The sequence below is a fragment of the Notechis scutatus genome, chromosome 2 (genome assembly GCF_049901735.1).
Source record: "Notechis scutatus isolate UNSWTSFEM ecotype Mainland chromosome 2, rNotScu1.2, whole genome shotgun sequence".
NCBI classification, from domain to species: domain Eukaryota; kingdom Metazoa; phylum Chordata; class Lepidosauria; order Squamata; family Elapidae; genus Notechis; species Notechis scutatus.
Genome location: NC_142010.1, coordinates 143,986,763 through 144,121,080, shown reverse-complemented (window position 1 = coordinate 144,121,080; position 134,318 = coordinate 143,986,763). Strand labels below are relative to the sequence as shown.

General features: G+C 41.7%; 1 protein-coding gene and 1 non-coding gene across 2 annotated transcripts; one reads left to right on the top strand and one right to left on the bottom strand.

Annotated features, from left to right (window-relative positions):
- The first annotated feature begins 17,502 nt into the window (after nucleotides 1–17,502).
- SHMT2 (serine hydroxymethyltransferase 2) lies at nucleotides 17,503–42,416 on the top strand. Its single transcript, XM_026673903.2, has 12 exons — nucleotides 17,503–17,874; nucleotides 21,593–21,784; nucleotides 23,961–24,040; nucleotides 25,264–25,464; nucleotides 26,500–26,581; nucleotides 28,470–28,592; nucleotides 28,686–28,825; nucleotides 33,079–33,244; nucleotides 36,091–36,190; nucleotides 39,641–39,796; nucleotides 40,778–40,885; nucleotides 42,010–42,416. The coding sequence occupies exons 1-12, from the start codon at nucleotides 17,842–17,844 to the stop codon at nucleotides 42,135–42,137; spliced, it is 1,509 nt and encodes a 502-aa protein (XP_026529688.1). The 5' UTR covers nucleotides 17,503–17,841; the 3' UTR covers nucleotides 42,138–42,416.
- A 13,229-nt stretch (nucleotides 42,417–55,645) lies between these two features.
- Nucleotides 55,646–94,253, bottom strand: COXFA4L2 (cytochrome c oxidase hypoxia associated subunit FA4L2). Its single transcript, XR_015747815.1, has 3 exons — nucleotides 94,168–94,253; nucleotides 57,054–57,108; nucleotides 55,646–56,762 (listed from the first exon to the last, which is right to left on the bottom strand). It is a non-coding gene; the product is annotated as a cytochrome c oxidase hypoxia associated subunit FA4L2 (transcript).
- Nucleotides 94,254–134,318: the final 40,065 nt, after the last annotated feature.

Genomic DNA, 134,318 nt, shown 5'->3' with positions numbered 1-134,318 from the left:
ATAAAGCCCACTTTCATGGATTGGATACCGCATCAGGGTTCCTTGTGAAATGAACACGGTAGAGAAACGTATGAGTGAGACCTCATGCCAGCAGTCAAGTGACCCATGTAGATTAAACTGTAGTTCCACTCGTGTTAAGACATGTTCGATTCAACAGCATCCTCAGACCACACTGCTAACCACACCCTAAAAGAGGACCTGACCTGGGGTGCCCACATTGCAGCCCTGGTCAAAAGGACCCAGCAGAGATTATACTACAGCAAGACTGTGCCTGTGCTAAGCAATTCTGCTTTTACATTGTTAGAGTAGGGCTACCCATAGCTGGTTTGCAAAAATCCAGAGAATCACCAGATGGCAGCCCAGAGATACCGCGGACTTTGGTTACTTCCCTGTAAGGGTCATTTTCATTTTTACAATCTGATATGATAGCTCTGTTTAAATGGTGCGGTGGCCTAGAGTTGGAACTCTCGCCTGACTATCAGGAGGCTGTGAGTTCGATCCTAGGTAGAGGCAGATATTTCTCTCTCTGGGCACACTGAGAATACATCTTCCGAACAAAACTCCGCATTGGTGACAGGAAGGGCATCTGGCCATTAAAACACTCTGCTAGCTCCATTCAGTTGCCCAGACTCCACCCCGCAAAGGATTATGGGGTCATTAGAAAAGGAGGAGGGGGAGGATATGATCGCTCTATTTAATCGTTTTGCCACATCCAGAATTGCTGTCACCCTCTGTTCCTAACAATATGGATTGGCTTCTGCATATCTACGTAATTGAATCAATTAAAGTTCTCCTGCATCCAAAACAAATGCCAGCGAGAACAATTTCTGCAGCATGAATGCTTAGAACTGCCTGGTGAGCAATTACACTCTGGCAAGAACTTTCACTTTTGTCCCAGCTCTTGCCTGATTGGCTGTTCTCCCTCCCCTACTGAAATCAAGGGGAGCACCCATCCATCATCTCACCCTCGGGTGGACCGCTTGCTTCCTTACTGCAACAATAGCGCGAATGGAGGAGAATAGCGCTGTCTGGAAGGGACAGTCGTGTCCCCCCCGTTGATCAGTTATAGGGAAGATGCCAGTGAGAGAATGAGGTGAAAATGCTTCTGGGAGCAAAAGGGATGAAGTTAATAGCTATAGGAAGGTGCCATCATCTTTCATGATCAGCCAGGAGGGAATGATCTGGGGGGGGGGGGGGCTTCCCAGCTCCTCAGTATGAAGGGACAGCAAGCTCAGATCGGAGGGGTGACCTTGAAAAGGCAGGTTCCTGGTACTGGAGGGAAGTGCTTCCCTTCTCCCACCATTTGACAAGATTTTTTTTTTCCTCCCCTGCAATTAAGGTGGGAGGATGAATAACAGACTCGGCTCATTTAGCAATAACACGGCAATGAACAACAGCAGTGCTGAAAAGCAGACGCACACACAAGATCCTGCTCCTGGAAACACCTGTTTGGTTCCATGAATGCAAAGCAGTCCTTGATTTCTACTGCTATCCTCAGAAAGTTGGAGGCCCATAAAATATATCTGGCCATGTCCTTTGAAGAGAGAGGGAAGAGAACATGTGAAACTTCACATGTTCCTGAACAACTGTTGACAGTTATAGATCAGCAACATCTGGAAGGATCCATATATTCCAAGCCCCCCCCCCCCAAAAAAGTACTTTCTGATTCAAACACAAGAATTATATTATTATAGCACTGCTCTAGATAAGCACCATTTATCTGGAAAATTATTTGGGATGGGTTCCTTGGATGAAATTTGCACACAACTCACAGAGTTGCCGTCTCCTAAACTTCTCTTATTCCTGAAATAGGAGAATTAAGTTTCTAAGTGGTTCATAACCACACAAGATGTTGGGAATGTCAGGTTGTATAAAGGTCCACAAAGGAGGAGATGGCTGGGAAATACCATCATATGCACTGTGATGACACTTGGACAATGACATTGGAATGCATAGGACATCTCAAATGCCTGTGGCATTATTTGGGGTTTATTACAGACATCTGTGGCTCATGGTGTACAATCTGAAATTAACTTGCATGTGCCAATATTTTGAGCTGGGAGATAGAACCCTAGCAACACAAAAGTGGATTGTTATTTATTTTCCTGAAAATGTGTTGACAAAGCTCCTGAGTGCTGGGCAGATTCTGACTTTAATTGAGGACAGCTTGCCCATTATAGCATGAAACTGTATGCTGACTCTCATTCTGTGAGTAAGCCCTAAGCATCTTTCCCAGATTTCCCTTAAAAAAAAAAAAATTGGCTATTGCTGCTGTTGTTACTTCAGCCTCCACAGTTTTCCACCCAAACTTACCCGAATCCTCTTGTTTTCCTCTGTTAAATCAGTGAATCAGCATTAAATCAAATTATGAGTTTCCAAAACCTATTACTGATAGGAAGCATAACTGTGCAACAAATTAACTATACATGGAATGCATTGGGGGGGACACTGCTGAAAACCTCTCCTGGTATGCCCGTCAGCCTGGAACAAATAAACCACTCACAATCAAATTCTCACTAGTGACAAATAGAATTTACTATTCCCCACCCCTGTGGACTCCCTTTCCACTTCTCTCTGTCTCTGTCTCTGTCTCTCTCTCTCTCCCTCCCTCCCTCCCTCCCTCTCTCTCCCTCCCTCCCTCCCTCTTTCTTTCTCTGTCTCTCTCTCTCTCTCTCATCTGCTCCTATATAGTGTGATTCTTGCCAGATGACATGTCACGTGCAATTTATTTCCCAGCTTCCCACTGCGAAATCTTTATTTCCCGAGCCCAGATGTTTGGTTTTTCTTCTGTTATTTTAATTAGATTCTGTTCAGCTCCTGCTTTCACAAAGTATCATTACTGCTTCAAGAACACAGTAAAAAAGAGTGCCAGACATTAACAGGAGAAAGGGAAGAGGGTCCTAGCGAATAGAAAAAAAAAGATATTGGAGAAAAAGAAGGCAATTAGAGTTTTTAGTGATTGATAATGGCCAAATGGGGAAAAGATAAAATGAACCTTGTGGCCAGAGCCATGTGTTGCCAAACAGGAGAGGCAAGATCTTACTGTTTCGTGAATGGCTCCCAATGGCATTGACATCAACCTGCCTCAACATGGTGCCCCCAGATGTGTTGGGATGGTGGCTTCCCGCATATTCCTCCTGGCAATTTCCTAGATAGGTGACTGATCTATGGGGAAAAGGGCAGGGGAAAAAGAATTGTGGTTTACTGGATGAGGCAACTCTTACCATTAGACAGAATGAAGCAATTTCACTGTTACGTAGAAACAGCCCCTTTCCTCTTTCTTGAAAGATTGAGTTGTATATAACAACCCTAATGCCAGTCATGGATGCAATCCATGTTTCCTATCCAGCACTCTGAGTTGTGCTAAGTAGCTACATCTAGCCAACGTTTAAGTGTCCATGATGTTTCTAGACAAGCATCATTCTGGGAGATGTCAAGCTTGGCTCAACCCAACTGTTGAGTTAGATAATTGCATCAGAATCACCTCTCCTTCTAGCACCCAGTGCTAGAATTATATTCAATGCACTATACTCAAGACAAAAGTGAATTCTGCTTTTGCTAGAATTTTCTAACTGATCTAGAGCAGGGGTGCCCAGCCCTGGTCGATGGACCAGTACTGATCCATGGCATGCCAGCAACTAGTCTACACAAACAAGTGAAGCCCCATCCATAGGATGCAGCCAGCATGCAAAACCATGCCCGCTCCATTCTGCAGAAAAACCTTTCTCCATGGAACTGGTCCCTGGTGCCCAAAAGGTTGGGGACCACTGGTCTAGAGTACTTTTGCACAGAAAAAGAGTATCAAGAATGGGCAATGCTACCAGATCTAATTGCTCCAAGGAAGTCCAAAACGTGGATGAGTACCAATAGCTGCAATCTATCAGCCTCAAAGGACAGACTGCAGTTGTGCTTTTTTTTTTTTAAAGAATTTTATTAATTTTCAATAAACAAACATACACAAACAAAACACAAAACATAAAAACATAAAACTTCTTTTTGGAAAGCAGCTTAGTCCCGGGTTACATCTTTTGGTACAGACATAAATCAAGTTCATGCTCACTTTATATACCATTTCTTATCTTATTTACCATTCTATATTTTCTATACGGTTTCTCCCCTCTTTTCACTCTCTTAATTCTATTTTATTTATTTCATCTCAATTTAGATCATTATACTTATATCTTTTGTCCGTTCTGTTTCAATTATCTATTTTTCTTTTCTCATTAACACAATATTTCTCCTGTAATCACTTTGGACTTCCGGTTTGTAAGGCTTCGGAGGCAGTAGGAATCTGCGATCGTGCGCGGTTTCTGCCGTGCTCGCTGCTGGAGTGCCCCCGATCCAGTCGGATTTGGAGGCTATAGTTACCCCGTAGGGGTAGCTGAAGATAGGGGAGAACCAGACTGCAGTTGTGCTTTTGATGGTTCAAGGAAATAAATAGAAACTTTCCTTTTCACCCTGACCCAGGTTTCAACTTCCTGAACTGTTGTTGGCCTTGTCTTGCTCTGGATCTTGGATTGAAATGCAGCCATTTCAGGATAGGGCAAGCATAATTAGTTATTGATAATCTCCATTAAGTGTAGGCATGTCCATTGGAAAGCAGAGAAGACAAGTACAAAGGAGAAAGCAATAACCCTAGTTTGGGCTCAAGCCAGAGGGCTGTTGGAATTAAAGCCATAATTCTTGCAAGGAGTGATCTTCAGTGGCTGGGATATGTTTGTGCAGCAACTACATCATAAAGCACCTTTCATCCTGAACAAGAGGCCCAGGGCACCTTAGTGTGGATCAACCAGTGTAGGAACGTAAGAGCTGCCAGACAGCAAGGCCAATGATCCATCTAGCCAAGCATTTGGTTTCTGCAAAGTGAAACAAGGAGGCTGGGAAGAAAAGGTCTGAGCTGCAGCAAGATGACCAACCACACTGGTTTCACCCCAAATCCAGAATGCATTTGAAAATGTAACAGGTACACCTGCAAAGGACTTCAGGCCAGGGGGAAAGTACCAAGCTTGGAGGCCAGAGAGGTCAGCCTCAGACTGCAGAAATTCCTGTCTATGGCTCTCACAGACCCCTAATTATTTGTTTACTAAACTGTAACTTTACAAACAACAGAGACAATGATTAGATACATGGGTGGAAGTAATCAGGTTATGTATACTTCATTTTCATTCAATTTTAACGGAAATGAAATAAAATCAGTTTTAGCCATCATCCTGGCTCCAGCTACTACTTTGAAGAGTTTAGTCTCCAGCTTCTTCCAAAGGCAACTCTAACCATATGAATAATCTATGGTGCTTCATTGACCGTGTCGGTAATAACACAGTCAGAGGCTACAATCAATTCCTATTGGCTGCTGTGGATATCCCACCCACCCCCAATTCACAAACTGGCTACCCACTGGCTTGGGCTTGGGGAATAATTTCCTTGCTAGCCTTTCAGCAATTGGAAAGGTAGCTAAAGCTTCTATTCCAGGAATCTGCCCACATCCACTGAAACCAGCACCATCACATGTTAGGGGCTGATGCTTCCTTCCTTGCCAGTGCATAATACAGGGTGGGAAGAAAAAACGCAGCCAGGTGGAATCCATTAACTTTATAGACAGTCCATTGACCAATCCCATCAATGAGGCAAAATAGAATTTGATTATCAGGTAACACAAATACTTTACTACCTTCTTAAGGACTGCAGGAATATAGGCCAGGAAGAAGAGGGCAGTAGAAGACTTTCAGCTAGTCTAAGAATAGAGTGGCAAATATCTATTGATCACAGGTGACCGTAATATCCTAGGATTGTGAAGCGAACAACACCCACCCTTTCTCTAAGAAAGCAGCTTGATCTAGCAAAATCAACAGGTGAAGCTTTCCTCGGCAGCAAAAGACAATATTATCGCTGCCTAAGATCTGCAGGACAAGCTGTGCTCTTAAAGGCACAGCCATGAGAGGTTTCAATATGTCTTCATTTTTAGTGCCTGACTGTGCCCATTCCCTTCTTTTATGACAAAGTTCCTATTGGGCCTTCCCAGTAGCAAGCAGTGCCACATGTGGCATTTAATTACCTCTCTGCTGAGTGTTGCTGTGCACTTGGCCACAGGATTAAGCACGCAACATAGTCGTCACTTAACAGCAATAATTAATGCATAATGCAGATGTATTACAGGGCAGTAGGAAACCTCATGCTCCGGTACGCTGCTCGCCTATGGGCCTTGGCCCTGCAGAAACAGATAAATAATGGCTTGGGAGGCATGCTATATCAGGAGAATAAATGTACATCTAAGATGCCCTGCGATTCCATGGTTTTAGTTGATTAAAATCATTTGATTTTAGGTAGCCTGCCAGCCATTCGTCAGTTAATGACCAAAATGCAGCTGAATCTTGCTGCTAACCCTGGAATAATGTTCTTAATTTTAATTGCGAGCAAATAAATTTGCTTTATTCAGTCTGTTTTTATCTGCAAGTGGTGCTTTGTTCGCTGAATGTTTGCAGCTGTAATGATAAGTCTACCCTATCCATCATCATGATGGTTCTATAGCAGAGATGCAAGCACAAAGGGAAGAGCTTATAAGGTATCCAGTCCCACTTACCACCCACCCACCCCCTTACCCCTGCCAGCATTTGCTTTAAAAAAGAGATGTGGAAAACTCTCGGCTGGCTAGAAATTATATTCTTAACCCCTTTTTTTGTTCTCAGGGAAGTATTTGTGGAAGTTCCTTGTAGTCACTGCAAATCGCCTGGGTCTATGCTGCCCTCGTGGCAGAGGTCACCCATTCAGTAAGCTATAGCAGCTTTACCCCTGTTTCTTGAGCACTGGAGTCACACAATACAAAAGGAAGGAGGAAAAAAAAATATCATGGCTTATTGTGCTGGGTGAACTAGGGCACTGAAGGAAAGCCATAACTATTATTAGGATTATGAATACTTCGAAAATGATTCAGAAGAAGTGCTTCAGACCTCTGTAATTTGTCAAGGCAACCATCTTTGTTCAAGTCTCCAACCCAAGCCTTTAAAAAAAAGAAAACAGCTGCTACAAAAAGCCAGTTCTTTAAAACCAACAAACTCTTCAAGCAGCCATACCTTTCTTCACAATAGCCAGAAATTTGTTTTTGTTTTTTTTATAAAAGGGAGGGCGGGGGAGAAAGACAGGCTACAGTAATGTAGAGATGCTGTCTGAAGCATTTCCTCCTAATCATTTTCAAAATATATATCACCTAGGTTTTGCTGAATTTTCTCTCTTGATGTTTTGATTGCTGTGATCCTTCCCACCTACCCCCAGTTTAGCACATCGTGGAAAGAAGCAAAAGCGTTTCTTTTTTTAACATGTAGTTAAATGGATGCCCTGAGCTGTTGTGCCCATCTTTTCCGTTTACCCACAATGCCTCTGGGCTGCTTGGAGGCCTTATAGAAGTATTGAAGGGAAATGAAGATGATATCTGAGGCAAAAAAAATCCCTTCTATAGTAGAAGGCACCCGGTGTACAGTCCGATGGTCTAATTTTTTTAATATCAAGTCCTGCAACACCATCAATTTCTAAAGTTCTTCCAATACATAAAATATTAGACACTCTATCTCGCACCAGGCTTAAATCTAGGAAACCATTTTGGAATAACATACCACAGTCTTACAATCTAAATGAAGGATGCCGATTTAAGATGGGCGACTTTTGATACCACAACTCAACAGAAACCACACAGATTCAACAAACCAGTTCCAGGAATGCAGTCGTCCCCCCCTCAATATGGAGCCACCTGAATAGAATCAAGACAGGACATGCCAGAATTGAGGCAAAGCTCCTTATGTGGGGAATGGCCGAGAGCCTTCAGTGTGACTATGGTGCACTGGAACAAACTCTAACACATATAGTTCAAAAATATTCTCTCTGGAAATTTCAAGGCACCAGGGATGATCTCACCACAGACACACCAGAAGCAGTTGGATAGTTAGATATCAAAATATAATATCTCGTCATCATTTTAGCCATTGTCAATTCCCTTAGGATGAAGGCCTCTTCCCCATATTTCCAACCCATATGGTCCTGAACTTTCTTTTGCCAGTGGGGCCCGCAATACTTGCTGATGTTGTTGATTTGTCTTGTTTTAGGTCTCTTTCGTGGATGCTTTTTACCAAGTGAACTTCATTCTATGACTGCCTTGATCCACTTGCCATCAGTCCTTCTTGCTCTGGGACCAGCCCATTTCCATTGCGATTCTTTTACCCCCTTGATGATATCGTATGCTTTCTTTTGTTCTATATATATATATTCTTATGTTTTCGCAGGTATTTATATGTATGGTATTTAGGTTTCTTCGGGTATTTTCCCATGTCTTAATAGTTGTGCTTTTAAAGTTATAGCGACGTTTCGGCAGAATCTCATCTGCCATCCTCAGGCTTGTGTATTGAGTTATTTCTGACACACATGATTAAGAAAAAACCCAATACACAAGCCTGAGGATGGCAGATGAGATTCTGCCGAAACGTCGCTATAACTATATATATATACTTTATTTAAACTAAATTTGTATATCAATGATTGCATTATCTCTGTAGATACCATACCCTAAATAAATAAATAAAATAAATATCAGCCAGGTATACAAATGTTAATTAAATTCCACAATCCCTTTTATTCTATCAGATACATGTTATATTCATCACTTGTTTCTCTCTCTTTAATCCTTGTTTACCTATCAATCTAGTCATCTATAATTAATTTTTGAAACCACATTGAGAGTTGCTGAGAGTTCCAGGATAAATTCAAGGGAAGAAGAAATCATGTCAAAATACGGAATAACGTATGCGACCTACCTGCAGACAGCAATAGATTTATAAGGAACATGCTACCTGAATCTATCTTATCATAACATTTCCCCTCCTTGGATTGTCTGCAAAATCAAAACAAACCTCTGAACAATTCAAGGAAACAGCTCTGATTCAATGAAATCCCACCTCTCTAAGGGAAGCAGGCAATCATTATGGCTCACGAAATCAGAGCCACAGCATTATTGACATTGGTACCCTCTATCTCAAACAGGAGTCACCCGGTGTGATTTGGGGGAGCCATATATATTTGTTTCATAAATGAAAAAAATAAAATAAAATCGCCACATGATAAGAAAACCAGGGTGAGAGAAGGGAAAAATACAACACTTGTTTCCAGGGTTGTTGCTTGGGTTTGGCTTGGCTCAGTAGAGCACTGTATTAAAACTGAGGAATGAGCCAGTTCAGCAACTAATCGGCATGCTTTATTGGGCAGCGGAGTGATTTCAAATATGCTGCAAACTAGCATGTGACATAAATGTTGCAGTGCTCCAGAATTATTTTGACTTTGCAAAATTTCTTAGATATTGCTCAGTGGGGGGACTTAAAACTTGCTCTGGTCCATAGACAATAGCAATAACACTTAGACTTACATACGACTTTATAGTGCTTTACAGCCCCCTCTAAGCAGTTTACAGAGTCAGCCTATTGCCTCCAACAATTTGGGTCCTCATTTTACCCACCTCCGAAGGATGGAAGGCTGAGTCAACCTTGAACATGGTGGGATTCGATCTGCCAAATTGCAGACAGCTGGCTGTCAGCAGAAGTAGCCTGCAGTACTGCACTCTAACCACTGCGCCACTGAGGCTCAGACAAAACACAAAAAGACTAAACAAAGGACACAAGTCGGGGAGGGAGTGGCTGCTTTCCTTTAGGAGGAGAGTCACAGCAAAGGTCAAAGGTCTGTTTATGAATTTGTATTCTAGTGAGGAACTTCTCAGCTTGGTAGTAAGTCCTGCAAAAGTAGAATAGGACAGAGCACTGAGATGATCAAGATATTTAGGATAGGGAAAGCCAGTGTGAAGTTGTGAAAGGCTCTGACAAAAGTCTTTCAGACAAAAAGAACATATGAGGCTACAGAATCAAGTAAAAGTGTTGTACACAAAAAGTGCGATCTTACTGTCACTTATCTAGATTGTGCTAAGAATCAAGATAAAATCCAAAACGCATACAATGACCCAGCAATAAAAAAGAGGAGTTTGAATGAGGGTGAATTTAACACTTAGCAGCAGATTTACAAAACAATAATACCTTTTCTTTTTTTAATCCATGCTAGGAGCTATTAAAGCTGGAATATGGTATAAAACTGCCAGCATCAGAATACAACCATGCAAATCTGTAGCCATTACCCCTTGACTATGTTGGTTACATTATTTGCACCTCCTTCGACCTGTCATGGATTCTTCTAAAGACTTCCATGTATGCCCATTTGCTCTCCCTTTAAAAGAATTCATTAGAGGTTGAAGGAGGTGCAAAAAAGGTAATCAACATGATCAAAGGATCAAAGAAGTTCTCAAGAAGGAAGAGAGAAATGACTTGAGTCTTTTTATCTGAAAAGAAAAGAAAAGTGTCTTGAATGCATTAGGTGGTGGAGCGAAAGGGTTTTTCCTGGGAATCCTTGAACGATCTAGATAGCTATCTGGCCATACAGAAGTGTACATTTTGCAGTACACATAATCTTTCAAGCAAAGCCAAACTAGAGTATCATGGAAGCTAATGAGATTATTGGAATTATAGCCATAATGAGCTTGCTCTTCCTGAGACCATCATCTGTGAACTATCCTTAAATATCACAATTCGATTCTTACTATGTTACAGAGCACCTGATTATGACATCGAACATGTAAACAAGCTAAATACATTACTAACATGGGCTGCATCCTGCCCATACCCTTTTATCTTTCTTGGTGATTTCAATCTACCTCATATTGACTGGACCCTAAATGAATGTACAACTGAAATCATACACACAACCTTCTACAATGCTATTACAAATCTGGGACTGGAACAACTAGTAACCAACAACACTAGACTAAACAACTGCCTCGATCTCATCTTCTGCAATAGTTTGAATTTAATTTACGGAATACAAACTAAAGAACCCTTTTCAGCAGTGACCACAATATGATTGACTTTTGTCTCAACATACGCCCACACAAAAATCACCACAATGATGTAATCCCCAATTGTAACTTCAAAAAGGCAACTATGATCTTATAGACAACGATCTCTCATCCCTTGATTGGCAATCTCTATTCACTGGATGCAATATTGTTGAAGACCATTACAACATATTTTTACTTGAAGTCAAAAGAGTCATCAAACTAGATGTACCAACAACAACTCCCAAAACAAAACAAAAAAGCAGATTACCCATAACAATAAGGAAACTTCAATCCAAAAAGAGATCACTCTGGCGGAAAAACAAATCTGGTCACGTTGCCAATTTCAAAAGCCGATACAAAAATTTATGCCACCAGATAAAGACCGAATGCACCAATTATCACATTAAACAAGAGGAAAACCTTCTAAGCACCAATTCCACCCGTGCTTTTTACAATTTTGTAAACAACAAACTAAAAGACTCAAGGTCCATCCCACCCTTGATAGGACCTGATGGTAAAGACTGCAACTGCACGACGACACTATTAAAGCCAACCTCTTTAACACATTCTTCGGCTCAGTATTTGTAAACAGCAATGGATCATGCCCAGTATTTCCTAGCCGTACCACAGATAACAACAATGATCTAATACATATCGATTTTACAGAAGACAATGTTGAAAAAGCACTACGCAATCTAAAACCATCTCTATCTATTGGACCGGATGGAATATGTGCCTACTTCTTAAAAAAGCTATCCACTGCCATAGCCAAACCTCTAAGCATAATCTTTGAAAAATCTTTCAGGACCAGCTCCTTGCCTAACCTATGGTCACAAGCCACAGTCATCCCCATCTTCAAAAAGGGAGACCCAAGCCTAGTTGAAAATTACAGACCAATCTCCTTATGCTGCGTCACCTGTAAAGTCATGGAATCAATTATTAACCAATCCATCATCCTCCACTTAGAGACAAACAACCTACTCTCCAATAAACAATTTGGTTTCAGAAAAAAACTATCCTGTAATCTGCAACTCTTACACTGCAAAAACATATGGACGACACAACTCAACCAGGGCAAAGCAATAGACGCAATCTACATAGACTTCTGTAAAGCCTTTGATTCAGTGGTACACGACAAACTACTCCTAAAAATAAAATCCTATGGTATCTCTGGACAACTGAATAACTGGATAGAAGCATTCTTGGCAAACAGACAACAAATGGTCAAAATTGGGAGCGTCCTATCAAATTCTGTACCTGTCAATAGTGGTGTCCCCCAAGGCAGTGTTCTAGGACCAACTCTCTTCATACTCTACATAAATGACCTCTGTGATCATATTAAGAGCAATTGCATTCTTTTAGCTGATGATGTAAAGCTGTTCAATACCACAGACAATACTGCTACCCTACAAAAAGTTCTTGACTATGTATCAGAATGGTCAAACAAATGGCAACTTCAAATCTCAACAAATAAATGCTCTGTCTTACATATTGGCAAAAAAATCAGAAAATAAAATACAAGCTGAATAGTCAAGATCTCGTTGATGACCCAAGCTCTGTAAAGGACCTTGGAATACTCACCTCTAATGATCTAAGTGCTAGAGCCCACTGCAACTACATAGCCAAAAAGGCATTAAGAGTTGTTAACCTAATCCTACGTAGCTTTTTCTCTGGTAATATCACACTACTAACCAGAGCATACAAAACATTGCTAGACCAATACTCGAATACAGTTCATCAGTCTGGAACCCACATTACATATCTGATATTAGCACAATTGAGAAAGTCCAGAAATATTTCACAAGAAGAGTTCTCCACTCCTCTACTCGTTGTAGAATACCTTATGCCACCAGACTTGAAATTCTAGAACTAGAAAACCTTGAATTACGCCGCCTCTTCGGTCTGATTTAAGCATGGTATATAAAATCATACATTGCAATGTCCTACCTGTCAATGAATACTTCAGCTTCAACCATAACAACACAAGAGCACACAATAGATACAAACTCAAAGTTAACCGCACCAAACTTGATTGCAGGAAATACGACTTCAGCAATAGAGTGGTCAATGTCTGGAATGCTCTGCCCGACTCTGTGGTTTCTTCCCCAAGCCCCAAAAACTTTAACCTTAGACTGTCTACTATTGACCTCACCCCTTTCCTAAGAGGTCTGTAGGGGGCGTGCATAAGCGCACCAACGTGCCTACTGTCCCTGTCCTATTGTTTCTCTTATTCTTCTTTTATTTTTCTTATATGTACCCATTTCATGTATTCACAACTATGTATACACTTATACTTATTATCTTGTAAACAATTGGCAAATAAAATAAATAAATAAAATAAATAAAAAATAAATAAATAAAATGATGAAATCTGTTGTATATTCAGAGCAGCAAAGGAAGGACTTCTTCCAGCAACGTTTATGGGAAAAGTGTGATGATGGGAATTTTTAATGTAGATGGTTTTAAAATGGGATTGCAGAAATTCAGACTGCAGACAGTTTCCTAGTATGATTTGATTGGTTATTGTACCCTATGACTATTATTAAGTGTTGTACCTTATGATTCTTGACTCTTGACAAATGTATCTTTTCTTTTATGTATACTGAGAGCATTTGCACTAAGACAAATTTTATTTATTTATTTATTTGATTTGTCAATCGCTTACAAGATAATAAGTATAAGTATAAACATAGTTATGAATACATGAAAGGGATACATATAAGAAAAATAAAAAGAAACAATAGGACAGGGACGGTAGGCATGTTGGTGCGCTTATGCACGCCCCCTACAGACCTCTTGGGAAAGGGGTGAGGTCAATAGTAGACAGCCTAAGGTTAAAGTTTTGGGGGTTTGGGGAAGAAGAGTCAAGTAGACTCTACACACCAGAGTATTCCAGATGTTGACCACTCTGTTGCTGAAGACGTATTTCCTGCAATCAAGTTTGGTGTGGTTAACCTTGAGTTTGTATCTATTGTGTGCTCTTGTATTGTTATGGTTGAAGCTGAAGTATTCATTGACAGGTAGGACATTTCAATGTACGATTTTATATACTGTACTTAGATCGGACCGAAGGTGGCGTAGTTCTAGGTTTTCTAGGTCTAGAATTTCAAGTCTGGTGGCATAAGGTATTCTGCAATGAGTACAGGAGTGGATAACTCTTTTTGTGAAATATTTCTGGACTTTCTCAACTGTGTTAATATCAGATACATAATGTGGGTTCCAGACTGATGAGCTATATTCAAGTATTGGTCTAGCAAATGTTGTGTATGCTCTAGTTCAGGGGTGGCAACTATGTTTTGAATTATGGACTTCAACTCCCAGAATTCCTGAGCAAGCCATGCTTGCTCAGGAATTCTGGGAGTTGAAGTCCATAATTCATAAAAGGGCCATAGTTGCCCACCCCTGCTCTAGTTAGTAGTGTGATATTACCAGAGAAAAAGCTACATAGGATTAGGGTAACAACACAACGCCTTTTTGGCTATGTAGTGACAGTGGGCTCTAGCACTTAGATCATTAGAGATGAGTATTCCAAGGTATACCTTGTGTGTCCAATCACACTTGGCCAATAAAAGAATTCTAATTAATTCTAATTCACATAGACTCAGAGTGCACTAAATTTACATGACAGAACTTTGTCGTGATCCATTTTGCTTGATTTTGCTTACCTTGCTATATAAAGCCAATCATTGTAGCATGTTTTATGGTTTGGTGTATTGTATGAATCCAGATGCTTATGGCTTATTCCATGACCCAAAATGTAGCACAAAACCATGAATCAGAAATTAGTGGATAATGCTCCTGTAGGCTGTTTGCTTACTGCCTCCAGAAACAATAATTCAAAATGGCAGTTGTCCTAGTGTCCTCTTGTAGAGGCATAGCAAGTGGCAACTGAATTTGATAGATTTCAGAATCTAAGTGGGATTGGAACTAATGAATATCTGCATGAAGCTGCCAGGTGGTTGGTTAGATTGGGAAGTCAGCAAATCATTCTAAAAGAAGATAATGGCTAGCTACTTCTGGAACATGGAGAAAAGCATGGATACAGTCACCAGGAGCTGGGAGCAAACACGAGGGCACTCTTCCTTTTACCTTTCTTTTTATGGGCTACTCTAGAAACTTCTGGTTGTTCACTATAAGATGTAGGATGTCTGGGTGGATCCTTGAATGATCTAGATAGTTATCTGGTCATACAGAAATGTACATTTTGCAATACGCATAATCTTTAAGCAAAGCCAAACTGACTTAGAATATCATGGAAGCTAATGAGATTGCCCATTCTTGATGTACAGTTAGCAAAACTCTCTCCATTTTGGTTTGTTGCTATCCTTATTTTTATTTATTTTTCATCTTTTTGAGCTGCCCATCTCCATCTCGAGCAAGGGTGTCAAATTCACATCATCACAGTAGCATCACGTAACATATCGGGACTTTCCCCCCCTTTGCTAAACCAGGCATGTGGGCGTGGCCAGTGTTTGAGGCATCTGGCCTGCAGGACGGGAATTTGACAGCCCTGATCTAGAGTTTCAACTTCATCACGAAATAGACAATGTTGAATCCTGTGTTGTATGGCTCTCACTTCACTCTTTTCTCTTGGTTCCATGGTACTCCTGGCTCTTTTCTTATCCAGATATCAAGCGAGAATATTCTGGATTCATTTTTCCTATAGCAGAATAATTTTTTCCTAATCAGGTAGAATGACACCAGCTGGTTAATAAGGGAGTTTTTCTCCCCACTGAACAGAACAGATTCCCTTTATACATTCCTCTCTTTTATGGGGCTACGATGAGCAGTATCCTAACTTACAACCCTTTTGTTCACATGTGCATTGTGGCTGGACATTCTTAGGTAGGAAAAACTTATTAATTCATTCTGTTTTGAAAATTGGAATGAATAATATGGGAGGGAGGCAGTAGCTTATTCATCTAATGAATCCCCCCCCCATTTAATTGCTTTGTATATGCACACACACAGAGAGAAACAGAAATAATGACATCTAAGGAAATCCTTATGATGCAGAAAAAACAATTACTACCCACCTGCCTTCAATTGAGGACCTGTATACTGCACGAGTCAAAAAGAGGGCTGTGAAAATATTTACAGACCTCTCACATCCCGGACATAAACTGTTTCAACTCCTTCCCTCAAAACAACGCTATAGAGCACTGCACACCAGAACAACTAGACACAAGAACAGTTTTTCCCCCGAAAGCCATCACTCTGCTAAACAAATAATTCCCTCAACACTGTTCAACTAGTACACAGTCTGCACTACTATTACTGTTAATCTTCTCATCACTCCTTATCACTCATCCCCTCCCACTTGTGATTGTAGGACTGTAACTTTGTCACTTGTATCCTTACGATTTATATTGACTGTTTCCTAGTATGATTTGATTTTTGATTGTACCCTATGACTATCATTAAGTGTTGTACGTTATGATTCTTGATTCTTAATGAATGTATCTTTTCTTTATGTATACTGAGAGTATTTACATCAAGACAAATTTCTTGTGTGTCCAATCACACTTGGCCAATAAAGTATTCTATTCTATTCTATTCTATTCTATTCTATTCTATTCTATTCTATTCTATTCTATTCTATTCTATTCTATGTGCTTCTGTAATGTATTAGGGGGGTCAGCTATTGCCCACCTTACAGGTAGGGCTACCAGATCTAGGTGGCAAAAACCCAGAGGACCACTAGATGGTAGCAAGGGGATACACCTGTAGTCCAAGATTATCAGCATTTATCAGGAAAGCCCTTTCCACATTCTATGGAATCTCAGTATCATGGCTCACAATTGATTTTCAATATTCCACATAGAAACCCCAAAACATGAGTTTAGCAAGAGAGAGGTCCAACAGTTTGGTCTTTCCCTTTATTAGACGATCTTCATTGGTTAGACAGTTTTAGTTATTTAAAGAAAACAATGGTTTTTCAAGCCTGTCTTATATCTCCACTCTGGGAATGAATGGTTGTTGTCTCCTCTTTTCCATCTATCTTTAACAGCAAGCTACTGTATTCATTTTCAAAAATGAAGGCTACACCATTTTTTGCTGGTAATGGGCAATATTTGATTATATCTTCTAGGTTTCCCAGTATGCCATCTACAAATGTACATAAGTGATTTAAACACCACTATTGTACCACTTCCCACTTTTTTTAACCAGGCTTTTAAATCCTCTCACTCACAGAGAAATTCTTGGAAATTCAAGAGCACATGTTTTTTTTGTATTACAGATGTTGTTATAATACAGATTCTAATTCTTTGGTTGCCCGATCGCTCATGACGTTGGTAGAGATGCAACAATGGAATTTTGCCTCTTGAATTTGGACTTATTTTGCAGGTGGGCAAAGTATAAGAGGCTACTATAGAGCTTGTGCGGAGGAGTGGGAATAAATTAATGAATTAAACAGGCAATCACACAATGTTGTGGAAAAGCAGCCACTTTTCTAATTTTCTTGTCTGGATAAACGCGAGGTGTTTTGACCCAAATTCAGTCATGAGAGTCAAATTCAACCCACCCCCATTATGGGTCTTAAATGTTACATTAAGAACATATCCTTCGACGTTACGTCACTGACACTTGCTTTCGCTTTCACCGAGACAGACTGAAAGAAAGTTCATTCCTTCTTCCATAACAGCGATCGCCGCAGATGCCCGTCCTGAAGCCGCCGCTTGCCAGACGTCAGATAAGAAGGGCAAGCAAGAAGGAGCATCGAGAGTAAAAACTACATCTCCCATAGTGCCTTTTGCACCCGGTAGTAGCTGGCAGTGGCGAAGGAAGAGCCACGCGTTTCCCTTCTTTTTTTTTTTTTTTCCTCTCCCCCTTTTCACCAGCTCAGCGATTTTTCTTTGGTCTTTGGACTCACTTAACGCGAGCAACAGCTTGTACAACAGTTTGCACTTTCCTCGTCTTAGGCTGTTATGCTGCCTTTCCCTTTTAGACACTTTGCCAAGGTAAGATGCGGTGCGAATGACAGATGGGGCTCTCGTGGAGGGGAAGAGAGCAAGTTGCTTTGCCCCCTTGAAGTGGGAGCAGAGGGGCAGCTGCTTCATTGGTAACTTCTGAGAAGCGCTTTTGATGTTTGGGGCCTCTTGGGATGGAGAGCGGATGACTTGAGTTGCAAAGCATCAGGGATCTGACCTCAATGGTCGTTCCCCCCCACCCCCCATGGAGGGTGATGGGTTATTCAAAAAGGCCTAAGCTGTTCTCCACGCTCGGTTCAGTTCTTCTACTTCTCTGAACAGCAATAAGTTTCGCTGCTCCAGGAAAGAGCCATCTCCTCTCCTCCTCTCTCCCGCCCCCCCCCCTTCATTTTATCTCTTTTGTTTTGAATGGGACTGTTAAGTGTGCAAGTTTAGAAATCGGAGTTTCTTGGGTAGAGGAGTTTATATGCCCGCCTGGGGCTTATAGCAGGGATCTGATAGCGGCACAGATCGTTGCCATTCTGCTACTCAATTATTATTTAATTCTGGCTAATAGCTCTTGGAAGCGGCACAGAGCAAGGCGAAGAGTTATCTTGACGTTCAGGACTGAGACACTATTATCAGCGGAAACCTCTCCAAGCAGTCACGCTTTGCTGATTTTTATGAGCTAATTTTTTGTAACATCTCTTTTCTTTCACATACTGTCCTATCTGACATTGCAAGCTTTGAAGAGAGGAATTGCAGAATTGGTTAGGGCCTCCAGCGGGCAGGAAGGAAAGAACAGATCAGAGACAAAACTAACTTTGTGCAGCTACTCTGTGACCTGGCTAAAGGTCCCTTGGCAGTAACTCTGTTGGACCCTGGAACCAACAATAAAACGACCTGGCCTCTCTGATTTGCAGGGCTGTTGATTAGATAATGTCATTAAAATCCTCCTTTTAAAAAAAAACACCACCACAACAAAAAAGACGAAAGGTTGTGTGGGCAAATCTATCCTTGCAACCTGTCAAATATCCCTTTCCTTTAAAAAAGGAATTTAAAAATTTCCCCCCTGGCAAACAGCATTGGAGCATTTCATCCTTAAAGCCAAACTTGACGCATTCTTAAGTTTTGCTACTTTGCTGATGCAACTTATATGAGGTCGTTGCATCATTTGTAGAGGAGATGATGGTTGGCTGATAATCCCTTTAATAAAGAAAATGAAAGCCAGTTGTTTTGTTTTTCCCTCAAGGTGCCCATAGTTTGTGGTAACGGCCTTACTTTGAAATGATTTTTAGTGGCGGGGGTGAGGGAACCAGTACAGCTTTGTAGACACATGCACCCAGAAGTTCTTCCCTGACTGGATTTACCAGCTCAGCAGCACAAACAGAAGCCTCGGCTGTTCTTCTCAACAGAGGCCTACTTGCCCATCTGCAGCACAGAGCCATCTCTGTCTCACCAGACCTTGAAATTGACTGTCCCGCTCGCCCCTCTAGCTTTGTCTTTTGAGTTCTCACTCCATTGCTCATTCATTGAATCAAGTGGCTAGAAATGTAATTCCTTTTCTGAGTTCCATTTGGGTAAGATGCTGTAAGGAATGTAAATGCCATTCTGAAAATTCATTGAGACAACTTAGAGGGAAGTTGACTAGCTTCAGCAATTTTGGTTTGCATGCTTGCCAGTATATAGGACTGTGTTCTTTAATGTTAGCAAAAGTAATATTTCGCCTGCATGACTCCCTTTCCCCCCAATCTTCAAAAACTACCACTGTGCTCAATAACTGTCTGATGACAAAAATTTGTAATTTAAATTTCTTGCTATCTATGTAATTTATGTGATGATAGTCTAGTTCTGACATGAACATGATTTCTACTGGTCACTGCTGCAAGAGCCAGCATGGCAGAGTGAGCGAGTTGATCTGGAGATCTATACTGGATCAATGTAACTTACTGGGTAATCTAATCTTTACACCATTTTCCTGCAACCTCACAGCCTCCAAAAACAATGGACTCTCAATAAAGGAGAAATGAAGGATCCTTGATGCTCTCTGAACTTGCTTGTTTTCTTGCAGATGTTTCATTACCCAAACTAGGGTAATAGGGTAATAGTTTGGATAATGAAAATCTGCAAGAAAACAAGCAAGCTCAGAGAGCATCAAGGATCCCACAATGGACTCTGTTGACAATGCTCTTTGCACTATTGGGAGTTGCGATATTAATATGCTGTATCTGGAGAATTCCAAGCTGTTGAAATCTGTATAGGCAGTAATTCCCAAACTTGAATGGCTCTAGATCAGGGGTAGATGCTTTTGGAATATGATTCCCATCATTCTTTGCCATTGCTTATGCTGATAAGAGCAGTAACATCTGAGGACCCAAGGGTGGAGATTACTGCCAAGTCTGGTTTGGCAGTATCTTTCCTGTGATCTTAATTACATGAAGGAAGAATTGAACTGTATCCTAAACCTCGCAAAGACATCTTTGAAGGATCTGGCCCTTCCCTCACTGGTCTCGAAAAAGGAAAGCTGCTTTAAACATATAGGGCTTCCTCAGGGATTGTGGAGTTTTTATATATGAACAGTCTTTCCCGCAATAGAAGGACTTCAAGCATTGGCTCTTAAGATTGTTATTGATCATCTGGGGATACCTCACTGAACTTAAAACCAGCCCTGCTGATCAGACCTAGGCCCATTTTAGTCCAGCACCTTGTTTCTCATAGTGGCTAGTCAGATATCTTTGGGAGGGCCTCCCAGGCAGGATATTCCCCTCTTCTGTCATAATTCCCTTGCAACATTGTTTGAAGGCATAGCATTTTGTAAGTTATTATGAGTGACGATTTGGGAACCAGAACTCTCTGTTCCCAGAATGCTCTTCTCCTTGCTACAAAGCTTTTTTTTATAAGTATTTTACTGCTTTGGAAGACTTATCTTTCTGCTCAGTTGTCCCCTGTCCACCATGATTCTCTTTCTTCTGTCAGATAATAGGCTCGAGGTCACATTCTGAGACGAACTAAGAAGAATGGGACCAGGAGGAAGGATTTTTCTATGGTAGCCCTTCCACTGTGGAATCTGTTGTCCTTGGAGATATACTTGGTCCTCTCAGTCCTGCTTTATAGGAAATCTCCAAAACCTTCCTTTTTAAAGAAGTCTTGGTGTCTGGTGAGGGGAGAGGAAAATCTTCTTATTTCAACCAGTCATTTTTTTTTCCTCAGACATTTCCTAACCTCATGCTTTCTTTTCTTATTCAGATCATTGACCTCAGTAGCTTCCAAGTTTGGACACTCAAATGAAATTTAACTACCCTTTAAATTATAGTTGGTGGGGCAGTGTTAGAATGCAGTACTGCAGCTACTTCTGCTGACTGCTGGCTGTTCGATTCTCACTGGCTCGAGGTTGATTCAGCCTTCCATCCTTCTGAGGTCGGTAAAACGAGGACCCAGATTGTTAGGGGCCATAGGCTGACTCTATAAACTGCTTAGAGGGGGCTGTAAAAGCACTGTGAGGCGATATGTAAGCCTAAGTGCTATTGCTACAATCATTGGTCCTATGGGATGGAACTATTTGGCATTCTTATCCCACAACATCTGGAGCTATAAAGGTTTCCCTCCTAGGTGGCCATTTCAAATATGTATTAATGGGGTTTCCAATAAAGGATTTAGATAACAGATAATATACAGTATGTTTATATGTTTTTGAAGAATCAGTTGTTTTCTGATCGGGATGGCTTATGCTGGCTCTCTTGTGATCGTGTCTGCTCTTTTACCTTCTCAGCCCCTACAAAGATGCTGCCAAGCAAGGGGCAGCCTTCGGGCCCAGCACAGCAAGGCAGCTGCAGCTTCTTCCAAGGAGGCATCAGGCTGGACCGGGCAGGAAAGCTTGGCAGAGAGCGACCCTGAGATGTGGGATTTGGTGCAGCAAGAAAAAGATCGCCAGTGCCGGGGACTTGAACTCATTGCCTCCGAGGTGAGTGACAGAAGCATCTTCTTCCTCAGCCCTGGGTTAAAGATGAAATGGAGGCCTTTTACTTGGGATCCTTTCAATGAGGGAATGTTGTCATCTTCCTTGATTCCTAAAAACATATACTGGGAATCCTTGACTTACAACAATTCATTTAGTGACCATTTACAAGTTACAATGACACTGAAAAAGTGAGTTATGGCCATTTTTCACATTTATGACTATTGTAGCATCCCCATGGTCATGTGATTTACGTTCGGTTGCTTGACCACTGACTCAACATTTATGACGGTTGCAAAATCCCGGGGTCACGCAATCCCCTTTTTTGCAACCTTCTGACAAGCAAAGTCAATGGGGAAACCAGATTCACTTCACAACCGTGTTCCTAATTTAAGAACTGCAGCGATCCACTTAACGGCTGTTGCGAGAAAAGTTGCAAAATGGGGCAAAGCTCAGTTAACAAATTTCTCACCTAGCAACCTAACTTTTGGACTCAGTTTTGGTTGTAAGATGAGGATTACCTGTATTCAGCAGAGGCTTAGTTACTTTATTTCATAATGACAAATGCACCCAGATCTTTAAGAGTACAAATTATGGCATTTCAGTCGTATTCTTCTGTGTCCATCATACTTCCTGGTACAGTAGCAAATCAGATGTTTCTTGAAAACCCACAAACCGTCTGCAAAGGCGATAGATTTCCATCCTTCCATGGAACTGTTCTTCTTCCCTCTGCAATGGATATGTGATCGCAGAGCATGGCCCATTAGTAGATTGTCCTGATGTCTGTTCATTTGTCACACTTCAGTACATTTTGTAGAATGTGGATTGAAAATCTCTAGTTCAACTCTTTGCAGCTGCCTAGAGAAACTTATTGGGACTGCTGTTCTGTCGAATTAGGTTGTCTATGTTAGGGATAACATTGGTTACCTAACTTAGTTTGGTTAAAATAATAATATATAAACTATGTTAGTGAGTTTAAGTGTATGTATCACTTTAAACTGTAAACCAAGTTTTTGGGTGCGGTTGTAAAATCACCATAAGAGGGAGCAAGAGAGCTCACTGTTTTCCTCAGCTTTTACTGGAATGCTGACATTGAAGGATTGATGGTGATAAACTGCGTGTTTGCTGAGAGAAGAAAAGGGGTTTGATTTTCTTCATATCTCTGACTGCAAAAGAGATATATCACAGGACTGATTGATTGTAAGTTTAATGAACTCTTTTTCGACACTGGACTTTGCAAACTGATTAACCCCGGATGGACTGAACTTAGTGTATGATATATGGACTGTTTTGACTATGCTATAACTCTTGCTGGAATAAAAACTATTTAACTTGCACAGTGTATCTGTCTTACTGAGTGTAAGCTACAACAACGTTTTTATCTCACACATATCTGCCTGTCTGCTAGACTGCCGTTGCACGTTCTGCTAGGGTGTATATCCCTAACAGTCTATTTGCAAAGTAGTCTATCTTTAAAAAAAAGTTGCAAGAATTATACAGTCTGTAATGTCTTTCCTGTCGTCTTGCAATATTAATGGATGGAGAAAGGATTATAATTGCCTTTAACAAGAAATCAACAACATATTTTTCATACTGCCTAGCCAAAGTTTAAGAAACACCAAAATATTATTTCTCTCCGGATTTGGAGTTCTCCTCTTCTACTATAGGGTTTCCTGCCTAAGCAGGAGGTTGGACTTCAAGTTCCCTTCCAACTCTGGTGATTCCAACTCTGTTATTCTATTCCATTCTAGTAGATATTCACCCTCACCTGTTATTTTGTGTTTATTGTACCCTATGACTATTATTAAGTGTTGTACCTTATGATTCGTGACTCTTGATGAATGTATTTTTCTTTTATGTACACTGAGAGCATTTGCACCAAAACAAATTCCTTGTGTGTCCAATCACACTTGGCCAATAAAGAATTCTATTCTATTCTATTGCTTGCTTCCAAAGTGGCCATTACAGCATTAGCTCCACTTGGAAGGTCCTAAGAAGGAACAGCTTAATCTTCCCATTGTGTTCATCTGAATTAAGCTGTCACTCCACAAAATATGGCGTTTTTCTTCTTTAGCATAAGAGAACCAAAAATGTCATTGAGTTTCACTTTCTTTTCTTTTCTTCCTTCCTTCCTTTATTTTTTTCATTTTGCACTTCCTTTTTTCTCTTTCTTCAATTTCAGAATTTCTGTAGTCGGGCTGCCTTGGAGGCCCTGGGATCATGTCTCAACAACAAGTATTCAGAGGGCTATCCAGGCAAGAGGTAGTGTACTTTATATGGGACCAAAAAAGACCTTAATAGATTGGGATGGGCAGATGTGAGAAGGGATTAAAAAGAGATTGCCTGAATTTATCCTCAGCAGTTTGCCTTAGGATAAGAAAATACGGTAGTCTTTGACTTACAACAGTTCATTTAGTGACTGCTTGAAGTTCCAACTGCACTGAAAAAAGTGACTTAACGATAATTCTTCACACGACAGTTGCAGCATCCCCCATGATCAAAATTCGGAAACTTGGCAACTGACTCATATTTATGACATTTCCAGTATCCTGGGGTCACGCGATCTGTTTTTGTGACTTCTGATAAGAGCAGTCAATGGGGAAGCCAGATTTATTTAACAGTTGTGTTACTAACTTAACTGCACTGATTCACTTAACAATGATGGCAAGTAATGTTGTTAAAATAGGGCAAAACTCACTTAATGAATGCCTTGCTTAGCAACATAAATTTTGGCCTCAATTACAGTCATGTCAAGGACTACTATATGGCCCTATAAATGTGGTTATATTCCAATATGTCCACCAGTCCTATTCACATGTCCACCAGTCCTATTCACTAAACATTTGAAGGATCATGATCCCTCCATTCAAGTCCTACAGCATCTCAAGCACTACACACCACACCACTTGTCACAAAGTGATATGTATTTACGGTACACACTGATACAGATATATGTACTCAGATATCCATTACTCCGTCAGAAGGAGGAAGCCCTATTTTTTTGTTCTCTTGGATTATCTGGGAGTGAAGGCTAAGGAAGCCTGTAGATCCTCTTGAACCCTTCTCACAGGCCTGGCGTTTGCCAGCTGCATGAAATGATTTGCCTTCAGAAGAGACCTCAGATTTTGGTAAGGTCCATTGTGGGGCAGATACAGTGATAGGTTGGCTCTGAAACTGACCTCCGATCCTGATGGTGGAGATAAGAAACGTGTTATAGCTATATTTTGGAAACCAGGGGGGAGGGAAAGTGTTGTATGGGCAGTTATTATGGACCAGGTGCCAAGACTTACATGGAGAGAAGGGGTGGCCAGAATACTTCGTTAGGAAATGGTTGCCAAGCTAATGTTCTTTGTACACTGCAATGGCATGGAGGAGAAAGATAATTTTTTTTTCTAGTTTTTTTTTTCTGTTTCAGAAATTATGGTGGCGTTGTGTGTTTTTCTGTTACTAACATTTCCTTTGTGGCTATTGATATCCCGATGCAGGTATTACGGTGGTTCTGAGGTGGTGGACCGCATTGAATTGCTCTGTGAACGCCGTGCTCTTGAAGCTTTTGACCTGGATCCTGAACGCTGGGGGGTGAATGTCCAGCCTTATTCTGGGTCCCCGGCCAATTTTGCTGCCTACACAGCCTTGCTGCAGCCTCATGAACGTCTCATGGGCCTGGATTTACCCGACGGGGGCCAGTACGTGTGTGGATTGGGGAATGAAACTTGGGGAGGAACGCCTCATGAGATGTTCCAGTCTAGGAGCATATCAGAAGAGGTGGAAAGAGAGGATTGGGCTGCCACAGCTGGGATAGCTGAGGGGAAAGAGAGGAGGATGGTGCACAAGAATAACTGGGAGAATGAGGATCTGATCCACAAGAAGAAGGAGCTGAAGAAGCTGGGAGAGACAGGGAGGAGGCCCAGAATGACTCATAAGTGGCCTTTTTGGAGTACCCTTTTTTGACCAGCAGTTTCGACCAGCAGTCTCGTAGTATTACCTCGTCGTTGTCTGTCTCTTATTTAGACATGGCGATGTTTTCTTTAGTTTTGACCTGTAGATGTTTTTGTCATCCCTGGATACCAAAATGGATGGTGGTGATGATGGGTGATGTTGAAGAGCATCTGCCTCTTCTCTTTCTGGGAGCTGCTGTCCTTTGTGTCTCCCCATAATCTACATCAGGGGTCCCCAACCACTGGTCCGCGGACCGGTACCGGTCCGCGGAACAAGTCCTACCGGGCCGCTGGTTGCTGGGCGCCGCCATCTTTTTGATGAAAAAGTGCTTCCGGTGAGCTTTTCCGGGTGAAAGCTCACCGGAAGCACTTTTCATCAAAGATGGCGGCCAATGCTCGGTGAGCTTTTCCGGTAGAAAGCCATTTCTACCGGAAAAGCTCACCGAAGCGCTGGCGCCGCCATCTTTTTGATGAAAAAGTGCTTCCGGTGAGGTCACCGGAAGCACTTTTTCATCAAAAAGATGGCGGTGCCCAATTGATGCCGGTACCAGGCCGCGGCGCCCTGCTGATGCCGGTACCGGGCGCGCATAAAAAGGTTGGGGATCACTGATCTACATAATCTCCATGCTGCCAGTCTCATGGTAGCCTTGTGGAGGAAGTGCCTGGCTAATTTGTAATCCCTTTAGACATAAATATTTGTTCCCTTAGCTTCTTGGCTTCAGTTGGGCTATGATTGAGGCTTAAGCTTTTGTCTTGACAAAATGTCTTCCTTCTTCTTGACAGCCTGACTCATGGATACATGTCGGATGTCAAGCGTATCTCGGCCACGTCCATCTTCTTTGAGTCCATGCCTTACAAACTCAATGTGAGTAAATGGGAGTTCAAAATATTTGCATGGCCCTGATTTCCTTTTCTGCTTCTGACAGTAGGTGGAGAATGCAGATCTAGAATGGTGTGCTAAAGAGTTCCTGATCAAAACTTAGTGCATGCTGTGATTCTGGATGCAGGCAGAAGTTGGGAATGAAGATCCAACTGAATTTTGTAAAAATCTAGATTTCTTTTTAATGATAATCTTAGTGACAATCAATTGCAGCAGTTTAGCTTCTGTGTTGCCGGTAAGTGTGTGAGCGGTGTTTTCTGAAATCAGAGTTGTGACTGAATAGGTTTTTCAGTAGTTGAGAGGATGGCGGGGAAAGTTTCATTTACACATGGACTGGACCTCCCTGCAACTGACAGAAATCAGAATGAATTACACCCATTAGTAAACTGTGCAGATTAAGTTGTGAAGAAAGGAAACATTGGACACATATGCTTAAGTTATAGAAATAGGATTTCACGATCACCAATTTTATTCATTCATTTATGTTCACAATTCAGTATTGTATCACCCCTTCGCCCCTTTGTAGCTTCGATGTCTCTCTTCTGGAGATGCTGTGCCCAAAGATCACTCTTGAATAACAGTAGATTTTTTTTTACACTAGATTTTTTACTTCTGGGTGAAGTAATCGTTGTTATGCTTGGGTGGTTGAATCTAACCCTGATGCTTGCTGTCAGCTTTTATTTTCTTTTTAATTGAAACAGAGAATCACTTTCTCAACTAGTTCCCTTTATTACATCTTCATGTGTTTGTTAAATATTAAAGGTATGACCTTGCAACTTTCAAGGTGGTTTGTAGAATTTTGACCATGTTGACTGGAATGTTCCAGACATTGGTACTTGCAGTCCTATGTGTCTGGATGATGTCTGGTTGAGGAAGGCTAATTCAAAGGCTCTTATCTGTCATTCCCACATCCCCGTTGCTGGTTTCCTACCTTCAAGGTATGCAAACAGGTTTGACGTTGAGGATCCTTGTTGCCAGCACTGAAGGAGAAAGGAAAACATCAGGATGTATTTATGTATCCACTACAGGCATCCAATAAAATTATTTGTTTAAAAGGGATTTCTTTCACTTTTAGTTCCAGCCTGATTCTCTGTGGATGCCCTTGTTTGGGTTCTCTTGCATTTAATTTTTTTTTTTTTTAGAAAATCAGGACACTGATTGTTGGCGGTGTCAACCAGCTATAAATATAGTGGCTGGGAAGTGATGGCTAGTAATATCTCTACTTCAATATCTTGGCTGGATTTAATGCAAGCTTCTAGAGATGATGTATTTCCTGTAGGTTGATCTACACAAGTATTTGTACTAATTTTGCCAGCATTTGGAGGAAGAGAGTACTGGTAGTCCTTGACTTATAACAATTCATTTTGTGACCGTTCAAAGTTACAACAGCAGTGGAAAAAAATGCCCCAAAAGTGCTTTATCAAGAGGCAACTGGATAGTCTAGTTGCCTCTTGAAAAAGCACATTTGGGACAACTATGACCTGGATGACTGAGAATCTCCATAGACATTTAGCAGTGAAAAAAATGACTTTTGACCATTTTTCACACTTATGACCATTGCACCATGGTCACGTGATCCAAATTCAGATGCTTTGTACCTGGTCATATTTATGATGGTTGCTGTGTCCTGGGGTCACGTGATCAACATTTTACTTCTGACAAGCAAACTCAATGGGAAGCCAGATTCATTTAACAACCGTGTTACTACCTTGACAACTGCAATGATTCATTTAACAACTGTGGCAAGAAAGGTCATAAAATGGGGGGAAACTCACTTAACAAATGTTTTACTTAGCAACATAAAGTTTGGGCTCAATTGTGATCGTAAGCTGAGGACTACCTGCATTGATTTGTTTCTCTGTCCACTGTCCAGCCCAAAACAGGACTCATTGATTATGACCAGCTTGAGTTAACGGCTCGGCTGTTCCGCCCACGCCTCATCATTGCTGGCACCAGCGCTTATGCCCGTCTAATTGACTATTCCCGCATCAAGAAGGTATGTCTTAGTGGATTGGAAGGACAAAGGTTGAACTGAACGAACGGCAAAGTGGTGTGAGCTGACCTGTTCTCATGTATCCTTTTTTGTCAGGTATGTGAAGAGGTGAAGGCCTACCTGCTTGCTGACATGGCCCATATCAGTGGTCTGGTGGCAGCCAAAGTCATCCCATCACCCTTTGACTATGCTGACGTGGTGACTAGCACCACTCACAAGACTCTGCGAGGTGCAAGGTAAAAGCGTGATATAGATGGGCATGTGCCATTCTATGTGGGCAGCAAATATATGTCCCTCAGCCAGGGATCAAGGATTTGGGGAACTATACAGTAATCAAACAATATCTAAGGAGCCACAGTAACCCCCTTTTTTTCAGTTGTACCAAGGACTATGGCTATATATTTTATATTCAAAAATCCTGGGTCAAAAACATTTCTAGATAATATCAGGGTATTGCCGTCTGAATCTGTAGAAAGCAGCTGACACACACACACACACACACACACACACATTCTTATGTATGGTATTTAGGTTTCTTCAGGTATTTTCCCACGTCTTAATATTTGTGCCAAGCCTGACACACAAGATTAAAAAGAACCCAATACACAAGCCTAAGGATGGCAGATGAGATTCTGCTGAAACGTCGCTATAATAAAAGCACAAATATTAAGACGTGGGAAAATACCCAAAAAACATGTATGTATGTATGTATGTATGTATTTTCTGAGGTTTTCGCGGGTATTTGTATGTGGATCTTTGGTTATTCGGGTTTTCTCCTGCGTAAAATTGGAAGTATGCTGGCGACGTTTTGACGAAATCTCATTCGTCATCTTCAGGCTTGTGTCTTCGGCTTTGTGCTTCTTGGAGCATAATAATCCTACCAGAAGACAAGCGACAGTGGTTATGAACACATCTGACTACCAAACCAAGTTAACCAACCTACTCCAAGACCCCACATACAAACCCCTAAACACAGACCTCACCACCTACCTAGAAAAAACCACCAGATCCAAAATAAAAGCCTCCCCCATCAGCAAAGAAATCCAGCAAAGAATCATACCCAGAGAGAAATCATCCAGATGCCCTAAGCTTTATGGTCTCCTCAAGATACACAAAGAAGGAACCCCACTTAGACCAATAGTCAGCTCCATAGGCTCACCTCTACAAAACCTAGCCAAATTTCTTGCCAAACAACTACAGCCCTATACAGAATCCATCAACTCACACGTAAGAAACTCATTCCAGTTCATTGAGATCATAAAGAAACAAAACTTACAGCCCAGGGACCTACTAGTGAGCTTTGATGTCATGTCCCTCTTCACCCAAGTGCCTATAAAAGAAGCCTTGACAGCCATCCAAAACAAATACAACCCCCCACCACATCCTAGATCTGACCAACCACTGCCTATCCAATACATACTTCACCTACAACAGACAAAAATACAAACAAATAGAAGGAGCACCCATGGGATCACCCCTCTCACCTGTCATCGCAAACCTCTACATGGAACACTTTGAAACACAAGCTCTAGAAAAATATGATCACAAACCCAAACTCTGGCTCAGATACGTAGATGACACCTTCATAATCTGGCCACAAGGGAAAGAAAAACTGAACAACTTCCTCACACACCTCAACAGCCTACACCCCAAAATACAATTCACCATGGAAACAGAAGCTAGCAATCAACTTCCCTTCCTAGATGTCTTGGTATACAAAAAATCCAATGGCTCCCTAGGACACACCATCTACCAGAAGAAAACACATACAAACTGCTATCTACACGCACTCTCACACCACCACCCAGCACAGATCAATTCCGTAGCCGAGACATTCATCTCCAGAACAAAATGCTTAGCTGACGAACAACACCTAAAAACCGAACTACACACTCTCACTAACGTACTAACAGCCAATGGATTCCAAAGAAAGAAGATTACCCACTTAATCCAAAAAGAAACCCCAGCCAAAATCTAAGACAGAGGACAAGAGAACGGCAAAGCCCTCCTCCCATATATAAAAGGCACTACAGACAAAATCAGCAAGATCCTCCAAAAACACAACATTAAGACAGCATTCTGCACAAACAGAAAAATATCCACCATCCTAAGACAGAATCGAGTTAGAAAACCAAGGAGTATACGAAATCCCATGCACCGCCTACCCCACCACATACATCGGACAAACCAACAGAAGAATAAGTGTACGCATTGAAGAACACAAGAACTCAATCAAAAAAGAAGAACCGACCTCTTCCCTGGTCCAACACCTCAAAGCCACAGGACATGAGATTGACTTTAAAAATACCAGAACTATCGCCAAAACTGAACACTTCAACAACAGAATAATCAGAGAAGCCATAGAGATAGAAAAATGCCCACACAGCATGAATAAATGAGATGATACCTCCCACCTACCAGCCATTTGGAAACCCACTCTCATTAACAAATGAGTACCTAACATGAAGAATGACACCAGACCCACACCCATGAGGGCCACACAAGATGCTACCTCCACACTTCCACGTAGAAAGCAGACTCACACCCACACAGATGATGAGACACGACCATGGACCAGAAGCCATACCACAGCTACATCACTATCCGCTTCAAACCCCTCCGACCCATACATGAAGTGAACGGACGCCTACCATGAAGATGTGGCACGACCACGAACGCAAAGCCAAACAATAGGATCACAGCTCACCAGCTCAAATCCCCCAGCAACTAAGCCCAACCTGAGCACAACCAAGCCCCCACCTGAACAGAACACACCCCCAGCCAATCAGAACACAGCCAACCCTCCAACCAATCAGAACACAGCCAAACCCCCAACCAATGAGAACACACCCCCAGCCAATCAGAACACAGCCAAGCCCCCACCCAATCAAATCACACCCCCACTAGCAGTTAAAAGGAAGAAGCAGCTGCAAGCTCACATTACTCCGAGAAGCACAAAGCCGAAGACACAAGCCTGAAGATGATGAATGAGATTTCGTCGAAACGTCTCCAGGATACTTCCAATTTTACGCGGGAGAAAACCCGAATAACCAAAGATCCACATACAAATACCCGTGAAAACCTCAGAAAACATGTATGTATGTGTGTGTGTGTGTGTGTGTGTGTGTGTGTATAAACATTGACCAATAAAAGAGAATATTTGTAGCTTAGGGTCAAATTGTGCGGTCCTTGGTGCTCTCTGTGCTTTCCTTGCAGACATTGTATTAATCAACTAGCTATCATCAGTGCTAGTGGAGAGAGCATCGAGGACCCCATACAGTGTTGGGGCAGATATATCAAAGTCTTGATGCAATACCAATACGTTTTTCTTCATTTGACCTACTTGTATCTTCTAGGTCAGGGGTGTCAAACTCGATTGTAATTGAGGGCCGCATCAGGGTTGTGCTTGACCCTAGGGGGGTAGGGGTTGTAGCCAGGATGGGTGTGACCAGCTCGATGTCACTCATGTCAGGGGCACTTGTGGCTCCCGAGGTCCGTTTTCAGTTGCGACATCTTCCTGCAACCCTCTGCCAGCAAAAACGGAGCTTGGGAGGGCTGCTCGCAGTCCTCTTGAGCTCCGTTTTCGGTTGCAATGGCCCCCTGCAGCCCTCTGCCAATGAAGCTCCATTTTCGCTGACAGAGGCACCACAGGCCGATCCTTTGCTATTGTCCAGGGGGGCCCTGTGGGCCAGATCTAAGCACCCCGCAGGCCGGATCTGGGCCCCGAACCTTGCGTTTGACACCCCTGTTCTAGGTTTATAGGTTCTATGGTTTCTCTGCCATTCCCAATATGGAAAGTGTGAGTTACTGGGGAATAATAGGAATCATGGTGTCACCTGTGCATATTGAGCAAGCAGACTATGTTTTATCAGATTCAAGTCGTTAGCATTGCAGAAGTAGCCAGCTGGGGATTCTGGTAAACTTAGTCCAAAGTAAATTAGGAGAGATTGTCTTTGGAGTTCAATACAAAGTCAGGAAAGGATGGTGCATTGCTGATTAGCCAATAAGTGAAATTGCAAGTCAAAGAAAGTACAACTTTTTAAAAATATTGCCTGTCTCTTGTCACTTTTTGCATGCGTATATTGAATTTTGGAATGGTAACAATACAGAATTTTTACTTGATTTATTTGTTTGCTGCCCATCTTGCCGTGAGGTGATTCTGAACCCACAGAGATTTCTGTTTAGCTTCTTTGATGACATCTGAGATTTCAGTACTTACAAAAACAAGAAATTTACATTTTTGTTTACCAACGGAGTCAAAAGGAGGTGAATTTGCTTCCTGTTGCTACAGTCACCGCTGTTGTTTTTACCTCAGTAGAATTACTGCAAACATGGTCTTGACGAAGGACATTATATGGATGGAGGATTTTTTTTTTTTTTTTTATAATTGCAAAAGGGAATATGTTCAGCCTTGTACCTTTTGGAGCAATATTTGCAGTAGACATCTAGACTTTCATTTTTGATGCATCCATCTTCGTATTGCACACAGATCGGGGCTGATTTTCTATCGTAAGGGTGTCCGTTCTGTGGACAAGAAGAGCGGCCAGGAGACCCTTTACAATCTGGAGGACAAAATCAACTTTGCAGTCTTCCCCTCTTTGCAAGGCGGCCCCCACAACCATGCCATTGCTGCAGTGGCAGTGGCACTGAAACAGGTAGGAAAGGAGAGGTCTGGCTTTCTTTGGGGCTTGGGTGGTCATGAATGGATTTTAGCACAGTTACCGGTCGTGACATGAAATATTGATTTTTCAAATCAGTTTAAGATTGGTAGTCAAGCCTTTGGTTTATGGGTTCTTCTCAAGCGGGTAGCAGAGTCCTCTTATCTCTCTTCAGTTCTAATTCTGAAATTTAATTGGCCTTTCACCTTGGCCAAGTTGGATGTTCTACCCTCTGCCTGTCCCTTTCCAACAGTGCTTTATCTCCCTTTGCAGATAGGAAACCAAGGAAGATACATATTATCTCATTTAAAAAAAATCACCCCGGTAAACAGCACAATGTGTATCTGTTTCTGCTTTTATCTGAGCAAGACTGTGACGTATCTTTCCATGTTGCCCAATTTTGTGCTATCATTTGTGGCATCCATCGTACCTGTAGTTGAAACTCAGCACAGATGTCATGATTGCCACTGCTCTTTATGCTACAATTATTATTACAGCAGTGCATTTTATGTACTTTTATTGCAATATTGCAGTCAAAGAATTACAAGTCAAGTTATTTATGTTGTGCTTTCTGGCCCATAGGCCGTAATAGCAATCGCACTTAGATTTATATACCACTTTCCAGTGCTTTCCAGCCCTCTCTAAGTGGTTTACAGAGTCAGCCTATTGCCCCTAAAAATCTGGGTCCTCATTTTACCCACCTCGGAAGGATGGAAGGCTGAGTCAACCTTGAGCCTGGTGAGATTTGAACTGCCAAATTGCAGGCAGCCGGCAGGCAGCAGAAGTAGGAATAAAGATTTTGATTTGATTTGAAACGGAATGAGCAACATGTAGTCTTCTAAAGTCTTGGATGGTTAGCAGCCTTTAGAAAAGGGAAGCGCCTAACAGGCAACTAAGAAGGATTTTGCTGAGACCAACTAAGCTGCCTTGGCCCTTTGTGTTCACAGTCTACTTTGCTGAGATGCCAGAACAACATCTGTTGTTCAACCATTGCAAAATATGGCCAACTAGGTTGTTTCCACGTTCTCTATCCTTGTATCACCCAATCTAGTTGTAAATCCAGAGTTAATCTGAAGGACAATACCAGAGGATTTATGTTGGCAAATGAAGGCTAATATGCATGACCCAAGATAACGTGACAGGATTCAATCTGAGTTGGTCACTGAGAACAAAGATTTATTCTTCCAAGCTTTCAGGCTTGTGCTGGAACCCATGCTCAGGAAACTTCTCTCTCTCTCCAGAATGTGTCATTCTGAAGATGGGCTCCAGCATGAGTCCCAAAGCTTAGAAGAATAAACCTTTAGTCCCAAGGACTGACTTAGATTGGATTTATGTTGGGACAAACAAATATGAAGTCATCACGGTGGAATAAATCCCAGAGAATCAATTAGAGCTGAGTTTATTGCATTTTTGCTGTAAAGAGGATTGTCTTCCTTATTTGATTCAGCATGGTGGCTCTAATCCTTCTGGGAGAAACTAAGACTTGCATTTCCCAAATTGGTGCCCTCGATACTCATTGGATTTGAGTTCCATTCTGGGAGCTCAGGAAGTCTGGACCGAACTCTGAGTAATCCAGAGATTAGGAGTCTACAGAGATTCTCAGTCATCCAGGTCATGGTTGTCCCAAAAGTGCTTTTTTTCAAGAGGCAAAGGGACTTTCTGGTTTTTCTCTGAAACCGTTTCGTTTCTCATCCGAGAAGCTTCTTCGGCTCTGAAGAAGGATGGGAGTTTTTTGAAATGAACATAGCAACGCACTAGAGCTCTGCAACGTTTTGGATCTAAAAGAAAAACGTTGCTTAAGAACGCAGAACGCAGAGACATTCAGGTAGGATCTGTTGGCCACTCCTTAAAGCATCTTCACCTTTTCCTAGGATTGTGCAGCTGTTCTCTGCAGCTGCAAAACAGTTCTGGGAAAAGATGCATTTGATTCAAGGAGTTGCTGACAGATGCTACATGTGTGCCTGCGTGCACTGTGAAATTGCGAAATTGTCTACATGCACTGTGATCTTGTATTACGCCTACAATATCCTAGTAATTTAATATTTACCAGTAATACCTTTGTTGGCTTTTTAAAAACCACAACAGTGAAATGCAGTTTAAGAGATTCTGTGCAATGCAGCCTTTGGATATATTAGTTTGGCTGGGTAGATAAATAGGTTCTATTAATACATCACACTAAGCCATGCTTGTTTTAAGCATGCTCAATTGAACAAGCTGTAAACAGGGTAGAATTAGTCTTGCAGACAGACAAAATAATCCCGGCTTCTTGATCTAACTTTTTAAGCTGATCTTGTCTTATAACTTTGAATTGGTTAGGGAGATGGGTGAGTGCCAGTGTTCATCATATACACTTAAAAACCATGTGTGTCCCTATTTTCACATAATAGTATAGTTTTAATAGCAATAGCAATAGACTTACAATTTATACTGCTTCATGGGGCTATACAGCCTTCTCTGAATGGTTTATATGCAGCATATTGCCTCCAAAATCTGGGTTCTCATTTTACCAACTCGGAAGGATGGAAGGCTGAATCAGACTGGAACCAGTCAGGTTCAAACGCCAGACTGTGGGCACAGTTAGCCTGCCGTACTCTAACCACTGTGCCACCACAGGCTTTTTTTTAAATCAGTAAGCCATGAACAAATCATGGTTTCTAACAAAGGTTTAATGCCCTAAAATGTGATTGATCCTGAATGGGCTTAACATAATGTGGGAGCCCAACTATACAGTTGTCCTTTAAGTCTTCATGATGGGACATCTTGAGTCCTATGATGTCTTATAATGTCGTAAGTAGGATAAGTAATGCTGATTCTTCCCAACCTTGCATCCTTTGCTGCTTCAGGCCAGCTCACCCATGTTCCAAGAGTATTGTCAGCAAGTACTGAAGAACTCCAAGGCCATGGCAGAGGCATTGCTACAACGAGGATACACTCTTGTTTCAGGTATGGTGAAGATCTGTTCCCATGTGTGGTAGAGCACACATAGGAGCAGCTTTTTCTGAGCTGAGCTGTTGCCCACACTAGACGACTTACCACACTTAACTCAGTGACCATTTGAAGTTACAACAGCACTGAAAAAAGTGACTTATGACCATTATTCAGACTTATGACTGCTACAGCATCCCCAGGGTCACGTGATTTACATTCAGATTCTTGACAACTGAATCACACTTATGACGATAGCAGTATCCCCCGGGGTCATGTGATTATCTTTTGCCACCTTCCGACAAGCCAAGTCAATGTTCACTTAACAACCAGGTTACTAATTTAACAGCTGCAGGTGATTCACTTAACAAATGTGGCAAGAAAAGTCTGTAAAATGGGGCAAAACTCACTTAACAAATTTCTTACTTAGCAACATAAAATGTAGGCTCCATTGGGGTCGTAACTTGAGGACTACCTGTATTTTAATGTTCTCCCCCATTTGTAGCCACCCTATAGAATGATTCTTAGGTAAGAGAGAATAATTCTAGGCCAGCTTTCCATATGATGTGTGGGTGGATGGACATTTTCATGTGGGATAGAAATCTCCACCAGCAATCTGAACTGGTACAAGTTGCACTATTCCTCCTTTACATTATAGTGTTGTGGTTAGCCAGCGGCAGGTGCAGACGGCTGGGGAGAGCGAGGACTCAGATGAGGGGCCAGGACCATTAGGGAGTGGACTGCTGCCTTCAGAGATTGTGGAGGCTGGCAGCAGTGATGAGGAGGTTCCCGAGGAGCCTGTGCCAAGTGCGCGTGCGCGCAGAGCTGCTCGCAGGAAAGAGCAGTTACAACAGCCTGGGCGACTTGGGAGTAAGGCTGCAAGGTAATGGCCCCTCCTTCAAGAAGATAAAAGCCAGCTGTGAATGAATGTACTTTGCAGAAGGCAAAGACGTTTTGAAACTCCAGCCTCAGGGACATTCCAATATTCTGCATTTGTATTTGAACATTTTTGTCTTGCAAATTATTTCTTGTCTGTTATCTTTTGGCAAGCCTCGCACAGTTTGGCAAGGCTTGTGCTTATCACAGCTAATTATTTTGTAAAAGCATTACAAGTTTTTTGTTCCTTTTGGATTGTGTTTGATTTGTCGGAAAAGGGCGTGGGTCGGAACATATAGCCTTCTTTTGATGCTTGAAGAAACTGGTTGTTCAGGCAATATCCATGAAGAAGAAAGAGGCTGTACAGGTAGTTCTTGACTTTTCAAAGACACAACACGGCACTGAAAAAAGTGACTTATGACCATTTTTCACACTTATGACTGTTGCAGCATCCCCTTGGTCACGTGAACAAAATTAAGACACGAATGAAGGCAATTATATGTGTCCCAGGATAATGATACAGGATCTAATTTGGGTGGGTCAACGGGACCAGAGAATGAGGTTTTCGGACATGGCAGCCGATTCGTATTTATGGACGGTTGCAGTGTCCCAGGGTCACATTATCAGCTTTTGTGACCTTCTGACAGGCAAAGCCAATGGGAAGCCAAGTTCACTTAACAACCAGGTTCCTCCCTTAACAATTGCAATGATTCCCTTAACAACTGTGGCAAGAAAGGTCGTAAAAATGGGGCAAAATTTACTTCACAAATGTCTTCTTAGCAACATAAATGTTCGGTTCAGCTGTGGTTGTAAGTGGAGAACTACCTATATACAGTGCAGATGTGAAGGGCTGACATGTTTGGTAACGTAGTAAGTCTATGAAAGAATGTGAACAATATTGTGATAGGACCACATTCAGATGGTCGACTCAGCGAAGAACTATATAATATTTTCAAATAAGATAAAATCCCTATGATGTTGAGGTGAACAACATAACATGAAATTTATTGTGCCAGTGGAGGTATTTGCTTAATACTGCTGTATATGTAGTTTTCAGGGCTATGTGCCTTGTAATGGGGTAATTCTTAGTGGGTACAATGGAGGTCACTATTGTCCCCAGGTGAATCGGAGATTTAGCAAAAATATTGCCTATTAAAGTTAAAAAAAAATGCTTTTCTAAGAGTTTTCTGTCTCACCTTTTCCTGGTAAAAAAATTTGCTTTCTCTTATGCCATTATAATCTCAGGAGAATCAGGTTAGAATTTTTGTTTTTTTAGCTGCTTGGACTATTGCTTATAAAAAGAAATAAAAGCAGGTTCAATAGAGGTGAAAATGAACTTTTCAAAGAAATCATGTAAACCCGCACACGGGGGGGCATGACATCTTCTATTATCCCTGCTCTGAGAGCTGAAGGGAAGGTGGATTCTATACCCTGTTCTGAGACCTTCAAGGAGAACATAGTTACCCTGTGGAAATCATTGACACAAGATTTGTTGGCTTGGGGTTTGGCGTCAGTAACATGAAAGAGTTCATTTACTTCATGAAGGAGATAGCTGCCATATCTTAGCTGTGATTAAGAGATTCTGATTTGGACAGAAAAAGCTGGACAAGAGGCACTTTTGCCTTGAATCCGCGTGGCAATTCTATTTGGATGTTAATCAAAATAACATTTTTGGGGTTATTTTTATTTTTGAACATACATCAATATCACTGCATGGACAGTGTGGCATCTGAGGGTCATTCATTTTGATACAAAAGTAATATTGATGCAAATGAAAATTAGTACATTAATCAAACTTACGTGATCTAATGTTATTATACATATCTGTATTAGCACATAGTCCTTCATTTTTCAATTATTCAATATTGGCTACATCTAACAGTAATAAACATTGTTTTTGAGCGTAGCTGATAATAATCCTTTTTCAAAATCTGATCTTAACCTCTAACATTCAATTTAAATGTGTTATGTAAAAATATGTATAACAATATTCCCCCTATTTCTGATTTTTTAATCTATTCTAATTTTTAGTACAGCCAATCTTTTTTTTAAACACCTTTCTATGCATCATCTCTCATCCTCTTGGAAATTTCTCTTCTTCTCTTTTTAACTTGCCTTCCATATCCCTCAAAATAACTTCTAAATGGACCTCTAATTATAGAGGTATAGAGCAGTCTGCACTTGCAGATAGGCATTATGGGAGTTGTCCATTACATCTGGAGCAGTGTTCCCCAGCCTTTCCGGGTTGGCGCCCTGGCCTGGGGGGTGGGGGGAAGAGGGGATGATTTGAGGGGATGGTTTTCTGTGAGGGGCAGGTGTGCGTGCCCAGCTTCATTTGTGTGAGTGGCGAGTGGAACTGTGAGCGCCGGCGCCTGCCACACGTGCAAATCAATCTGCATTCACGCAAGCCCGCTGCTCATGTGGTCTGTTTGCAAATAGGCCACGGCCTGGTATTGGGCTGCAGCCCACAGGTTGGGGACCTCTGATCTAGAGGCTATCCTACCAGGTTGGGCAAAGCTATTATGGAGAATTGCTGGGGATTAGTTAGATTGCCTGGAGAAAACTTAAACTCTTCTCACTCTTTTGGATTAGGTGGCACAGATAACCACCTAGTACTACTGGATCTGCGCCCAAAAGGCATTGATGGAGCCCGGGCTGAAAGAGTACTGGAGCTAGTGTCCATCACTGCTAACAAGAACACCTGTCCTGGGGACAAGAGTGCTTTGACACCTGGAGGCTTGCGACTTGGTAAGAGCAAGGAGTTTTTCTTTAAAAAAAAGATTATATGGTTGTTTCACAGCTGTGGATAATCTGTCTTAAAAAGGTTCTGCACCATGGCAACCTTGATTTCAGATGCATTTTAAAAATACTGTTTTTACTCGTGGCAAACTAATTTAGAAATTTAGGAATGGGTGCACATTTCATTAATGCAGAATGGACTACATCCAAGGGTACATAAGCATTGTTCAGCAAATACAGTTAAATATTTTTTTTGGGCGGGGTGGGGGGGCTTGCTTATTTTGGGTATCCTCAATCTACTCTTCAGCACTTTAAGCTATTTTAGGAAGATCCATGGAGTTGGAAGAAGAATCCATTCAACACTTAAACTATTCCTTCAGCGGCTGAATGTATTTAAATACAATCCTTGCAAACGCCGATGTTGGAGGATTCAGAATCACACGCTGCTGAGCATTTCTTATACACACATTTTACGTTAATCTCCATCCCTTACCTTGCTGTAGAAGAGTTTATATATATATACAGATGGGAAAGGGAATTTGTAAACTGAATTTACACCCCTGAATATGTGGGGACTTTTCTCGCCTTCCTTATACACTACAGCAAGGGTCTTCAAACTTGGCAAGTTTAAGACTTGTGGACTTCAACTCCCAGAATTCCTGAGCTAACAGAGACTGGAGGAGGAATTCTGGGAGTCGAAGTCCACAAGTCTTAAAGCTGTCAAGTTTGACGACCCCTGCACTACAGCATAGGTGTCAAACTCATGGCTTCACATTGCCGTCACATGACGTTTAGCAAAGTTTTCCCCATTTGCAGAGCTGGGGTGAGTGTGGCCTACACATGATGCATCCAGCCTGCGGGCCACCAGTTTGACACCCCCGCACTACAGCCGTATCCACTCAGGGTTTCACAGCATAGTATTTGTTTGTAAATTTGGTCTTTGGATGTTAAAAGCCGCACTTCTTGAGATTATTTTGACTTTTTCCATAGGAGCACCTGCGCTTACTTCCCGACGGTTCCAGGAAGCTGATTTTCAAAAGGTTGTTGAGTTAATTGATGAAGGAATCCAGATTGGACTGGATGTCAAGCAGAAGACCTGTAAGTTAATGGGTTATGAAAAGCCAGCATCTGCTGGTCCTTATTGGCCAAGTTCCCCCCCGCCCCTGTCAGTGAATTGAAATAGAAATTGCATTGGCTGAAAATGTGGAGATATTTGGTGAACTCCTTGGTTTTGTTGGATGGATTCGTTACATTCTTTGCTTTGTTTTAACTGTGGTTCAGCTGTGACTCGCGTGGTAACAAGCATCCTCTGAACGCTGCCTAACGTCTTTTTATTGATCTTGCTATGTAAATTTCAACATACATCCAAATTTTCCCACCTAAAAATGAAAGTGGATTAATGTGCTAACACCCACTAGTCTAGATTTTTTTTAGTTTGCTCTCTTGCCTGGAAGAGAGGGAAAGCAAATGCATAATACCAGAGGGGATATGGAAACCCATTAGCTATAACAAGGGTCCCCAACCACCGGTCCCCGGACCGGTACCGGTCTGTGGATCATTTTTTACCGGGACGCAAAGCTTGGGCGCCACCATCTTGTTTCGACGGCGCTTCCGGGTTTTCGGTTGGAAAGTGCTTCCGGGTTATCAGTTGGAAAGTGGCGTTTGGGTGCTCGCGCCTTAGTTTTGTCGAAGGGGGGGGTGCGGCTTTGAACGAAGAGCTGTCCCGATGGTGGTGGAGTCTCGCGTTACTCAGGTACTGGTCCGTGGAAGAATAAATAATCGTGAAACCGGTCCCTGGTTCAAAAAAGGTTGGGGGCCACTGAGCTATAAGGCAGAGGTCTCCAAACTTGGCAACTTTGAGATTTGTGGACTTCAACTCCCAGAATTCCCCATCCAGCCATGCTGGCTGGGGAATTCTGGGAGTTGAATTCTGGGAGTTGAAGTCCACAAGCCTCAAAGTTGACAAGTTTGGAGACCTCTGCTATAAGGCAACCTTCCTCAACATGATGTCCTCCAGATGCGCCGGACAAATTCCCATGTTCACCAGTCAAGGCAGGGGAAGCCTGCCTTAGGGATTAATTATAATTATAAAAGAGAAGTAGGAAGTATTTGGGAGCATTTGCAGTTGGATCAGAGGGTTTTCTCCTGTGACTCGTATTTTTCCATGTGTTGGCAACCTCCAGCTTATTTACCCTCTCTCTTTCTTTTTTCCCCCACCACAGCCAAACTGCAAGACTTCAAATCCTTTTTGCTTTCTGATCCAGAGACGAAGCAGAGATTGTCAGGTCTTCGGCAGCGTGTTGAAACCTTTGCCCGTGCCTTCCCTATGCCTGGCTTTGACAAACGTTGAGATCGGATTCAACCGAAGACTTGGCTAACCCATTACCCCTAGATAGCCAACAGGCTAGACATGAAGAATCCCTGAAGCCTTGTCTCTCAGGGCTTCGTCTAGTGGAGTCCCTCTTCAGAGGTGATCTCCTTGGCCATTCCCACCCCCCTCTATTACTTATCTCCATTTTATAATGACTCAAACAACTTACTTGGTGTAAAAGAACTTCACAATACATGTATCACATTAGGCAGAACGACTTGTAAGAATTAAAGTGATCCACCTCTTTCTATGAATGAAGACATTTGAACTCTTTCTGAATATTTGCTCTTACTTTTGTCATCTCTTGCCTGCAAGTGCCTTCTGTACGTACGTGTATCATGCAAATATTTTCTCTGGATGTACATGCACAGCCAAAGATATGAATGTGGATATTACCCTTGTTCATCATAGTAACCTTTCTACATAGCAACAGAAGTAGGCAGCATTATGCCTTTGTAACAATAGATCACCTCATACACACTGGATCACATCAAAGACATATGGATTTAGATCCATCATATGTAACCAACAACCAATCAACAAGGGAACCAGTGAACTACTCAGAATTTAAATATAGCTCCAAACAAACAACCCATCATGCGATCAACTGATCACACTGGCTCACAAAACATATACAAGTTAAATTGGAATAGGACCAAAAAAATCCCACTGATGATATTTCCTAGCATGGTAACAAACGTTTGGGAACTAAATGGAAACAAGTTTGGAGAGCAAACCACTGCCAAAATCTAAAACCCGAGCTGCAAGTATTTTCTATTATTTCCTATCAAGGGCCTTTCTAATTAAATATCCTGATTTCCCATAGTTTCCAATTAGATCCTGCTGACTTTCCACAAGAAACACCCTCTCCATCGTTGTCTTCGAGCCACTGGCATAAAAAAAAATGTGTGACTTCTGATTTTGGTGACAGCGTGGAGCCATTGTGACTAGTAACCACGAAGAGGAAACACTATGCAAACACCTTTGCACTTCTCTGGCTTATTGAATGCAGGTGGCCGCCTATACTAACCTATTTCTATTGTTGTTTTTTAAATAGATGTATCATTTTAATAGTAAAAGTTTATCAGAGGACAAGCTGGTAGTCTGCACTATCTATTTAAATGGGGACAATCATCTTGCTACTATTCCCAACATTCTGGCAAGTTTGGCCTGTATTAGTCACAGGGGCTCTTTTCCAGTGTAAAACTTTGGCTATCGAAACCACAAAGAAGGGGCTCTTGAATTTTGGGAACCATGGAATTAAGTTTGGAGCTAATGATCATCACCTTCCTCCCCTAGATGTCATCAGGTCAGTGCATCTATACCTGCTCCTCCTCCTCCTCCTCATTGGCTCATGGTAAATTACGAGGCAGCATCAGAGACCAGCAGTACAACAGAGAGGTCCCTCCACCAAGAGCCATGTGGATGGAGAAGCCAACTTGAGCCACATGTTGAGAAACAGCGTGACCCAGTGAAGGAGTTCCTCGGAAAAAAACAGCTAGCTACCATGAGGAAGTCTTGTGGAGCTTTGCAAATGGACTAATCTGTCCAGCATCCTCACAACCAGGCAAATAGAATGACTAAGGGATCCATAACCTAAACCATAACAAATGTGCAGCTGTGGTGTAGACTTTTGCTCACTCCGACAGTGCTGAACATCAGCTTTCAAATGGCTGTGTGCAGGGATGAGCTTCCAAAATTTTAGCAATGGGTTCTCTGCCTGGTTGCTGGGTGGGCATGGCCTAGTGGGCCTCCTGCACCACAGCGGGGTGTGTGTGTTTTTGCCTCCCTGGACTCTGGAGGCTTTCCTTGAGCCTCTGGGAGGGCAAAAACGGCCTCCCTGGGCTCCAGAGGTTCTCTGGAAGCCAGAAATGGGCAGTGGTGGGATTCGAATTTTTTTACTACCGGTTCTGTGGGCGTGGCTTGGTGGGTGTGGCAGGGGAAGGATACTGTAAAATCTCCAGTCAGAGGTGGTATTTGTCGGTTCTCCGAACTACTCAAATTTTCCACTACCGGTTCTTCAGAACTGGTCAGAACCTGCTGAATCCTACCTCTGATTTCCGGCCTTCCCGAATTTCCAGGAGGCCCATTTTTTGGCCTCCCCAAACCTCCGTGCATGCCCTGCACTTACCTGCATTCAAAAGGGGCTGTGTGGGGAGTGGGATTTGGGGTTTCTCCGAACTGCACAGAATCTTAGGCAGGGGCTCTCGCAAACCCCTGCGAACCCCCAGCAGCCCACCTATGGCTGTGTGGACGCTCTGTCAAGTTGCTATCTAATCAATCAGCCGTCATAAATCTGGTGTTTCCCCCCCTAAGCGTTTATTGCATTTCTCAGAATTGCTACTTAACAGGGAGGTGGATAGCATCAGCCTGGCGAGACTGTGGTACAGTAAAGATCCATTGGTGTAGACATCTTGTAGGCAGAACGCCACTAAATAATAACGCCCCAAAAGGAAAACTGTAGGAGTTCCTCAAATACTAGTGCATTTGTTTTTAAATGAGACATACGTGACTCTAATCCGGAATACTTTAGTTGGTCAGCATGACCTCCTCCTCACCACAAAAGAAGATATATACATGGAATAATCCATCTACTACTCTAAGTTGAGGTTGAGGTTGATGTGACCAACTTGGGAAGAAAACAGTGGCTGCAGCAGAATTCCGTGAGAAAGTCTTATTTTGTCCTTGAGGATCCATCACAGAATGAAAGGGTCGGGATGATGCTATGTTACTACCCCAAAGGGACCATTTCAGATACTGTGTGCTTCAAGGCACAGCTTCCAGGGGAATATTTCTGTGTCTTCCTTCCTACTCCCACCCAAGGACACAAACATTTTTATATTCTATGTTTAATATTTGGAACAACACACAATGTGGGTCCTTTTGCGCCACATGGCTGGGAGAATGTGGTGTCTATCCATCTATTCTTCAACTTCTCAGTTAATAGTTTTGAAAGGTAAATGATCTCTTTAATATTATCCATTTCCCCCCTTGTTTTGGGAGCATGCTGTTTCCCTCTTATTAATAAATCAGACAACTTCATTCAAATCTAGCTTCATGGGGGAAGTTCTTAAATCACTGGAAAGCTGCAGGTTACAGTAAGTAATATTCTCTCCTCCTCCTCCCTGCGTATCCTGGAAGCTTATCCTGAAGATTAATTACTATTGCTGATGACAACTGGTGTCTTAGTTAAATTGCCCTGGTTTCAACTTCCAGATGTTCTGTTTCTTCTACTACAGCTGGCTTTGATTATGTATTTTGATACTAAGCTTGTGTGTGTGTGTGTGTGTGTGTGTGTGTGTGTGTGCAATGCTTGTAATCACATGATGTTGCCTGCATCTGAAGATTTGTCTTGCCTGAATGGCCATGCTGGCAATTATAATCCAACACTTATGGAGGGCGCTATAGGTTGAGGAAGACTGTCATAAGTCAAGGACCTACATGCTAGCAGAATATCCCTATCATGCTAATGCAATGATTATGATCGTTGCCTTGCAAAGAGTTCTTATTTGCTCATTCTATAAGGTCATCACATGCATCAAAAGTGGTTTTTTTAAAAAAAAAATTTGAAAAAGCAACTGGACTGATTTTGGAGGCAAAACAAGACGTTTTGCTTCCTATCCTGGAAGCTTCATCAGCAGTATTGGATGCTGTGGGAGATGGAAAGACAGATACTGTACATAACCATTAGGTCATCACATGGAATATTTTCAAACAATACATTTGACCATGATTAACTGAACCATGACTTAATCAATCCAATTGTGTGGATTTGTAAAACCCATTGAACTAGCAAGCTGACAAACCAATCATGTTTTTGCATGGTAACACGAGGTAGAAAATGGTTAGCTAGTTTGCAGTTCGGTGTCCTGCAAATCATTTGTTACTTTACATTCCTTTCACTTTTTCTTTTCCCCCTAAGGAAAAAAAGAGGCCAAATAATAGCAATAGCAGTTAGACTTATATACCGCTTTACAATGTGTTACAGCCCTCTCTAAGCAGTTTACAAAGTAGCATATTGCCCCCAGCAATCTGGGTCCTCATTTTATCGACCTTGGAAGGATGGATGGCTGAGTCAACCTTGAGCTGGTCAGGATCGAACTGCTGGCAGTAAGCAGAATTCGTCTGCCATACTGCATTCTAATTACTGAGCCACCACAGCTCATTTTATAATATTGCTGATCATTCCTCATCTGTAACCTTAGAGTGGAGCTTCTGCTTCCAGAGGTGAAATGTATTCTGCCTTATATACAAATAAAAGCCAGTGGATTTATGATCTGTTTTAATGATTACCATCTGATGTATGTTACAGTACATCTTGATATTTGCAGCTGGATTCTGAGCCTGGCTTCACCTGTGATCACACATACCTTGAATGTAATGCAGCTGTCTGCCTTCTCTTGCAGAAAAGTGGGCAACCCATTTTATAATGCAGACGCCGGTCACTTCAAATTCACAATTTCAGAATCTTCTTCAGATCCATGTGATACGATAGCTATCACTGGTTGAGTGTCCATTAGTGATCGTGGTTGAGAATGAAGAAATGGGAAATGTTTATTTCCCTGCATTCTGACTCAGATTAAACTACAACAGCCTTTTCTTTCCAAGTTTGCCATAGCAGCTTGGGATACTCAGCTAGTAAAGATGTGAGTTTCAAAGCCATTAGGGCTGAAGGTACATATGAAGATCTTGCTTTCTCAGCTGTTCAGTATCAAAATTGCTAAAGAAATGGGAGAGTGTAGGCTGATATATATGTAACACCAACCTGACCTCCATCGTATCATCCCTGCCCCAATCCTCGATGACATTAGGGCAGAGTTCTCCCCACCTCAGCTCAGAAATTCATTATCTGTGTAATGGTCAATTTAGCACTGCAAGAGCTCATCATGACAGCCTCCATCCATATTCAAGCCCCCAGGAAATTGAAAACGCATGTACACTTCGAAGCACAAAAACAAAGAAGGAATATTGATCCCTTATTCAACACAGCTACCCAAAACAAACAACCGCTGATTCCATCTCTTTGAACTCCACGCTGCGCTTACTTTTGATTTCCTAGGTTTAACCTGTAAATCCCACTGAGCTTTAACAAAAGAGCCTCAGCCAGCTGAAATGCAACCTTTAGTTTTTAATTAGAAATGCAAACAATCTTGTGAAGAAGTGTTAACATTTAAATGGCTAGCACAGTGTAAGAAACCTCCATTTAAAGAAAAACCAGTTCCAGATTTATTATTTTTCTCATCCTTTGACTTCTCCTGTGTTAACCTGTCAGATACGGAAGTAAAATTTGAAAGCCTTGTTATCACCTTTTTGACCTGTCAGAAGAAGGCTGTCAAGCAGCTTGGCATGTTGACAGATAACATAATCACTCCCTCTCTGAAAAATATCCCAGAGCTGTAGAACATAAGATTCCCATTCTGCTCCATCACTGCTTACCATTAGTACCAATATGATCCATTTCCGTTAAAGGAATAAAGTAAACAAGAATATGTTTAATATTGCTTATATCACAATGGAGAAGATCCATTTTTTTGCCAATTCAGTAAAAGTTAAATTATTATTATTATTATTATTATTATTGTTGTTATTGTTATTATTGTTGTTGTTGTTGTTGTTGTTATTTATTGAAGGAGGGGCAGGTTGCATAGCTAAGCAAACACAACGCATTGCAAAGAACTAAATGAGTTATGCAATGTGGGTACTTTCTAAAAATATCAGCAAGCCAGGATTGATGGTCAAGATATCAAGGGAATGGATGTATTACATAAAACATAGCAACAGCCACGGAACTAATAGTATACCCAATTAAAAGTACGGCAAGTTCTCTGCTCTATCCTAACAGCTGATAGGGGTTGCAAAGCTTGCTGCTCACCATGGTGGCATTTTTTTTTTTTTTTTTTGCGGCTATTGATCTAGGAAATGTAGCTCTTAACTATGCTTATCTTAATTGGCAATATAGAATGGATTAGGAAGTCTAGCAAATACCTCGATTCTTGGGCAAAACTGACTTCATGAACCACCAATGGGGAAGCAGAGTTTCAGATTTAGAAGATGGAGATCACTGTCCACATGATGATGATGAATTGCATTTCCTAAGACTGCAATCTGGAAAACTTTGCACTAGTATTGCATTAATGGTTTGATAACTATAAAAGAGAATTCAGGTCTCCTTTTGTCTTTCCTCTTGACTCAGTACTTTTCATTTTACAAAGCCATTCAGAAGTCTCTAGAGCAATAGATAGGTTTAGAAATGCAGCGACCTAAGACATCAACTATCAAATATATCCTTTTCTTAATGGAAACCAAAACAACCAAACCAAAATGGACTTCAGCAAAAAGTTGCAAGGCAGTGTTGTGTTGTTCAGGATTCTAGCAATCCAGCCAGACATAAACTCTAAACTTCATTCTACCTCCTCTTATACACTTTTTCATATTAATCTCCCAGCAATATTCTGCAGCCATTGTATATGCTTCATTCCCACTGAGTAACTTTCAGGGATCTTCTTACAATAAGATTAGGTTGACATTCTTTTGCATTCCAAACCTGCCCAAATCTTTATGCTGTACCGGGATAGGATGAGCAGCAGTGCCTAAAGATTATCACCAGGAGCAGTTTCCGGTTTGTCGGCTTCGCGGCGGTAGGGATTCGCGGCTGCGCGATCCCTGCCGCGCTAGCCGTTTTGGGGCTTCGACCCGGACGGGTGCGGAGCAAGGCTGCCCTGCAGGGGTAGCTGAAGGTAAGGGGATCCGGAGGAAGGGTTTGGGGGTGTTGCAGACCCCCTCCCTGGCCGGCAGAACCCCTGTTACCAGGACGGTGCAGCGGCGGTCCGTAATGGCCGCCACAAAGAAGTTGACAGCCGGGCAAGTATGTGCAGGAGGAAGAAGAGAAAGTTATTGAAAGTAAAAGTTCTTCTTAGTCGACCCAGGGCTTTGAGATTTATTTAATTTAATTCCTGGAAAAGATGGTTTTCTGATGATTTCTTCCACAAGAGAAAAAAAAAGCGGCTGTTTTGAGGTGCTGAAGGGAAAGTTTACTCTCCCTCCCGACGGAATTAAGCCGGAAGGGAGAGGATAAAGAAAATATATAAATTTGGATCTTGTTGGAGGAGATGCCTTGAAGACTTGAGGACAGAAATACAATCTTAATAAGGCTTTAAAATATAGACTTGGATTCTTTTTTTTTTATTTGTTTGATACCACCCCTGGAAGAGGAAGGGGAATTTTGGCTTGCTTGGATTTATTGAGGATTGTGGATTTTGGGATTGTTTTGCCTTTCTCTCGGAATATTTGGTTGGTGTAAGAAGAAAGAGGAATAAAGAAAAGAAAAGACTTATTTATAATGGCTTTCCTTTTTGAAGACCTGAGGATGAATATGAGCAAACAAAAGCAATCTGCAAAGATGGCATGGAAAAAGCTTTTCTATTTCTAGAAATGGCGCTGGTCAATTACCAACAGACAATGGAACAGATGGAAATGGAAGAAGAACAACAAGGAAGAGACGAAGACGCCATCTTCATTGAATTCCAAAACTTATCTAAGGAAGAAGGAAGGAAGAGAGCAAGGAAAATGAAGGACTTAAGATCTAAAAAAACATTTGAGAAAGAGAAAAATATGATGCAAAGTAAATATAATGATAACAAACAAGAGAAAAAGGGAATGCAACAGAGAAGGGATCCCAGCAAGGCAGAGGTTAGAAGAAGAAGGGGGTAGGAAGATTTGGTGGGGGAAGAAAGAAAGGGGAAAGGCGGAGAAAAGCCTCAAAGCTTTAAAATTGGATGGGAGAAGAGGATTTTTTTAGAGATAAAGGATGAAATATAATTTTCTGTAAGAAAGATTCTGCTAAGGTACAGAAGATGGTATTGTAACATTTATATTTGAAATAGTAAATTAGAATGCTTTAAGATTTAATAAGAAATTAAAATGTTGAAGTTTTTATTAATGATTGATTCTTAAAATGTAATAAAATATCGAAGGAAAGGAGGATACAATGTATTTAAACATTTTTGGTGGATAGAATGTACCAAGCAGAACCAAATTGGGTATTTGTTATGTTGAATGTTAATTTTACTAATTTAGGGGGAGGATAGAAAGGCATCATACTCTGATTAGTGATTTCAGGAGAAATTTTTTTCTTTTATTATAAGAAGAGATAGAGGGATAAATGAATGGGCAAAAGATACAATTTAATGATTTAATTAAGATGGATTAAATAAGATAGAAATGTGAAGAGTGATATGTGTTATTATTTTAGCCCATGCAAAGAGAGGTAACTGGGGCCAAGGTACTTTACTAAAAGATTTTTTTATGTTTGTTTGTGTTTGTTTGTGTTTTATGAGAATATTGGGGAAATTATTGTAGAAAAACAGGGAAAGATTCAATATGTAATGATTTGTTTGTTGTTGAAACTTTTAATAAAACTTGTTTAAAAAAAAAAAAAAAAAAAGATTATCACCAGGAGAACATGTATAAAGTACTGCTATTCGTATTTAACAGCCTTACAGAAGATAAGAGAACCTCCAAAATTCTCTTGGACTTTATCTTTTTTTTACATGCCTGGTCATTGTGGCTGGGTATGATGAGAACTGCTGTAGGGGAGGATGGTGTACTAAATGGTTTATTTTCTTAATGTGTATTTCCCTTTGCTCTGGAAACAGCCAATTTACTTCTGGACCTGCATTTTTCTCTGATGAGGACCAATATTTGTGATGCTGGAATGCAAGTCCATTCCAATTTCCTCCATTCTGTAAGTAGCACAAAAGATGACTGGCTAAATTTGTTCTGTTCTTACAACTGACCTTTACTCTGCCTCATTAACGAAGGAACAAGTGGTACTTTTCCTGCAATTTAATGCAGAACAAGATTTTAAAAAGAGAAGAAACAGTGATTGGTGGCTGCAAACATTTTCCCTCCCAAGTTGGGATTCAATTTTTTTTTACTATCGGTTCTGTGGGTGTGGCTTGGTTTGGTGGGTGTGGCTTGGTGGGGATGGCGGGGGAAGGATACTATAAAATCCCCTTTCCCACCCCACTCCTGGGGGAAGGTTACTGCAAAATCCCATTCCCTCCCCACCCCACTAACCTGCTTCCAGGGCAGCCAAAGAAGACCCAGCCGATCAGCTGGGACTCGGGAGGCAGAGAATAGATGGGGGCGGGGCCAGTCAGAGGTGGTATTTGCCGATTCTCTGAACTACTCAAAATTTCCGCTACCGGTTCTCCAGAACTGGTCAGAACCTGCTGAATACCACCTCTGCTCCCAACCCTGTTCCCAGTCTTACTTGCTAGGCTCGGGAAAAAAAGTTAGTTGCTCTCCCTAATGGCATTGAGCTGGAAGGAGACAAGTTTTGACAGATGGCCAGAACCATGGGTTTAGCTATTTGTCAGAAGAGGGGTGTGTGTGTTTCTGCTTCACTTGCCTAATCATTACTGCTGCCTGAACCAATATAGTAATGGAGGGAAGTTCTCCCTCTCTCATCGCTCCCTCTCTCTTGCTCTGCCTCTCATACTATTATTTGCCTATGGAAATCCCCATGTTGCTTTGCTGGCTGCCTAATCATTCCTGCTGCCTGAACCAATATAGTAATGGAGGGAAGTTGATAGTAACACAAGGGGAAGGAAGGGCTTGAAGTGGCTAAAAGCAGCCAATGTGATTTGGGCGCCTCCCAGTGGGTCTAGAACAACTCGCCATGGCTGACTCGCCCTGATCAACTTGCCCGGGGCAACTCGCTGTGCCCAGGGTTAATTCGGTAACATGGTTCAGTTAACCATGAATCCGCATTTGGTATGAAGATAGCTGTTTGCTGGAGCAGATGGAGAAGAAATAGTTCTGTTCTGCACCTTTATTTATACTGAAGTGCAGGAAATTCCTTTATAGACTATTATGTTTCCCTTCTAGATACAAATACATACCTTCAAACACATGTACCTAAAGACCAGTTCTTTTGCCATTATAGACTGATCTACTTACCAGAAAATCAGGATCTTACGGTTCTAGACATACAGAAACTTACTCAATGTCTGGGCTAGAACACATCACCTTTTCCAGTGGTGGGATTCAATTTTTTTAAATATCGGTTCTGTGGGCGTGGCTTGGTGAGCTTGGCTTGGTGGGTGTGGCTTGGTGGGCGTGGCAAGGGATAAAATCTCCATTCCCACCCCACTCCAGGGGAAAGAAAGTTACTGCAAAATCCCATTCCCTCCCTCCCCACCCCACTAACCTGCTTTCCAGCTCCGTTCTCCTGTTCAGGGCAACAAAAGAAGACCCAGCCGATCAGCTGGGACTCGGGAGGCAGAGAATAGATGGGGACGGGGCCAGTCAGAGGTGGTATTAGGCAGTTCTCGGAATTACTCAAAATTCCCGGTTCTCCAGAACTGGTCAGAACCTGCTGAATACCACCTCTGACCTTTCCCCTCTCAGAAATGCAGAGGTGTGTCCCATCATATGGAAGAAGAGCGGGCCAGCAAGGAAGGCCTCTAGGAAAGAGGTTGGGCTGCATTTATGACCCACAGGTGAGTTGTTGTCGTTAAGGAGGAAGAGGGAAATTAATGAGAAAAATGGAGATGAGGGCTGCCCTCCAGGAGGCTGCCCTCCTTTGCCTAATGTTAATCGAAACAGGAGACTGCATAGAAATGTAATTGTATCATTCTCCTGGTAATTTTCCTTTTTTCTGGAGCCTACTCAAAGGTTGAGAGAGGGGGGTGGGTGGGAAATCAAGGAAAGCTTGCCCAGCCCCATATGTGTGGAGGGTTCAGTATCCAACTTCATTCTTTCTCTACTTGGCCTGAGGCCTAGATGCTTTTCAGAGCCTTTCTGATGCTGCTGCCATCGCTTAAACCAGCAACAAACTCTATTAGCTGCTGCTGCAAATTGGATTTGTTCAACGCGATTGGATTTTGCTTTCGGCGTGTGTGGCTTAGGTAGCGGAGAGGGGGCGGGTGGGAGGGAGGGAGGGAGTGGGAGGGCAATCATTAATAATAGTGAATGATGCATTTCTCTCCCTGAGTCCAAGAAGAACCGTCATCTGTTTCTATAGGGTGGCAGGAAACTAAAGATTGAAGGGAGTAGCAGAAGACAACACTTGCCACTTTTTCACTGTAGATTTGTTAGATGGGGGGAGGTGTCATCCACCCCCCCTCTCCTTCTTGCTTTTAGAACTAAAAGACAACAGCTATAGGAGATGTGACCTATCTTGGGAAGGAGGGGCATCAGTTGTAATAATTGTAAAACAGGAGTACAAAACAAGCGTGCGCTCTAACGTTACAGTTGTGTAGCTGATTATTGGCACTATATTTACATATATAGTTAAATCCCAACCCTGCCAGGCTGCCAGATGGAAGTCATGTCTTTTTCTATGCAGTTTTAAAAAAAATTGCTTATACAGCCATGGCAATTTCTTTATTCACTGGTCCGTGTGTGTGTGTGCGTGTGCGTGTGCATTTGTGCACCTCCTGGCAACTGATGAATTAGTCCCTGCAACTTTCTTGGCAAGATTTTGGAAGTGGTTTGCCGTTGCATACTTCCCAGGATGGTGAGAAGTGGCTGGCTTAAGATCCCCCAGCTGGTTTTGTACCAAAGGTGGAACTAGAGCTCACTGTCTCCCAGTCTCAACTGCTAGGCCAAACCGGCTCTCTCCTTCCTCTCTGCTATGGGGCAAAGTTTGTTCCCAAAGGCAGGAATTAGAATGAACAATGGATTGGAGAATTGTAGGGCTGTTAAAAAGAAAGGCCAGATTTACATTACCTGGCAGACTTCAGCATGAAAATAGCACTTCTAGGTAATTGGCATATTACAGAATTGCAGAATAATAATGAAAAGATTATGAGCAGTTGTAATAAACTATGTATATGGCTTAGACACCAACCATGGCTTGTTGTACTAACTGTGGTTAGACAAAATGAAACGGAGCCTCAGGTCTGGATTCAGATCACCGCTTAGGTCAGAGGTCTCCAAACTTGGCCAATTTAAGACTTGTGGACTTCAACTCCCAGGCTCAAGATTTGACTCAGCCTTCCACCCTTCCAAGGTGGGTAAAATGAGGACCCAAATTGTTGGGGGCAAATATGCTGACTCTCTAAGCCACTGTAAAGCACTATAAAGCGGTATATAAGTCTAAGTGCTATTGCTATCACATGACTCTGGGATGCTGCAACCGTTGTACCTACATGCCATCTGCCAAGCTCCTGGATTTCAATCACGTGACTGTGGGGATGATGCGGTGGTTGTAAGGATCGGGTTGTAAGTCACTTTTTTCAGTGCTGTTATAATTCTGAATGGTTGTAAGACCTACTTGTGGCCTGTTTGTTGGTCTATCTCTAGCCTGTGTTTATGTTTTGTGGTTGGAGTCAAAGAACCCCACACAGGGAAGACACAAATTTCCCAGAGGTGAAGATAGTTTGAAAGAAAATCATGCGATTATTATTATGACTCTTATCCCAGTGACTCTGGGTGGTTACGGTCTGCATATCTGCACCTCATGTTGCTTCTGAGAAAATGGTCTTACAGGTTTTTCTATTGTTAAATTCTTCCCAGAGAGCCTGTGAGACAAGAGCATGAGACAAAAGTGAGCTAGCTGGCGTATATGTCTGTTAACAGATGCAATACTCTCTCAAACCACTTTCAACTCTTATTGAAGCAATTTAGCAGTGTGCAAAATGTGTATATATATATATAAAGAAATGCATGAGTAATTTGGATACCTTTACAATACGACCATACTCATGGCAGAGGATACAATTTATGCTGAACTGCAGGCAGTCCTCGACTTACGACCACAATTGAGACCAGAATTTGTGTTGCCAAATGAGAAATTTGTAAAGTGAGTTTTGCCCCGTTTCACTGCAGTTCTTCAATTAGGAACATGGTTGCTAAGTGATTGGGCTTTCCCCCATTGACTTTGCTTGTCAGAAGGTCGCAAAATAGGATCAGGTGACCTCGGGACCCTACAACCGTCATAAATATGAACTAGTTTTCAAGCATCTGAATGTAAATCACATGACCATGGGGAAGGTGCCACAGTTGTAAGTGTGAAAAATGGACGTAAGTCACTTTTTTCAGTGCTGTTGTAACGTTGAATGGTCACTAAGTGAACTGTTGTAAGTCGACAACTGCCTGTATTCCAAGTTGTGGACAAGAAAGCAAATGGGGTGATACAAGAACATTGGATAAAAACATACTCCTAATGAGGCCCAGGTAGACTCTGTGAAAATGTGATACTTTTGCAGACTAATCTGGATCAGGGGTCTCCAACCTTGGCAACTTTTAAGACTTGTGGACTTCAACTCCCAGAATTCTTAAGTCTTAAAGTTGCCAAGGTTGGAGACCCCTGATCTGGATTATTTGGAACTCTTTTCAGATTTGGTGATGGGTAGTGTCCTCTCAAAGAATTCAACTGGCATCATTAGTTCCTCTCTCTAGGTCAGGGGTCTTCAAACTTGGTAAGTTTAAGACTTGTGGACTTCAACTCCCAGAATTCCTCCTCCAGTCATGTTAGCTCAGGAATTCTGGGAGTTGAAGTCCACAAGTTTTAAACTTGCCAGGTTTGAAGACCCCATGTTTTGGGTGACATACCTTACAATATTCTTGAAAGCACACCCAATTCTTGGACAAATTTTGGAGGCAGTGTGAGAATAGGGTGTGTTCTCATGTGGCCTTTGGACCCTCCAGAAGTTACGTGACAGGGCTGTGGACTTCTGCAGTCTCTGGAGCCTCTGAAAATCATACAAGGATGGACACACTTTTGTGGTTTTTGGAGGCTGCAGAAGCTGTGGAAGAGCCTTCTCCCAAGGCGCTTCAAGAATGAAGGCCTTGGACGATCCAGACCTGCCACAAGGGCCTGTCACAGAAAAAGAACACCACCTGAGGGTAAGTGTGCAGCAGATTCTGGGAATCACACACATGATTGGATTCTCTCTCTGTGTGTATGTGTGTGTATGTATTGTTTCTCTTTTGTTTGGGTAGTGAGTCAAATTAGGCATTTTTCAAATGTTGGACACACCAAGCCCAAAAGGTTCTCCATCACTGATCTAGGTGCTGGGATTGTCTTGTCTCTGTGTGGGAATGGTAAAATTAAGCATGGGAGGCAGGAAATGCCACACACATCAAGGTCAAGGATTTTTGCAGGAAGGGAAGGAAAATACTGAACCAAGAACTTTGCACAAATGGGATCAAAAAGAATGTGCTTTGTGTCACTTTGTCTCTTCCTCTCTCCCCCAACCCTCCTGTTTTTTTTTTTTTAAATAAACGAGTTGTTTGTCAGCTCAATATTTAGGGGCATTTCCCAGAGGTAGAATGGGTCAGTGCGTACTTTTGATTCTGTTGGATGGGCTGTAGAGGTTGATGGTGACCTTTGCGGTTGACACACCAGCAAATGGCAGAGGCAGGGAAGAACAGCTGCAAAATTATCTTGGCTGAGGCAGAAGCTTCATCGAGAACCCTTGAAAGGCTGAAACGTTCTGCCTGGGAAGAGGGCAGAAGATGCGGCTGTGCCAGTGACAAGTCCAGCAACTTTCCTTCAACATGGCAGGAGTGAGGAACTGACTCCGTGTGACACTTTCAGCAGTCTGGGCGATCCTCCTTCAGGTCTTTGGAGTCCACAGACGTGGCAAATAACTAGGGAAGAAGGCATTATCAATGAACAACACTTCCTTTTCTGCACCTTGATCAGGTTACTGTGGTATGAGGCAATGAGTATTTTTCCTTAAAATGCAATCCCTAAATCAGTGTTTCCACCGACAACTTGAAGTTCACACATGTTCAAGATGCAGGGTTGAAAACCACGGCCTTAAATCCTCACACTCCCAGCTCTTCCTTTCTATATCTGCCAAGGTTTTTCCAGGATTAACTATTGGACTATATTTTTCATTAGTTCTACGAGGTACCCACAGGTAGTCCTGCACCTACCTCGTGCTGGTCACTAAGACCCTGATTATTCCACGATTCTTGGTTTTTCTCCCAACTGGAAAAAAAACACAAAAAACAAAATGAAGTTTATACATAATGAGTGTGTCATCTGGAATTTGTAAACTGAGCTGCTCCTTGGTCTGCTGCTTGTAATGTGCACTAGGACCGCTTTTATCCCCATAGCCTGTTTTGGGGAATTCTCTTGTAAGATATCATGATCAGAAAGACCATTAGGGGATCTGCGCTCACCAACCCACCCACGTGTTATAGTTTGAATTCATGTTGGTACTTTAAGCATTAATAAAATGGGACACTAGTGTGGACAAAATGGGTGTCATATAGCGACAAGCGATGGAATGAGACCAAGGAGACCATTATAATCCTCACTCAGTCACCATTTCTTACTGCAATTTACATCCTAGTCTTGTGAAGATAAAACATCACCCTTTGTTTTGTGAGCTGCTCGGGGGGGGGGGGGGAGTATAAATGTATTAATACGTTATTAAAAAGGCTCATCACCATGAGCCCCTGTAGTTCAAATCATCCACTTTTAAAGGGAAAGAATAGTTTAGGTAAAACCCACAAATATTCTTCTGCTACTTTAAAATTAGCAAATTTGAAATAGCCTAATTTTTACAGGCAATGGTCTGCTTTATTAGTTTCATGGATTATTATCCTGAGACAAGAGATATACTATACTGCCCATTCTTACAGAGACTGGGACATAAATAGGATTTTAGGGGGAAATAATGTTTTTATTGTAAGGTTTTAAAAGCTTCCTGCTATTTTAATTCTGTTGGGTTGTGGTTTGTTTTTTTTTCCAGATTTTGAACTAATTGTTTTATATAAAAAAAAAACATTTTACATAAGCCATCCCAGAATGATAGAAAACAGGGAATAATGAAATAAACACATTTTTAAAACCTTGTACAATAATTAAGCCAAAACAATTATGAAAGTTACATCCGCTGCTGGCACTGTTCATTTTATGCAAAGCTGGGTTGTCTGGTTGCTCTTCCAAGATTACTCCCTTTGTTTCTAAAACAAGTAGTAGGCAGATATAAGAGGTAAGATGACAGCCATCAACCAAAAGATAAAATAGCCTTTTCTCTTTGACCCATGCTGGCTGAGCATTATGGGAGTTGAATCCAATGAATTGGGATGTTGGGTTAAAGTTTGATAGGCTCCAAGAATAAACTTCAGGCCCACACAATTTTGCACACCTTAATTATTTCCCCCCTCCAGAATAGCTCTGAGAAACAGGATATAATAACTTAAACTGATAAACATTCATTTTATCTCTGAACCTATATGAAGTTCACTTAACTATGCCTTATTCTAGCCACCCAATTTCAAATCATGGATTCTGAATCTAGCTGGCTGGCTTGAATAAAATGCAATTAAGATTAACTAGTGCCTCTCGGCAAGATGATAAATGGTGGTTAATTGAAAACAGACAGGGGAAGTTAGAGTCTCTCTGAATTGGTTTGTGGTAAAAAAATATGACCTTGTTTCTGCTGCAATTCGCAGAATATGACTGTGTATCTGTGTGTCTGTATGTGAATGGAGAGTGTATACTGGATAATGTTGTATGTGTATTTGCAACCTTCTTCTCCAGGCAGTCTGCCACATGGAGCCCACGATCATAAAAAGTTTGAGCATGGACACATCTGTGTGGTTTTCTTCGAAAGAATATATGAAATTGGTTTGCTGTTGTCTCCTTGCAGGATGGTTTTAGGATTTTCCAGTCTAGGTTACAGTCCTGGTCATTTTACATCAAGGATTCACCAGCTCCAAGCCTGCTTAGCACTTTGAGATCAGCTAGCAGTAATTTAATTCAGCTATTTTGAGACAAAAGGGCATGAATTTGTCCGCATCCTCATTTGGCCCGAGGAGTCTCATGAAAAACTTCTCAATGCCAGATTGCAAAATGGCTGCTGTCAAGGAGGGTTGCCATATATAAATGCTGCTTGCTGGACCCTGAGTTTTCCTGGATTTGCCTGCTACTCTACTTGGTATAAGACCACATTTAACTTAGGGTCCTGAGTAGATTTTGAGTCAGTTACTTCATTTCCAGAATGAAGGAAGGCAGAACCTCAGCTCTACCTGAAATCTAGCTGTTTCCTGGAAGATCTTCCTTCCAGGCCAGTCATGTTTCCAGATAGTCAGGAGTGAGGCAAAGGTACTTTATACCTATTCAGAAGTGTGATATTTTTTTCCTGTGAGGGGAAAGTGTGGACTGGCAGGCCTCATTATCATGTTCACATACCTCAGTATCTTTTTTTTTCTAATTGGCTGAAGGTCAGACCATCTCCCAAGTAGATGGCATAAGATCATCTCTGGGTTGGGCCCAAGCCCTGTTACCCTCCGCTAGCTAACCTTCCTTCCTTTGCACCCACTTTCTTGACAAGCACAGAAAGCACTTGCGCTGACTTCCTCCATGCTTTTCAGTGGATGACAAAGGATACCCTGAGGGCTTTGGGAGGGAGGCTTATGGTCACATTCTTCATCCCAGTTTGAAAGCACGATGCATAATAAGTCACTGTATAGATTATTGCAGTGCTCATCTGTGAGAGCCAAAAATCAGGAGCAGGGTGGTAGCCCCCTTTCAGACTAGCAAATGTGATTAAAATGCATGAAGCTTGTACATTTAATAAAGTTTGTTTGTCTGAAAAGGTCCTACTGCACTCCTGCATAGGTTATAGCTGTGCAATATGATTGCCGTAGATTAGAGTGGGTTGCATGTGAAATTGTGGGAATATTTTATTCCTCGCCAAATTTGTTTCTGAGCTGGGATCAAGAAAATAGGCAATTGCATGAATTAAGTTCCTTATTTTTCATCCAAGAGCAGCAAGCTGTTAGATGGGCAGCTGCAGAGACCCTCTCTATCCAGCACAGATTATATATATTATAATCTTCCCCTCCTATAGAATACCATTCTTTACATATTCACATATTTCCCTCTTTAAATAATAGAACAGAAGAGAAGAGAATACAGAATTAGAAGGGATCTTGGAAGTCTTCTAGTCTAACCCTATACTATTTCAGGAAAATGGTTGTCCATTTGTCATTCCATATAAGGAACATCATTCCATGTAAGGAACTTCCTTCCTTGCCAGGGCTTCTAAAGTTCCTGAGAATAATCATCTAAAGAGAATTCTTAAATTGTACACCTATGAATGTATGTATACCTTCTCTCATTTCTCTGAGTAAATTTCTTTCAAGGTTTGTGAGCAATAAAGTGCAAGACAACCCACAGATCTTAAAGCAAAAAGAAATGTAGGTTATGAGCCTTGTAAAAGTATACATGCTCAAATAAAATATTCTAATGTTATACAGGTAGTCCTTGACTTTCAATAGTTCATTTAGTGACTGTCCAAAGTTGCAATGGCACTGAAAAAAGAGACATGACTATTTTTCACATTTATAGCCACTGCAGCACTGCCCTGGTTACATGATCAAAATTCAGATAGTTGGCAACCGATTCACATTTATGACAGTTGCATTGTCCCGGGGCCATGTGATCCTCTTTTGCGACCTTCTGCCAAGCAAAGTCAATGGAGAAGCCAGATTCATTTAACAACCGTGTCACTAATGTATCAACTGCAGTGATTCACTTAACAACTGAGGCAAGAAAGGGGCAAAACTTACTTAACAAGTGTCTCATTTAACAACAGAAATTTGGGGCTCAGTTGTGTTCATAAGTTAAGGACAACCTGTATAAAAAAATATATGGCAATAGATGAAGAAAACTAAAGCAAAGCTAGGCCAGAACCCAGTTTACGCTGATGTACCTCCTTTAACCCAGGGGTGTCAAACTCGATTTCATTGAGGACCGCATCAGGGTTGTGTTAGACCTCGGAGGGCCAGGGTGGGCATGGCCAGCTTGCCGTCACTCCTGTCAGGGGCGCCTGTGGTGGCCCAAGGGCTCTGTCAGTGGAAACAGGCTGCAGTGCTCCATTTCCAGCTGCCACGGCCTCCTGCCATCCTCTTCCAGTGAAAACGGAACTCGGAAGGGCCGCGTTTGGTCCTTCACTGTTTTCGAGGTGGCCCTGTGGGCCAGGTCTAAGTACCCTGTGGGCCAGATCTGGCCCACAGACCTTGAGTTTGACAACCCTGCTTTAATCTCTCCCCACAATTTTTTTTAAAAAACAAAGATGTATTTTTTCAAACAAAACACATAGAGTAACTGAAAAGCACCCAAAGCTCTCTGTTCCCTGGACGTATCTTGCTGTTTCTTTTAGACAACGGGTTTTGGCGAAGCCATCCTGCTTCTCCTTCCCACTAGCAATCTCAGACATGTCAGTGTGTGTTGCTGCTTTGCTGCTGACACTGGTTCCGTAGTAAGTAATGCAATGAGCTAACAAGATTATGGTTATAAGCCACAATCTGCCAAGTCTCGTTACAATCCTTTTCCGTCAACTGTACTAACTGTACAAGCAATGTAGAGAGAGATTTTATTTTATTTTATTCTTTGCCCCAAATTACCTTTTGAAGTGTAAAAGTATTAGAAGTGAACAAGAAAACAATTGGAAAAATCATTGTCTCGAGTCACAGAAAAAACCAGGTTGTTTTTGCAGAGAAGCATTTGCAACATGGTTCAAAAGACCCTGGCAATTAGCACACTTCAGTCCTACTTAAACTGAATTTATTGCATAGTAAGCATGATGGGCAACTTTGCCAAAACATCCTTTTTTTTTTTAATACAAAATCATCTTGGATGCTCTTTATTGAACTCTAATTTTTTAAAACCATTTTTAGTAAATCCTGAGCTAGTAAGAACCACCATGTTGCTTCATTTTTTAAAATAAAATTTTAAGCCTAACAGCATTTTTAACTGCAAATTTTATTTTTGACAAATAGCCCATATTTACATGTTGCAAACAAGATTATGAAATAGATATTTAAAAAGGAAAATTTGGTTATAGAACATCTCTTCTAGATTTAAATTCTTAAATCCTTGTTACGGGTACAAACCCTGTTATTTCTAAAATTGTCTTAAAGCAGAGATAATGAAAGTGTTCTGCTTGATAGATGGAATATTTTATTCAAATTTAAACTTGTTAAAATTGCAGATTTAAATGTAATTAATAGTCTTTTTTATTTCTACAAGCAACTATTTTGTAAAGGGGGAAAACCCTGGGATATTAAATTTAATTTTATGTTTTGGATTGTCATAGGTTATAGTGTAATGATGCTATTCCCACCTCAGTGATTATATAGGCAAGAAACTATTTGGATGTGTGCTTTCCATATAGTAGTCCTGAAAATAGCATTTTGAAAGAAATCCTTCTCCCTAAGCCCTTATAGACCTTCTGTAAACCGTGTTATTTGACAGTTCAGGTGGTCCTTGTTTAGCTACTGCCTTGGACAGTGACCTTTTGTAGTTATAACAGTAATGAAAAAGTAACTTTCCAATCATTTACCACCTTTGCAGGCCTGTAAAACATATGCCTGGCTGCAGTTTCATTTAACAGTTGCTTCACTTAATGCCTTAGTTGCTTTCCCAATTACGGTTTCTAAACAAGGACTGTCAGTACTGTATTGAATCAGGTGAGGCAATTGATTATCTCGTCTTGAAGGCAGCTTTACATGATAGATCTCCCCAGGGGAAATTCAGCATCTTAACTATTACACCACTTTATGGATTGACTCTGTCCCAGGATGTAATCATACGCTACTGAGCTTTGTGATAAGATTCTGAAAAGGTAAGGTTTTGGAACCCTGAAAGAAACAGCCCATCGTGAGATACGTACGGTAGCAAGAGTGGGAGAGATTATAGAGAAATGATTTGGTATTTGGTAAAATGATAGCAGAAATTCTGGGGAAACTAGATTGGTTGAGCCCATTGAGAATACTCTGTTGAAGAATGAATAACTGAGACAGGGAGAGTTAAGTGGAGCCCAGAAGGAGATTTCTACTATACTTGTGTGAAATTACCTACTGCACTGAAGAAACTAATGAAAAGCAAGAAACAGATTTATTTCTTGCCTGATCCTGAAAGATGTAGCTTAGTTTCTGTTGGTAGTATAAGGCCACTACTCTTCTTTCTAATAAATTCCTACTCCTTTCTTGTGTGATCTTATTAACCTTGTGGGGGATCTGTGAATATTTTACCTAATATCTTTCTAGGTACAGTAATAGTATATTAAGCATTTACAAACTGGATCCCAGTATGTAACTTATGAAATTGGTCCTAAATGTATGCATTAGGAAAAATATTTGAAGTCACAGGAGAAGGGAGAATCTCATCTGTGTACTTACTATTTTTTTAAAAATGTCTTACTGGCCTTGGTATATTAAATGGGTTAGTAAGGTTTTCCTTTGACATAAGGAACAAATGTCTTCTTTGATCCTTTAAAATTTAAATGTTTTTGCTCTTACAAACTTTGCTGTACATGAAACATAATAAAATGTAACTCTCCAAGCCTCTCTTTTTCATCCTATGGAAATTACTAAATGTCCATAATTGATAATAAGTAACACTTCTCATTTATGATTTTTTTCTTTGTGAGATTTATATCCCACTTTTATTTTATGAACTCAATACATTTTCCACTTTTCGTTTTCTCCCCACAACAGCAACATTGTGAGCTAAGTCAGGCTGGGAGAGAATGTCTGGTTCAAAGTTGTCCAGTGTAATGGTATAATCAGAGCCTGAGAAGGATTCCCATTCTGGACATCTGGACATTCCTATTTTATTAGTCAAAAGAATAGTCTTGCTGCCAATTTATAAGTAGATTGTGGTTAAGAAGCTGGAAAAATCCCCACCTTAGCAGGATAAGAAAGAAAGTGGTTTTGGAAACTTAAAATCCTCTAGGGACAGTGTCAGGGTTTCAACAAATCCAGCCCCATTGCTGTAACATTTCAGCAAATCTGATCAGGAACCCCTTGCAAAAATATTGCTGTCAAGAGGCAGACACCAAGTAAGCTCCTGTGCCTGAGAATGGATTTGAACCTAGGTCTCTCAGTGACAGTCTAACCCCTTAACCACTACACCATGCTGCCCCTCAATTCCATTCTTGTAAATGCCAAATTATATTTTCCTAACTCTTTATACTTTAAAATTCTCTATTCATGTTGATCAATTTTGTCTGAATATGTTTTTAATTGCTCTACACCTCTGATTCATGTTATGAAATCAGCTCTATATTGTTCATCTATCTCCTTCCTTTTCCCTAAAGTTGATGAACTTTATAAGCAATGCAACCAACATACGGTTATGGGTTTACTTTTGCTTTCCTTTAGCTTTTTTGATTCAGAGACAGAAAATATAAAATGGAACATTTTTAACTCTGAGACATAATTTACTAGGGTTTTCTGTTCTTGATTTCTGCTGGCTGGCTTCTCCTGAATCAGATTTGTCTCTGCCCCATAGTGCCATCCTTGATGGCAGTTAAGTGTGTTCTTGAATTCCAGAATTCCTTGTATTCTGCCTTGAATTGTCTCACTTCTTTTCAACCATGAAACCATCTCAGGTTATGTATGGGCAAGGGGGCATGAGATGAAACCTGATAAAATGTCTGTTTATTTTGAATTACAGTGAAGATAGAGTCTATGCATATCCATGAAATTAATACAGTGGTTAGTGGGAATCATGATTAAGCAGGACTCATAGTTTGGTGTAGTGATTAAGAAACCAAGCCAGAAAAAAGGAAACTGTAAGTTCTAGTCCTCCTTTAGGCATGAAGCCAACTGGGTGACCTTGGGCCAGTCATTCTTTCTCAGCCGTGGAAGGAAAGCAAGGGAAAACCACTTCCAAAATCCTATCAAGTAAACAGCAGGGACAAGTCCAGAGGGTTGCAAAGTGTCAAAAATTGACGACGACAACAACAACAACAATAATACTTCAGACAACAATTAACAATAAGAAAGACAAAAAAGTTCTGGATAGTGTACTTTGTAGTACCTGAAGACAGCAGAAAGAGAAGACAAAAAAAAAAAAAAAAACTAGAAGAAATAAGAAAACGTAAAGATCGGACTTCCGGTGGTGAGGTCACAGCGGAGCGGAGCAGGAGAGCAAACTCTGAGAATTGGAAGCGTGGGGGAAATTACAGCTATCACTACTGGGGAAAATTGCAGCAATTAAAATGTCTACCCTACCAAAAATACTATATCTTTTTCAAACTGTACCAAAAAGATTGGATAAAACCTTTTTTTTAGAGAATTAGATTGAATAATAAGTAAATTTGTTTGGGATGGGAAAAAAGCTAGGATAAAAATGAAATTGTTACAGGACAAAAGAGAAAGGGGTGGCTTTGGACTCCCTGACTGGGAAATGTATTATCAGGCTGCGGCTATGGTATGGATTAAAGATTGGATCAACCTGGAAAATAGAAGAGTATTGTCAATAGAGGGTCACGACTTGCAGAGAGGGTGGCATAGTTTCCTAAGGGATGGGAAATGTAAACAGCATGCATATTTTCAGAGACACATGATTAGAGATTCATTCATTCGGACATGGAACAAGATTAAAAAGAATCATTATACTAAAATACCAAACTGGTTGTCAACTATGGAAGCACAAATATACCCAAACGCAATGGATCTGGGAAAAAAGAGGAGTTACAAAGACCTATTAGACCCACAAGGAAGATTAAAAATTAGACAAGAATTACAGCAACAAAATATAAAGATAGATTGGTGGCCATACATGCAAATCCAAGCGAGATATCAGAAGGACAAAGAACAATTTGGTTTCTGCATGGAAAAGCATAAATTAGATAAAATTCTACAAGAAATGGAAAAGAAAATGATTTCAAGAATATATAACTTTCTACTAGATTTTAAAATGGAAGAGGAGGTGGTCAAAGAGACGATGGTGGTATGGACGAAAAATGTTGGCCATAATGTAGACCTGGAAAATTGGGAGAGAATGTGGGGAGCAAATTACAAACTAATTACATCCACAGCATACAAGGAAAATCAATACAAAATGTTCTACAGATGGCACCTTCCTCCCGCTAGATTGGCAAAAATGTTTAATTCAGACCCAAATTGTTGGAAATGTGGAAAAGAAAAAGGCACTTATTTTCATACCTGGTGGACATGCCAGGAAGTGAAAAAATATTGGAATACAATTAAACAATGGATAGAAGAAATCACAAATCAGAAAATTGAATTTAATTTGGAAACTTTTTTATTAGGTATAATAATACAAAAATGCAATAAAACAGATGGATATATTATGTTACATATATTAACAACTGCAAGGATTTCGTACGCACAACTCCAGAAGGAAAAAAGGGTTCCACCAGAAGGCATGGTTATTAAAAAATAATAGATTGTATAGAGATGGACAGGCTAACGATGAAAATAAAAGACAGAGAAGATTCAATTTATTATAGGGCCTGGTATGCCTGGTATGAGTGGTTTAGAAATAAAAAGAAAATAAAATGGCAATTAGGAAAAGAATGAAGGAATATGTAAATATGTAAATATACCATGGAGAAGATTGAGATGTAAGGATAAAAGATATTGATTTATAGTAAGAGTAAGATGTAATGGTAAAGGAATAAGTACATACATATACTGAAAAATGTGAGGAAATGCAAAAGATGTCTTGATGTTGTTAACAATGTATAAAGTTTTGTTTTATGTTTTTTTAAATTTGCAAAATTAATAAAACATTTATTTAAAAAAAAGAAAATGTAAAGATCTGCACATAGAACTGTGGCAAAAGAAATCAATGATGTCAGAGTTTGTTGCAGAAAATCAAATCCAGAAAGCACACACAGATAACTGATTCAGTAGGATTCATTAACTTCTTTATATACATAATAACACTTGAAGTAAATTTACAATACCAACAGCAGATTCTTCCAACGTGGTAGAGAGGAGAGATTGTAAGTAAGTTCTTAGTTTCAGTTCAGCAGGCAGACAAGACCAGACTAGTTTCATTTTAAAGCTGAGCACAGAGCTTAATACAGAGCCATGCCCAGGCTCCTTCCAGTTTCAGTTTCCAAACAGTCCTCATTGGCTGACTTAGTTGCTATGCCTATTTATTGGCTGGCCTTGTTACCATGCCTCTGCCAGTTTGTGAATATTCTGACAAAAGAGAATACCAATAGAGATAGTACTAATCCCAAAATATCTGGAGCCTCACTTGAACACCACTGGCATTGACAAATCAACATCACTTGATTGCAAAAGTATTTTTAGTATTTATTTGATTTGTCAATTGCTTACAAGATACAGGTATAAGTATAAACATAGTTTTGAATACATGAGATGGATATGTATAAGAAAAATAAAAAACAAGAGGACAGGGATGGTAGGCACAATTGTTGCGCTTATGCACGCCCCCTACAGGCCTCTTAGGAAGGGGGTGAGGTCAATAGTAGACAGTCTAAGGTTAAAGTTTTTGGGGTTTGGGGAAGAAACCACAGAGTCAGGTAGACTATTCCAGACATTGACCACTCTGTTGCTGAAGTCGTATTTTCTGCAGTCAAGTTTGGTGCGGTTTACCTTGAGTTTGTATCTATTGTGTGCTCTTGTATTGTTATGATTAAAGCTGAAGTATTCATTTGCAGGTAGGACATTGCAATGTCCTATAATTAATTAATATAATTAATATAATTAATATAATTAATATAATATAATTGCTTTACTTGGGACACCTTACATGCTGCAATCAAACAACATCATCTGCCTATCCCAGATCCTTGGGAAGGACTCAATAGCTGGATAAAAAAATGCCAAATCCAGTCTAAAGCAGCTGATTATGCAACCAACCAGAATTATAACAGAGGTTCGTAGACACCAAATGTATCAGTGAAATATATCTGTTCTTTCCTTCACCATATATGAATGTTGGTACTTATATGGTAATAACAAACACAAGGGGATGAAAAGATAGGATGAAATGTTCCTGCTTCTTGTTCTATACCTGTGCTACACTTGTGAGAATTTCATAACTCCATGAAACATTACCTTTTCAAACACTATAAATCTGACCACCTTCCTTTTCTGTATCTTCACAAACACAATGGTAAACAGAACCACTGCGATGAAGACATGTATTCTGTGAACAAAGGCAGTGCATGGAGATAAGGAATTGACTATATATGTATATAGGCTGAGGAATAACTGTGCAAAAATATATTAAAGGGTGCTCAATTCTTTTGGTTACTGGCTGTTTTAGCCAAGTAAAGTATGGACTTGACAAATGCATTTTAATGCATATTTATCTGTCAGGCAATAATCAGAGATTGTGGTAAGGTGCCCAGGGGGAAATAGCCTGCATCTTTCCATTTAAATTAATATCCAGGACATTGGCAGACATGATACCAAGGCCTGACAAGGGATGGAAATCTCACTGTCAGATGCAGCCCTCTTTTATTCGAATGAGGCTGAATTCACTCTTCTCAGGTCGGGAATGAAACTATTCCACCTTTCCAAATGTAATACAATTGTAAAGAAGAACAATGGGGAAAATTGAAGCTACTGAATGTGAAGAAGCAGCTGAATTTCCTTCAGAATTTAGACTTGGGAACCCTGAGCCATGGTAATGAAGATGGCAGTTGTTTCTATCCACTTGTTACTCACTTATTATTAGCAGGCATTTCTCCCCACCCCTACCCCAAGAAGCATACAGAGATTAAAAGGAAAGAATATCTCTGCTCAAGGGAAAAAAAAAGAAATGGGAATGGATTTCCCCCCCTCAAATAATCAGTGAGGTAAGATCAGGGTGAGAATACAGGAACATTGAGGTTTATCAAGTGGGCTTCTTGAAAGAGCAAGGGCCCATTCACCTAACTATCTACTTATCTGATTTAGGTCTCATCATTCATTTAGGAGTTCAAGACACCCCTTTGAGGCTATTTTGATGGCATCATTATTTCATTCGTGATGCTGCTATCTCCTATTTTTCCCTACAACAATCATAAAGGTTAGGTTAAGTGAGACTGACTGTTCTAGATTCATCCAGAATCCATTAACCAATCCATTATCCTCCACTTAGAGACAAACAACCTACTCTCCAATAAACAATTTGGTTTCAGAAAAAAACTATCCTGTAATCTGCAACTCTTACACTGCAAAAACATATGGACTACACAACTCGATCAGGACAAAACAATAGACGCAATCTACATAGACTTCTGTAAAGCCTTTGATTCAATGGTACGCGACAAACTACTCCTAAAGCTAAAATCTTATGGTATCTCTGGACAACTGCATAACTGGATAGAAGCATTCCTGTCAAACAGACAACAAATGGTCAAAATGGGAGCATCCTATCAAATTCTGTACCTGTCAATAGTGGTGTCCCCCAAGGCAGTGTTCTAGGACCAGCTCTCTTCATACTCTACATAAATGATCTCTGTGATCATATTAAGAGCAACTGTGTTCTCTTCACTGATGATGTAAAGCTGTTCAATACCACAGACAATATTGCTACCCTTCAAAAAGATCTTGACTATGTATCAGAATGGTCAAACAAATAGCAACTTCAAATCTCAACAAATAAATGCTCTGTCTTACATACAGGAAATACGACTTCAGCAACAGAGTGGTCAATGTCTGGAATACTCTACCTGATTCTGTGGTTTCTTCCCCAAACCCCAAAAACTTTAACCTTAGACTGTCTACTATTGACCTCACCCCTTTCCTAAGAGGTCTGTAGGGGGCGGGCATAAGCGCACCAACGTGCCTACCGTCCCTGTCCTATTGTTTCTTTTATTTTTCTTATATGTACCCATTTCATGTATTCATAACTACTTATACCTATAATTTGGTAAGCGATTGACAAATAAAATAAATAAATAAATAAATAAAACCTTGTGTGGCAGAGGGCCAAATGCGTTCCTATTTACTGAGCATTTTTTTTACAAGTCAACTTGTATTTCTTCTCCTGTCTTGAAATTTTGCTTCTTCTTTAGGAGTACCTAAAAATGAGTATTGGAGCAATTGTCTCCACAGTTCAGTCCCTACAAAGTGGCATCCGTGCGTCCATTTTTACTGCTGTTCACTACAGAAAGCTGAGAACAGGTGGAAGCCATCATGAACCAATGACTGCTTTCTCCAGCCAACCACGAGAGGAATGCAAAAATCTTCAGTCAGTCAAAACCTCATCCCATTGGCTCCTATGCTAGCTCTCGAAATATGAATAGCCCCCCCTTTTTTTTACACAGAAGAAAATGCCCTTCTTCATGTTTCAATACATGGTTTATGTATTTGTTAGTCTGTTTTGCAAAACAACTTCAAAAAAACCAAGTGAACTGACTAGTCTTCAATGTCAGTTCCCATCAAAAGGTGAAATGACAGCATGACATCATGGTTTTACATCATGGTTGTAGGTTGCAATGTAGAACATGAGAAGAGAGCTTTCCTGAAGCTGTGGGTGACTGAGGCAAGGTGTAACCTGCTTGTGTAAGTAGTGAAAAAAGGACCCAGAAGACTCAAGTTGAACTGCAAGATGAGTGGCATATAGATATAATAAATAACTAAATAAATAAACAAGGAAGGAAGCAGGAATTGGCAACATGACTAGAACAATAAGTTACACTTGTAAAGTTACCTGTGAGCATTGTTAGAAGAGGTTGGATGAGATGAATGTTCTCAAGAATCTTTCCAGGTCTTTTGGCTAGAGCTCCAATGCCACAAATAATCAAATTGTAGATTTGTGGCAAGTTAAACCACTGCTAAATTAAATTTGGCTGCCCAAGGAAGATCAGATAGGAATGCTATCTAGTGGCGGACCAATGCAAAAACTAAATATAGAAAAGCCCACACTAATTTCAGATAACTCACTGGGATTTTTCTTTAGAAGGTATTCAATCTCCAGTACTGGCAGGTCACAGCTACTGCATCTTACTCAAATTGAGCCCAAGTCTCTTTCTTCCCATCGAGACCCATAGCCTCATAATGGGACGCAATTACATCATTTTGTGGCCTGGGGTCAAAATAATCAGCTGAATATTTTCACCATACTGGTGATACTTTACCTCAAATTACAGATGAACTTTTCCAGTAGATTCATGTAGATTAGTGGTTCCCAAAGTAGGTGGTACCACCCCCTGGGGGCGGTGGGATGCCTTAGGGGGGGTGCTAAGAGGCAAGGGGGCTGGCAGGGGGGCGCTAAGAGATAGCAGCAGTTCAAGGCGCCGCCCCTGCAGGTTCACTCCGCCTCCAATGCGGAAGCGATGGCATGTTATGTACCGCCGCATTCAACGCACTGCCCCCTGCCAACTCTTAGCATCCCCAAGAGGGCCGGCAGAGGGGCACTAAGAGGCGGCAGGGGGGCGACACGTTGAACATGGCCGCGGTGGCACGTAACGTGCCACAGCTTCCGCATTGGAGGCGCCAGCTCCGGAGCGGTGCTAGTCAATGGGTGAACCTGCAGGGCCGGCCGGCACCTTGAACGCCCCCCTGCCGCCTCTTTGTGCCCCTCTGCCAGCCTCCTTGGGGACGCTAAGAGGCAGCAGGGGGGCGTTCGAGGCGCCAGCCCTGCAGCCACATCGGAAAAGTAAAGCAAAGCCAGTCTGAGAGGGAGGGAGGGAGGGAGGGGGAGAGAGAGAGAGAGAGAGAAAGAGAGAGACCTGATGCATCAGATTGAAATGAGGCCCAGTTTAGACTGAGGCCCTTTTCCACACTGAAACATCTTTGCCAGCACATTGAAACCTCTTTGGCTTCTATTAAAGGTTTTGTGGATGAAACATGGTCAAGACTATCAGGAAGCTCCCACATTTTGTTGAGGCTTTAAACAGGATCCATTGGATCAGATGTCCTCCCTAAAAATTACTTTTCCCCAATGTATTACAGTGCCAATTCTGAAGAAGGCAAAACCAAAATGTACTGGTAAATTACAAGGAGAACACACACACACACACACACACACACACACACACACTCCCTTCTAACCCTGCTGGAGCAGGTGATTGGACTAGAATAGATATCTCATTATCTTTCTCCTCCCTCCCTCCCTCCTTCTTTATTTCTTTTTCTTTCTGTCCCTTCCTTCCATCCCCCGCTCTTTGTCCCTTTTTCTTTCTTTCCCTTTTCTCTTTCTTTTCTTCCTCTCTTTCTCTCTCTCTTTCTTTTCTCTCTCTCTTTCCCTCTCTCAGGCTCACCCCTTTAGATCAGAGGTCGCCAAACTTTTGGACCTCAGGGACCACCAAACTGATAATTTTAAATCCCGGAGACCACTAATATGAATTTTGACTGACGGTGGCTTTCTGGCATTGGTGGGAGAGAGAGAGAGAGAGATCTGATCCAACCTCTCTCTCCCTCTCTCACATACACACAGGCAGGGGTGGGATTTAGACCCCTGATCTAAAGCTGTCAAAACTCCAAAAACAGGTCAAGTAGCTCCAGGGAGGCTGGTCATAAATTAGAACACTTGCTAAACAACCGGTCATTAAGTGAGGACCACTTGTATTTGGTTTGCCAGTCACCTGGCCACGCCCACCCAGTCACACGACCAGCAAGCCACGCCCACTCAGTCACATGACCAGCAAGCCGCACCCTCAATTTAGGCCACGCCCACCGAAATTTGCATCCCACCCCTGGGTGGGGGGCACCAAGGATGTGTTTGTAGCACCCGGGGGGCGGTGGACTTAAAAAGTTTGGGAACCACTGATGTAGATGTTAAATAAGAGTGGGAAAATAGTTGTGCCCTGTGGCATTCCATACCCCAGGAGGTTTGATTCTCACCACCACTGCTGACTGAAACTGGTCACAGAGAAAGAAGGAAACCTATTGCAGCACAGTGAAAGTTACTCCTAATCTCTGTAGACAGCCCAGAAGGATACCACAGTTGATGAACTTGAAAGTTGCTGAGATATCAGATTGTCAGGACAGTTGCACTTGCCCCATCCCAACTCCACCTGAAATCGTCAACAAGGATGACCAATGCTACCTCAATACCATGCCTTAGTTTGAAGCCCAACTGAAAAAGACCAATATAATATGTTTTCTCCAGGGCCCTCTGAAGCCACAACCTGACCACCTCCTCAACAACTGTTAAGTTGGGGAATAATGGAGACCAGACATCTGACCAGTGACTTCAACTCTTTAATAATTGTAAATAGAACAGAACAGAGCAAGGCTATGGGCAACAGCAACCCTTTTATAGGGTTATCTGCTACCTTATTAACCAATGACATGTGCAACAAGTTCAAACTTATAACCAATGAGAAGTGTCAAAATAGTGGCCAATCAGGGACTACTTATGGACCAATCCCTAGTTGTTGTATAAGGGCCAATCAGGTGTGCAGGTTTCCAAACCCTGATTTGCATTTATGCTAGTAACTTTTATTGATTCACAACACCCCTCCCCCTTGGGTTCCGTTTGAGGGGAGCTGTAATAAAATCCTCAAGATAGACAGGCCGTTTGGTCTGTCTGGATGATTTCCGTGGCTCCACCGGTTTTGGTCTAAGGTCCGGTTCCGGTGGAGCGTTTGGATGATCTTTATTAAATTCAGTTTCGCTGCACGGTGATTCCGTGCTGCTTCCACTGTGGTTGTCTCTGCTACTCCGTGTTTCTTCGGGGTTTTGCAGTTTGGTTTCCCCCATATTAAAGTTCCCTGAAAAATTCAACTCCCTCCCCGCTTCACGTTCCGGTGTTTCGCTGGGCCGTAGGGTTTCCGTTGGCCTGCTATTTGTCATATCAAAGTCAATGTCCTCGATATTTCCTCCCCCTTGAGTTGGTGAACCCGGGGAGTCATGGGTGCTGGGTGGTAATCTCGATCGGAGTTGGTCTATGTGGCGTTTCCACACCCTCCCATCGTCCGTTAGCAGGCGGTAAGATCTAGGCCCGGTAAGGTGGGTAACGGTTGCGGGTATCCATAACGGGTCGCCGGAAAAGTTTTTGGCAAAGATTAAATCGCCTACCTTAAATTCCCGGCATTTGCTGCTGGAGCCGAAGGGCTTTTCCGGTGCGAATGCGGGGTGGAGCCGGTCAAGGTGCGATCGTAGTTTCCGCCCCATAAGAAGCTCAGTGGGCGTTTTGTTGGTCACGCTGTGGGGTGTGATGTGCTGCAACAAGAGAATTCAATTGATTTTCTCGTCGATGTTGCCAAATTCCATTTTGTGAAGGGTCTTTTTTACAAATTGTACCATGCGTTCTGCACGTCCATTCGCCGCAGGGTGCGCGGGCGAGGTTAGCGCATGGCGGATGCCCCGATCAGCAAGATATTGTTCAAAGGGTAATGCAGTAAACTGTGGGCCGTTGTCCGAGACCAACATGTCCGGAAACCCGTATGTGGCAAATAGTCTGTTTAATTTATTGATAACTGAGTCCGTTGTAGTTGTGTTCATTCGATGGATCTCGAGCCAGTTTGAATAGGCGTCGACAGTAATAAGGAAAGTGTGTCCTTTGGTAGGCCCCGCAAAGTCAATATGAATACGGGACCAAGGTCCCCTCGGAGTTTCCCATTCGGTTGGGCTTGCTTTAGGCGGGGCGTTGCTGGCGTCCTGGCAACGTTGACAAGTAGCGACCCAGGCCTCGATTCTTTTGTCGATTCCCGACCACCAAGCGTAGCTGCGTGCGAGTGCTTTCATCCGCACGATACCCGGATGTCCTTCATGCAATACCGCCAAAACAGTTTGTTGCAATTTGCCAGGGATTACGACTCGATCGCCCCACAAGATACAGCCTTTTTGGGAAAACAGTTCGGTTTGGCGGGCTTTGAAAGGCGCCCATTCCGGTGCTATTTGGTCCGTCGGCCACCCCCGTTCAACCCAGCGTAGGATGTGTTGCAGAACTGGGTCACGTTTCGTTTCAAAGGCAATGTCTCTAGCCGTCAAGGGTGGTGCATGTAGAGCTTCGATCTGTAGTGTTGAGATGGTTGGGGCTGGATCTACAACAGAGTCTGGGAGCGGTGTTCTGCTCAATGCATCAGCGTGGAGAATTGATTTCCCGGCGATGTTGCAAGGTGTAGTTGTAGGCCGCCAAGAATTCAGACCAACGGGTCATTCTGGGGGACAATATATACGGGTTGGTTTATTACCCGCAATGATCCCCAGTAGCGGTTTATGATCAGTAATTATCGTAAACGCACGGCCATAAACATATTCATGAAATCTTTTAACTGCAGCCACAATAGCTAAAGCTTCTTTGTCCAGCTGACTATAATTTCTTTCAGCTTTAGCTAAGGTTCGCGAAAAAAACACGATGGGGGCTTCCGCTCCATTTGTAATACGTGGGCCAGAATTGCCCCAACCCCAAAAGGTGATGCGTCACACGTGATAGTGAGCGGAAGAGTCTCGTTGTACTGCATAAGTACAGAATCAGAAGTTAGCAATTTCTTTACTTGTTGGAAAGCATATTGTTCCCGTTGTCCCCAAACCCACGTTGCTTTTTTGTCTAATAGTCTATGCAATGGTTCTGCTACCGTTGCTTTGTGGGGTAAAAAGACATTATAGAAATTGATAAGTCCAAGGAACGCCTGTAGGTCTGCCTTGTTCCTTGGAGTGGGGGCCTTTTTAATCGCCCTTAATTTGTCTTCGGTGGGATGGATTCCTTGGCTGTCCAGGAGGTATCCCAAAATTCTACTTTTTCGGTACATAACTGGCATTTATCTTTTTAACTCTGAGGCCTGCGTTTTGGAATCTTCGTAAAACCTCTCTGAGTCGTTTTTCTAGGATGTCTTTGTTAGGGGCGGCGATGAGTACATCGTCGAAATATGGTACGACCCCTCTGATCCCTTGTAACAACCTTTCCATTAAGCTCTGAAAGATTCCGGGGCAACGCTTCCCGAACTGGAGCCGTTGCATTTAAATGCGCCCTATGCGTTACGATAGTTTGCGCCTCTGCCGTGGTCGGATCTAAAGGCAATTGCTGATACGCCTGGGCTAGATCTAGTTTAGCGACAACTTTCCCGCCACCCAGGGAATGGAGCAAGTGTTGCACTACCGGCACTGGATATGCACTTTGCTGTAGTGCGTGGTTTAAGGTGGCCCGGTAGTCTCCGCAAATTCTTAGTGACCCATCAGGCTTGATAGGCGTCACTATAGGGGTTTCCCAGCGGGCGTGGTCGGTGGGTTCCAGCATGCCCTGCGCTATTAGCTTATCGAGTTGTTCGTCGATTTTAGGCTTCAAGGCGAATGGCACCCGACGCGGCTTAAGGCGGATGGGTGCTATCTCAGGGTTCAAGTTAAACGAGATCGGGGTCCCCTTGTACTTGCCTAGTCCGTTCGCGAAAACGTCTTGGAATTCTTGCACGAGTGCCTCCTCCCAATCGCTGCTCTCGGCTCGGTGGACTCCGGCTACAGTGATTCCGAGCGGCCTGAACCATTGAAGGCCTAAAAGACTAGGCCTGTCGCGGTCCACGACAGTCAGTGGTAGAGCGACGTGCACGGTCCTTGAAAGAGATCTGGAATCTGCGGGACCCGGCGACAGGAATTCGGTTGCCCTGATAGTCTTTGAGTATAACCCTTTGAGGGTTAAGGTCTTGGCGGCGAATCGTTGGAATGAGCTGTTGGAGCGTTTTCCACGACACCATCGAGAGGGAAGATCCCGAGTCTACCTCCATCACGCAAGGTTTGTTTTCGATGGCGACCTTTACTCGGATTTTCCCGGCATCAAGGGATGTAGCGTGGCCTATGGTGATTGTTTGGTGGGTCTCTTCCCGCCTGGTTTCTTCACGCCTGGTGGAAGTGGTGGACGGCTTGTTTCTGTAGGAGTGGTTTCCCCATTGGTGGTTCAGTTTTTCTCGGTGTGTGCCGAAGAATCCTGAAGATTGGCATTCGGCCTGTCAGGGTTTGGAGTTTTGTTTGCTTCTGCAAACCTTTGCGATGTGACCTCGTCTCCCACAATTGCGGCAGAGTGCGTCGAGGAATTTGCAGCTGGATCGTGGGTGATTCACCCCACATCCTGCACATGGTCGGGATGAGGGTTGTGTGAACTGGTCTCGTTCCGTTCGGAGTCGGTTGACCTCTTCCTCATCGCTTTCTGATGGGGATTCTAGGTCTTCGTGGTGAGTCGATACCGGGTGTCTCTCTGAGCGAGGCGAAGTATCATTGGCGAGTTGACGTAGCGATGCGTTGGTGCGGCGCATTCGGGCTGCCGACTTCTTGGTCGCCTCCGCTGCCGAGGCTTCTTTAAGGGCATCGGTGAGGCTGATGTCCCCCTTAGCCATAATTTTGCTCTGGATTGTGCCGTCTTCTAGGCCCAGAACCAGGCGGTCCCGGAGGGCTTCTTCTAAGTCGGCAAATCCGCAGAGGCCTCCAAGGTTGCGGAGGTCCGCGATGTAATTGGCAAGGCTTTCGCCCTTCCGTTGGTCCCTCTGGTAATATTCGTGTCTTCTGACTAAGGTTGGCACGGTGGGCGCGTAGTGAGCCCGTAGTAAAGGCTCGAGGACGTCCCAGTCCATCTCTTTTACCTCGGCTGGCTTGGCAAGTGATTTTGCCATTTTAAACACGGTAGGCCCGCAGTGAGTTAGAAAGATAGCTCTTTTTTTGCCGGTTGTTGCATCTTTCAAATTGTTGGTCTCCAGAAACATCTGGAACCGATCCATGTATGACTCCCAGTCTTCGGTTTCTGAGTTGAATGGAGCGGGTGGTACGGCACTGCTGGCCATGTTGCCGTTGATGGTGCGTGTTCGACCACGTGCTCTGTGTGTTGCTCTGTAACTCAGTCAGCTCTTCGGTCTCCGTATCCCACCCTCGTCGCCAGTGTTAAGTTGGGGAATAATGGAGACCAGACATCTGACCAGTGACTTCAACTCTTTAATAATCGTAAATAGAACAGAACAGAGCAAGGCTATGGGCAACAGGGTTATCTGCTACCTTATTAACCAATGACATGTACAACAAGTTCAAACTTATAACCAATGAGAAGTGTCAAAATAGTGGCCAATCAGGGACTACTTATGGACCAATCCCTAGTTGTTGTATAAGGGCCAATCAGGTGTGCAGGTTTCCAAACCCTGATTTGCATTTATGCTAGTAACTTTTATTGATTCACAACAACAACCTTTCTTAGAAAGAGAAGGTTGAAGATTGGATAAAAGCAATCCAGAACGGTTGGATTCTTAAGGAAGCTGTATATGAAGTTAATGCAGCCTGACTAGTGGCATCCCTCCATGTTCTTTTTGAGTCAGAAACCACCTGGCTCTCTTGCCTAAGAATGATGAAAGGGTATATGATTTAAAATGTTTCAGGCAAGTCGATATATGAAATTTTACTTGAGAATTTTAGGCATCTAGGTTTTTGGCATTTCTTGCCTGCTTTATTTTTGGCAGGTGTCAGAAATGAAACCTCATCAAACTCAACTGTCAAATGGTAAAACTGTGGCATATCTTCTGTCAAAAACTGACAAAATACCCAGAATATGTCAATGATAATCACTTAAAAATAGCATTGTATTGTTGTTGTTTTTTATTCTGACCTTCCCATAACAAGCTCATGGTGCCTGAGATGATCCTCTCTCTTCTTTACAGGAGCACTAGCAGAAATGTACAGATCTGGTGGGAAAATAGGAGGAAGTGCTACATACTGCCCCAAGGTCCAGAAAGAAAGATGGGATATAAAATTAACCAATCAACCTGGGAGTGTGTGAACTGGGTCCCCCACTTCCCCCTGCTGTTCTCTAGGTTGGTTTGGAAAATTGGCATTAGCCCCAGATTTTAGAACAATGTTTCTCAACCTTATCAGCTTTACGATGAGTGGACTTCAGCTTTCAGAATTCCTCAGCCAACATGGCTGGCTGGGGAGTTCTGGGAGTTGAAGTTCACTCATCTTAAAGTTGCTGAGGCTGAGAAACATTGTTTAAGAGTCTTCTATTCATCTGAGAACTTTGTGGGCCAAACTTGCTTGTAATAGTTAAGGTGCTGGAGTAGAAACTTGGGAGACCATGAGTTCTAATCCTTTTTTAGACATGGATGTTAGCAGAATGACTCCCGATAATTAGCTGAAGGCTTTTTATTATTTCAGTCCAAGTTCCTCCTTCTGTGAGGGACAGGATTTATGCAAAAAGAAATTCTCTGGACTATGGTCACAATTTCACAAAGACTGCTGGAGAACAAAGACATTTATTTGTGTAAAGCCGAAAATATGGAATTAAGATTTCAAAATCAACACTAAAAACCAACAAGAAAGGTTTGTGAATCCAGTAGCTGTGACAATGACCTGTTGGGGAAACCATGAGGGAACGTGCCACAGAGCACTTCAATTGTTTGCAAAGTAGCTTCAAAGGAGGAAAATAAGCCAAGTTTATACGATCCCTTGGAGAAGCAACCACATTTAGCCATATATGCATATGCCCTCTATTCAAGATTATTTGATCCCATGCAGATATATGTATCTGCCTGTCAGATATATTTTATTCTGCCATCTCACTGTACCAGGCTCTTAAAAAATCTCTTTAGTCCCTGCAGTGCGCTAGGCTACTAATATTATAGGCCAGCATTGTCTTAGCTTCAAAACAAATATAAAATTAGCCAGCTAAAAGTTGCTCTCAGACCTCTGAATTTCTATGAGATTATTTTTTATGCTCAAGTTCAAATTTTTTTTAAAAGATGCTTACATCAGGTAAAACTATTTGTCCACATATACAGGGTACACCTAAAGTCAAGCTGTATAGATAATTTATCATATAAATTACATCAAATGCTGAAATTGATTGCTATTTATTTTTTATATCCTGCTTTATTATTTTTATAAATAACTCAAGTTGGTGAACACACTAAATTCTCCTCTTCTTCCCATTTCCCCCACAACAGTGTCCTTGTAAAGTGAATTGGTCTGAGAGACAGTAACTGGCCCAAAGTCACCCAGCCAGCTTTCATGCATAAGGTGGGACTTGAACTCACAGTCTCCTGGTTTCTAGCCTGAGGCCTTAACCACTTTTTCTTCTTAACATTTCCTTATTCATCTGACATATGACTTTCAAACATTCCTTAGTAACTATTTAATTGGGAAAAAAATTTAATAAAACATATTGTGATTATGGGGCCTGATTTTTGGTACACTTTGTATATGTCTCAGATGAACAAGTGCCTCTTTAATTTCTTTTCAATTGTCAAAAATCTCATCCATGTGCTTTAAATTCTAATGATGTGTGACATTAGAATCTAATTAAAGAATGTATGTCATTAGCGTTTAATTTATCAGGTGCCAAGGTCTCTTATACAGGTAGTCCTTAGCTAACAACTACAATTGGGACAAGAATTTCCATTGCTAAGATGATCACAATGTCATGTGACCAGTTCTGGCACTTCCAGTTGCCATCATTAAGCAAATCCTAATGTAACATCATTTGGTTGCATTTGTGATCTGCTGGCTTCCCCAGTGACTTTGCTTGTAGGAAGCCAAGCAAGAAGTTTGGAAATAGTGATCACATTACAGTATGAGAAACTAATTAATCAATTAGAATTAATTAATTGACTATCAATATTAATTTTAAGTATCCAAGTGTTTTATGGACTGGTCATTGGCTAAAATAAAGATTCTATTCTATTCTATTCTACAAAGGTTTTCACAATTCATTGTGTGTTTGTTTGGACCTGAGTCAGAATCTTTCCACTTACTAAGGACAATAACTCTCATATAATAAAGTCTATAGAAATCTATGGAAATGTGTAGGGTTTACTGGGGTTGGACTTTAACTATTTCAGAATAATTACTTCAAAAAAATATTTAAAGATGTCAATATTCCAAATTGATATTATTTCACATTAATGTTGATATAAACTGAAGATTAAAAATCAGAAAGAGTTTATGGGAAAGACAATTTTTGCGAAATTGAAAAAGATTGATATATGTATTTGGATTCCTATGTTAATAGCTTTAATGTATTTTAAGCAGGTTGATAAATAATTAAGAACATTCTTATGGGATGGATAAACACAAACTAAATTATAATTCACATATGATAACAGGGCTTTTAACTTTATTTTTATTACTGGGCATATATTTCAAATTCTATTTCTTAAAGGAATTCAAGTGATCAAATTGAGAAAACATATGCACAATTAAGTAATTATATGTTTTTTCTGATATCTTGGCAGCCACTTGATTAGTCAGAACTCAGTTGCATTTCCAGCTTTAAAGACTAAAATATATTTGAATAATGTTGGACTGCAGTTTTAATACTGACCCTTATTATCATCATAAATTTACACTGGGGAATAATCCCAGTTTGAAAATAACATGCACGTTTTTTTTCTATTTCGGAGTTCATGGTCTAACAGGGGTATTAATGTGCATCTGCATATTACCTATATATTTTTAAACCATTCAAGGTATTAGGGGAATAAGGATTGTCCAAAACTGTGGAATCGCTATGTGTTCAATTAAATGTCTTTTTGAGGATTCAAAAATGTGTTGTATTTTTATAGCCATTAAAGAGCATTGCTGAGGCAGATTAATATCTTGCAGGACATCTCTGAGAGCCTTGGAAAAGATATTCAAATATGATGGGTCTAAGAATCAGAATTGCACAAATTTTGTATTCCTGTGACACTCCATGGAAGTGAAAGTTGGACTTTAAAGTAGCAGGACGAGAAGATTATTGATGCCTTTGAACTTTGGTGTTGCAGAAGACTCCTGATAATAATGTGGACAGCCAAGAAACAAGTTGATGGATCCTCTAACGAATCAACCTAGAATTCTCACTCAAGTGACTAGGTTGAAATGATCCTCCTCAGACACCTTATGCAAAAACCCAGGTCTCTGGAAATGGCTCTAATGGTGGGGAAAAGTGGAAGGAAGGAGATGAAGATATCAACTAGCAACAAGGTGGGTAAAGTTAATTATACTGGCGATCAGTGCTTTGTTGGGAGACTTGAAAGAACAGATTAGGATAGGGGATCATGGAGAATATCTATATGGTCACTAGAGGTTGAAAATGACAGGATGGTACATCATCCATCCATCCATCCATCCCTCTTTCCATCCATCAACCACTAAGATGGATATCAGTTATTTACATGCAAGAGTCAAATATTCCTTATTAATAAATTAGTGGCTAAGAGTCTTAAATAATTTGTCATCATGTTGAATGTTGATGCTGAATGTATAATACAACACATATAAACTATAGGCTTGCCCCATAATTGTTCAATTTGATTTCATATCCATACATTTGTTTATATATTTTTGGGAAAGTGGATTAAAATATATTAGGGTGAATTATGATTTTGAATTATTTAGCAAAATATGGAATTTGTCAATATATGAAGGACTCTGGATTTAATGAGAATGGAGTATAGCAGATAGAATGGTTACAATATGAAGAAAAGTCATATTGGGCTTGCAACCTTGGATTTTTTTATATGTGTTTGCTCTCTGCTGATGAATTTGTTTTCTACTGATCTAATGAAATATTACTCTGTGCCAAGATTTAATGCTGTAAAAAATACTTTTTTTCCTATTGTCTGATAACATTTTTGGTTTTCAGTTTTCTCCATTTATTATTTTTCTTTATATCTCTTTCTGTATATTAAAGCAAATAAAAATCTTAGGAGAAAAAGGGACAACATTATCAACTTTAATATTGGTTGTCTGAATTGCCACTTACGCTACTTCTGCTGAGGTGGGAATACTGAGCTCACCAATTATTCTAGAAGTTATTCTCAAGTCTTTGTACTGTTTTTACCACTGTTGGAGGTTACTTATAGTTTGTGTGTGGTGGAACTAGTTCTGAATGTCCATTCTAAGGCATGTTTCTATAAGGATGTCTAAATGCCGCCTCAAGTTCATGTGGCAGTGCAGAAATGCAAGTGGAAAGAAAAGTTCTGTTGACATGAAGCTGACAACTAAATGCCCAAAATGGAAGTGAAGCCAGCTAGAACCATGTTTAGAGAATTCCTTAATGGTTGTCTTGAAGTTGAGAATTGGAGTGCCTAAATGTAAAACCAATAAACTCAAGTGGAGATTCTTAGCAGATAACAGCACGCTATGTATATGTGGAGAGACCCAGAGTCCGGCCCACTTGCTGGTATGTCATCTGCTACCAGAAACATGTGCTGATGTTTTATTTTGGGCCAACGACAAACCCCAAAAGGTGGCTTCATTCTGGCACTTTAAAGTTTGATCTAGACATGAAAGAAAACGTTTTGAGGAATCCTTTATCTTCTATTGAAGGGCTAGTTTGTTATCATCGTTTGTGGTCTGGAATACTTCATATTCCAGATATATCCCAGCATATTCCAGAAATGTTTTTCTGGGGGGGCTGTTCTGCTAAGCAGTACATTTATTTTATTCCTTATAACCAAATTTCTTTCTGCCAATATAGCAAAGAGTGCATAGCCTGAAGTAGTTTGTTGCCAATTTTTTTTAACACAGTCATGTTGTATTTATTGACTCAGGCACAAACATCTCTTGCTATCACCCATCCAAGATCAAACCTTTGAGTTTATGGACCACTGTAGATGAAGTTTTCATTATTAATGAACTTTGTGCTCCTTTTATTTCCTATGAAACAGTAAGGTTCAGTCTTCAAGATATACCATAGACATCACAATCCAAAGGTGACTAACTGTCACTGTTCGTTTTCAGCATTTAGTGAAGAATCTCACCCCAACTGGTTGCAATCTTATGCATTCTATCAGAGTAGATACCTTCAACTGCTACTGTCCCTTATTGTTGTCTTGGTCACTTCCACAGAGGTGTTCAGAAAATCCTCTTGTGTTTTTCATGAAGTCCATGAAATGATTTTTTTTTTAAATTTCAGAGCTTACTCCAAAAACTGTCTCCAGATAACAGAGACATCAAAACATAGGTCAGTCTTGTACATCATCAAGTTCTCTTACCTCATAATAGCAATACCACTTAGACTTACAGTATATACCACTTCACAGTGCTTTACAGCCTCCTCTAAGCTGTTTACAAACTCTTTAACAGCCAAGACACCACAGGGTTGAATGCAAGGAAGCCAGTGGGATTAGCCTGGAAAGTGGAAGGGTAGGCTGAAGAATCAGAGCTCCTGTGATAGAATAGCAATAGCAACAACACTTAGACATATATACCGCTTCATAGTGCTTTACATCCCTCTCTAAGAAGTTTACAGGGTCAGCATGCTGCCCCCAACAACCTGGGGCCTCATTTTACCAACCTCGGGAGGATGGACAAGTGAGTCAACCTTGAGCCGGTCAGGATAATATCTTCTTAAACTATTTTCTTGAATATGTATGTTCTATTCTTTCTGGGCTGCTATTAGCATTTCCCCAATTTTTTAAAGCAGATGTTATTTATTGTGTAGGGTTATTTATATCCAGTGATCTAATCACTGAATATAATACTTTAAAAACACATTCCCCATCTTTTTGCTCAACTAGTCCAATTCCTCATTTGCCCCTGTATTTAAGTGTTTGACTATATTTTTAAATGTGAACCTCCAGGCTCTATTGTTCTTAGGATGGTCATTAAATTCAATGAGGCATGTTGCCAACAAGCTCATGGCTAATTTTGCCAGATATGATGTAACCAGGACTTTAGCCTGGGTATCCTAGAAGGCTTGTAAAATGCTTAGGAAGTGTTGAGTATTACAGCAGAGAGCTATCTTTGCAGTTTTGGATAACAGAAAAGATTGAAGTCGGTCTTTGGATTTCCAGTGTACGAGGTGGCTTAGCCCCAAAACCAGCCTGCTCGGGGCGCTCCGGCAGCGAGCATAGATCGAAACTGCGCACGATCACGGTTTCGATCTGTCGGCGAAGGAACTCAAACCGGAAGACCATTTTTCCCCCCATTGTTTTACAATTCCCATATTTTTTTTCTTTCCTGTTCCTGAAGGCACTCTTAAAATCACATTTCACTCTGGGTTTAGAGGCATTAAACTGGAATGGTGAATCATCTGAATATCATCCATGAATCCTGTAGGCTGTGGTGACAGCACCTACAGAGAAGCATGAATCATTTTGTTTTTCATCAGGCTTGATGGATTCTCGGTGAGGAGATCACATTTGTTTAGTAAACAATCCATCTTCACTTCCAAAAAAATCAAGAAACGGGATTGTGGGGCAGTATATTCTAGGTGCACTGAAGAGCATTCTGGATAACTACTAGTGTCACACTCCTGGCTGTCTCACATTACAGTTGCTTCCAAGATGTTGGTACAAGCAAGTTCAACAGCTTCTTTATCACAGTATAGCATACTGAGAAAGCCAGTCCGGGCTAGTGATTAAAGACACTTGACTAGATGCTGGGAGAATATGAGTTCTTTGCTCTGCCTTCAGCATGGAGGCCAATTGGGTGGCTTTGAGCCAGTCACTCTCTCTCTCAGCCTAGGGAAGAAGGCAATGGTAATCTACTTCCAAGAAGATGGCCAAGAAAGCTGCATGGAATATCTGCTGTACGAATCATGGGAAGCGGGATCATGTTAAAGCAGAAGTATCATGGACTAGGAGAGGAATTCCAGGAGTCAGTGAATCAAAATGGATAAGAATGTGTCATTTCAATCAGACAAATTCTATTGCAGAAATGAAACTCAAAGAAAAAATAGTTAGCAATTATCATTCCAAAACAAATCACTGCCTCTGTAATAGGACACAACTCCATCAGCAACAGAATAATTTATCTAATGGGATACAACTCCATCAGCAACAGAATAATTTTCACCAAGATTCAGGGAAACTGTGCACCGACAATGGATGCTGAAGAAGTAGTTGATTAATTCTACGGAAATTACAAGTAATAAGATCAAACACCAAAGAAGGATGTGCTAATAATTATCGGCAACTTTAATGCAAACGTTGCAGAGGAACCTTCATTAAAAACAGTTGGAATATTTGGACTAGGAACCCACAGTGATGCAAGAGGCTGATAAGCTTCTGTATAGTAAATGGTGTTTGTCTCACTACCTGTTTTTTCATCAGGTTCCACATCCTGATGTCTCCAGGATTTCTCCAAACTTGCAACACTATAGTTAAATAGTTTGCATCTTATGTAGCAATGGATAGAAAAGCTCTATGCTGAATTTCAAAATGCTGTTGGTGCTGTCTGTGGCTACTGATTAATCAACTACTGGTAAGAGAAATACACATCAGACTCACAAAGATCAGAAAAGATCCAATCCCTATGAGATATAACCTAGAATCCACTGTAGAAGAGCATAAGGTTACAAACAAATTTAAGAAAACCAGAGAAATCACAGTGACACCCAACCTTGTATCAATGTCATAAGATAGCATTTCTTGACCTTGGCAGCTTTAAGATATGTGGACTTCAATTCCCAGCATCCTGGCTGAGGTGGGAGGGTGAGGGTGGGAGGGCGGAGAGGGTTGAAGCCCACATATCTTAAATTGCTAAGGTTTGAGAAACTGTGTCATAATGAACAAACATGAAAGGAGTTAATGATGGGACATAACATGGAAAAAATGGAAGGGATACATGGAAAAAAACTGTTCAAGAAGATTAACTCAGGTGTCATCATATTCAAGAGAGAAAAGTGTGAGAGGGAACCAGTGATGCTTGAGGAGAGTGTCAGATAAGCTTAACAACTGGCAAAAAAGAAAGCCCAGGATGGAGGAATAAAATCCCTGTGGAGCTTTTAAAAGAGGCTGATGTGGAAACAACAAAGGTCATGGTAGTCCTCTCTCAACAAATGTAGAAAATATGGCTAGTAAAGTTATATCGATATCCCCAAATCGTTGGAAAGAAAGATGTAAAATGTTCTAATTGCAGGCCACTAGCCCCAATTAGAGTCTTGGTGGCACAGTGGTTAGAGTGCAGTACTGCAAGCTACTTCTGCTGCAGCCAGCTGTCTGCAGTTTGGCAGATCGAATCTCACCAGGCTCAAGGTTGACTCAGCCTTCCATCCTTCCAAGGTGGGTAAAATGAGGACCCAAATTGTTGGGGGCAATAGGCTGGCTCTGTAAACCGCTTAGAGAGGGCTGTAAAGCAATATAAAGTGGTATATAAGTCTAAGTGCTATACCATCAAGATATTGTTGAACATTCTGCAGACAAGGTCAGAGTTCTAAGTATAGATAGAAGTGGCAATTGAACAAGCAGGGCTCGGAAAGAACAGAGGAATGTGAGACCAAACAGCTAATATTAAGTGGATGAAGGAAACTATAAGATAATATAGAAAAAGAGCTCTGTACCTGTTTTATAGCTACTCCAAAGATTTTGAGAGCACTGAACATTCGAGTCTGGAATGCAATAGGTATAGCTGCCCTGACATCTACTTCATATGGTAAGAAATATCTAAAACAACCAAAAAGCCTCAGTCTGAACTCTGAATGGTTTACCGTGGAAAAGGAGATTAAAAAGGGCTATATTCTGTTATCATACCTGTTCAAGCTATACTGATGAATACTTCATATGGGCAACAGATCTCTAAAGATTGAAGTCAAACAAGGAAGAAGGAATATCAGCATGCTGAAGTACGGAGACCACATATTTGCAAGTATTGCATAATGTGGTGAGAGATAGGACTGCTTGAAGAGCTTTTTCCTGTGTAAACGTTTTTTATTAAGTTATAGAGTATTATAAAATACAAAACACAAAAGTAAATAGAACAGTGAGGGGGGGAAGGGGGAAGAGAAGTGAGGAAAGATAGGGGAAAGAAAAAGAAAATGAAGCATTGACTACCAACTCTCTCTGTTACAGTAAAATATGGCATTAACATCAAATCACAACTTTTTGCTTTTCCATAATAGTATGAACAAGTGATTTCTATAAAGATCTATCAGTCTAATCTATAAAACCCAAAGTCAGAGTTTCATTCTTTTCCAAATAGTTCAGAAGTGGTCTCCATGTGAAAACAAAAGTAGAAGAGCTTTTATCCACAGAGTGACTAGGAATCAACTGTGATTGGTCTTGGCTAGGAGCCACAGGACAGCAGTTTTCTGCAGGTTTAAGTATTTATTTGTTATTTATTTATTTAATTTGTCAATATATCAGATGAACCTAGAGAATGACCTGGAAAATATTTTCTTATTAGATCTATCTAAGACACTTGTTAAAAACGTGAAGAAATCTGTGTGAGGGGATGAAGAGGAATTGAAGAAAAATCAAATGCTACTACAATTTTTAAATGAATTAAAGATTAAGACTGTTAGAAGGGAGGGATATAAAGTTGGCTTATTTGATCAAGGTTGAAATAATACTTTTTTGTTTTGCAAAGTTCTGACAGTGCTTTTTGTTGACACAAAAATTGAATAGTTGATATTTCATGGATTTATTACAAATTAGGGATGAGATATTAAACTCTTCAACATCTTCATAAATGATTTAGATGAGGGGATAGAAGAGGAACTTATCAAATTTGCAGACAACACCAAGCTGGGGAAAATAGCCAACACTTTAGAAGATAGGCTCAAGATCAAGAAGGATCTTGACAGACTTCAACCCTGAGCCCTATAAGATTTTACACTTAGGCAAGAAAAACCAAACGCACCAGTATAGAATAGGTGGCACCTGGCTCAACAGCAATAACTATGAGAAGGATCTAAGAGTCCTAGTGGACAACCACTTAAGTATGAGCCAGCAGTGTGCTATAGCTACCCCAAAAGCAGTCCTATGCTACATCAACAGAAGAACAGTATCAAGATCACATGAAGTGTAGTAAGACCACACTTGGAATACTGCATCCGGTTTGGTCACCACAATACAAAAAGATGTTGAAACTCAAGAAAGAGTACAGAGAAGAGCAACAAAAATGATTAGAGATTGGAGGATAAAACATGCAATGAACAGATGCAAAAATTGGGTATGTCTAGACTAATGAAGAGAAGGACTAAGGGTGACTTGATGGCAATCTTCCAATATCTGAGGGGCTCCCACAGAGAGGAGATCTACCTATTCTCCAAACCACCTGAGGGCAGGACAAGAAGTAGCAGTTGGAAATGTATCAAAGAAAAATAGAACTAAGGAGACATTTCCTGTCACTGAGAACAATTAATCAGGTTTGCCTCCAGAAGTTGTGGATGCTCTAATGCTGGAGGTTTTTGTTAGGAATATAAGTCACCTAACAGGTATTTGGGTTAGAAATATATAAACCAGGATAAACATTTTAGTACTATATCTTTAAGAGATTGCAAAAACTGCAATTGGGTGTGGTTTTTCAAACGGCCATAAGATGGAGCCAGAAACCTGGCTTGTTTTAGTCTGTCTCAGAAGAGAGTGTGTCTGAGTGAGTCTCTCTGTTTCCTTCTGTTGGAAAGTATTGCCGTTCCTCCGTTTTTCCTAATTGACTGATATTTCTGGATTTAATGTAAGTCTGATACTGAACTGTTTTTGACACTGGAATTTGTTATTGAATTATCCCTGGATTGAAAAACTGACTGATTTACCTGTGAATGATTTTGGATTGCTTGTTTGGACTTTGCTTAACGTTTCTGGAAGTAAAAACCTACATTTACTGTACAGTGTATCTGTGTGCTGTATGTGTATTATTCAAACACTACTCTCAAATACGTCTCCCTGTATGCGCTCATTCTCCTAACGGGGAATCACCTCAACAGTTTTTAAGAAGAGTTAGGAGAGCCATTAGTCTGGAATCTTATAGGGTTCCTGGTTAAGGAGGGGGTTGTATTAGAAGACTTCCAATGTTACTTCCAACTTTGTTATTCTGACATTCTGTTATTATTCTGTTAAATATTGTCTGAAAGAGTTTGGCTCCCCCCCCCCCACTCACACGCTAGGTCATATGATAATGAATACAGTGCTATTATATCTGCTGGGTTTATAAGGCGATCAAGTGTCATTGCACCCACAGACAACAATGTAATTGCAGAGGGAAAGAGTTTTGAAAAGACTTGTGTAGTTTTGTGCTTATAGCAAGCATGCATGGCACAAGTGTGTGGCTTATAGCAAGCATGCATGGCACAAGTGTGCACAACCTGTAAAGGAAGGGAAAGGTCATCATCCAGTTCAGATTCTCGCTAAATAAAACAAATAAAAAGTTGGAGTGTTTAGCACAACTTTAAAATGTTCTGGTTAATCTTAGGTGTGCAGTTGTATTATTGCTGAAAATCAGCTCCCTCTGTATTTATTTATTTGGCAGCCTGTGGCAAATTTTTCTTCTTTGATTCCATCCTTTAGTAAAACCAGTGGGGAGTGGAATTAAGTTCACAAGCTCTATAGGGGGAAGCAATTCTAGTTGGTGTCATCCTGATGTAAAGCTATAATAAAATTGTATTTTATTATGGCATTAGTTAGTATTTTATTAGTATTGCTAATAAAATATTGTAACACCGTATTTTAGGTATGTTAATGGGAAAGAGAGCCATGGTGGTGCAGATTGAAATGCAGAAGGCCATTGGACTGTAAAGGGAAAGGTTTGGTAGCTGACACCTGGGGTGTTCTCATTTTGAAGCTTGGTTTTCAAGGAGCAGGATGGCTGGAGAAAAATATCTACCAAATCTCTTGCTTTTTGCTGTTGGAACATCAAGCATTTCTAAACTCTTGCTTTTGTTTGGTTTTGTTTTCTTTAATTCTTTTCTTTTCCTTCGAGGTGTCTGTAGGGAAACAATCTGTGATCGGGCAAGGAACAGGATAGGGCGAAGTTGAGCCAGAAAAACAACCCTGGAGTCAAGGCCGGGAAAGTTCCCACGAGAAACTCCTTCTCACACACACATGCCCTCTTTGCTGCTCTTCTAACACTTTGGCCCCTGACAGGAAGCAAACTTTCCATTTGGGAATCCGATTCAGATAAAAGAAGAGATTTGTTGTTGCCTAGGCAGAAAAAGAGATTTGGGATGTACTTATTCCACTCTAACTCCGGATTGTACTCCACAACCCTGACCAGCAATAGCTGTTGCCAGACTGTGAATTTGCTGAGACTCATAGATGGATCTCATCTGGGGGCTGTGTGTCCCCTCAGTTTGCTAATACTGCTGGGCTTCATTGGTCACTTTGAGACAGATTTCAAAAACAGGCAGAGTCTGCAGTCCAAGACCACATCTGGCCCACTAGGAAGTCACGTTCCCAGTCTGTTGCACTCCACATAATCTCTCGGCTGTCCCTTGTCCCATCACTTCTTTCAGTAGATGAGATTTGTGTGCGTTTGTGTGTATGGGAAACTAAGAGAATAAGAGTTTGTTTGTTTGGGAGGTGGTGCTTTTGATCCCACACTTCATCAAGTTCAGACATGGAATTCAACAGTTGCACGTCCTAGCTTTGTGCAGGCCCTAAAGACTGAATGGTTTTATAATTAATTTTAGACAATTACAGCAATTTTTAATCCATTTAATTTGTAGCTCTGTGCTTGTTCAAATGCTCCCTTGACCAAAGAAAAGTTATGCACCCCAACCCAGGAGACTGAAGTAACAGACTCAGAGGGAATAACCTTTCCTTAATTTCTGATGTTCTGGGGTTGACTGTGAATACTCCAGGGATAAGAGAGAAGAACTTTAATATTCTTAAGGATCTTCACTTGGATGGAAAAATTCTAGGAGAACAACCTCTTCCTCCAAAGCCTGGAGCTCATTGTGCCTATATCTCTTGAGAGGTTGATGAAGATGTGTCTATTCCACTTTTATCTGCAATTCAATCAAAGACAAAGGAAATCTGCCATTGATAATTTTTGTGCTAAGAGCCTTGGGCATCTGCCGCCAAATTGAATCAATGATCACTTTAGCAAGTAAACAGATATTATTATAAAAGCATTAGACATCTTCAAAGGGTGACTCACAGTACACTTGCCAGAGGCCCATAGCACGATACCTTATCAGGCAGGTATCAGTGACCAAGAGTTCAGTAGTCACCCACCTTTTTCCTTTTCTTTCTTCTTCCATGTTTTCATGGAACTTCTACATTTTTAAAAAAATGTTTTTTATTTTATTTTACAACAAATCCATCTTTCAGTTATATAGTGTGTTGACTGGGTACATATATCATGTGTAAATATTTATATTTAATATACGTTTTCTTATTATGATTACATTCGTGTTAAAAATTGTTCAACCTTATATATCTTATCATTATAACAATATTCATTTAACTTCTTATTTTATTTTCCAACCATTTATAAAATAAATCCCATATCATATAATATTCTACTTCTTCTTGTTCTTTAATTGCCAATGTTAATATATTCATTTCTGCACATTCCAATATTTTCATGATCACCTCTTCCTCTATCAGAAACTTTTCATTTTTCCAATTTTGAAACAAATACAATTCTTAGCTGCTGTTAATATATGTATAATTAAATCTAGTTTTTCTTTTACTATAATTTTCAGGTAAAATCCCCAATAAAAATATCTCAGGCTTTAAGTCTATGTGTTGTTTTACTACCGTATATGTGGTGGACATGTATAGAAGCTAAAAGATATTGGACAAAAATACACACATGGCTGGAACTTCTACATTTTGGAGGAGGTGTTGACATACAGGAGTTTGTAGATAATCACTAAAGGTTTTTCCCCCCTTCCTGAAAAATATTGCTCAGACATTCTACATATGCTCTTATGGGAACAGATAGTCAAGAATGAAAACATAGTCGCTTGGCATCATCTCTACTGAGCCAAGATGTGAAAATGTAAAAGCATTGAGATTTTATTCCAATTAAAAATGAGACAAAAATACCCTTGAGCATGTATGGAGTGGCTTTTAAAATTAAGGAGCATGTCTTCTTTTGCTAAGGAGATAGTACAGAGAAATGTACATATCAAAGTAATCCTGGTAGAGTTTAAGGACTGTTAGAAGCTTCCTTGACAAAACAATTGAATTACTTATAAACTTACAGATTTATTCCAATATTGTTATTGTATTTTATATTTAATGCTTCCACCTATGCAATAGATATCATCAACAATTTTTATGTTGCATTTTTAGAGTTTTTCCCTGATTCAGCAGCAATTTTCAAAACAATATTGGCTTCTTTCTTCCTTTGTTTATATTTATGAAAGTACCAATCATCTTATGATTATCAGGAACAACAGTAAGATATTTCATCAAAATTCATATTTTTTCCTGAAAAATGTTAGCTATTTTTTTTTCATTAACCTTAGTGCTTAACCATCTCAGTATTATTTGGGGAACAACTGTGGCACATGGGTACTATTATTGGGAAGGGAAATATCACCATGAATAGTTTCAACTTTAACTGGCAGTCCTAGATTGATATTGTAAAGATATTGCATGTTTTTTTTTGTTCATATGGACACTGCATATCTGGTGGTTGGGGCCAGTGTCATCTTAAATTCAGATTTCCTTCCTCGGGTAATACATATACAGTGCTACAAAGAATAAAATTCAAATCTCAAAAACATATTCTATCCAAAATGTACTAAATTTATAGCTTTGTCAGACAAGGAGTTTATGATTCATTCACTAGTATGAGCAGAAGAGTTTCTATTAACATTTTGAAGTAAGAAGGTGTTCTAACCCTAAATCTGAAAATACCCATATGCACTATGGTTTTACATGGATCTCTGATTCTTGGAAACGTGAGCAAGGATAAGTCACTCTGTGAGAGAGATGGGTGGTCTTTGATAAACAAGTGGATGTTCACGTTCTATCCCTATAAACAACAGCGGCCAGTTCTTCCTTCTTCACTTTTCTTTCTCCTATCCAGGCTAGCATAAATCCTAGGATAATCTGGGCCTGAGATGGGAAGCATTTGGCCCATCAGTCAAATCTGACCTGCCAGGTTGGCCTGAGAACAGGTCTTGACAGCAATGCCCTTCCCAGGTCATTTACATAGTCCCTAACATTCAAATTGATCAGCTTTGCTGATTCTGCTGGTACTCTTGTACTAATGCTGGCAGGACTTGGTTTTCTTCAAACTTTCAATGTTCCAATATCTCAGGGGCTGCCACAAAGATGAGGGAGTCAAGTTATTCTCCAAAGTACCAGAGGGCAGGACAGGAAGCAATTGGTGGAAACTAATCAAGGAGAGAAGCAACTTAGAACTAAGGAGAAATTTCCTGACAGAACAATTGATCAGTGGAACAACTTGCCTCCAGAAGCTGTGAATGCTCCAACAACTGGAAGTTTTAAAAAGATGTTGGATAACCATTTGTCTGAAGTGGTGTAGGTTTTCCTGCTCTAAGCAGGGGTTGGACTAGAAGACCTCCAAGGTCCCTTCCAACTCTGTTATTCTATTCTGTTCTGTTCTGTTCTGTTTCATTCTTATTCTATTCTATTAACTGTATGAAGAAGAATGGCAAAGCAGATCATGAGGATTCTGCAATGCTAGGTCAGATCAAATAATGGATCCCTTATAAATATTGCAGAGACTCTTGTCCCAATCTAAACATAATTGCTGTCCAGAAACATACCTCACTTCAGGAACAAAGAAGGTCTTCCTTGCAAGGATATAAAGACCACCCACAACTCCAAATCCGGTGATAAGAATTAAGGAGAGCTAAAGAAAGAGAGGGAGAGAGAGATGAAACATACTTATATAAAATGAATATTTATCAAGGGATTGGGGAGTGAAAGGGAGCTCTTGACACATCAGGAGATTTACAGTGAAAATATGGCACAGCAGTCATGTAGCCCAGTTCTTGTACATAGTGTAGCTGTCAGTTTGAGTGACTGAATTAAAAGGGAGGGGAAATAGCCATGTCTTGGTGAGGAACTGTGTCTTGGGAAGAGAAATTGCTTTCTGTTGCTGATATCTTGAAGGAGAGAAGGGAGCAGGACTTTTCAGCCAGGGGGACTAAAGAGAAAAGTCTAAGGGGGCTCAAACACTTTTTCTTCTCCCGCTTGCTGAAAATTGTTACTGGATATTTTATTTCATCATGGGCGATGTCATTTACTTTATCAGTGAGGATCAGAGGTGGTATTCAGCAGTTCTGACCAGTTCTAGAGAACTGGGAGTGGAAATTTTGAGTAGTTTGGAGAAGTGATGTTAACCTTCCCTCAGGAGTGGGAGGGAATGGAGATTTTGCGTGTGTCCTTCCCTGCCATGCCCACCAAGCCACGCCCACAGAACCGGTGGTAAAAATGTTTGAATCCCACCACTGGCGAGGATGCAATTTCAGACTGATTTTCACTATCCTCTAACCTGCCCTTGACTCTGCTTGGTCCTATTTCCAATTCCTTCTACCTCTTTAACCTTTTGAATCCTGTCACTTATCGTCCTCTGAGTATCATTTTTTCTTAACCAGCTTTCACCCTCAATTGTTGTTCCCAAATCAATGGAGCACAAGGCCGATTCAATGGATGTACCGTATATGACTAAAACAGGAATTTCTTTAGGGATAGCTATTGCCATAAAATCACCCATCTCACCCATCATTGAGTTACTTCTACATCTATCAACCCCAAAACCAGAGCAGGAAACCAACTCTACAGGAAAACCAAAAACTGCTTTCATTGAGTCTGGCTGTAAATAGGATCTGCCAGATCTGATTCTGCTGTACAACTTCCTTTTCTTATAGCTAATGAATTGGGGAACCCTTTGCCAAATCCATTTCCAAATGTTATCTTGTTCCAGCCTTTAAAAATTCTTCAGCCCCTAGACAATGGCTTCTGCATACCCTATCTATGATTTTCAGAAGTGTTAAAAATCATTTTGGCAGCTCCGGACGTATTTAAATTCCTTGAGAATTCTGTCTATTTTCCTAGCGATCTATGTGTTGGATCTGTTCACATTGATTGGCGATTTTGAAAGTTCCAGTCTCAATACTTCCAAAACACCAAGTGTGATGACCCCAGGGCACGACACAAAAGCAACACAGTTAAATAAGCAAGAAGTGTCCCTTTAATACCTCCAACTTTGCCCCCAATGTCCAGGTTACCTTCATCTGGAGAAAAACTCTCCCAAGAACAGTCTTTAAGTGGAGGAAATTCAGTCCGAAAACTAAGTACATACAAACTGTAAATAAAAATCCACAAAACCATGCTGCAGTAATTAACTTGACAGGGCAGGAGAAGGAATTAGACTTGAAACCCCAGGAAAACACCCGCAGTTGAGAAGACACCAGGAACCCAGATAAGCCTCGAAGTAATAAGATCAAACACCAAAGAAGGATGTTGCTAATAATTATCGGCAACTTTAATGCAAACGTTGCAGAGGAACTTCCCAGTTTAATATTTGGACTAGGAACCCACAGTGATGCAGAGGCTGATAAGCTTCTGTATATAAATGGTGTTTGTCTCACTACCTGTTTTTCATCAGGTTCCACATCCTGATGTCTCCAGGATTTCTCCAAACTTGCAACACTATAGTTAAATAGTTTGCATCTTATGTAGCAATGGATAGAAAAGCTCTATGCTGAATTTCAAAATGCTGTTGGTGCTGTCTGTGGCTACTGATTAATCAACTACTGGTAAGAGAAATACACATCAGACTCACAAAGATCAGAAAAGATCCAATCCCTATGAGATATAACCTAGAATCCACTGCAGAAGAGCATAAGGTTACAAACAAATTTAAGAAAACCAGAGAAATCACAGTGACACCCAACCTTGTATCAATGTCATAAGATAGCATTTCTTGACCTTGGCAGCTTTAAGATATGTGGACTTCAATTCCCAGCATCCTGGCTGAGGTGGGAGGGTGAGGGTGGGAGGGCGGAGAGGGTTGAAGCCCACATATCTTAAATTGCTAAGGTTTGAGAAACTGTGTCATAATGAACAAACATGAAAGGAGTTAATGATGGGACATAACATGTAAAAAATGGAAGGGATACATGGAAAAAACTGTTCAAGAAGATTAACTCAGGTGTCATCATATTCAAGAGAGAAAAGTGTGAGAGGGAACCAGTGATGCTTGAGGAGAGTGTCAGATAAGCTTAACAACTGGCAAAAAGAAAGCCCAGGATGGAGGAATAAAATCCCTGTGGAGCTTTTAAAAGAGGCTGATGTGGAAACAACAAAGGTCATGGTAGTCCTCTCTCAACAAATGTAGAAAATATGGCTAGTAAAGTTATATCGATATCCCCAAATCGTTGGAAAGAAAGATGTAAAATGTTCTAATTGCAGGCCACTAGCCCCAATTAGAGTCTTGGTGGCACAGTGGTTAGAGTGCAGTACTGCAAGCTACTTCTGCTGCAGCCAGCTGTCTGCAGTTTGGCAGATCGAATCTCACCAGGCTCAAGGTTGACTCAGCCTTCCATCCTTCCAAGGTGGGTAAAATGAGGACCCAAATTGTTGGGGGCAATAGGCTGGCTCTGTAAACCGCTTAGAGAGGGCTGTAAAAAGCAATATAAAGTGGTATATAAGTCTAAGTGCTATACCATCAAGATATTGTTGAACATTCTGCAGACAAGGTCAGAGTTCTAAGTATAGATAGAAGTGGCAATTGAACAAGCAGGGCTCGGAAAAACAGAGGAATGTGAGACCAAACAGTTAATATTAAGTGGATGAAGGAAACTATAAGATAATATAGAAAAAGAGCTCTGTACCTGTTTTATAGCTACTCCAAAGATTTTGAGAGCACTGAACATTCGAGTCTGGAATGCAATAGGTATAGCTGCCCTGACATCTACTTCATATGGTAAGAAATATCTAAAACAACCAAAAGCCTCAGTCTGAACTCTGAATGGTTTACCGTGGAAAAGGAGATTAAAAAGGGCTATATTCTGTTATCATACCTGTTCAAGCTATACTGATGAATACTTCATATGTGCAACAGATCTCTAAAGATTGAAGTCAAACAAGGAAGAAGGAATATCAGCATGCTGAAGTATGGAGACCACATATTTGCAAGTATTGCATAATGTGGTGAGAGATAGGACTGCTTGAAGAGCTTTTTCCTGTGTAAACGTTTTTTATTAAGTTATAGAGTATTATAAAATACAAAACACAAAAGTAAATAGAACAGTGAGGGGGGAAGGGGGAAGAGAAGTGAGGAAAGATAGGGGAAAGAAAAAGAAAATGAAGCATTGACTACCAACTCTCTCTGTTACAGTAAAATATGGCATTAACATCAAATCACAACTTTTTGCTTTTCCATAATAGTATGAACAAGTGATTTCTATAAAGGTCTATCAGTCTAATCTATAAAACCCAAAGTCAGAGTTTCATTCTTTTCCAAATAGTTCAGAAGTGGTCTCCATGTGAAAACAAAAGTAGAAGAGCTTTTATCCACAGAGTGACTAGGAATCAGCTGTGATTGGTCTTGGCTAGGAGCCACAGGACAGCAGTTTTCTGCAGGTTTAAGTATTTATTTGTTATTTATTTATTTAATTTGTCAATATATCAGATGAACCTAGAGAATGACCTGGAAAATATTTTCTTATTAGATCTATCTAAGACACTTGTTAAAAAACGTGAAGAAATCTGTGTGAGGGATGAAGAGGAATTGAAGAAAAATCAAATGCTACTACAATTTTTAAATGAATTAAAGATTAAGACTGTTAGAAGGGAGGGATATAAAGTTGGCTTATTTGATCAAGGTTGAAATAATACTTTTTTGTTTTGCAAAGTTCTGACAGTGCTTTTTGTTGACACAAAAATTGAATAGTTGATATTTCATGGATTTATTACAAATTAGGGATGAGATATTAAACTCTTCAACATCTTCATAAATGATTTAGATGAGGGGATAGAAGAGGAACTTATCAAATTTGCAGACAACACCAAGCTGGGGAAAATAGCCAACACTTTAGAAGATAGGCTCAAGATCAAGAAGGATCTTGACAGACTTCAACCCTGAGCCCTATAAGATTTTACACTTAGGCAAGAAAAACCAAACGCACCAGTATAGAATAGGTGGCACCTGGCTCAACAGCAATAACTATGAGAAGGATCTAAGAGTCCTAGTGGACAACCACTTAAGTATGAGCCAGCAGTGTGCTATAGCTACCCCAAAAGCAGTCCTATGCTACATCAACAGAAGAACAGTATCAAGATCACATGAAGTGTAGTAAGACCACACTTGGAATACTGCATCCGGTTTGGTCACCACAATACAAAAAGATGTTGAAACTCAAGAAAGAGTACAGAGAAGAGCAACAAAAATGATTAGAGATTGGAGGATAAAACATGCAATGAACAGATGCAAAAATTGGGTATGTCTAGACTAATGAAGAGAAGGACTAAGGGTGACTTGATGGCAATCTTCCAATATCTGAGGGGCTCCCACAGAGAGGAGATCTACCTATTCTCCAAACCACCTGAGGGCAGGACAAGAAGTAGCAGTTGGAAATGTATCAAAGAAAAATAGAACTAAGGAGACATTTCCTGTCACTGAGAACAATTAATCAGGTTTGCCTCCAGAAATTGTGGATGCTCTAATGCTGGAGGTTTTTGTTAGGAATATAAGTCACCTAACAGGTATTTGGGTTAGAAATATATAAACCAGGATAAACATTTTAGTACTATATCTTTAAGAGATTGCAAAAACTGCAATTGGGTGTGGTTTTTCAAAGGGCCATAAGATGGAGCCAGAAACCTGGCTTGTTTTAGTCTGTCTCAGAAGAGAGTGTGTCTGAGTGAGTCTCTCTGTTTCCTTCTGTTGGAAAGTATTGCCGTTCCTCCGTTTTTCCTAATTGACTGATATTTCTGGATTTAATGTAAGTCTGATACTGAACTGTTTTTGACACTGGAATTTGTTATTGAATTATCCCTGGATTGAAAAACTGACTGATTTACCTGTGAATGATTTTGGATTGCTTGTTTGGACTTTGCTTAACGTTTCTGGAAGTAAAAACCTACATTTACTGTACAGTGTATCTGTGTGCTGTGTGTGTATTCAAACACTACTCTCAAATACGTCTCCTGTATGCGCTCATTCTCCTAACGGGGAATCACCTCAACAGTTTTTAAGAAGAGTTAGGAGAGCCATTAGTCTGGAATCTTATAGGGTTCCTGGTTAAGGAGGGGGTTGTATTAGAAGACTTCCAATGTTACTTCCAACTTTGTTATTCTGACATTCTGTTATTATTCTGTTAAATATTGTCTGAAAGAGTTTGGCTCCCCCCACTCACACGCTAGGTCATATGATAATGAATACAGTGCTATTATATCTGCTGGGTTTATAAGGCGATCAAGTGTCATTGCACCCACAGACAACAATGTAATTGCAGAGGGAAAGAGTTTTGAAAAGACTTGTGTAGTTTTGTGCTTATAGCAAGCATGCATGGCACAAGTGTGTGGCTTATAGCAAGCATGCATGGCACAAGTGTGCACAACCTGTAAAGGAAGGGAAAGGTCATCATCCAGTTCAGATTCTCGCTAAATAAAACAAATAAAAAGTTGGAGTGTTTAGCACAACTTTAAAATGTTCTGGTTAATCTTAGGTGTGCAGTTGTATTATTGCTGAAAATCAGCTCCCTCTGTATTTATTTATTTGGCAGCCTGTGGCAAATTTTTTCTTCTTTGATTCCATCCTTTAGTAAAACCAGTGGGGAGTGGAATTAAGTTCACAAGCTCTATAGGGGGAAGCAATTCTAGTTGGTGTCATCCTGATGTAAAGCTATAATAAAATTGTATTTTATTATGGCATTAGTTAGTATTTTATTAGTATTGCTAATAAAATATTGTAACACCGTATTTTAGGTATGTTAATGGGAAAGAGAGCCATGGTGGTGCAGATTGAAATGCAGAAGGCCATTGGACTGTAAAGGGAAAGGTTTGGTAGCTGACACCTGGGGTGTTCTCATTTTGAAGCTTGGTTTTCAAGGAGCAGGATGGCTGGAGAAAATATCTACCAAATCTCTTGCTTTTTGCTGTTGGAACATCAAGCATTTCTAAACTCTTGCTTTTGTTTGGTTTTGTTTTCTTTAATTCTTTTCTTTTCCTTCGAGGTGTCTGTAGGGAAACAATCTGTGATCGGGCAAGGAACAGGATAGGGCGAAGTTGAGCCAGAAAAACAACCCTGGAGTCAAGGCCGGGAAAGTTCCCACGAGAAACTCCTTCTCACACACACATGCCCTCTTTGCTGCTCTTCTAACACTTTGGCCCCTGACAGGAAGCAAACTTTCCATTTGGGAATCCGATTCAGATAAAAGAAGAGATTTGTTGTTGCCTAGGCAGAAAAAGAGATTTGGGATGTACTTATTCCACTCTAACTCCGGATTGTACTCCACAACCCTGACCAGCAATAGCTGTTGCCAGACTGTGAATTTGCTGAGACTCATAGATGGATCTCATCTGGGGGCTGTGTGTCCCCTAAGTTTGCTAATACTGCTGGGCTTCATTGGTCACTTTGAGACAGATTTCAAAAACAGGCAGAGTCTGCAGTCCAAGACCACATCTGGCCCACTAGGAAGTCACGTTCCCCAGTCTGTTGCACTCCACATAATCTCTCGGCTGTCCCTTGTCCCATCACTTCTTTCGTAGATGAGATTTGTGTGCGTTTGTGTGTATGGGAAACTAAGAGAATAAGAGTTTGTTTGTTTGGGAGGTGGTGCTTTTGATCCCACACTTCATCAAGTTCAGACATGGAATTCAACAGTTGCACGTCCTAGCTTTGTGCAGGCCCTAAAGACTGAATGGTTTTATAATTAATTTTAGACAATTACAGCAATTTTTAATCCATTTAATTTGTAGCTCTGTGCTTGTTCAAATGCTCCCTTGACCAAAGAAAAGTTATGCACCCCCAACCCAGGAGACTGAAGTAACAGACTCAGAGGGAATAACCTTTCCCTTAATTTCTGATGTTCTGGGGTTGACTGTGAATACTCCAGGGATAAGAGAGAAGAACTTTAATATTCTTAAGGATCTTCACTTGGATGGAAAAATTCTAGGAGAACAACCTCTTCCTCCAAAGCCTGGAGCTCATTGTGCCTATATCTCTTGAGAGGTTGATGAAGATGTGTCTATTCCACTTTTATCTGCAATTCAATCAAAGACAAAGGAAATCTGCCATTGATAATTTTTGTGCTAAGAGCCTTGGGCATCTGCCGCCAAATTGAATCAATGATCACTTTAGCAAGTAAACAGATATTATTATAAAAGCATTAGACATCTTCAAAGGGTGACTCACAGTACACTTGCCAGAGGCCCATAGCACGATACCTTATCAGGCAGGTATCAGTGACCAAGAGTTCAGTAGTCACCCACCTTTTTCCTTTTCTTTCTTCTTCCATGTTTTCATGGAACTTCTACATTTTTAAAAAAATGTTTTTTATTTTATTTTACAACAAATCCATCTTTCAGTTATATAGTGTGTTGACTGGGTACATATATCATGTGTAAATATTTATATTTAATATACGTTTCTTATTATGATTACATTCGTGTTAAAAATTGTTCAACCTTATATATCTTATCATTATAACAATATTCATTTAACTTCTTATTTTATTTTCCAACCATTTATAAAATAAATCCCATATCATATAATATTCTACTTCTTCTTGTTCTTTAATTGCCAATGTTAATATATTCATTTCTGCACATTCCAATATTTTCATGATCACCTCTTCCTCTATCAGAAACTTTTCATTTTTCCAATTTTGAAACAAATACAATTCTTAGCTGCTGTTAATATATGTATAATTAAATCTAGTTTTTCTTTACTATAATTTTCAGGTAAAATCCCCAATAAAAATATCTCAGGCTTTAAGTCTATGTGTTGTTTTACTACCGTATATGTGGTGGACATGTACAGAAGCTAAAAGATATTGGACAAAAATACACACATGGCTGGAACTTCTACATTTTGGAGGAGGTGTTGACATACAGGAGTTTGTAGATAATCACTAAAGGTTTTTCCCCCCTTCCTGAAAAAATATTGCTCAGACATTCTACATATGCTCTTATGGGAACAGATAGTCAAGAATGAAAACATAGTCGTTTGGCATCATCTCTACTGAGCCAAGATGTGAAAATGTAAAAGCATTGAGATTTTATTCCAATTAAAAATGAGACAAAAATACCCTTGAGCATGTATGGAGTGGCTTTTAAAATTAAGGAGCATGTCTTCTTTTGCTAAGGAGATAGTACAGAGAAATGTACATATCAAAGTAATCCTGGTAGAGTTTAAGGACTGTTAGAAGCTTCCTTGACAAAACAATTGAATTACTTATAAACTTACAGATTTATTCCAATATTGTTATTGTATTTTATATTTAATGCTTCCACCTATGCAATAGATATCATCAACAATTTTTATGTTGCATTTTTAGAGTTTTTCCCTGATTCAGCAGCAATTTTCAAAACAATATTGGCTTCTTTCTTCCTTTGTTTATATTTATGAAAGTACCAATCATCTTATGATTATCAGGAACAACAGTAAGATATTTCATCAAAATTCATATTTTTTCCTGAAAAATGTTAGCTGTTTTTTTTTCATTAACCTTAGTGCTTAACCATCTCAGTATTATTTGAGGAACAACTGTGGCACATGGGTACTATTATTGGGAAGGAAATATCACCATGAATAGTTTCAACTTTAACTGGCAGTCCTAGATTGATATTGTAAAGATATTGCATGGTTTTTTTGTTCATATGGACACTGCATATCTGGTGGTTGGGGCCAGTGTCATCTTAAATTCAGATTTCCTTCCTCGGGTAATACATATACAGTGCTACAAAGAATAAAATTCAAATCTCAAAAACATATTCTATCCAAAATGTACTAAATTTATAGCTTTGTCAGACAAGGAGTTTATGATTCATTCACTAGTATGAGCAGAAGAGTTTCTATTAACATTTTGAAGTAAGAAGGTGTTCTAACCCTAAATCTGAAAATACCCATATGCACTATGGTTTTACATGGATCTCTGATTCTTGGAAACGTGAGCAAGGATAAGTCACTCTGTGAGAGAGATGGGTGGTCTTTGATAAACAAGTGGATGTTCACGTTCTATCCCTATAAACAACAGCGGCCAGTTCTTCCTTCTTCACTTTTCTTTCTCCTATCCAGGCTAGCATAAATTCTAGAATAATCTGGGCCTGAGATGGGAAGCATTTGGCCCATCAGTCAAATATGACCTGCCAAGTTGGCCTGAGAACAGGTCTTGACAGCAATAACCTTCCCAGGTCATTTACATAGTCCCTAACATTCAAATTGATCAGCTTTGCTGATTCTGCTGGTACTCTTGTACTAATGCTGGCAGGACTTGGTTTGCTTCAAACTTTCAATGTTCCAATATCTCAGGGGCTGCCACAAAGATGAGGGAGTCAAGTTATTCTCCAAAGTATCAGAGGGCAGGACAAGAAGCAATGGGTGGAAACTAATCAAGGAGAGAAGCAACTTAGAACTAAGGAGAAATTTCCTGACAGAACAATTGATCAGTGGAACAACTTGCCTCCAGAAGCTGTGAATGCTCCAACAACTGGAAGTTTTAAAAAAGATGTTGGATAACCATTTGTCTGAAGTGGTGTAGGGTTTTCCTGCCTAAGCAGGGGGTTGGACTAGAAGACCTCCAAGGTCCCTTCCAACTCTGTTATTCTATTCTATTCTGTTCTGTTCTGTTCTGTTTCATTCTTATTCTATTCTATTAACTGTATGAAGAAGAATGGCAAAGCAGATCATGAGGATTCTGCAATGCTAGGTTAGATCAAATAATGGATCCCTTATAAATATTGCAGAGACTCTTGTCCCAATCTAAACATAATTGCTGTCCAGAAACATACCTCACTTCAGGAACAAAGAAGGTCTTCCTTGCAAGGATATAAAGACCACCCACAACTCCAAATCCGGTGATAAGAATTAAGGAGAGCTAAAGAAAGAGAGGGAGAGAGAGATGAAACATACTTATATAAAATGAATATTTATCAAGGGATTGGGGAGTGAAAGGGAGCTCTTGACACATCAGGAGATTTACAGTGAAAATATGGCACAGCAGTCATGTAGCCCAGTTCTTGTACATAGTGTAGCTGTCAGTTTGAGTGACTGAATTAAAAGGGGGAGGGGAAATAGCCATGTCTTGGTGAGGAACTGTGTCTTGGGAAGAGAAATTGCTTTCTGTTGCTGATATCTTGAAGGAGAGAAGGGAGCAGGACTTTTCAGCCAGGGGGACTAAAGAGAAAAGTCTAAGGGGGCTCAAACACTTTTTCTTCTCCCGTTTGCTGAAAATTGTTACTGGGATATTTTATTTCATCATGGGCGATGTCATTTACTTTATCAGTGAGGATCAGAGGTGGTATTCAGCAAGTTCTGACCAGTTCTAGAGAACTGGGAGTGGAAATTTTGAGTAGTTTGGAGAAGTGATGTTAACCTTCCCTCAGGAGTGGGGAGGGAATGGAGATTTTGCGGTGTCCTTCCCCTGCCATGCCCACCAAGCCACGCCCACAGAACCGGTGGTAAAAATGTTTGAATCCCACCACTGGCGAGGATGCAATTTCAGACTGATTTTCACTATCCTCTAACCTGCCCTTGACTCTGCTTGGTCCTATTTCCAATTCCTTCTACCTCTTTAACCTTTTGAATCCTGTCACTTATCGTCCTCTGAGTATCATTTTTTTCTTAACCAGCTTTCACCCGAATTGTTGTTCCCAAATCAATGGAGCACAAGGCCGATTCAATGGATGTACCGTATATGACTAAAACAGGAATTTCTTTAGGGATAGCTATTGCCATAAAATCACCCATCTCACCCATCATTGAGTTACTTCTACATCTATCAACCCCAAAACCAGAGCAGGAAACCAACTCTACAGGAAAACCAAAAACTGCTTTCATTGAGTCTGGCTGTAATAATAGGATCTGCCAGATCTGATTCTGCTGTACAACTTCCTTTTCTTATAGCTAATGAATTGGGGAACCCTTTGCCAAATCCATTTCCAAATGTTATCTTGTTCCAGCCTTTAAAAAATTCTTCAGCCCCTAGACAATGGCTTCTGCATACCCTATCTATGATTTTCAGAAGTGTTAAAAAAATCATTTTGGCAGCTCCGGACGTACGAAATTCCTTGAGAATTCTGTCTATTTTCCTAGCGATCTATGTGTTGGATCTGTCTACATTGATTGGCAATTTTGAAAGTTCCAGTCTCAATACTTCCAAAAAACCAAGTGTGATGACCCCAGGGCATGACACAAAAGCAACACAGTCAAATAAGCAAGAAGTGTCCCTTTAATACCTCCAACTTTGCCCCCAATGTCCAGGTTACCTTCATCTGGAGAAAAAACTCTCCCAAGAACAGTCTTTAAGTGGAGGAAATTCAGTCCGAAAACTAAGTACATACAAACTGTAAATAAAAATCCACACAAACCATGCTGCAGTAATTAACTTGACAGGGCAGGAGAAGGAATTGCAGACTTGAAACCCCAGGAAAACACCCGCAGTTGAGAAGACACCAGGAACCCAGATAAGCCTCGATGATAATTCACGATTTGCTCCCAACAACTTTGCTGTGCGCAGCTTCCCTTTTTAAACACTGTGTTCTCAGCTGCAGCTAATGAAAGAAATCAGGGCCCTTTCTTCCCCCGTAAGCCACACAACTCACGTTGCTCCCTTCTCCATTCCTCCCTGCGTGCCCTAGGATGAAGAGGGTGTTCTGTACAGTCAATTTACATACTCGTAGCCCGCGTCGCGATTGGCTAAAGCGCGCAGCGACCGGATTGGTCGAGCGAGCCGCACTGATTGGCCGTTGCGAATCCCCGCGATTGGTGGAAACTAATCGCGGGAGATTCGGCGGTGCCATTGGTCGCGCCGACGCGGCTCGGAAATAAAAGCCGCCGTTTTCCTCTCCAAGTCTAAGCTGTATCCAGAGCCAATAAAGAGCTGAAACCAAGTCACTGACTCTGAGCTTCCTTCCCGCGACGGACACGACACTGACGACGAGGATGGGATCCAGAGACTGACCACCGAGCACGTGTCCCGAGGAAGACAAAGACCGACGAGATGGCCAGCATGACCCCACCAGCACCCTTCAACCCAGCTACCGAGGACTGGGAATCGTACATGGATAGATTCCTAATGTTCCTCAAAGTAGCAATTTGAAGGATGCGAACGGGCAAAAGAAAAGGGCCGTTTTCCTCACACACTGCGGGCCCGCGGTGTTTAAGATGGCCAAAGCCCTAGCGAAGCCCGAGGATGTGAAGGAAATGGACTGGGCCGATCTCGAGCCACTCCTTCGGAACCACTACGCCCCGCTGTACCCATCCTCATCCGGCGGGATGAGTTCTACCGGCGGAACCAGCGGCAGGACGAGAGCATCAGCGACTTCATAGCCGCCTTGCGGGACCTTGGGGAATGTGCGAGTTCCGGGACCTGGACGACGTCCTCCGAGACCGCGTGGTCCTAGGCCTCCGGGATCAGGCACTAAAAAGTCGCCTGATGGCAAAAGGCAACATCGACCTCGGGACGCCCTGGCCGAAGCTTCCACGGCCGAAGCCACCCGGAAGTCAGCAGCCAGACTTCGGAGGGCAGAGAACGGGACCGCACTGAAAACCACGAGGCAAGCCGACGGGAGACCACCACACACCACGGGGACCTGGACTCCGCCTCCGAGACCACGGACGAGGAGGAAGACGTCCACCGGCTACAAACAGGACGGGACCGGCGAGATCAACGAGGTCGTAAGTCGGGGGAACCAGTGCGCCGGGTGCGGGGCAATCACCTTCGATCAGAATGCCGGTTCATCGACGCGATCTGCCGGCATTGCAACAAGAAGGGCCACATCGCCCGAGTCTGCCGGCTCCGAAAGACACACAGCCCCGCCGGCGAGAACCAAGCAACCGGGGACGAGACGACACCCCCGAGGGCCAGAGATCGCCAAGCCGACAACCGCTGGAGCCGAGACAACCGAGGGCGACGGAACGGGAAGGCCGTCAGAGAGAAGAAACCCACCAGACGGTCACCATCGGCCATGCCGAAACCACTGATGCACGGAAGGTCTACGTAGAGGTGAGCATCGAGGGCGAGCCATGCCAGATGGAGGTAGACTCCGGATCCTACCTCTCCATGGTCGCCTGGAAAGAACTCAAGCGACTGGTGCCAAACATCCAGAAAAGAGGATTGGAGAACCAGAAGCTGATCATCAAGGACTATCAGGGAAACCGCATCCCCATCATTGGGACCAGACAGTTCGAGGTGACTTTCAAAAACCGCACCGCGAAACTCCCCTGACCATCGTGGACCGGAACCGACCCAGCCTCTTGGGACTCCAATGGTTCGCGCCACTCGGGATCGAGGTCACGGGAATAAATCACACCACAGAGGCCGACTGGGAGCAGCAACTGGCGAGGGATTTCCAAGAAGTATTCGACGGCACTCTAGGCAAGTACAAAGGGCCCCTATCTCTTTCAACCTAGACCCAAATATCGCCCCCATACGCCTAAAACCCAGGCGGGTGCCTTTTGCACTCCGGAAGAAAATAGACGAGCAGATTGACAAGCTCGTCAAACAGGGGTTTTGCAGCCAATCGATCACGCCCGGTGGGAGACCCCTATAGTCACCCCAGTCAAGCCAGATGGGTCAGTAAGGATCTGCGGGGACTATAAGGCCACCCTCAATTGCGCACTGCAACAAAGCGCCTACCCCGTCCCAGTAGTGCAACACCTATTACACTCGCTGGGGGGGCAAGGTCTTTGCGGCTCGACCTGGCGCAAGCCTATCAGCAACTGCCGGTCGATGAAGAAACCGCCAAGCGCAAACTATAGTCACCCACCGGGAGCGTTTCGCTGTAACCAACTCCAGTTTGGAGTCAGCGTGGCCCCAGGAATTTTCCAGAGCCTCATGGAGAGGCTGCTGCGAGGAATCAAGGGGTGGTCCCTTATTTTGACGATGTATTAGTGTCGGCAGCCAACCAGGAGGAATTAGAGGGTCGCCTAAGGGAGGTGCTAGAGAAATTCAAAGGGGCCGGGCTGAAGGTGAAGAAAGAGAAATGCCAGCTATGCACAGAGCAAGTCGAGTTCCTGGGGTACCTCCTAGACCGACATGGCATCCACCCAACCGGAAGCAAAGTCAAAGCCATAAAGGAAGCCCCCACACCCAAGAACAAAACAGAGCTGCAGGCATTTCTGGGACTGCTAAATTTTTACAATGTGTTCTTGCCCCAAAAGGCGACCGCGGCGGAGCCCTTGCATAGGCTCCTGGACAGGACGGCCAAATGGACCTGGGGAAACGGGAGGACACCGCATTCAAGAATACCAAAGACCTGCTCACCTCGGATGCCGTTCTCATTCAGTATAATGAGACCCTACCCATCGCCGTCACATGCGACGCCTCACCATTTGGCGTCGGCGCCGTCCTCAGCCATACACTTCCAGACGGAAAAGAAGCACCCATCGCTTTTTTTCAAGAACACTCAGCAAACCGAAAGAAACTACAGCCAATTAGATAAGGAGGCACTGGCCATCGTCGCAGCGGTAAAGAAGTTCCACGAGTACCTCTACGGCCGCCGATTCACCCTCATCACGGACCACAAGCCACTGCTGGGCATCCTGGCGGGGAACAAGGCCACCCGAACATCCTATCCCCCAGGATGACAAGGTGGTCTGAGTTCCTCGCCGCCTACGACTACCGGCTCACACACAGACCCGGTAAGACGATCTCCCATGCAGACGCGTTGAGCCGCTCGCCGCTTCCCGACCTGAGACGACGATCCAGCTCCCACGACGACCACCCTCAGCATAGAGACATTGCCCGACCTACCCATAACCGCGTCAGACATTGCCCGAGAGACTAATAAAGACAAGCGTCTGGCGCGGGTATTACATTGGGTAGAAAAGGGATGGCCAGAGAAAGACAACGATGAAGCATTCAGGACATTCGAAACCGGCAAACAGAACTGTCACTACAGAAAGGTTGTTTGCTATGGGGGACAGGGTGGTCATACCGGAAAAACTGCAAGGGAAAGTACTAAAATTATTACACGAAGGGCACCCGGGGATTGTGAGGACTAAAGCTTTGGCCAGAAGCTATGCTTGGTGGCCAGGTATGGACAAGGAGATCGAGGCCTGGGTAGCCAAGTGCTCGCGCTGCCAAGAAACCAGACCAAATCCCCCGCAGCACCAATATTAGAATGGGAAACGCCCAGGGGCCATGGTCGAGACTCCATATAGATTTTGCCGGGCCCACAAAGGGAACACATTCCTCATCACGGTGGATGCTTACTCCAACTGGCTGGAGGTAAGCAACATGAAGACCACCACAACAGATGCGGTAACCAAGGTCTTAAACAAACTTTTCGCAACCCACGGTCTCCCGGATGTCATCGTGTCAGACAACGGCCCCCAGTTCACCTCGCTGGAATTCGAAAAATTCCTAGCGGAGCGAGGCATACGACACGCACTGACAGCGACGGCGCATCCGGCGGCCAACGGTAGGGCAGAACGGATGGTTCAATTTACAAAAGAACCCTCCAAAAGATCGAACACGGGACATACAAGAAAAAATAAATAAAATGCTCCTAATACAACATATCACCCCAAACACAACGACAAACAAAAGCCCGGCAGAATTACTAATGGGGAGAAAACTAAGGTCACCACTCGACAGACTACACCCCACATACAACCCGGAAAAACCCCGGACTCATCAAGCAAGCACCGGTTTTTGCACCAGGCGACGCAGTCTATGCAAAAAACCTTACCGGAGACCCACTATGGGTACCGGCAACTATAACCCAACTGACAGGACCCCACTCCTACCGGCTACAGACAACCGACGGACAAACATGGAAACGCCACATCGATCAATTAAGATCAAGAACAAAAAACACAACCGACACGCAACCAAACACAGACGACCCCGTTAACACAAACCAAGAGGGGAGGGAAGATACAGGGGATCAAATAGGAAATAACCAGCAATACTCACCAGTCAACAGCCAGCCCGAAGTCTCACCAGGAAGGAACAGCCAGGCCAGCTCAACCAGCCCGGAAAGACCAGGCAGGAGCGGCGAAAGTCGCAGCTTCGACCCAACCCGGTAGACCGGGAGGGAGCTGCAACAAGAGGCCCAGCGACACCTTCCAGGGGGTTCCATCGACAGGGCCAAGAGAAACAGAAGTCCCGACCGAACCGGCCGAGAGCCAAACAACAACTAATCTGCGCAGGTCAAGTAGGCAAGTGCGAAGCCCCGCCTACCTACGGGACTACGTTACGTAGGACCGAACCAAGAGGGGAGGGGTGTTCTGTACAGTCAATTTACATACTCGTAGCCCGCGTCGCGATTGGCTAAAGCGCGCAGCGACCGGATTGGTCGAGCGAGCCGCACTGATTGGCCGTTGCGAATCCCCGCGATTGGTGGAAACTAATCGCGGGAGATTCAGCGGTGCCATTGGCAGCGACGACGCGGCTCGGAAATAAAAGCCGCCGTTTTTCCTCTCCAAGTCTAAGCTGTATCCAGAGCCAATAAAGAGCTGAAACCAAGTCACTGACTCTGAGCTTCCTTCCCGCGACGGACACGACAGAGGGGGTGGGCGTGGGTCCTCCTCCAAATTCCCTCTCCTTTGCTCTACCTCTCCCCTGCTCTGCCCAGCCGGCCTTTGCCCTTCCCCAGTTTCTTCCACAGCCAATGGAGCCACATTTCCACTTCCTGTCAGCTGCTCAGCCTCTCCCTCCAAATCAGATTCTAACAGGGGCATGACACCAAGGTTAAGGAGCTGATTTAAACTGAAATTCTGCTTATTCTTAAAACTATTAATCAGCTGTTGCTTCTTCTTAGTTTTTAAATTGTTTTATTTAGGGATTTCCTTTTTTAAAAAAAACTAAGTCAGTTTGCAGGATATCCTCCGCAATGAAAAATAAGAGAAAAATTCACAATTTATAATAATAAAATATTTTAAAACTTATACTAGATACAGTTCTCAACTTACAACAATTTGTTTAGTAACCATTCAAAGTTACTGGGGAAAAAATGACATGAGCGTTTTTCGCAGTTATGACCTTTGCAGAATCCCCGTGAATATGTGATCAAAATTCAGGCAACTGATTCATATTTATGACCAAGTGTCATAAATTTAGGAACAAGTGTCCCAAGGACATGTAATCATCTTTTGCTACCTTCTGATGAGCGAAATCAAAGGGGAAGACAGATTCACTTCACTCACTCTGGGTTACTAACTAATCAACTGCAATGATTCGCTTAACAACTGTGACAAGAACGGTCATAAAACAGGGCAAAACAAATGCCTTACTGAACAACAGAAATGTTGGGCTCCATTGTGGTTGTAAGTTGAGGACTTCCTGTATTATAAACAAAAGAACTTTAAGAAAGTTCAAAACATTCTCAAAGATCCATCTCATCCTGGGAACCCATTTTTTTTTAACTATTACCACCTGGTAGATGGTACAGGATAATAAAAACAAAGACAAATAGGCTGAAAAACAGCTTCTATCCCAGGGCAGTAACTATATTGAATTCTACTGTATAATAGTGCAATATTAATGCAATATCGGGTTTTCAATTCAATTATATAGAATGTGAAGGATGTGTGTTTGTGTTTTATTTTTATAGTTACAATATCACTGAACATGACACTTAATTTCATTGTACGAGGTGCAATGATGATAAACTAAACTAAACTAAAGGAACCAAATATAACGAAGGGTTAAATAGTAACAAATCTGAAATTTTGCGCACAAGAAATCCTTCTTGGTGGCCTCCCTTAAGGTGTTATATGCTCTGACAGTGTTTTCAGGTACAGAATGGTATAGAAAGACAATTCATTTTTCTGATTACTTCAAATGTCAAAAGTTTATGCTTGCGAAGCATGGCTAGAAGGAAAATTGGCAATGCATGGTAAAATCTTAGCTGCTGACGTGGAGATAGCAGTTGAGATAGTTAAGAAGAATAGATGGGATCAGCAGACGTAAATACAGAGTTCCATGCTGTTACCATGTGAAATAAAGTATTTCTACTTGGTCCTGAATTTGCTATCAATCTCTTCATAGGTTAAGCTCGGTTTCTAATATTATGAGAGAAACAGACAATCTATATTCACTTTGCACATCAGGATTGTAAACATATATTGAGTACGGATTTTTGCTAGGCATATTCTCAAATAATTTGAAAGAGTGGTCTATCGCTACTTTTTCCTTAACATCTCCTCCCCCTTTTCATATCTGTCAAAAGCTTGGCTTTTTGTAGAGTTGATGTGAGGGACGAGTACAGGGGTGGGATTCTACCAGTTCGCAAGAACCGGTTGTTAACATTCTAAGCAGTTTGGAGACCCGGTTGTTAGAAGAAATTACTGGCCTAATCCTGTAAGGAAGGCAGGAAGGAAACATTCTGGTGTTGCTTATGGAAACTGCCTCTCCGTTAACCCTTATTTCATTCTTGGCAGGACTAGACTTCCTGTCTCAGGAACGTCTCTGGAATTTCCCCCCCCTCCTTTGCTGGTACTTTGCTTGTGTGGAGTGACTATTCAAAGTTACAGTGGCATTGAAAAAAGTGACTTATGACCATTTTTCACACTTATGACTGTTGCAGCATCCCCACTGTTAGGAATGTAAGTCACCTAACAGGTATTTGGGTTGGAAATATATAAACCAGGATAGACATTTTAAAACTGTATCTTTAAGAGAATGCTAAACTGAAATTGGGCGTGGTTTCTCAAACGGCCATAAGATGGAGCCAGAAACCTGGGTTGTTTAGTCTTAGTCTTAGTCTCAGAAGAAGTGAGTGAGTCTCTGTTTTCTTTCTGTTGGAGAGTTTTGCCGTTCCTCCTAATGGACTGTTATTCATGGATTTGATGTAAGTCTGTTACTGAACTGTTTTTGACACTGGACTTTGTTATTGGATTATCCCTGAATTGAACACTGACTGCCCTACCTGTGAATGACTTTGGACTGCTTATCTTGAACTTTGCTTGAAAGTTTCTGGAAGTAAAAACCTACATTTACTGTACAGTGTATCTGTGTGCTGTGTGTGTATTATTCAAACACTTCCCTCAAATACGTCTCCCTGTATGCGCTCATTCTCCTAATGGGGAATTACCTCAACATTACCCCACAGTCACGAGAGGCCAGGCGAGGAGATGCGTGCCTTGATGTGAGCAATATTGAGTTGGCCACGCACAGCCAATAACATGACCACCAAGACATGTCCACCTAGTCACATGACCACCAAGCCATGCCCACCACCTAAGCCACACCCACAGAACCAGTTGTTAAAAAATTTGAATCCCACACCTGGACAAGTATTATGGATGAGACAAGGTTGGAGTGCCTGGGTGTAAGCAAACATTCACCCCCCCTTTCCTTCTAAAAGGAAAATGGCTTCCGGGGTCTGCAGGAAACATAGCTGATGTTGCAGTGAGTTAGATGAAGTGGCAAGGCTGAACTTTTCACCTTTTCTTTGTCTTGGGGTGTGTGTGAAATTTGGGGTGTCAACCTCAAAGAGACAGGTTACAGTTTAATGCATCTATTCTCATTCTTCTTCTCACTGTATGACAAAAGATGCTGAAATTGGTGTTTAGTTGCTAAGATTCAACAATGTAATATTAGAGGGGTGCCAGAGGGATTGGGGATTGACATGGAGTTGTAAATCCAGCTGTGTATTCTCAGCTCTATAGTCAGTGCAGTTGTTTTGCTTCAAAGAATACAGGCACAATTTCCAGAGAAATGTTTTAAAGTCTGAATCTGGCCTTGGTCATCAGAATGGCCTGTGGTAGACCATCCACTATTTATTAAGATTTATATCAATTCTTGATCACAGTCTTCTTCTTATTCCAGCCTCAGGAACAATAACTCTATTCTAGGCCCCAGTCTATTTCTTTTCTTTTCTTGATCTCTCCAGCCCTTTAAAGAGGCAAGATACATTGCTTTCCAGAAAGGCGGGGGACGTTCCCCGTGGCACTATTCGGTGGTCCAAACAAGCAGTCTAGCTTCATCCATTCCATTTAGGTCTTCCCGAAGGTAGAACTTTAAACCTGCAATACAGAATGCTGTACAACTACTACTAGGATGCATTAAAGAAAGGATCAGTTCCTGGTATATAGCTCATTCCTCTGTTCTTTTTGATGCCTAGTGTCAACTCATAAAACATTTATATGGTCTTTTTAGAGTTGCCAACAGAAAGGGAGAGGAGAGCAGTGCGGCAGCTTGGAAACCAAAAGTGCATTCCATAACTAGTTTTCAAAGATGTGTAACTAGGTGACCGAAGTTTCTGCCGCGCAAAGTTCTAACTGGAGAGCATGATTGATGATTCTTGGCTATGGATGTGTCCCATTGGAGAATATGAATTACGATACACCCAGGGGGTGGGGGGAAAACCAGGGTCAAGGGTGACAATGAATGATGTGTCTCAGAGTTGGCTACACCGAGGCAGCACCGGCATGTTAACTCCCAATAAATCCTTTTTAAGTTTTGGAAGTTTGGCTTGAGACTCATGATTTAAATGGCGATAACTGCCGGAATCCTGACACCTAGGTTTTGCTGGTTTGAATAGTATTTCCAAAAGTTGGACAATTTGATCTGAATAGAAATATGAAGGAAACTGAAGGAAAAAAGGGTCTGACAATGTTTTCCCAGATAATCAATCTGCATAGGATCTTCTCTTTAGAATTCCTAGCCAGCACTGGTTGCAATGTTGGGTGTTGAGATGCCAACATAGCAATAGCAATAGCACTTAGTCTTATACAGGTAGTCCTCGAGTTACAACCACAATTGAGCCCAAAAAATTATGTTGCTAAGTGAAACATTTGTTAACGTTTCACATTTGTTAAAGTCTAATGACTTTTCTGTTGTGGTCCGCTGGCAGCCTGAGGAGACGGCAGCAGAATCGGACAGTGGGGAAGAACATGGGCAAGTCTGGGAGTCTGGGGAGGACTCGGACGATGGGTCCTGTATCCGATACAGAGAGAGATGGGGCCAGGGCCATCTGGGAGTTATGTGCTGACTCTGGAGCCTCCAGAATCTGACAGCAGTGAGACAGAGCAACAAGGGGAGCCTGTTCCTAGTGTGCATGTGCGCAGAGCTGCTAGAAGGCAAGGGGCAGTTAAGACAAAAGGGTTGACTCGGGAGTAAGGCTTGGAGGTGTTTGCCCCTCCCATAAGATATAAAGGAAGTGCAAAGGGACAGGAACCTTTGCAGGAAGCAACGTTGTTTGCTCCGGTCAGTTTGGAACCTGAAAGCTCCATGGTGAATTTGTGCTCCGTTTGGTTTTGAAAGACTAATTGGTACTATAGTCATTGGCAGCACTTCAAGTAAGATAAAGGTGCGTTCTCCCGAAGAACTTTGGCAGACTTGCATGGGACTATTTATAACTGGCTGAGACTCTTTACGGGCTGTGAATGATGATAATTCACAGCTGTTGAACTAAAATAAAAGGGTTGGAGGGTCCTGGGGTCTAACGTGTGTTTGTTGGTATCTCAGGAAGCCTTGGTCAGAACATTTTCTTGCTACAGTTGTTAAGTGAATCATGGCATTTGTTAAGTTAGTAAAGCGGTTGTTCAGTGAATCCGGATTCTCCATTGACTTTGCCTGTCTTCTAGAACATCGCAAAAGCTAATCACACGACCCCAGGACATTCCAACCGTCATAAAAATGAACCAGTTGCCAAGCATCTGAATTTTGATCACATGAGCATGGGGATGCTGCCATGGTCATAAGTGTGGAAAAAACGATCATAAGTCACTTTTTAAAAGTGCCGTTCTAACTTTGAACTGTTGTAAGTCGAGGAATACCTGTATACCACTTCACAGTGCTTCACAGCACTCTCTAGTTTTACAGAGTCAGCCTATTGCCCCTAAAAATCTGGATCCTCATTCTACTGACCTTGGAAGGATGGAAGCCTAAGTTAAGCTTGAACTGGTGAGACTCAAACTGCTGGCAGCCAGCAGTCAGAAGAACACGCTTGAAATACTGCATTCTAACCACTGCGCCACTGTTGTGGCTCTGATTCCTGAGCCTGCGTTGTTAGAAGAAGAGGACTCGGCAGATGAGGAGGAGGAATTGGGAATGCCTTCCTCCCCAGGACCTTCCTCTCTGGCAATGCCTTCCTCCCTGATAATATCTCAGGTTTCAGCAGACAACTGAGAGAAACAGCCTGAGATTAATCAGGAGGAGGAGGGCATATCGGAGCAGCCTCTGACAGGGAGTCAAGTGGACGAATGTTGGCTTGATCCTAGGCAGCGTCGTAGGAAGAAATGTGAGCTGCAACGTAAGAGGCGTTGGCAAATCAGAGAGTGAACTGAGTCATTGAGACACACCCCACAGGGGATAAAAGTGGGTGTGTTTTCTCCGGAAACTTTGTATGGGACAAAGTTTTACTTCTGTTTCACGTTTCGGTGTGATTGTTTCTTGTGGTCTGCTTTGGAATCTTTAGTGAGTTATTTTTCGTGTTATCTTTTCGGACTTGGCAGGCAGAGCGTGTTAAAATGCCAAGGACATTATCAGTATAAAAGATTAACTCTGTAAAGACCGAGTCTTCTTGCCTGCCTGTGTTTGGACTCTTTCATCTTTCTTGGAAAGAGGAAAGGTGAGACATAACATGCCACCATGGCTCTTTACCTTACATACCTTGAAAAGTGTGATTTGTTTTCCAATCATATAATAACCCTCTTGCTGTACTGTAGGGTCTCAATGTCTGAGTTGGCCAACAGAGTTGTTTACTGCATCTCTCTTTTCTCCCACTTTCTTCAACCATGCCTACAGCTCAACCCCCACACCCCCCACATACACAAAGACCTACCGGAATGCTAATGTTTGTTTAACTTTTGGTCCTTGGCTCCATCCCTGTTTAACGAAGTAACCTGGAATGCCAACAGCTTTTTGTATCCAATTCCAAGGTAATTTCCTTCCCAGCCTACTCTATGAATCCTCAAGAGGCTGGAGGTGGAAAGCCTTCATCCGAACAGATACAGCAGCTACTTGACCTTTACTAAATTACACTGGCCCTTCGTGCCCAAGTAGGTGTTTGGAGTATAATGAACTTTCTGGCACCACCCCTGCCCTCTAGCCAGGTGTATATAATCCTAACAGTTGCCATAAGAGCAAAGCAAATCGTTGCCTATCCCAGAAAAATCAGGATGGACCCCGAATAAGGCAATGTGCAAACAGAGGAGAAATTAATGGGCTTACTTCTTGGGGAAGATGATTATAGACTGCTTACAAGCAGGACGGAGACTGAAAACTCTCTTGGGGTCCTTAGGGCGAAAGAAATCGAACGGTTTGAATAGTTCCTGGAAACAATTAAGAGTTGCCCCATAAAGAAAAAGGAGGGAAACAAAACAAACACCTCCCAGGCATAGCTGCTTATTTAGAACTCAAATAATCTGCACTTTACCACAAAGCTCACTCTGTAACTACGGTGAACAGCGGTAGAGATGGTTGTGCATCCTATCGATTGCCCAGATGTCTGTGTGATGGCACCCAGAATTATTTCTCATTTGCAAAAAGAATTTGGTCTCCACTTCGTAGCCCACTCTGTGAGGAGGTTTGTATTTTTTAAAATCTTTGGTTTCAGAAATAGATGCAGAATATAGCACAGAGTGGGGTTTTGCTACAAAATGATTTTGTCCCCACTTCTCCCTCCCTCCCTCCCTTTCTGTCTCTCTCTCTCCTCCCTCAGTCTCTCTCTCTCTCCTCCTCCTCCTCCCTGTCTTTCTCTTTCCCTCTCTCTCTCTTTCTCCCCCTCCCTCCTCACTCCACCCTCCCTCTTTCTCTCTCCTTTCTCTCTCTTCTCCACCCTCCCTCTCTCTTTCTCCCCTTCCCCCTCTGCCGCTCCTTCCCTCTCCCTCCCTCCCTCCTTCCCCCCTCTCCTCCCCTCCCTCTCTTTCTCTCTTCCCCTCCTCCTCCACTCTCTCCCACTTTCCCTCCCCCCTCTCCTCCTCTCTCTCCCTCCCTCTCTTTCTCCCTCCCCCCAAATGTGTTTTTAAAAAATATGCCATGCAATTCATTACATGAACTGAAACACCTAACAAAAGTGGCAAAACTCACAGGTTAATCAGTGACTGATTGACAGCTATTTACCTAAAAAGAAATTGATCTTGTATTTAATCCCCTTCAAAAAACTATAAAGACAAAAAAAGTGAAAAAAAAGTATGCAATGTCCAGCTTTCCAACTTGTGCACTAAGATTAACACCAGGCCTAGAAATTGTTCCCTTTGCAATAAATATGCGAAAGTACGCAGTCTCTAAAAGCCACATTACGGAAAAGGGCAAAAAAGCTCCCCCTCCACCCGATTACATTAATTACTGATTAAAATTAGTTGCCTGCACATTGTTACCCTGTCTGTATAATTGAGTCCCCACCTGAGTATGCTAACCATTTTTCTTCCCTTATACCAAACACACAAACCTATGTGCACAAACATACATACACTCCTCTCCTTCTAACAAGAATTACAAGCAGACATGGAAAAATATAGAATGGCAAGACTACTTGCCCTGAATATTTTGCTCAGGAAAATGGAGGGGAACTGTAATTTTACAAAAATGCTAATATTGTTTTCTTCTCTGTTTGCCATTCAAAGGATCTTCATAAGAGATAGAATTTCCATATTTTGTAAGATAGGAGCAAATATTATCAGGTTTCAGACACAAGTAAGGTGAACAATGTAGGTATGTCCCAAGGGATTTGGGAAGATTATGAATATTCAAAATAACAGTATGGTGGACACTATGAATCAGCAAGAACTCAAAGATACTCAAAGGAAGATACTCAATGGTGTTCACCTACAAGGCAACTGAAGCTTCTGAAGAACTGTATGTATGTATGTATGTATGTGTGTGTGTGTGTGTGTGTGTGTGTGTGTGTAGCATGTGTATACATGTGTTATGTATGTGTACACTTTTGACAGCAGGCAACAGAATTTCATTTTTAATATGCCTGTGTGCCTATAGTAAAAAATGACAATAAAAATTTATCTATCTATCTATCTATCTATCTATCTATCTATCTATCTATCTATCTATCATCTATCTATCTATCTATCTATCTATCTATCTATCTATCTATCTATCTATCTATCTATCATCTATCTATCATCTACCTACCTACCTACCTATCTATCTATCTATCTATCTATCTATCTATCTATCTATCTATCTATCTATCTATCTATCTATCACCTATCTACCTAGCTACCTACCTACCTACCTACCTAATTACCTACCTACCTACCTACCTACCTACCTACCTATCATCTATCATCTATCTATCTATCTATCTATCTATCTATCTATCTACCCACCTATTTACCTATCTACCTACCTATCATTATCTATCTATCTATCTATCTATCTATCTATCTATCTATCTATCTATCTATCTAGGAGAAAGGGATATAATTAAACATAAACTAGAAAAATTTGGATCTCATTTTTCCACAATGGAAGAGTGAATTAGAAAATCCAGAATAAGCCATCCACCCCTGAACTCGTGGGTGTTTAGTGTACAGCATCCCATCCATTTCTGGATCTCTTTAAATACTTACAATGCTCACTTTCATGCACCATCTTCCTGAATATGGTTTGGCATAGCCTAGTTTCAGCAGATGTTGAGCGTATTCAGAAGGTTAAAGTTATTGGGAGATGCTCATTTTCCTTCTTTGCACTGTGCGCCGGCCTTGTGCCAGATAGACCTGGCAGTGGCCGCTAGCCGCAATACACCGGATAATGAAGAATGACGCCACAGTCCCAGGAACTGCTGGCACCTCTGTGGAGCGTCAGGGTTTACAGACGTATTTCACCATCTGCTGCTGGCATCTTCTGGGTTATTAATACTGGGGAAACATCTGAGGAGGGGTGAGTCACTGGGAATAAACATATGAATTAACTAACTAAAGCTGTTACCTGGAAGAAGACCACCATGGCTTTATGGCAGCAGTGGGTAGAAACTATATAGAGCAACGAAGGAGCTTTTGTTTTGTTGTTTTGTTTTGTTTTTTTCAGCTTCAACCATAACAACACAAGAGCAAACAACAGATACAAACGCAAGGTAAACCGCACCAAACTTGATTGCAGGAAATACGACTTCAGCAATAGAGTGGTCAATGTCTGGAATACTCTACCTGACTCTGTGGTTTCTTCCCCAAACCCCAAAAACTTTAACCTTAGACTGTCCACTATTGACCTCACCCCTTTCCTAAGAGGTCTGTAGGGGGCGTGCATAAGCGCACCAATGTGCCTACCCTCCCTGTCCTATTGTTTCTTTTATTTTTTTTATTTTTCTTATATGTATCCATGTATTCATAACTATGTTTTCACTTATACCTACCGTGTTTCTCATATAATAAGGCTGGGTCTTATTTATTTTTTGAGCCCGAAAAATGGCTAGGCCGTCTTTTCGGGGGTGACTTAATTCCCCCCTTGCATCTTCGGGCAGGCGGGCGGCAACAGCTTGGATGTTGACCTCGGTGTTGGTGGGGCACTTCGTATCGGGGTCAACGCAGGCAGCACCATATCCGGGTGTGCAACAAAAGTGCTTCCTAACGGCAAGCCCCCACCATTCCCATTTCGCATGTTTTAATATAGGCCTTAATTTGGGGGAGGGGCTTAATTTCATTTCATGCCTATAAAACATTCTGGGACTTCCTATTGGGGGAGGCCGTATTGTTGGAGAAACGGTATTATCTTGTAAGCAATTGACAAAAATAAATAAATAAATAAAAATAAATAAATTATTTTCTTGTTGTCTAGGACTGAGGTGAATGGCTGTCCCCCTCCCCCTTCATCACAATCACAGTTGTGGAAAATACCTTGAAACAGAAGAGCATAAGCTAGTGACAAATGACGGCTGCTTAATTAATACTGCATTCGAATGAATAGACTGATTGCTGCCCTAAAACACTGGTTCCAGTTTGCTTCTAGGACATGGAAGGAGCCCAGCTACCGATTTGCTAATTGGCCATTTATAGCAAAAATTATTATTTGGGGCATGGTGTGGGACGATTTCTTAGATCTGGGGTGTCAAAACTGATTGCATCACAGGCCCTATTGTGATGTATCGGGATTTTTGCCTTTGCGGAGCTGGGTTGGGCGTGGCCTGCATGGGCCATATCCGGCCTGTGGGCCACCAATTTCACAGGCCTGTCTTAGTCAATGTCATCAGAGGGGTTCTTGGTGTTCTCTCTCTCTCTCTCTCTCTCTCCCTCCCTCCCTCCCTCTCTCTCTTTGCATAAGTTTCATGACCCAACCAGGTAACATCATCAGTACTAGAAGGGAGTGGGGTTTGCTCTCAGTTTAGATACAAGTGGCTTGCCCTGTCAGTGTTGGCGGGAGTGTCCTTGGTGGTTCCTTGATTAGGCTGCTGTTTACTGCTAGCTTGTTTGTCTGGGTTAGTAGTTCCTTAATCGGGGTATTGTCATTAGGATGGATGGCAGTGGTGGGAGCAGCAGCTCAGGGCATTAGCCTTGCTGGTAGTGGATAAACTGTGCCTTTGTATTGACTCAGAATCAGAATAGAGCTGAGAGGGACCTTGGAGGTCTTCTAATCCAGCCCCCTTCTCAGGCAGGAAATGTGGCTATACAAGTGGCTGCCCAGTCTTTTCTTAAAAACTTCCAGTGATGAAGCACCCACAATGTCTGAATGCAAGCTGTTCCACTGGTTAATTGCCCTCACTGATAAGAAGTTTCTCAATTCCTGGTTGCTTCTTCTCCTCAATTAGTTTCCATCCATTGTTTCTTGTCCTGCCCTGTGATGCTTTGGAAAATAAATGGACTCCTTCCTCTTTGTGGCAGCCTCTCAAATACTGGAATATTGCTATCCTGTCCCCCTCAGTTCTTCTTTTCTGTAGACTAGCCAAACTCAAATCCTGCAACTGTTGTTCATATGTTTTAATTTCCAGGCCTTTAATCATTTTAGTGGCTCTTCTTTGCGCTTTTTTCAAAGTCTCAACATCTTATTTGTAATGCGATAACCAAAAGTGGATACAGTATTCCAGGTGTGATCTTACTAAGGCTATACAGTATTGGCAGGGTATTAGAACTGTTGATATACTGTACCTCCAGAAGGAAGCATGGAAGACTCCTGGAGAAATGTGAGATTTCCCCCCTAAAACTTCCCATTCCCATTTTGCATGTGTTCAGAAGTTACAATGACAGCCATTAGGATGATGGTCAAAGACAAGTCATTGGTTAGAAAAGGAAACTCTGCCTGTAACCAGTCACAGTCACTCCTTATCAGCACAAACAACAACAACAATGACAACAACAGTGGAGTATGTGGACAGTGGTGTAGCTTGGAGTAAGGCCGTTACTCTTATCCTATTAAGAGAATGGGGACAGCTTCATTGTGAAATGATCCAAGCAATGATAGGTACAAAGGATGGAAGATGAACCACAGCTCTAACTTCCATCTAGGCTAGTCTAGGTGGTTAGACTTTTCTGCTAGGCACAATGTCAGAAGCCCTCAAAATTCACACACACCCAAATTATATAGCAGCCACTCTTTTCTACGTAGCTTTGTTTTATCAAGATGGCCATTATTTCTGTTCCACCAGCAGAATTCTGAGGTTGTAAATTGGTTGGATTTTTTTTTGAGCGGGGGGGGGGGGGGGCTTGGCTTGGCGGGGATTTGATGTGGAGTTGGCATTAATCGCAGGCTGAGGCAGTTGGATACCCTAGGAAGTGCGACCACACAACAGCAGGAGAAGCTGTTGCAAGGTGAAAATGCTGATCTGCACGGATGGTGCAAACAACAGCTGATGAGGGATAATGGATGGTGTGTCAGGAGTCTCTTCAGCAGCCTACATTGTCCCATTTGCCTCAATTAAGAAAGAAAGAGGCTTGCCATTAACCATTTGTGTGCTTTCCAAGCACCCCTCTTTTTCAAGACGAGTCCCCTTATTTCTGGCACCTGTTTCAGGTAAACATGACCCCTCCCCAATTTTTTTTAGTTTCTTGGGGGTAGGAATTCAAGAATGTCTTTTTAAAACTTTCCTAGTGCTGTGCAGAAAGGTGGAACTCACTAATTTTTTTCCCACAGCATTGCCAAAATCGACTGCATGTTAAACAGATGTTCTGTAATTAAACCATGGAATTTAAAAGATCTCAAGTGAGAACTTTTGGCATAAAATTATGTGGAAATTTGGGGTACCTTGGAGATAGGGATGGGCCTATCTGATGAAGAGCAAACTGTGTATGGGATCATTATTGGCTGTGAAAGAAAAAGTCATTTGTCTTTTTTGCCATTAGCCTCTTTTCCACTTTTTGTTCTTGACCTGTCCTCAGATAGATAGGAGTAGATACTGCTACTCCTTCCAAAATGCTGCATGCAGAATTTTACTCTAGGGTATTCTAGAGACAACATGATGGGAGTCACATAGTAATATAAAGCACCATCCCTTGAATCTTCTGAAGCCCTTTTGCTTACTGAATCCAGAATTGTGCAAACAGTATCTTGAACTACAAATAAAAGCATTTTCAGTTTCACTCAACCTTGTTGGACTAAATGGTTGAAAAAAAAGGGGGTTATGTTTGTTCTTTACAATTAACACAATAGGCTCAGTAATCAATGCAAAATTTGTTACTAGTTGCTCAGTACATTCAGTGATCTATCTATCTGCCATCGGCTACCTGAGTCTGTCACATAAAATTTGCTTGCTGTGAGTCTGCACTGAATAATAGAACTTTCAGTCCCAAGGGAAGTTCAGCTGTGCTTAAAAGCAGAGCCGAAGATCTAAAGATTAGCTAGAAAGCAAGAAATGCAACCATTTCCTGCTTCCTAGCTCTTCTAAATCTCCTGGCACAGCAGAACAGCTGATGGTTGGGGGGGAAAAATAAAAAAATAAAATAAAAATAGCAATTTAGCAGGCAAGTTTGCCGAGTAAGGAGTGAGTGGGCAGGGAGGGTTCCCTTGGGCCATGTGGGTGGCACAGCCTTGTGTTTCTGCGCAGTCTGGATTAATTGCTTTGGGGGGGGGGGGTGCTCTGAGGGTGACATTTCTCTGTGGCCCACCAAAATTTTCTCATGGACCACCAGTGGGCTGTGGCCCACCGGTTGGTGACTGCTGTCATAGAGTACATTGCAATAACTCAATTTTTAAGTTATTGACACACAGTCCACCAACGCGTAATTTCTCAAATATCTGGAATCTGGAATCCAAACTCAGCTTGTCTTCCCACAAATCTTCTAGAGTAGCCCCCAGCCCAGCCCCTGGGGCACAGACCTAGTACCAGTCCATGGCCTGTAAGGAACTGGGCCACACGAGCAGCAGGTGAGTCACTTGTATGGCCCATTACCTGGCTATGAACAGGATCTAGGTTGTAAATGAAACCATCCACTCCCAGCCCTTGGAAGACGTTTTTTCTTCCAAAATCAGTCCTTGGTGCCAGAAAGGTTGGGGACCGCTGTTCTTAAGCACTCTGCTTCCCAACCCTTCTTCCAGGCTCTTGAAATATATCTGTGTTTTGAACATTGCCAAGCTCAAAGTGGTGGTGGTAGGACATGAAAGGCTCTGGATCAGTTTAGCCAAGATGTCCCCAGTAGCAGAGCAGCTGGTATTCAAACAGAATGTCTGTCTTTATCCTAACCCTTCTGAAAAAGCTGTATGCCCTTAAGGGCAAAATCCTGAAGAGGATGCCTGAAAAAAGTCATGAAACCTTTGGAGACAAGGGTGGCTACCCCTTCCAGACCATTAGGTCTGCATTACTAACACCTATTTACATTAGATAGGATCACACAAAGTAGAAACATTGTTAGAAGAGACTGGACAGTTTTCTAGGCTATACCACACACTGGTGACTGCCAGAAAAGAAAACAGTAAAGCTATGGGTCCCAGAGGAAGAGGTCCAAAGGATTAAATGGGAGAGGAATCCCATTGGGGGAAGAGAGAGGAAGGACAGGGAATCGAGAGGGGCAAACTCTATCCAAGGTCCTGAAAATAATATGAACTTGCAACCAAAGCAAATGTTTTAGTACAAGTCTAATCTCCACTCAAAATCCCAATTTATTGTAATTGGCCCTTCCTTCCTTCCTTCCTTCCTTCCTTCCTTCCTTCCTTCCTTCCTTCCTTCCTTCCTTCCTTCCTTCCTTCCTTCCTTCTTTCCTTCCTTCTTTCCTCACAGCCATTCCAAGGAACTCCTACATCACCTCCCATGGCAAATCATTGGGTGGTTAAATTATAGTTTTCCTCTGTTGATGCTGGGCCAAATTAAAGAGGGAAAGCCGCAGGGCCTTATTGTTGTTGGGAAATGTGACCAAGGGATTGCCTTTATCAGCTTCCTGCATCCTATACTTCCATTCCTGCTGCTCTAAGGCGTGACAGCTGGGCTAAATCTTGAATAGGATGCCCAATGGTGGGATATCAAAACCTCTGAGAAGTTCTCTTTTCCTCTCTTGCTTTTCTTCTGTTGGCGCTAGCAGATGTCTTCTGCTTCTTTGAAACTGTGCCCAAACACATAGACATGTTTTCTTAGTTATATGCATGACTGCTTCTCATAAAGGGAAGAAGTCCTTCTTCAACAGAGAAAATTAATGTATCAGGAAGAACTTGAATCTTTCTCTCAACATGTTGGTTTTCTACATGCACAGGATCTTGAAAATAAAATAGGCTGTTCTTTGCAGACCTTTGATAGAATGGTCTTACCAGTGCTGAGTTCTGAGATTGTAATTTAATTGCAATTTACTTTGTGGAAAAGGGTAGTATGTTTTGGAGGCAAGGGTTTCAATGTCTAGGGCCAATGTTTGAACAAAGATTCTTCCTCAGATAGGCTGAAATAAAAAATCTATGATGGAGGTGGATGGGAAAGGACCCTTGAAGAAAATCTGCTATTCATATATTCGATATCCACTTCGCAGGGAATGAAAAAAAGCAGTCTGTGTTGTGTGTTTGTGCATATTTGCACGTATTAAATAAGGCCATCTTCCTTCTTTTTTTCTTTAGCCCATGAGAAGAGAAATTGTATTTATATCAAGGCCTCAGAGGCATATATAATTTATTAGGGTTTATTCATTTTTATAAACAAAATCCCTGTCATGAATTTTTGATGGAAAAGGAGACAGTCATTTTGAGGGATGGAAAAAAATGGGGTGTGGAGTGGATTGTATGTTTTCCATTCTGTCACTGAAATCCTGAAAATGAGGTAGGGTTGTGGATCAGTTAGATGACAAAACATTGGGAACATATTAAAAAAAAATATCCTTAAAAGCTGGTTTTTAAAATGGGAAGGCTGATGTGTGTGAGCGGGAAGCTAGCAACCTGCTGCTGTGTTGATTTATTTCTGGAGTGTAGTAAAACCCCTTAGAGGCATCAGATATAACAAGGTAAATAACACATCAAATGCCCCCTCTTGCCAATTGTGTGTGCATGCCAGCTGCAGATGTCTAGGGTTAGGGAACAAAGTACGCAGCATTAAATATATACAAGCTTCCATCCAGGTGGAGGCAGGCAGCAAAGAGTTCTAAGATTTGGGCCATCAAATAAGTAAATAAATAAATAGTCTTTGGAAAGACACAGACATAATTAGCAGTTGTTTTGAATCCTTCCAAGTTATATACTTAAGGGACAGGGTGATCTGTCCTGTCCTTTGGATCAACATGAAATCCAGTAGCAAAAGGAGGTTCTTTCTCACAAAATCCTAGAAAGGTGTCCAGAGGAAAGTTTCGGATATGGAAGCTAGGGATGCCAATGTTTTTACCCCCTCTCTGTTTTTTTACAGATGTGTCATTTGAAAAATCAGGAAAGGAAAAAAAGACCCAAATGTTACTTGTAGCCTCTTTTCCTTCCTGGTAGCACTTCTTGGAGCAATACATGAACTATTCTCCCAGGGAGGTTGGTTAGACTGGGAAGTCAATCTCAGAAGATGACACAGGCTGGCCACTTCCTCTTTATATTTAATTTTTTTTTTTTTTACATGGACCCAGACCAAGAATCCAGAAGAGAGTAGGAAGTTTGAGCAGGGAGAATTAGAACTTAGGGCAAAGTGCATGATGTTTGAGGGCAGAGGGCCATGGAGTCCTAAGCTTTGGTTGCAGATCCCAGATCCCCTTAAAATAGCTTTGTAGTGGAAGGAGATCAGTAGATACATGCACAATAATCTATTCACTAAATATTTAATTAGCTTGGTTTAAGTTAGTTTTTGGCCTAAACTGGTTAACTTTCAGAGCAACCCCCCCCCCCAATAATTGAATTAGCCACAATAGCTGGTTTCATATACTACTATTACTATGAAAAAGGAAACAAACTGTGGTATGGCTCTAACAGCATAAAGGATATTAAATGACAAAGAATTTCTAGACCACCATATTTGGTCTGCAAGTTCCCATTACCCTAATTACATTTTCAATCATCTGAGATTATTGGATTTGTAGTCCAACAACATCTGGAGAGCCTTAAGTTCCCCACCGCTGACCTTCTGCAAAAGAATTAGAAAACATACAGTGTATCAGAAAAATATGTGATAGGTTTAGGTGTTTCTATATGGCCAGCTTGCCTTTGTATAATTACTCCACTGGAACTCATGTATTTTATTTCATGCTACCTCACTGATTCTACACACTTTGTTCCACACAATTACCCACATCTATAGTTTAGGCACATGTGACAGATGCACTCATTCTTTCTGTTTACCGTCTTTTTGAGGACGTTGATTCCAAATTTCTTGTGTGTCTAATTACACTTGGCCAATGAAGAGAATTCTATTCTATTCTATTCTATTCTATTCTATTCTATTCTATTCTATTCTATTCTATTCTATTCTATTCTATTCTATTCTATTCTATTCCATTCCATTCCATTCCATTCCTTATTATTAAATATACTGTATACTGAAGGAAAAATGTGACTATTTTCTCAGAGTAATTTATTTTCTCATAATATCTTGAATTTAGGGAAAGTCAGGAAGGTTAGATTTTAGCCTTAAGAGTTCCTTCATGCTGCTTCTTTCACATCAGTTACTCAATCTTGCATTCAATCTGCTTCCATTCATCACACATACATTTTTGGTCTCATTTCCCCTTGTTGCATAGCACATGCAAGTCTTAAATATCTTTTTCCCACTAGATTTAACTTCTGTGTTTTTCCTGATGCACCAAGCTTTCACTTCCGTGTAATAAAATGGGCAGAACTGCATTCATATATATGCTAATTTTAACTTACACAACAAAAATATTATGTCATAAAATTTGTGATCTGGCAAATAAATAAATAAATAGGAATGGCCATTTTTTTACATGTTGTCTACCTTAATATCATTTCTATGTATAGTCAAATTTTCAAAGTCATGTGTGAGAATATCTCTGTAATGTTCCCACCAAGAAAAATGTGGTAAAGTAAAAGTATAGGCAAGAAGTGGAACCATCCACTATAAGCCACGATGGTGCAGTGGTTAGAGTGCAGTACTGCAGGCTACTTCTGGTGACTGCCAGCTGCCTGTAATTTGGCAGTTCAAATCTCATCAGGGTCAAGGTTGACTCAGCCTTCCATCCTTCCGAGGTGGATAAAATGAGGACCCAGATTGTTGGGGGCAATATGTTGACTCTGTAAACTGCTTAGAGAGGGCTGTAAAGCACTATAAAGCGGTATATAAGTCTAAGTGATATTGCTATCCTGCTTTGGGATTCTTTTGAAGCATGAAAATATGAACTACAATATTGAAAAGCAATCATAAAAAGCCATGTAGTTTCCTACCATGTATTCAGTGCTCACAGAAAAAGTGACTAATTGTGCTCCTAATTATAAGACATTGTGGAGCAATTCCATCTTTGCTTCCTTATAAATGTTTAAAAAAAAAGATTAAGCAAAGACAAAATGCATCAAAAATGACAGAACAAATACAAGAGAAACTTTTTATATAAAGTTATTTTAAAGTAACAACTAGGCAAGGAATATTATGCTTGCGATGTGTTTGTTAGTTTTATATTCCATTTTTGCTCCTATTACGGGTTTTTTTTTTTTTGGGGGGGAGTATTAGGGGCTTTAAAAACTCTTTGACTTTCCTATGAACGGGGCTGCTTCCTTTGAAAAGAGAAGCAGCGAAGACTACGAAGCGCAGCCAGGACAGAGATAGAGTTTGACAGCTCCCCTCAATTTGTGTGCAGAATTGGGGGAGACGGAAATGTGGCTGGGAATGGACGATTGCCTGTTAAGATGGGTGACATTTCACCGCTTCCCTTCTGCTTGGGCACCTATACAGTACATCCTTCTCAACTGGGTCCTTTCTCTTCCCCTCTCCCGTCCTCCCAGAAGAAAAAAAAAACACCTGTCAAAACTTCGTGTCTGCAGCAAGACACGGAAACGAGGAGGAAGGAAGGAAGGGAGGCTTTGATGAGGCGAGAGGAAAGGAGAGCTTTGGGACAGACCCAAGAATCTGGGGATTAGGGACGGGGAGTGGGATCCGGGGACCCTTCTGGTTGCAGGATGAGGGCACAGACGTAGGAAGACATAGAAGAACAAGAGTTGGAAGGGACCTTGGGGGGTCATCTAGTCCAACCCCCTGACTCCAGGGCCGGAGAAGGAAGAGAGGAGGGAGAAAGGACTCACTGTTGGAATCCGCGTGAGTTGCCGCATTCGAAGGGGCATGTTCCTCAACGGGGCGTCCTTCCTTCCAGGACCGCGCTGCGAGGCTTTGGGGAGTCCCCTCGGCTCGACGGCGCGGCTTTTGAGGCTGCCACAGTTTATCCCGCCGGCCCAGACGCGCCTGCCCCCGCCTCCAGGACGGGAAGGAGGGGGTAGTCCCCCAGTAACTCCTCCGCCTATTTTTTTTTTTTTTTTGGTTGCGGGGGGGGGGAGAAGATTGGTGGGACGTGAACGAGAGGAAGAGGCGGAGGAATCGTAGTAAATGCGAACAGGAGTTAAAAGTCACCCGAACTTACTAGCCAGAGAGAAAAGTAGCCTCGGATTTGAGCTTGTGCGCGGTTGCCTGCGGGGAAATAGGGGTGCCGGGTCTGGATTTCTTTTTTGGGGGGGGTGGGTGGGAAACACTTTGTAGGATTGCAGGAGAAGGGAGGTGAGTTGGGGGTCCGTTCTTTTGAGCCAAAAGTGCTGGGGATTTGATTCTTTCAGACGAGCGTTTGCGGGATGAGTTTTGGAGCTCATCCCTTGGACTTCATTGATCGTACCCTGCTTCCTCCCCTTCCTGCTCCACGATCTGGAGCATCCAAAAGTGACAGATGTAAAGTATAATCAGAGTTGGAAGGGACCTTGTAGGTCATCTAGTCCAACCCCCCCACCCAAGCGGGAGACCCTACACCATTTCTGACAAATGGCAGTCCAATCTCTTCTTGAAAGTCTCTCCCACAACTTCCGAGGGCAAACTGTTCCATTGGTTGATTGTTCTCACTGTCAGAAAGTTTCTCCTTGTTTCCAGGTTAAATCTCTCCTTGTTCAGTTTCCATCCATTATTCCTTGTCTGGCCTTAGGGTGCTTTAGAAAATAGCTTGACCCCCTCCTCTCTGTGGCAGCCCTCAAATATTGAAAGACCGCAATCATGTCTCCCCTGGTCCTTCCCTTCATTAGACTAGCTAAGCCCAGTTCCTGTAACCGTTCTTTATAAGTTTTAGCCTCCAATCCCCTAATCATCCTGGTTGCTCTTCTCTGCACTTTTTCTAGAGTCTCAACATCTTTTTTATAAATGTGGCGGGTGCAGTACTCTAGGTGTCGTCTTACTAAGACTTATGGACTTCAACTCCCAGAATTCCTCCTCTAGTCATATTAGCTCAGGAATTCTGGGAGTTGAAGTCCACAAGTCTTAAAGTTGCCAAGTTTCGAGGCTTCTGCTGAAGAGGAAGGCCAGTTGGGGAGGAATTGGGATAATGCTTTGTGGGACTCAAGTCTCTCAGGTGCTTTTTGGCATAGGGTGTTTTTTGCCCCATGACTCTGAAGGGAGGAAAGGAGACGGCTGACAAAATGGCTCTGGGGGTATCTCTAGCACCCTCCTTCAGCCTTTCCAATACAGGCAGTCCTTGACTTACAACGGTTTCTTTAGTGACCATTCAAACTTACAACGGGATTGAAAAAAAAAAGTCTTCTGGCCATTTTTCACACTTATGACCATTGCAGCATCCCTGTGCTTGGGGATGGGTTCATATTTATGATGGCTGCAGTGTCCTAGGCTCACATGACCACCTTCTGTGACCTTCTGACAAGCAAAGTCAATGGGGAAGCCAGATTCACTTAAGCAACCGGGTTACTCACTTGAACAGCTGCGGTGATTCACTTTACAACTGTGGCAAGAAAAGTCGTAAAATGGGGCAAAAGTCTCTTAACAAATGTTTCACTGGACGACAGAAACGTTGGGCTCAATTATGGGCCATTCGTCGAGGACTGCCTGTATATCTGATGGTAGCTCTTATCAATGCATTTCAGGAGCTGGTAATTTTGGCTGGGGATGACGGACAGTTCAACCCACCTAGATGGCCTTAGATTGAGAACATACAATGATGTGCAATAGGAAGGCCGCATAAAGTAAGGGCAATTGGGCGATCGTTTGCAAACTCTTTAACAGCCCAGTCGCTACAGGGTTGAATGCAAGGAAGCCAGTGGGATTAGCCTGGAAAATGGGAGGGTAGGCTGAAGAATCAGAGCTCCTGTGAGCCATACACTCAGAATAGCAATAGCAACAGCCCTTAAGATGGATATACTTCATAGTGCTTTACATCAGAGGTGGTATTCAGCAGGTTCTGACCAGTTCTGGAGAACCGGTAGCAGAAATTTTGAGTAGTTTGGAGAACCAGCAAATACCCCCTCTGACTGGCCCTGCCCCCATCTATTCTCTGCCTCCCAAGTCCCAGCTGATCGGCTGGGTCTTCTTTTGTTGCCCTACACAAGAGAACGGAGCTGGAAAGCAGGTTAGTGAGGTGGGGAGGGAATGGGGATTTTGCAGTAATCTTCCCCTGCCACACCCACCAAGCCCACCAAGATACGCCCACAGAACCGATAGTAAAGGTTTTTTTTGAAATCCCACCACTGTTTTACATCCCTCTCTAAGAAGTTTACCAAGTCAGCCTATTGCCCCCAACAATCTGGGTCCCCATTTTATTGACCTTAGAAGGACGGAAGGCTGAGTCAACTTTGAGCCGGTGAGAATCGAACTCCTGGCCATCGGTAGATCTAACCTGCAATACTGCATTCTGATCGCTGTGCTGTCACAGCTGCGTCTCAAAACATCGGAATGACTCCTAACCAAGAATGCGGTTCCCATACCCTTTGAACGATCCTTTTGCTGCGCGTACTGGGGGCCCAGCCTATCAAAGCTTACAGACTCCGAGTGACTGGCAGGGTTTCTCAAAACATCATTGCCTTGAAATTAATTTTCTTATTTGTTTTTCCTAAAAAGGGCGGGGGGAAGAGGAAAGGTAGGAAGATCAGCATTTTTCCTGGGAGACGAACATATACATCTTTCGATCTAAGTAACTAAGCTGCCTAGTCTGATAAAAATCCCAGGCTTGCCTTCTGAGGAATTGAATGTGGAAAGGGAGCATCTTGTCCCACCTTCCTTGCTTTGGAGAGCCCCATTGTAAGATCAGATTCTGATGCTAGCCTTCAAATATGTACAATTTCCACAAAGGTGCATCTTCAAACCCCTTGCAGGGCTGAACTGCAGCTGTTTGCCAAGACTGACAAAACGCATGCCTCTTCACCATATGCCAGTCGGCAATCAATTTTATTTCTCATGCAAACAAAACACAGGTATGTTTGCTTCTGGGCCCCTACATTTCACAACAGGCGGAGGTGACATTTATAACTGATGGGGCCGTCAACCTGCGCGGTTTATATATATATGATAGGTGCGTGCATCTGTGTGTGTTTTCCCCATTCGGCTTGATTGCTTGGATCGAGACAAACCTTTCCTTAGTTAACGGGGCAGGCTAGCAGTTGCTAGTAGAGACTGAAAGAATCTAATACCACTTTTCTCAACTCGCAATCTACCGATGTGCTAAATGTCTAAGCGCTATCCTTCTTGGTCAGCTGAGGAGCTTGGCTGGCTAACTGGGAATGATGGGAGATGTGATCCCACACAACTTAGAAGCCTAAAGTTTGAGACAGGCTGTCATAATTCTAGCAAAATTTTGTTTTGACTCCGAAAAGGAACAAAGCTTCGACGCGAGGGAATATGAACAGGAACTAAAACAATGTGTAGTTTTACAGTATTCCTAACTCTCACAGAGATTGAAACAATGAGTATGTTTCATGGTAGTTGCAGCACTTAACTAGTTAATCCTCCCAAATTAAATCTGAGGACCTGATTGTACTTGTGATGACCTGGAGTGTAACACAAATGTAACAAAATCCAAAACGTAAATAAATGTCCTTTAATGCCTCCAACTTGGCCCCACTGTTCAATAATTCTCAGTTGGAGATAAAACTTACTCAAAAATAGTCTTCAAAAGAAAGCAATACAGTCCGAACTCAATGAGCAGATAGAGGTGAAATAAAAAACCAAACAAACTACAATGTAAAATTTCCACAATGGACCAGGATAAGTAATTACCAAATTCAAGGAGATAACAAGGCACAGTCTGTTGGAAGGACTCCAACCAAGATAACTTCAGCCCCAAATAAACACGCTTTGCTTCTGGCAACGCTGTGTTGTAACTGTCTCTCTTATATACTATTCTCCCCAGCTGCAACTAATGAGGGGGATCATGGCCGCTTCCTCTCTCGTAAGCCAAGCTGTTTCCTTCTCCGTTCCTCCTTGTGTATTCTAGGATGCAGAGGGGATGGGCCTGGTTCTTCCTCTGACTGCCCAGCTGGCCTCTGCCCTTCCCCAGCCTCCTCCACAACCTCCAGAGCCACACCTCCACTCCCTGTTGGCT

Excerpts from the sequence above, each read along its gene's own strand:
- SHMT2 (XM_026673903.2), top strand. The coding sequence starts at position 17,842 with ATGCTGCCTTTCCCTTTTAGACACTTTGCCAAG. Across the intron at positions 25,465-26,499 it reads GATTTACCCGACGGGGGCCA|CCTGACTCATGGATACATGT; the intron begins GTACGTGTGTGG and ends TCTTCTTGACAG. Across the intron at positions 26,582-28,469 it reads CCATGCCTTACAAACTCAAT|CCCAAAACAGGACTCATTGA; the intron begins GTGAGTAAATGG and ends TCCACTGTCCAG.